At 39.6% G+C, this 144,179-nt stretch overlaps 3 protein-coding genes across 12 annotated transcripts; 1 reads left to right on the top strand and 2 right to left on the bottom strand.

The window, feature by feature from the left end:
* Positions 1-37,528: 37,528 nt before the first annotated feature.
* Positions 37,529-78,082, bottom strand: APTX (aprataxin). 10 transcript variants are annotated; one of them, XM_041761147.1, is made up of 11 exons: positions 54,532-54,602; positions 54,325-54,399; positions 52,137-52,224; positions 46,270-46,319; positions 46,042-46,178; positions 45,299-45,345; positions 44,755-45,057; positions 43,734-43,793; positions 42,699-42,925; positions 38,553-38,656; positions 37,529-37,795 (listed from the first exon to the last, which is right to left on the bottom strand). In XM_041761147.1, the coding sequence occupies exons 5-11, from the start codon at positions 46,172-46,174 to the stop codon at positions 37,641-37,643; spliced, it is 1,029 nt and encodes a 342-aa protein (XP_041617081.1). In that variant the 5' UTR covers positions 46,175-46,178; positions 46,270-46,319; positions 52,137-52,224; positions 54,325-54,399; positions 54,532-54,602; the 3' UTR covers positions 37,529-37,640. The 10 variants fall into 10 exon arrangements, with proteins under 10 accessions (XP_041617081.1, XP_041617076.1, XP_041617080.1 ...); XM_041761142.1 differs by having other exon boundaries at positions 46,278-46,319; positions 54,532-54,601; XM_041761146.1 differs by lacking the exon at positions 52,137-52,224 and having other exon boundaries at positions 54,532-54,604.
* Positions 78,083-78,205: 123 nt separating this feature from the next.
* Positions 78,206-89,940, top strand: DNAJA1 (DnaJ heat shock protein family (Hsp40) member A1). The gene is made up of 9 exons (XM_041761140.1): positions 78,206-78,362; positions 79,503-79,644; positions 79,781-79,958; positions 81,763-81,867; positions 82,530-82,757; positions 84,550-84,664; positions 85,911-86,026; positions 86,277-86,377; positions 88,726-89,940. Exons 2-9 carry the CDS (start codon positions 79,513-79,515, stop codon positions 88,942-88,944), a joined length of 1,194 nt encoding a protein of 397 aa, XP_041617074.1. The 5' UTR covers positions 78,206-78,362; positions 79,503-79,512; the 3' UTR covers positions 88,945-89,940.
* Positions 89,941-95,543: 5,603 nt separating this feature from the next.
* SMU1 (SMU1 DNA replication regulator and spliceosomal factor) lies at positions 95,544-123,013 on the bottom strand. The gene is made up of 12 exons (XM_041761151.1): positions 122,871-123,013; positions 118,472-118,682; positions 116,593-116,745; positions 115,260-115,370; positions 112,317-112,445; positions 110,272-110,391; positions 108,639-108,755; positions 107,903-108,030; positions 107,290-107,416; positions 99,583-99,750; positions 97,122-97,274; positions 95,544-96,043 (listed from the first exon to the last, which is right to left on the bottom strand). Exons 1-12 carry the CDS (start codon positions 122,894-122,896, stop codon positions 95,945-95,947), a joined length of 1,542 nt encoding a protein of 513 aa, XP_041617085.1. The 5' UTR covers positions 122,897-123,013; the 3' UTR covers positions 95,544-95,944.
* Between the last annotated feature and the right edge of the window lie 21,166 nt (positions 123,014-144,179).

Genomic DNA, 144,179 nt, shown 5'->3' with positions numbered 1-144,179 from the left:
TAACAGCCACTATGAGGCATTCTTCAAGGAAAATAGTGCTTTCAGTGTTTATGAGTTATTCATTAGAGAGGCAGGGTCTAGCTGGCTGACACTGCGGGTGCTAAGGCAAAACTTTCATCCTAGCTAGAAGGTAAAAGCTATAAAGCCAGGTAACGGCTGCCATGTGTTTCTGGAGGGCAGTTCTAAATCACAAAAACAGAGAAAGTGAGAACAGGAGACATCAGAGATAGGGAAGGCTTTGCTGTTTTGTCCACAAAAGGAAATGACATGTATCAGAGGCAGAGCTGCGGAAGGCCTCAGTAGTGGAGGTAGGAGGCAAGGAGGAGACCACATTTTGACAAGACAATCACAGGGATCAGGCAGCTGGATAATTTTTAAACTCAAAGGTTAGAATGGCAGAGCCTCAAGATTCTTCCTCAAATAAAATATTCAGAGTTAGTTTAAGACCCAACTTTATTAAGCAGATGAGGCTGAAAGATACATGATCAATTGAAATAGATTATAGGCATCCCTCACTTTGCACCATTCCAACACGTACAAATTTCAGTTACCATGCTTTAGTTAAATTAACACCATTCAACAAAACAGTTACCACCATTCAAATTTCAGTTACCACCATATATTAATTATGAATAATCACATAAAGTGCAAACTTTGCTGCTAGCCTTCAGCCCACAAATCACTATATAGCAGATGGGCGGCATGATCAATGACAAATGACATCACTTCTTTCAAAGTCTGTCAGTAATTGAGCACTGCGCATTTGTCATTCATCTCTTGCACAGACAGAAAAGAGTACAGTTGTGCTGCCTCCTTGTCTCCTAGTGATAAATTTATATAATATTTTACAACAAAGATTAAAATGCAACAAAGAAACAAAAAGTGATAATGCTGGAAGTGAAATTGGATGCAATTAGCTTTGAAAAATGGCAACAGAAAAGCAAGGACAGAATGAGATCTAGTCTTTCATGAAGCTATGGTATAAACTATATTGACAAAAATTCAATGAATATAAAAAACAAGATGGGGCACCTGGGTGACTTAGTCAATTAAGTGGCCAACTCTTGATTTCAGCTCAGGTCATAATCTCAGGATTGTAAGATCAAGCCCTATGTTAGGATCCACACTGGGCATAGAGCCTGCTTAAGATTATCTCTCTCCTCCCTCTCCTTCTGTCCCTTCTCTGTAAAAATAAATAAATATTTTTAAAAAATTTTTAAAAAGTAATGTTGCTCTAACATATGTTAGTTCAAATTGTAGAAACAGAAAGCCAATTATGGTTGAAAAGAAACACATCTACTTTGGACTGAAGGCTGCAATAAAAGATAATCCAAATCATTTCAACTAGCATTCAAGCCAATGTGTTAACGTTAGCTGCCATATTGAAACAAAAAAATGTAATTACAGGAAGACCAAAAAAGAACCTTCCACTGCTAGTAGATTGGTTTCATGGTTTCAGATGTTGGCATAAATTGATTAACATTAAACAAACAAGGATGCTGTTGTGAAATTTGAACCCAGATTGCAAGGATTAGTTAAGGCAGGTAGTTATGATGCTCTCAAATATGAGAGTGGTGGGCACCTGGATGGCTCAGTTAGGCATCTGCCTTTGGCTCAGGTCATGATCCAGGGTCCTGGGACAGAGTTCCACATTGGGTTCCCTCCACAGTATGGAGTCTGCTTCTCCCTCCATCCCTGCCCCCTCCCTGCACTCTCTCATGCTCTCTCAAATAAATAATATTTTTTTTAAATATGAAACTAGCTATAACCAAAGCATGAGCACATACCAGAAGAAGTAAACTGGCAAAAAAAAAAAAAAAACAAAACAAGTTAAAGAAACTCTCAATGGCATTTCACAACTTTGGAAACACAAAGAATAAAATATTGAAAACTGATACAGGGAACCCTGGGTGGCGCAGCGGTTTGGCGCCTGCCTTTGGCCCAGGGCGCAATCCTGGAGACCCGGGATCGAGTCCCATGTCGGGCTCCCAGTGCATGGAGCCTGCTTCTCCCTCTGCCTGTGTCTCTGCCTCTCTCTCTCTCTCTCTCTCTGTGACTATCATAAATAAATAAAAAAAAAAGAAAAAGAAAACTGATACAAACTTGGAAAGGATTATGACATTTGTCAAGGTATAATGCACTGATATATGCTATAGTATGGTATACCTTGAAATATTATGCTAAGTGAAAGCAGGTGGTTACAGAAGACTACATATTATATGATTCCATTATTATGAAATGTCTAGAATCAACAAATCTATAGACATAAAAAGTAATGATTCCCTACAGATTGGGAGAGTGGGATATGGAATTGGAGGGTGATAGCTGTACGGTATGAAGTTTAAGCCATCTGTTTAAATGTATGAGAGACCTGTCAGGATAGCCAGGACCTGAAGGGCCAAGATTCCAAAGGAAATGGGCACTTACTGAAGTGACTACAGTATTCTTTGTCTCTTTTCCCCTCAAGGAAATGATGATTCTTAGTGTGGTAGGGGTAGTGAGTTGGGGGTGGGAATACCGAAAAGCCAGGCACAGAACAGATGCTAGAGGCAGAGAAACCAGTAATCTTATGGAGATGGAGAGAAAACACAGGAGTCAGGGCCTGCCTCAGTAGCCTTGCCTTCAGCGTCCCGAAACCCTGAAGATGGGAGGCCTTGGAAAGAAAGCCTGACTAATGAAACTAAGAGTCCTTTATTTAGCAAGACTAATCAAGGAAAATGGTAAAAGGCACAGATTACTAATACCAAAAATTAAAATGGAGACTGATTTACTACAGGGTCCACAGATACCAAAGATACTAATGGAATATTATTAGAACAACTTTATACCAATAAATCAGAAAGCTTAGATGAAATGGACAAACTCCTAGAAAAATAAGGCTTAACACAACTGATATAGGAAGAAATCGAATAAAATGAAATCCAAATAGAGCTGTAGCTATTAAAGACACTAAATCTATCATTTAAAAATCTTTCCACAAAAGAATCTCCAGATAATTGATTTCACTGATGAATTCTTCCATGTAAGGAAAAATAAACATCAGCACTAAGAAAACTTATCTCAGAAAAGACATCTATAAATAAGTGAATGTATCAAATTTACCAGTAAACAAGGTCAATATACAACAAAAATAAACTATTAGAAAAGGAGACTTGATAAATGATACAATAGTAATTCTCACCTCTCCCTTCCCCCGTGGAGATCAGATTTTTTTATATATATAATCATCTGATGCTGAATTTAACACTTTAAAGTAAGCCATAAAAGAAAGTCTATACTTAAATGGCTGGACTCCTATTTATCCAACAAACATGAATACATGCCTGTCTTTCTGTTAACCTCCAGAACATTTCTCCTGGCATTCAGCTTCAAGAAAACCCAATATTCCAACTGCCATAATAGTTCCAGGTATGTTTGCCTGAGTTCTGGGGGAGAAGACAGGAAGTTAAATCATACAGCTAATATGATCCATGAGCTCATCCTCAGTTTATTTTCAAGAGGAACCCTTGTTTTCAAGGGACATTGATTCTGTAAGGAGACCAACCTTCCTTAGGCCCAGCTAAAGAACTTGCAAAAATATAGACAAAAGGATAAAGACTAAAGGCCAAGAAGCCTGGCTGTTAAGCCTCCAAATTTGATGGAAAGCCTATTTTAAAATCTGTTAACACTTCCCTTCCACTAGTGCATTGATGACTGGAAAAACAATGATGACAAATATAACAAAGGGTTATTAATGGACTTAATATACAAGGAACATACAATTACCAATCCAAAAGATCTTTAAGGCCTAAAACACAAATGGACAACAATCCTTAAAAGAATTTACATATATATATATATATAGTATATGTTTATATTAATTATTATTATATATTAATATATAGTATTTATATTATATTATATTTATTTATATATATTATATGTATATATAATATATATATAAGTACAAATGTCCAGTAACCATCTCAAAAGTGTTTGGCTGGGGTAGAAATCAAAATTAAAATTAAAGTGTGTTACTTGTCTTTGCCAAACTTACTAGCAGGGATTTTTTTTAACAACCTTTTTTTTTTTTAATTAAGTTGGGCACCATCATATCTACTGGTAGGTGTACTAATATACCTTCAAAATCTGTAAAAATTTAACAGATAGGAGAGAGATAATTTTACAATAAGGCTTATAATAAGGCTAATTATAACCTAAATGCTTTAAAGTAACAAATGCTGTGGGGATGGGACATTAATATATCTAGCCCACTTCATGTCTAAATAAGTTAAATAGCTTTTACTTGAAATAAGCACTGTCCTCCAGCTATAACAAATAGAAAGACTACTATCTTCCTTTATGCTGTTGATCTGCCTGGCCTTTCTATCATGATTCAAGAATGACCTTAAGAGAGAGCTAAATCTGGCAAACTACAGTTAATCCTTGAACAACACAGATTTTTTTGTTTGTTTGTTTTAGCTTTTTTTTTTAATTAATTTTTATTGGTGTTCAATTTACCAACATACAGAAAAACACCCAGTGCTCATCCCGTCAAGTGTCCACCTCAGTGCCCGTCACCCATTCCCCTCCAACACCCGCCCTCCTCCCCTTCCACCACCCCTAGTTCTTTCCCCGAGTTAGGAGTCTTTATGTTCTGTCTCCCTTCCTGATATTTCCCAACATTTCTTTTCCCTTCCTTTATATTCCCTTTCACTATTATTTATATTCCCCAAATGAATAAGAACATACACTGTTTGTCCTTCTCCGATTGACTTATTTCACTCAGCATAATACCCTCCAGTTCCATCCACGTTGAAGCAAATGGTGGGTATTTGTCGTTTCTAATTGCTGAGTAATATCCCATTGTATACATAAACCACATCTTCTTTATCCATTCATCTTTCGATGGACACCGAGGCTCCTTCCACAGTTTGGCTATTGTGGCCATTGCTGATAGAAACATCGGGGTGCAGGTGTCCCGACGTTTCATTGCATCTGAATCTTTGGGGTAAATCCCCAACAGTGCAATTGCTGGGTCCTAGCGCAGGTCTATTTTTAACTCTTTGAGGAACCTCCACACAGTTTTCCAGAGTGGCTGCACCAGTTCACATTCCCACCAACAGTGTAAGAGGGTTCCCTTTTCTCCGCATCCTCTCCAACATTTGTTGTTTCCTGCCGTGTTAATTTTCCCCATTCTCACTGGTGTGAGGTGGTATCTCATTGTGGTTTTGATTTGTATTTCCCTGATGGCAAGTGATGCAGAGCACTTTCTCATGTGCATGTTGGCCATGTCCATGTCTTCCTCTGTGAGATTTCTGTTCATGTCTTTTGCCCATTTCATGATTGGATTGTTTGTTTCTTTGGTGTTGAGTTTAATAAGTTCTTTATAGATTTTGGAAACTAGCCCTTTATCTGATATGTCGTTTGCAAATATCTTCTCCCATTCTGTAGGTTGTCTTTTAGTTTTGTTGACTGTATCCTTTGCTGTGCAAAAGCTTCTTATCTTGATGAAGTCCCAATAGTTCATTTTTACTTTTGTTTCTTTTGCCTTTGTGGATGTATCTTGCAAGAAGTTACTGTGGCCGAGTTCAAAAAGGGTGTTGCCTGTGTTCTCTTCTATGATTTTGATGGACTCTTGTCTCACATTTAGATCTCTCATCCATTTTGAGTTTATCTTTGTGTATGGTGAGAGAGAGTGGTCCAGTTTCATTCTTCTGCATTTGGATGTCCAATTTTCCCAACACCATTTATTGAAGAGACTGTCTTTCTTCCAATGGATAGTCTTTCCTCCTTTATCGAATATTAGATGACCATACATTTCAGGGTCCACTTCTGGGTTCTCTATTCTGTTCCACTGATCTATGACAACACAGATTTAAATTGCATGGGTCCACTTATATATGGATTTTTTCAATAAGTAACATACACCACTACAAATGTATTTTCTCTTATGACTTTTTTTTAAGATTTTATTTATTTATTCATGAGAGACAGAGAGAGAGGCAGAGAAATAGGCAGAGGGAGAAGCAGGCAGGGAGCCTGATGCGGGACTTGATCTCTGGACCTGGACTGGGATCACGCCCTGAGTAGAAGGCAGACGCTCAACCACTGAGCCACTCAGGCGTCCCCCTTATGATTTTCTTAATAACAATTTCTTTTCTCTAGTTTACTTTATTGTAAGATTTCAGTATATGATATATATAACATACAAAATATGTGTTAGTAGACTATGTTATCAATAAGTCTTCTAATCATTAGTAGGCAATTAGTATTTGAGTTTTGTGGGAGTCAAAATCCATATGCAGATTTTCAACTGCACAGGTGGTTGGTGCCACAACTTCTATGTTGTTCTGTATCTTAGAGAAGAGTTTTGGGAGAACATATTTCAGCATTCACTCTGACAACATAGTCCCAATATATCCCTCCACCACACACACACACACACACTCACATTCACATTCACACTTACATACATGCACACATACTTTCTGTAACTTTTCCTTTATTTTCAAAACTTTTCTAAACATACCTCCTATGAATCCTCTAACTTCAACTACTTTCTCTCTCTGCCAACTAGTTTTCCTCTGTCCTTTAAACACACCAAAATGGGGCACCTGGATGACTCAGTTAGTTAAGCTTCTGTCTATGGCTCAGGTCATGATTACGGGGGTTTCTGGATCAAGCCCCTTGTCTGGCTCCCTGCTCAAGGAAGACTCTGCTTCTCCCTCTGCCCCTCTCCCTGGCTCATGCTCTTTCTCTCCCTCTCTCTCTGTAAAATTAAATTAAATTAAATTAAATTAAATTAAATTAAATTAAATTAAATTAAATTAAAATAAAATACATAAAAAGGTTTGCATGCTTGGCTTTCTTCTCTTTAAAGTTTATATCCTCTTGATAGGTAGTCTCAGATTCTACTATTACTTCAAGAACTATCTCTATGCTAACAACTTCCAAATCCATATCTCCAAACCTGCATGAGCTTTCCTCATCAATACCAGATCAATATTTCCTATATTAACTTCAAATATAACCTAGAAATTGAATTTTCCTTTCTTACTCCATCCCACCTACTTTTTGCCCTATATTTATTCACCCATTCATTCAAAAAGTAGTTACCAAGTGCCAGCCATTATTGACCATTCTTCCAAACTAGACACTTGAGAGCCTACCTTCATTCTCCTTAGCCCTTCTCCTACTCAGGTCAACTGTGTATCCTAACTCAGAGAGGTCTCTTAGATTTGAGCCCATTTCTTCATCCCCACTAACACGTTAGCCCCAGTCATCATAATCTCTCACCAGGATGCCTGGTGCTGCAACTTCCTATACATTTTCCGACAGTCCATTTTCCACACAGTTGGCAGAATTATCTTCCTAAAAATAAATCAGGTCATGTCAACTCCCTCTTCTGAAAAGCCTCCATACTGCAGAGTGGTGGTAGGGTCTGTGAACTGACTGCAATGGAATCAGCTAGGGAACTCATTAAGCTGTCACTTTCTGTGCCCCAGACCTACTGCATCCATCTCCTTAGAGAGAAGGCCTAGGAATCTCCATTTTTAACAACTCCCCAGGTGATTCTTGTGCTCACTCAAGGTGGAGACACGCTGGCCTGCTGGAGAGAATCAGAGCTTCTTAGGCAGAAATACAAGGTCCTTCACCCTCTGGGCCCAATTGGTTCCCTCCATTTAATACCGTGTACCCTATACTTCAGTCACACTGAACTTCTCACTTCTGTCTAGACGCTTCAGGCCCTCCCATACCTCCACGACTTTCTCTCTACACAACTCCTCTGCCTCCTCCTTCTCCTAGCAGAACCCTTCTTCAGTGAACCCTTCCCTGGCCACTACCCCTCTCTCCATCAGAATTGTCTCTTCCTCCTTTGTTCTTCTGAAGCCCTTTCCTCATACCTTCATCATGGCCAGGCACTAGCACTGAAACATAGTTTTTACCTGTTCATGTGGTAGTCTCCCAAATAGACTGTGACCTAATGGTTATTATCTGGCAAATTTAAAAATCTCCATAAACGTCTAATGGGTTGATGAATTACTTGATTCACTAGGTCAATTAATTTATTTATCTACTATTCATTTTGTCAGGCCCACTGGATTCAGCTCTGCTTAAAATCTAAAGTTCTATAAGAAAAAAACTAAAATTCTTTCACAATCAGGAAAAACAATCATTGTCATGCAAGCCAGGCCTGCCTCTGGCATTTACAGGTTCTAACTTTATAATGGACTGATCACCAAAAAACTTCCTGTTTTATCTGCACACACTCTTCACAGAATTATAGTTTGATGTAATGCTCTATTGTCACTTTAATGATTAATTTTATGTGTCAATTTAACTGAGCCATGGGGTGCCCAGACATTTGGACAAACATTTTGGGTGTGTCTTTGAGAGTGTTTCTGGATGAGATTAACATTTGAATTAGAAGACTGAGTAAAGCAGATTGCCCTCCTTCAATCAACTGAAGAACTAAGTAGAACCAGAAGGCTGAATAAGAGGAAACTCCTGCCTCTTTGAGCTGGGACATTAGTCTTTTTTTTTTTTTTAATTTTTTTTTTTTTTAATTTATTATAGTCACAGAGAGAGAGAGAGGCAGAGACACAGGCAGAGGGAGAGAAGCAGGCTCCATGCACCGGGAGCCCGACGTGGGATTCGACCCCAGGTCTCCAGGATCGCGCCCTGGGCCAAAGGCAGGCGCCAAACCGCTGCACCACCCAGGGATCCCAGGGACATTAGTCTTTATCTGCATTTGGACTCAGATCAAAACATTGGCTCATCTTGAGTCTCAAGCCTGCCTGATTTCAGACTGGAATTTATACCATCAGCTTCCGTGGTTCTCAAGCCTTTGGACTCAGACTGGAACTACATACATATCAGCTCTCCTGTGTCTCAAGCTTGCCAACTGCAGATGACCAAACTCCATATAATAAATCTTATTTATTTGTTTGTTAGTTTACATACACATCCTGTTACTTCTATTTCTCTGGAGAACCATGGCCAATAGAGTCACCAGGTGGTCATTTGAAAATTGTTTCTATACTAACCCCCACTGAAAACTCTGTCCATTAATTTAAGTGCTCCATTGAAATAGTGATAGACGCAACTTAAGTGTGCTGCTGATGACCAAATGTATATCACATCCCTGAGTTCCATACTCATGGATCCAACTGTCCACTTTACATCTCAACTGAGTTATTTCATAAGTAACTCAAATTGAACATGTCCATAACAGAACTCCTGATTTTGCACTCCAAACCAGCCCAGTCTTCACTATCTCCAAAGATGGAACATCATTCAACCATTTGCTCAAGTTGAAAACCTAGAACAATCTCAGCTAACCAGCAGCTAACCAGCAAGTCATGTTGATTCTGCTTTAATCAGAACACTTAATCCTAAACCAAGCCACCCATTTTTCTCACTCAGACTTTTTCAATAGTCCCGATAGGGACTCCAATAGGAGACTTGATTATTCTTTCTGCTTCCACTCTTGCCTCCTGCAAGCTATTCTCCATTTAGTAGCTAGTGGAAATCAGAATTAGACATTAAAAAAGATAATAAAACTTTGCCTCGTCAAAGTTTCCAAAAGCTTCTCAATCACATTTGGGGGAAAAAATCCAAATCTCTACAAAGCCAAACACAGGCTACCTTCTCTAGCTTCATCTCCTATACCAGTCCTCTGCCATTCACACCACTGCTGTATCCCTTTCCCCAGCATTATACAAATTTCCTCTGTTACTGGTTGTTTCTCAAATATATCAAGTTTTTTCCTACCTCTGGGCCTTGGAACTTGCTATTTCCCCTCATGAAATGCTCTTTGCATTGTTCGCTATTATTATTTGGGGTAACTGCTCCTATGTCACCTCCCCAGCCAGATCTTCCCCTGCCTCCCCAGCACTCTCTATCCCATTAGTCCACTTTATTTGCCTTCAGAGTACTCATCACTACCCAATGTTACTTTATTTACTGACCCCTCTCTCTTCACTAAAAACCTCATAAAGACATAATTTGTTTTTCTAGTACACTTCATATCCATAGTGGTCTAGAACATAGTATATGCACAACAAGTAAATGAATGGACAGATTTATTTATTTATTACGTACTAAGACAGACTTAGTATGCAATACCTAAAAAAGAAAAATTCAGTGTTTGCAAAAGGATATATATCCTATGATAAAACATATATGTACTGAGAAATTATATAATTCATTGTTCCTCTTTTTGCTTAATTTCCAGGAACTAAATTCTAAGTTTTATACTCAAGCCCAACAACTTAAATTATGTTTCCTTTTCAATTGTCTATTACATCCTCTTGATTATTTATCATTATTTTAACATCCTATAAAGCTATCTTTTATTATAAACCACCTTAATTCCTTGGTGTAGGCAGACTATAAAGATTAATGCATACATACTGATTTATTGATACATGAACATTAATATTGCTTCTCTAACAGAACTAAGTTTCTTGAAAGCAAGCCTGTATTATAATAGCCCATCATATGTCCTCAAGCACATATCAAAGGGCTGAAGCTTATTATATTTGCTCAATAACCTTCTTAATGTACTGATTTCTTTATTGATTGATCAAGAGCAAAACTACATTTTGGTTACAAGTGAATAAGCTAAGATGTAGAGAAAAACGGTCATCTTTTCAAAAAGTGGACAAGGATTTGTTAGAAGTGACAGAACAGGAGTTATCTGCATAAAAAAAAGAGAACTTGACTCGATGAGCTGATTAGGGAAGATCCACAAGCATGGCTAAACCGGCTAAACCGCTAAACTGGATGCAAAGTTAAGAGGGAGAAAATCAAGACAGGGGTAAAATGTTCTCCAAGAAAATTCTCCTGGAAAAATTGGTGGAGAGAGTGATTGAAGTTGGAGAAAATAATTTGAGGATGTCTGAGGATGGCCTTGAAAAAAGGTGAAGGTATTGATCCAAATCTTGCTGGAGAAATAATGAAGAGAACCCTTGGCAGGGTGAATGGGATTGAGAAGATATGGGATAAATTTGGGATTAAAGGGATGGGTGCAGTAGATGACTGTCATTAACACTGATTGAGGATTATAGGTGGAGACACTAAAAACATTACTTACTGTGGGCCCAAGACTACTTACTGTTTTTACTTACCTGTGGGCCCAAGACTAAAGTTAGAGAGACAAGATAGGGGAAAAGAAAGGAAGAGCTAAATTCTGATAGAAAACTGACAGGACTGCCACACACACACACACACACACACACACACACACACACACACACAAGCTATTAATTCTTGAAATTCAGCCAAAAGTCCAGCAGAGATGTTAAAAACTACCACCAACCATGAAGGCCAGTGGCAGGAGCACATGTTTGCATGATGGATATAGCAGTTGTCCCACTAGCATCTTACCAGCTGGCTGGGCCCTCCACTTACTCACAAATCTCTTTGGCAGTGGCCACAGTACTAGACAAGTGCAAGGTTTTGGATTTCTGTAGGTATCCCCCACTCCCCTATGCCCTGATACCACAATTTACATTCCTCACACCACGAGAGGGCCTTGAGATCCTCCTCATTAAACAAGATAGACAAGCACAATGGAATAAAAACAGTAGATATCCCACATCCACAGCCTGTTTCAGCACCCAGAGTCCCTCTAATGGATACTTTGCTCAGATATTAATGTCCATATAGGGGCCCAGAAATAGCAAAGACAAAATGTGAAGTTTCCTCTTAAAATTGTGCTGAATGACTGCATGTTAGTCAGAGTGACTTATATGCCAGGGTCTTTGTAAGGGCTTTTTATGCTCTCAGAGTACAGTTCTCCATTGCTGAGACATTTACCTATTCCAGAGCAGGGAACAGATGGTAGGGCCAGTTTCAACATGTGAGGGAGAAAACTTTAGCTCAAAGGACTTTTGCCCTAACAATGGACCAGAACTAGAACCAATAATCTTTAAAATTCCTTGTGATGATTCACTAAGATATGCATTATTAATCCCACAAAGAAATCAGGCTATACTGATGCAAAAACTGAGAAATAATTCATAAATCTAATTGGTATACACAAACCAAATGGAATACGTTCACTATAAATTGGAAGAAATTATCCACTCACAGCTTCCACTCTCCTCCATATGACATAGCCATATCCATAAAGATCCCCTTCATCCTCAACATACATGTTCATTGCATACTTACTATGTTCCAAACACGATGCTACAGCACCACCTCATATAAGCCTCTCAACAGCCCTGCAAGGTAAATACAACTATTATCCCATCTCATAGATGAAGAAACTCATGAAAGTTAAGCCTTCGCCTAGTTGGTAGAGCCAGCATTTAGACCCAAGTGTTCTAACTCAAGAGCTCTCATTCTCCATCTCTAGACTCCATGGTTTCCCACAGGATGGCAAAGGGCCATTGATAGAAATGTCAAAATGAGGCACATCATCTCATGCAATGTTCTCTGAAGAGAAAATGGTTGCAACTGACCAGTGTGGATTTACATGTCAGAAGCAGAGGAGACAGGTCCTTTTGAAGCTCTGAGTAACTTCTCAGAGTGGTTTTGTTTGCTAAATTAAACTATATTGCCAGCTAAAATTATAGTAATGTAGAAATCACTTTCACTTTCATCTAGTTTATTTTTTTTTAATTTAATTTATTTATTCATGAGAGACATAGAGACTGAGAGAGAGGCAGAGACACAGGCAGAGGGAGAAGCAGGCCCCACGCAGGAAGCCTGACATGGGACTCGATCCCAGGTCTCCAGAATCACGCCCTGGGCTGAAGGTGGCGCTAAACCACTGAGCCACCCAGGCTGCCCACTTTCATCTAATTTATAATATTTGAAGTTTCCTCCTAAAAAACAAATACTTTAAGCTTAAGAAAACACCTTCTAAATGATTTCTGAAGAGATAAAATAACTGTAAAGACTCTGCCAATTGATCTCAATGCGGAAATACTCTTAAACCAAAAATTTTAAACTCTGAGCCTCAAATCACTGCAGAACCCCCCCCACACACACATACATACACACACACTTTATCACATAAACATCAAACACATACCCATATTACACAAACACCACACTTACACAACCAAATACATACATACCACACACAATGCACACCACAAACACAAACATAACCCACACACCACACATATACCACACACTCCACTCGCACACCACAGCACACACTTATTCATCACAAAAAATATACCATAAATAACAGACATACATCACACATATAACCAACACATAAATACTCAACAAACTACACACCTATAACATATACACACATACCACAAGACACCCATGCCATACAAACCACACACACAACACACACTCAACATATACACACAGCACACACATAAACAGTAAAGTTGCATATGCTGCCTGTGCTTGTGATATTTACTTGTGGTGTGATGTTTATTTATGATGAAACTCATTTTCATTCTGAAGAGTATAGCTCTGTATGTGCAATTGTTTTAAACCTGAGAATAAGGTTGGCCTTATTCTCCATTCGCCTGGGTGGCTCGACGGTTAAGTGTCTGTCTGCCTTTGGCTCAGGGTGTGATCCTGGAGACCCAGAATCGAGTCCTGCATTGGGCTCCCTGTGTGGAGCCTGCTTCTCCCTCTGCCTGTGTCTCTGCCTCTCTCTCTCTCTCTGTCTCTCATGAATAAATAAATAAGCTATTTTTAAAAAATAAACTTGAGAATAACTTAAATTACAATTTTAATTAATTGGTATAGACAAAAATACAGTTTATATTAGCAAAAAAAAGTATGTGGCTTCAAAAAAACATACTCTTAAGCCTACTACATCACTGCAATTTTAAAATCTTGAATCTGCCATTAGTGGGTGAAAGGAAATCTATTTTGCAATCTGGCACATTCTTATGATGAGTTTCTTACTGTGACTCATGCCATACATGCCTTGTGCAAATGTATAAGAAAATAACCAGACTGATATGTGAGGAGAATTTCAATGATGGGAGAAAAGCTGTTGGGCAAATCAAGCCCTTCCTTACCTTCCCAGCCTTGGGGCTGCTCAGGCAGCACACATCATGCTAAAAAAAGAAAAGTATTCTCACAGAGTAGGGAAGAACTTCATAGGATACCAGTAGGGGAAAAAAGAGAATTTTTAAGTTTGTTCTATGTCCACTGAAAAACACTCTTAAATCTAATAGCCTCTACTCCAGCTCTTTTCTTCTCCTAATTCAACATATTATAGTTAAATGTGAGCAGACTCAACTGCCTTCAAGCTGATTTCTGAAGAAAGCAAATGGAGCTGAATCAAAAAAAGGAAGTTGAGGAAGTTAAGAAATGGGAGATTAAGCTGAGTGGCTTCTGCCCTGAGTGGGCTTCTCAAAAGGCAGGTGGCAGAGAAGAGGAGGATGAAGAGCGAAGGGCTGAAGAAAGTGCGACATATACATAACTCAGAAGTTCTTGCCTAATTTTATTATATTTAAATTCTGTTAATTAACATATAGTATATCATTAGTTTCAGAGGTAGAGTTCAGTTATTCACCAGTTGCATATAGTTCTTGCCTAATTCTTGACATAATAGGTGCCAATAAGTTTATTAAATCCATTTTTTACATTGCCTTAGTGAGTTTGGTTTCCACTGTAATTTGGGGTTATCCATGACCATGTTAACTATCTCACTCTATTACTTATTCCGTTGTGTTTAAGTTTCAGGGAGCAAAGCTGTCAAGAATTCTTTTATGTTTCTTAATCTACTCTTGCTCAGGTGTGTTTTCGTATAAATGTTGATTACAATCAGCCTTTAAAGAAGATCTTAGCAGTTAACTGTGACTCATTTACAACATGAGCCATTAATTAATCTTAATAAAAACAACTATTAAAATAATATAATTTGCTTAAACAATATTTCATAAGTATTAGAGACAGTAATTTAAACAAAGGGTTTACTGTGTGCTACAGGAAAGGAACAGATTTTTTTAGTACCAGAAAAATTCTTATCTTCTTCTTAGGTGTCAGAAGCTGAAAAACAGCTCAATCAAAGCAAATGCATTTATCTTGGAGACTTCTCTTGAACCTTAAAAATCTAGCTAACAAGTACTTTATGATAAGTTGACTTCTGTTTTTAAGGTGAAAATTCATATTTCTGTTCTTATAATTTGATTTCTTTCTAAAGAAGCATTTATGTGATTTTCTTCCATACCCCAGTTGACATAATTTGAAAATAACACATTTTCATGGTACAGATAATTTCCATGCTCTAATAATCCATTACAGAACATTAAATTTAGGGAACAATCTCCTTCATTTAATAAAATATACATATGCCTGGGGTACCTGGCTGGCTCAGTCAGTGGAGCTAGATCTTGGGGTCATGGGTTCAAGCCCCATGATAGGTGTACATATTACTTAATTATAAAAATCTAAAAAATAGGGATGCCTGGATGGTTCAGCGGTTGAGCTCTACTTTTGGCTCAGGTGGTGATCCCAGCATCCTGGGATCGAGTTCCACACCAGGCTCCCCACAGAGAGTCTGCTTCTCCCTATACCTATGTCTCTGCCTCTCTCTCTGTGTCTCTCATGAATAAAAAAACAAAATCTTTAAATATGTATATATGTATACACACACACATGCCTGAATAGAAAAACAAAATAAATCAAGCCCCTTATAAATACAGATATGTTTCAGATCAAGACAGATCAAGATCAAGAAATTTTACAGCTATTATTTAACAGTTCCTTGAACATTTTGGCAAATGAGAGTAGGGAGAAGGAAATAAAAAGAAACAACTATCAGAAAGGAGAAAGAATTATCACATGAGAGTCTATCTAAAAACTTCAGGATATCAACTAATCAAAACTCATCAGAAGATTCACTAAGGGGCTAGTTATGAAACAACTTATCCAAATGACTAATTTTCCAATATATTAGCAAAAAGCCAAAACTGTAATGAAAATTAAATCCCACTCCAACAGCAAAAGTGTCTCTTTACATATAAAGAATAATGACTATGAGTAAATTTAAGAAATGTGGATATACATTAAGAGAAAATTACAAAACTATACTGTAAGACATAAAGGAGATCGCGGTTTCCAGAAAAGTTCAAGAGTTCTACCCAGGCCCACTGAGACCCCACTTAAGGCCAAGACCAGTGACTTTGTGATACCCAAACCTAGTGAACTGGGCTTCTTCCAGGGTCCTAGTCATCTGTCATTGGACAATAAACTATGCCAAAAGGCATCACCTGTTCCATCTGACCATGTTTTAGTGGCGAGACTTCACATACACACATACACACACACACACACACACACACACACACACCAGTGGGGTTGAACTGTTTTCATAGGTTGCCTTCCTGGGGTAGGACTATGTTACTCTGTATTAGTACAAACAAGGCTTGCCACTGTAAAGATAAGACCCATTTTCTCAACAGCTGAAAAAATGGAAATTACTTTCTTGTTTATTTAAATGTCTAATCAATCTGGGATAAGGAGAAAGGACAGGAACCAGGTTGGTGAGGATCCTGCCATCATCAATGCAAATAAGAAAACTCCTATTTAATAAGAGTTAATCAAATAAACACTGACTTTTTTATAGACCAAAAAAACAAAACAAAACGAACCAGAGTTTTGTCCTCAGAATCAATCTCATAGAGCAACTTTCAGGAAAGTATTGATGACTTTTCCCTTGGAAGACTTCCACCTAGAAATCTTCTGGATATCATTTTTTTTTTTTTTTTAGATACCATATGAAATTGAGTTCCAAAGCCCATCAAAGCCCTGACAAGCTTAGAGTCACTCTAACCTATACTAGAATTATAATGAAAAGGTACTTAGCTGGGAAAGAATTCTGGATAACTATACTGTGTTATATAGCTTTTCAGAACCTACTTTTCTTTTCTAACAAAAACAGTGATAATTGTGTGAAACCAATATACATTTAGAAGGATTTTACCTCCTGGTGTATACTAAGGGGATCCCACAAGATACCTTCTGCCTCACATTTTCTCCCTATCATGCATGAATCTCTATAAACATGCACTTGGATTAAGGCAGGAAGCCCAGAGTACCCTCATTTAAATGAAAATACATTCATTGGAAAAATAATATATCAGTTAACTACTACCAAAAAAATGTTGCCTAGCAGATTACCCCAAAACCAAGGAGCATGCAACAAGAATTATTTATTCTCATGCTTATAAATCTGCAAGTCTGCTGGGACAGCTCAGCCTTATACTGTGCGTGTGTGAATTGGTTGGGGCAGCTCTGCTCCACATGTCATCATTCTTCTGGGGCTAGAGAAGAACCCAAGATGTGTTTATGGCAAAGCAGAAGCAGAGGACGGCAAGCCAAAACATGTCAGCATACTTGAAGCTTTTGTTGTCATCATGTTCACTAACATCTCATTGACCAAAGCAAGTCACATGGCCCATCCCAACATCAGTGAGAGAAAAATATACTCCATCTCTAGTAAGAGGAACCTGACAAAGGGTGGACACCCAGAGATGATTAAAGATTTGGGAACAATAATGCAATCTTCCAAAGGTAACACGAACTCATTATTAAACAATAATGCTGTAACATTTCAGAGTGCCTGGCTGGCTCAGCCAGTAGAACATGAGATTCTTGACTTCATGGTTGTAAGTTCAAGCCCCCGCACTGGGTGTAGAGATTGCTTTAAAATCTTATTAAAAAATAATACAGTAACATTTCTTTTTTCAAACTTATCTAGTCATAAAAGTAGGACACTAAGGAAATAGAAGGAAGAGTGAAAGTAGGATCTAGAAATGTGTCACATTTCTAGGAGGGAGGAAGAGTTAGGGGAGGTGCCACAGTGGAGGTCCTTGGAAGAAAAAATATAAAGCAGAACACCCTCATGAATGAAATTCACTGATAAAAATTCAGAAATGAAGAAAAACAAGATATGACAGTAGGAAGAAATGGAGGGTAAAAGAAAATCCCAGAAAAAGACAAATTTTTTAAAAACTGCATAGAGAAATGAAATTGTTCAAGCCTAATTTTTTCTTCATTTGAAACTACATTCCTTGCATGGCCATCCCTAATCTATTACCTATGGCTTGCAATTTATAATCTAAAACAGGTTGCAAACTCCTGTAAGAATCTCTCTGCAACAATCTTCTCTACAAGAAAAAAGAAATGTATGTGTGTGTGTGTTTGTACATAGAATTTTTCTTTCAAACTTGGCAGATCAGAAACTTCCTAGAATTTAAACCTTTAACATAGGGACACAAAACTGAAAATAGTAAAAGTTTACTCATTCTTCCTGAAGATGCTGTCTCATGATTACTGCTTCCCAGGTTCTCAGAATTGCTCTATATTTCTCATTCTCCTCTGAAACCACCCCCCCCCTTCACGTTTCCTTCGACTCTGAACCATCCTTTCATCATACCAATAAATATATTTTTTGATTCAATGAGTAAAAATTTATTTCTGTTGCTTTCAACGAATTGTATCAGGTATAGGTCCCTTTCCCATTTTCTACCCTCCAAGAAAATGAGAGAGAAAGAAAGAATAAGAAAGAGAACACTAAAGATACCTTAAAGCAAATAACAAGGCATGCCATCACTCAAGAATCTAGTATCTAAAATCATTTCATGAGAATGACTATTACCATGGCAACCTTTCAGTGTGCATTCAGTGACTTTATCTGCATTCATTAACATTTTAATGTAAACCAAACTCTATTGGCTTATTTGGCCTTGATTCCTTTTTATTTTTTTTTCCTTTTTAAATATAGATTGTTTTGTCTCATAAAAGTTATCAGAGCTTCTATTCAAGATGTCTGACTAAACAAGTAAATTTACTTTACCCCTAATTCGATTGAAATGACAATATAAAGGAAAGCCCTCCATGTTTATTTCCCACCACCACCATTCCATACGCACGCACGCGTGTACACACACGCACATGCACACACACATGTACACACACACAGACACATACTCATAAAATCCACCAGAGTCCCAGCTCCTTTTATTGGAATCTGTTCTGATTATCCAAAATGGTCAGTAAGGTTAATATCCTTCCCATTAGCTGATAAATTAAATACAATTGAAGTCAAAATCCTAAGATTTTTTATTAGACTCTGACAAGTTGAATAGGAAGTTCATCTGGAAAAGTAACTGTAGACAAGCTAACAAAATGTTGAAGAACACTGATCAAACAGGCTATGACCACAGAGAAAGTCAAAGTGGGTAGCAGCAAAGTAGCCAAAGAGATAGAGTTCGAGGGAGAGGTATGCCTATTTTTGAACCTGCTGGACCACATACCAGCACCTTTTCATTATCTGCATCCAGAACAAGTTCAGCCAGAACTTTAGGCAGCAAACTGTTTCCAAGGCCATTTGAAACTACTGGGCACCATGTAACATTCATGTGCTACCTGATTCTGAGATTTTGCAGCTCACTGACTCAGAGAACAGCTTCATCCTTCCAGAAGAAACCAATGAGTCAATCAAAGAAGGTAAATAAAAGGAAATAAAGAGGTGACTCCACATATACTGAGGTCAACAACTGCTTTTACATCTTCAGGGAACTTAGGGAAATTCCTTAAATAAGGTGATAAATAGATTTTATACACACACAGGATCCAAAGGACTAAAAGGATGAATCAGATAGAAAAAGTCAACTAAAAGCAGCAATCCTTCCAATGCCAGCATCCCACACATTGCAAGACCTGGAAGGGGTGATGCTGGGCAGCAAAGAAATGAGATGGTGCTGAGTATGAAAAGGATAAAGATTCTACAGTAGAAAAAACAGAGATGGAAGCATGTGTCCGTTTGTCTCATCTTCATTGTAGCATCCAACAAGCTCAGCTAGGTGAAATGGAAGTAGAAAAGAGAAAGGAGGAGGAGTGGGGAGGAAAAGAAGGAAAAGAGTGAAGAATAAAGAAATTCTGCAAAACTATGGTAATGAAAATTGAGGTGTAAGTTTAGTAATAGCCCAATAGAACTGGAATACACATAACATTATATAACATAGGTATTAAAATTCAGTTTACCATAAATGTGGTACTTTAAGTGAATGAGAATGAAGGGTAATTTAAAATGAGTTGGAGTTAAATAAAAATTGACAAAATAAAGATGCATCCCTATGTCACACTGGATCAAAATTTAAATACCAGATATAGGGGCACCTGGGTGCCTCAGTTGGCTAAGCATCTGCCTTCGGCTCAGGTCATGATCCCAGGGTCCTGGAATGGAGCCCTTCATTGGGCTCCCTACTCAGTGGGGATCCTGCTTCTCCCTCTTCCTCTGCCCACTCATTCTCTCTTTCTCTCTCTCCCTCTCAAATAAATAAAATCTTTATAAATAAGTAAATAAATACCAGATATAATGAAGATCTAAAGTAAAAAATAAAAGTATAAAAGTACTAAATGAAAATATGACACCAGGCGGTGCCTAGGTGGCTCAGTTGGTTAAACAGTTGCCTTCAGCTCAGGTCATGATCCCAGAGTCCGAGGATCAAGTTCCCCTTCGGGCTTCCTGTTCAGGGGAGAGTCTGCTTCTCCCTCTCCCTCTGCCTGTAGCTCTCCCTGTTTGTGCTCACTCTCTTGCTCTCTCTCCCAAATAAATAAATAACATCTTTTTTAAAATAACGAGAACATATAAAGAAGGCCTACTTAAGCAAAATACAAAACCTAGAAACAATGAAAACAAAATTAAAAGATCAAAAGGTCTAAATTTGTGAAATATTTGCAATATAAGTAAAAAATAAGAGAGGTAATTCTTTTTTTTTCATGTGCAAAAGAACATTACCAGAGACTGTAGAGACTATTCAATATCTCCAATTTTCATTCTGTGCTGCTTCTGGAATAATAAAAGTTTTAGTTGAGCATGAATCTGCCCAAAATAAAGGACCATGCCTCCCCTGAAGCTTGGTCACCTGTGGATTGTGACTGAATTCTGGCCATGGCAATACAAAAAGAAGAGTCATGGAAGAGATTCCAAGAAACTTCTTCAGAGAGTATGTGTGAATCCTTAATCTCCTTCTTCATCTTTTCCTCCATCCTCCTGCCCAGAACACAGACGCTTCCATCTTGGACTTGAGGTCAAAGTGAGAAGTTGAATTTGAACAGGTAGGAGTTCCCCTTATCCTGTGGAAGAAAGTCAAGAATGGTATACATGTAGATAAGTGGCAGTGAGGAGATGGAAAGTTAAGCAAGATAATGCTTCACAGCCTCAATTTGTTTGATGAAGAGAAAGCCTACCTAAAAGTAAGGGAAGTGAGAACTTAAGAACGTGCTATTGACATGGCACCACTGTTGAAGACAAAGGAACCCGAAAACAGCAATGCCACAGAATGAAAGGAGAGCCCAGCAAGAGTTTAAGGCCATAAATGTGTAGTGGTACCAATCTACAAGGTTTATTACAAGGTCTACTGATTTTTTTCCTCTAATATTGATTAGCTAATCTTTTTTTCAAGATTTATGTATTTATTTGAGAGAGAGAGAGCATGCATGAGCAGTGGGAAGATTAGAGGACAAGCGAGGGACAAGCAAACTCTGTGCTAAGTGTGGAGCCCAACACAGGGCTTGATCTCATGACTCTGAGACCATGACCTGATCCAACATCAAGAGTCAGACACTTAACTGACTAAGCCACCCAGGTGCCTCTGATCAGCTAATATAAAGATAGGAGCAAAAGAAAGCAAACTCGGCATCAATCCAGGGTTGGAATATATACAGTGGGGTTAGCATAGAATAGAGATGGGGCTACTAATCTGGGAGAAAGTAAAAGGACCAAGGAATTGAAAATCTAGACAGTGGTGAAAACCAGATATAGTAGAAATGAAGCTATGGAAAAGCTGGAGGCTGGAGTCAGTTATCAGGATACTTGAGTTTTACTTAATATTCTAAAATAAAAACATTCTAAAAGAAGGCAAGTTTCAGAATATGACCATGCAAAACACATGAAATGTGTAACACAATGGTTAAGAGCATGGACTTTCAGCCAGGAAGAATTTGTTACTAGTTTTATTATTTATCTTCATTTAGTCTTGGCTTCTGCAGCACACCTGTTCATAAAATTGTTGTGAAGATTAAAAGAAATCTTAATTTCTTTGGATTAAAGAGCTTTGTTCAGTGCCCAGCATATACTAAGCTCTCAATAACTGATAGTTTTAAAACAACAAAAGGAGAAAAAAAACATATGCATGCCCTATTATTCTGTCTACTATTAATTAAGATACACAGCACAGGGACACCTGGGTAGCTCAGTCCATTAAGCATCTGACACTTGATTTTAGCTCTGGTCACAACCTCAAAATCCTGAGATCAAGCCTGGTGTCCAACTCTGTGCTCAGCACAGAGTCTACTTGATATTCCTTCCCCTTCCTTTGCCCTCCCCCTCTGCTCTTCCCCCGACCACCTCCCTTCATGCCCACATTCTCTCTCTCCCTCTCTAAAATTAATTAATTAATTGATTGATTGATTAATTGATTGATTAAATCTTTAAAAAAAAAGATGAATACACGCAACACATTACTGGGTGGGAAAATGTAATACCTGTAATACTGATGCTAATTTTGGTTACAGGCAGCAAACAATTCCAAATTGCAAACACCTAATAAGAAACAAGTGAAAAGCCTAATCCAATTATAAGCTCTTCCTTTACCTTGATTGTAAATGTCTAAGAAAAAAAAAGAAAATGTCTAAGAAAATAAGTACACACTACAGTGTATCACTAGTATTCCAGTGATCAACAATTAACTAAGTCAGCAATTACAGCAAAAGCTCAACCCCATCAACTAAGCCAATATTTTTAAAAGAGGAAAGAAATATTTTTATATGAAAGATATTTTTAATGAAAGATTCATAAGTACACAAATCAAAGAGCCAGTGTGCTTAGAGATCGCAGAATTATTCTTGGTAAAGCTGAAAAAGACGTCAGAGTTACCCAGTGCAATCAGCATGTTCAGTGTCAGAAAGCTTTCCCTACTCCATATGCCCTTATTACTCCTCCCTCACTCTCTAAATTATCACCTGAAGTGTGGGAAATGTATACTTGTACATCAAAAGTATTAAATAAACCAATTCAGTAGAAGCCCTTACAGCATAGTTGAAGCCCTTTACCTAGGTCATGGGCTAAAGGAATGACTGCAGACTTGTTATCTGTTAGTTACATTTGAGGGCACGTGGTTTGTTCTGTGATATACCAAAATCCATTTAACTCAAATGGCTTTAGATCACACAGCTATAGGCATTACCTACTGTTCTATACCTACCATATAGTAGGTCAAATGTTAAAATCCATTTGTTTATTTATGTAGCCAACATTTATTGAGTCCCTAATATGTGCCAAACATTATCCTAGACATTAGAAACAGAGAAAACACATTTTTTAATTTTTTATTTTGGTGTTTGCATTATGAAAGTAATATATGATTATTGCACAAAATAAAACAACACAAAGACATATCAAAATTCTCTTTGTGGTCAAATATAGGATCAACTATTTTAAATGTTCCATGAACACATGGGAAATGAAGTGTCTTTTCTCCATTCAAAGGAAGTAAGATCTTTCTCCTATATTCAAGTGCATATGGTACACATGGGTGTATGTGCACACATGCACAAAGTTAATTTTTTATATTGTTCAATTCTGATATGTCCTTATTATTTTTTACCTACTAGATATGTCCAATTTTGATATGCACATACTAAAATCTCTTATTAAAATTATTTTACCTCACTAGTCAATGAAAATAAAGATTAAAGAATCATACAATGAATTGAGATGCATGAGCTAAAGTAATCCCTTTGTTAAGCACCACATAAATCAGAAAGACATTAAATGAATTGTTAATAGAATGTCTATGGTTAAATACAGTGTGGATTAAATAAGATTTTTTTTCTGAAGAAAAAAAATCATTTTTCTATTGATGTCAAATTAAATCCCTCAAGCACAAGAACTACATATCAGATCATTTACCTCTTCTGTGAGTCATAATTATTCCTATTGGTTCATTTTTAATGTTGGATTTTGTATGGTTGAAAATGTGCAATTAGGTAACTGTTAAAAAGACAAAAATTAGGTTTTTCTCTCAAGAAACAGAAGCCATATGAATATAGTGATGAGACACTAAAAAGCAATCCAGAAACACTTTTAATTATAATACAAAGTCCTATTAGGCTAGACCACAAACGATTGTGAGCAAAGAACCTGTCCTCACTGTTTATCTTTTAAGGTCCTTTTCTTTTGGACAACTCTTCTTCAGGTTTTAAATAAGAAGCAGATAATGTGCAAAATACAGTTACATTATATGCATAGAATAGCCCCAACCAGAAAGCAATAAGGCACAGAAGAAGATGTCCTGATGACCAGATTAGCTATTAGTCACATTGGTTTAAAGCCTCATAGGTTTTGTGAGGATAGAACATAAAGAAAACCCTCCCATAAGAAAGAACCCAGAGGGGATCCCTGGGTGGCGCAGCAGTTTGGCGCCTGCCTTTGGCCCAGGGCGCGATCCTGGAGACCCGGGATCGAATCCCACGTCGGGCTCCCGGTGCATGGAGCCTGCTTCTCCCTCTGCCTGTGTCTCTGCCTCTCTCTCTATCTGTGACTATCATAAATAAAGAAAAAAAAAAAAAAAAGAAAGAACCCAGAGGGTGGATACTACAATAATGACAAGCATCTTTAATTTTACAAAATGTTTACTTTTCATACAGGCACAACACATGATTTCATATGCACCTGAGCAGATGACAGGGAGTTTAATCTTGAAGTTGACTATCACTCCAAACACCCGTGAAATGAATCCACCTAAAATCTTTACTTATCAGATTACTGTCCCACTTTAAAATTTTAATAGTTTATTAATTAATGCAGAAACAATTGCCACAAGCTCTTATCTTTAGAGGAAGGACTAAGTTATTTATCTTGAAATTCTTCTCCATTAAAAATAACTTGTTTTGTCTAGGACTTCTTTTTTGGTCCTAGGGTATATTTGGCATCTAACAAAATGAATCTTTTCTTAAGACTATTCATTATTGTATAGTTCCTGATGTCAGCAAACAAGATTCTCTATGAATAAAGACTGAACCAATTCCACCATTAAGTTCCTTCAAAAGCAACTCTTTGCCATAATCATCTAGTTATTTAGTGACCATCTATCAAGTGCTCTACCCTCATTACTTCATTTAATACTCTCAGTAACCAGGAGTAAGATAGATAGTATTACAGCTACTTTTATGAAGGGGACCAAGGAAAGAATAACCTAACATGCTCCAGCCATCCGAGTTACTGCTTTCACCTCAGCCAGGCTTGGTCATTCTCAACATCCCTGCTAACACACATTGAGTGAAATTCAAGGCTCAGGGATCGTTGAAGGGAGATGTTATGTGTGAATAAAGGAGAGAGCACCTGGATGGGAGGGAAGAGCTCTACCTTCTGATTATCCAATCCTCCACCCCCTCCACCCCCGCCTTCATCTGTGTCAGAACCATGCTGAGTTGTAAATTCCTCGAGCAAAGTGAAACTAGAGCCATCTATGCCATAGCATTACTGCCAAGGCTGGTAACTGGTACAAATGGAACCTCAACACAGTTTATTTAGTGCCTCTATACCCAGCAGACCATATTACCTATGCCTCAGCAGGAGGGGAAAAAAAAATTTCATCCTGAAGGAACCAGTTTCTATTTCTCATGACAAATCTAGCATGGGAATTTCTTTTGTCCCCAAAGACCACCCCGTCCTCAGTGCGCACCCACATGACTGGTCAGCCTAACGCTGTCTATGTCCATCTCCCTTTCACGAAGGACTTCGCATCTCTTTCTCAAAAAGTAGATACCACTCGGGTGTTCCTGCCACCACCAATAACTTAAAAACACTCTGGTGTTCTGCCTTTTGGAACACTGTCCTCAGCAGGCCAGCAAGGCTCCTGGAAATGCAAACTGGAGTTTCATCAAAAAGATGAAAAGATTCCTGAAGGACTTTGTGGTGTTTGGGAGAGCCCCTCTGGGCAGATCCCAGACTGTGACAAGTTCTTTCCAAATTGTGGCAATTGTGGCAATTCTTCTACGAAGAACTGGCTTTTCACACTTACCATCGATGATAGTTGCCCTTGTTCATTTTCCCCAAAATCCTGAAGAGAGTTTGGGATTCCAATACCAAGACAAATGCATCGTTTCTAGAACGATGAACTAACTGCCTACGAACTGGTGCCTATGAACTGCCAAACAGGCACAGGCAGGAAGTAAGGGAACTCTACTAATGAATACACTGTAGTTGGAAGCAGTTTGGCACATCCGGCCCAGGGAATGCAACCCACCCTTACCACCCCTCACAGATGCCAGAGGTAAAAAAAAAAAACAGATAATTGGATGGGAAGTGGAGGCTTCACATTCTAGTCTAAGTTGCATGGCCTTCTGCTAGCTGTTTTATGCTTTTCCCTTGAAATTCTTCTCTTTAATCACAGATTCTCATTACAGGGAAGGAAACATTGAGAGAGAAGGAAGAAAGAGAAATTATGTATAAGAAAATTACCAGATCAGGTTAACACTTAAAAATCCTTTAACTAGATACTCACATGCAAAATAATAAATGAATCTAAATACAGATTTTACACCTTTCACAAAAAAATTAACTCAAAGCAGATCATAGACCTAATGTAAAATACAAAACTATAAAACTCCAAGAAGACAACATGAGATAAAATCTAGGTGACCTTGGGTTTGGTGATGAGTTTACAACACCAAAAGACAAATAATCCATGAAAAAAAATAAATTGTACTTCATTGAAATTAAAAATCCTTTAACTGAGGACAAATTTTTTGTTGTACAAATAAAGTTGAAATGCAAATTCCTAGCTTGAAAAGATAATGTTGAAGCTTAAAATCATTCTAAATAAGGTGTCTAGATGATTCAGTCGGTTAAGCATCTGACTCTTGGTCTCAGCTGAGGTCTTAATCTCAGGGTCATGAGGTCATGCCCCACAATAGGCCCCATGCTGGGCATGGAGACTACTTAAAAAAAATAAGTAAATAAAATAAAATCATACTAAATTTAAAGACTAATGGGGGCTCCTGGCTGGTTCAGTTGGTAGAGCACACGACTCTTGATCTCAGCATCATGAGTTTGAGCCCCATGCTGGATGTACAGATTACTTAAAAAAAATTTTTAGAAAAAAATTTTTAAACAAAATAAAGGACTAATGGCAGATCCTTGCCTGGGTAATATTGTTTCATGGTCATGGTGCAGGTAAAGAGAAAAGAGAGAAGACCCTAATATAATTACTCATTTCTAGGAGAACAGGAAGAAAAAATATTTGTGAAAACATACAAGAAACAAAACCTTATCCTAGGGATAACATGCCATTTCCACTTTACCATCTTGAACTTTGCCTTCTCTGACAGACACAAGGAAACCTAATGGTTCAGGTATTGAAATTAGATTAAATACTTCCTTGTTATAAACAACCAAGGCCATCTCCATAAGTCCCAGCTCCAACCCAGCATTCAATTCACGTCTTATATATTTTTGCTATTTTTAAAATGCAATTAATAAAAAGAAAAGACATGTTTTAATATTAATGTATATGAACTCAGTATTTGACTCAAAAAATTAGAAAAAAAATAATAAAGAGAAAAAATAAGACAAAAACAAAAAAAATTATAAAGAGAATCATGGAAGTAACAAATCCAAGAATGACTTTTCTGAAAAATAACACTTAATAACATAACGAAACATTTAAAAAATGTAATGAAGAAACACATAATGCAAAACATGAGAAATGGAATCAAGAACAACAGAAATCAAAATCCCCCCCCCCCAAAAAAAAGAGTATATAATCTTTGCTCACATCTATCAAAAACCATTAAAGAGATCTAGTTCCTATCCAGAGGGAAAAAAATCCTTCTCCAAATTCCCCTCCTCTCGTTCACAGTTTTCCAAACCACTCCAAAGCTCCCACTTCACAAATGCCTCAAAGTCTTCCCCAAATGTTTACCTCATGAATCTTTTTTCATATTTCTCCCCCTTCCCTCTTTATAATGTAGGGTTATCATGTAGAAGGTAGATTACCTCCCTGTTATGTGAATTCTCTACCACAAAATATATCCTGAGAACTTATCCAGCAAGCCAAACACCTAACCATTCTCCCCCTGATTTTCAGGTCCCATTTATTCCCCCTCTTCTCCTGATACTTTATCAGAAGTCTGGGTTCCAGGTCCCAGAGCTTTCACACATGAACCTATCTATAGAACTCTCCCCAACCCCATCCATCAAAAATATTTCCTGGGGTCCAAGCAACATTGAAAGAGTAGCCTTCAGGATCCAAGAGTGTTCATTCCCAGAACTCAAGGATGGCTCATTATCAGAATTTAATATAATATGCCACATCAACAAAACACTCAAAAGAAATTATGGGACCTCAGTGGCTGCTACTAGACATTTGTAAATACAAACAGGAAGTTGTTAGGATAACAATGTTAGTTGATGTCTCTGTGAAAGAGACAGAGATTAAGGTTAGGGGAAAATGAAGAAAATCCACTTTTCTAGATCTAGTAACAGGGAAATCAGATCCACAGTTTGAATTACCTTCATTTGTGTCATTCTCTGGAAGGCTTGGAATTTGGCCTTGCAGGATGTCTTTCTGCCTCTAGAGGCTAGAGAACTGATTTGACTTGTTAAAATTATTGGCCATATTTTGTTTGTTTTTAAATATTTTATTTATCCATTTGATACAGAGAGATACTGAGAGAGAGAACATGAGCAGGGGGATAGGCAGAGGGAGAGGGAGAAGCAGCCTCTCCACTGAGCAGGGAGCCCTATGCAGGGCTAGATCTCAGTATCCTGGGATCATGACCTGAGCCAAAGGCAGAAGCTCAACCATCTGAGCCACCCAGGTGCCCTGCCATTTTTTGCTTTATCAGCTATTAATATAAGTAACTGAATGCTGATTGCATTCCCTTGTGATCTATTAATTTAAAAAATAAAATGCTTTTTCTACATTCCCAAATATATATTCACTGTGGCTAATTAGAAATTTGCACAATACAGCAAAATCTAAATTACCTACATTCTCACCATCTAAAGACAACCACTAATTAACATTTTAGTATATTTTATCCAAGCATGAATTTGTGAATATAAACATTCTTGGTGTTTAATAAGGATGTAAGTTTGTCACTGGTGTTATAACAATCATTTCTGTGTCCCAAACCACTCCATGGGCATCAGAGGCTACTAGATTAAAGAGTTTTAGCAGATTCTCAGGGCAAGAGACTAAATATTTGTCTGCCCAAAGTACCAAGGGCTTTAGATGCCCTGCCATGGTAGTTGAGAGACTTTCTATGTGTGTTTTGGAAAAAAAGCCCTGCTAGATGGTTCAAAATAATCAGGGCCTAAGGAATGTACACACACATGCATGCACACACTATGCCAGTTGAGAACCTCTGCCCTAGGAAATTCATGAATAATTGATTTGTTGGAAATGGTTGGAGAGAGGGCACATACATACCTTTCACCAAATTCTCTGAATCTGTGACTCCTTCAAAACGTCAGAAGTCCTGGTTTGTAAAATTATTTCCAGTTCTAATATTCTGGCACTAGTTGAGGCTGGGACATTTATTCTGACTGCTTAGAAGACAAAAAGTCTTAGAAGAGCTGGAAGACAGAAGTGAAACTGGGTTCTTATATCAGAAGGAGCTTTTGAAAATGTACACATATCCCTTTACTGTGTATCATTTGTCTTGCTTTGACAGTGCTTCCTCTAATATCGAACCATCTAGAGACTTAATAACTATGTCAATGTAAAAATAACACTACTTTTCAAGGATATGCCCAGAAATGTCTGCTCCCAGTTATACTTGTGATGAGAAGAAGAGTTACTAATCTTGAGGTCAAATTAAGAAATGGGAGGAAACAAGCTATCATATTTTCAAGACCTACTATGCATTTGGCATGCCTCAAGACCCTCATCTGATAAATTTCAAACTCAGGTCTCAACTCCCCCTCTAAATAATTTTAGAGTCTAACCTCCAGGCAAACAGCTTCTCCTTAACAATCATGGATGTTTTGTTTTCTTACCTATACTCTGGTTTTCTCTCAAACTTCTATCTTGATTAAGACATCAGTTAAACATGTATCAGTCTTATTTTTAAAAAAATAGTATACATTTTATGTTGAAGCACTGATTCTGAAACAAAAGTATTATGTGAAACTAAATTTTGGATTATGAAACAGATTAAGAATTTATTATTCAAATGCTGCCATCTGGTGGCCAAAGATTGTAACCAAAAAAACAGACCTCTCCTTGAAAAGATACAGAAAACCCCAGGAGCCCTAATTACCTGGTTTGCTAGCAAAGACGGGATGAGCACTGGGTGTTATTCTGTATGTTGGTAAATTGAACACCAATAAAAAATTAATTTATTAAAAAAAAATCTGGAATGTTAGGGCAGCCCAGGTGGTTCAGTGGTTTAGTGCCACCTTTGGCCCAGGGCGTGATTCTGGAGACCCGGGATTGAGTTCCACGTCGGGCCCCCTCATGGAGCCTGCCTGTGTCTCTGCCTCTCTCTCTCTCTGTTTCTCATGAACAAATAAATAAAATCTTTAAAAAAAAAAATCTGGAGTGTTATGTAGGAAAATATTATCTGGAATATTATAGGAGAAAATATTAACATATATTTATGTTCCACTAATTCTAATCCATGAGATACTTTGTCCATAAACAGTGGCAATTAGATGATTAATGTTTCTAAAAGCCAAAGATGCAGCCTCACCAGACATACTTGACAGTTAAATTCAGCTGCGACAGAAAGAGTTCTGTTTTCTTTATGCTTTCAAAATATGACATGAGGTTTCATTTCACTCAACAAAATTTTATTGGGATCCTATTATGTTCTAGGTAGACATGAGTACTTGATAGAGAACCAAAAGCAGCATCTTTTCTAGAGAACTTCATAGTCTGGTGAAAAAAATGGGTCCCCAGCCTATAATGTTGGGTGGGGCATCTGTGCAGTTACCTGGGCCTCAGCCTTAGACGGAAGTATGGGCTAAAGCTCCTGCCTGCAGTGTGCTGCTTCTCAGGCAGAAAATTCAGAAGTGTACCTATTGGGACTTCTCTAAAACCTTGGGTTTCTTCCCTAATGCCTAACCAGCCAGAGGTGGTTTCCTATCCTCACCCTATTATGAACATTTTCTCTTTTCTGGGTTCTTGAAAGCAAAACTAAGTTTCTGTTCTCTAGTCACTGGGCAATTCTCTCAGGATTTAGTAACCTAGAGAATATTTGTGATAATGGAATTGCTGTCCATAGTAGATAAGAATCCAGCTACTCAACTGGCTTTTCAGGATCCCTCAAAGTCCTCTTTCTGCCTTGGCCCTGGCCTCCTTTCTCCAGAATGCAGCCAAAGAAAGAGAAGCAAAGGCTGATAATCTACTGGTAAACCACGACATGGAGGTGCCCTAGGACCCTGGCAATTCCAACTAGCATTTTAAGAGTACATCCTATAGTTTCTGGGGAAATTTCTGCAAAAGGCCCTTAACCAGTAACTAATCAGTTTGAAAATATGATACAGGGTAGTCCGGGTGGCTCAGCAGTTTAGCACTGCCTTTAGCCCAGGGCGTGAACCTGGAGACCTGGGATCAAGTACCACATCAGTCTCTCTGCATGAAGCCTGCTTCTCCCTCTGCCTGTGTTTCTGCCTCTCACTCTCTGTGTCTCTCATGAATAAATAAGATCTTTAAAAATATATATATGATACAGTTTTTCTTACAATCAAGGCAAACAACACAGGTCAGTAGTGAGTGCAATGGATTGCGTCAACTTTTCAAATTATAGCTTCCTTAAGTCCAGGATTGTTTGCCTCCTTTTCAGTCTTAGATCCCATGGCAACAGTGTAGAGCCAAAAAAGCTCCCAGCATATGGGAATGATGTGTGCAGTCCACATGAGTGGTAAGTATCTATTATTTTGCAAACTGCTCCGCCCTTTTCCATGAAATTCTAGTGTGGCCCTCCACCTCTCACCTCAACACAGTCCTGTTACTTGAGATGGCCAGAATAAGCCATCCACCTAAGAGACACAGTGATTAGTCTAGAGATCAGTATGTGGCCTAAGCAAAGAAGTCAGGGTACCTTCTGTGCTTTGGCAGAAATGTGGAGGGGTAAGGGGTGGAGAGGATTGAGCTCTCACTCTGAGGTACAAAGCTTTTTTGCTGCTGCCTAGAAAGATTCAACAAAGGGGAAGCAGAACTAAGAGATGAAAAGGGAGCCTAATGGTATCATTTAAACCCCTTTGCCCGCCCCGACCCCCGTGGGTCCAGAATCAGCATAAAATGAAGGAATGAAGACTTCTTTTAAAATTTACTTTACAGGGAAGCCTGGGTGGCTCAGCGCTTTAGCACTGCCTTCAGCCCAGGGCGTGACCCTGGAGACCGGGGATTGAGTCCCACGTTGGGCTCCCTGCATGGAGCCTGCTTCTCCCTCTGCCTGTGTTTCTGCCTCTCACTCTCTGTGTCTCTCATGAATAAATAAGATCTTTAAAAATATATATATGATACAGTTTTTCTTACAATCAAGGCAAACAACACAGGTCAGTAGTGAGTGCAATGGATTGCGTCAACTTTTCAAATTATAGCTTCCTTAAGTCCAGGATTGTTTGCCCTCCTTTTCAGTCTTAGATCCCATGGCAACAGTGTAGAAGCCAAAAAAGCTCCCAGCATATGGGAATGATGTGTGCAGTCCACATGAGTGGTAAGTATCTATTATTTTGCAAACTGCTCCGCCCATTTTCCCATGAAATTCTAGTGTGGCCCTCCACCTCTCACCTCAACACAGTCCTGTTACTTGAGATGGCCAGAATAAGCCATCCACCTAAGTGACACAGTGATTAGTCTAGAGATCAGTATGTGGCCTAAGCAAAGAAGTCAGGGTACCTTCTGTGCTTTGGCAGAAATGTGGAGGGGTAAGGGGTGGAGAGGATTGAGCTCTCACTCTGAGGTACAAAGCTGTGTTTTTTGCTGCTGCTAGAAAGATTCAACAAAGGAAGCAGAACTAAGAGTTGAGTAGTGAGTGGCCCAGAATCCTAGAGGTCTAAACTCCCAAACTCCTTTCCCATGGCTCCACAGCCTGGCCATTCCTTTCCCTAAGGTATGGATAGAGAGCAGCTGCTGACAAGGGAACACTCAGGCACTTGAGTGTGCCTCTGATTTGATGAGTCATTCAACAATGGTCTAAATAATGCTAATAATACATCGGAACACTAATCATTAGTAGACTCTAAAACCCAAAACCCATTCCTTGATGGTAAAGTTTGTTTGCTTAGATAGATAGATAGATAGATAGATAGATAGATAGATAGATTAGATAGATTAGATAGATAGATAGAAAGAAAGAAAGAAAGAAAGAAAGAAAGAAAGAAAGAAAGAAAGAATCACTCCAGTTCAGAGAGGTCTAATGGAATTTGAAAGCTCTTTTTCCAGCTCCAACTTAAGATCTGTTATAAACTATTTAAGTTCTACTCTTCATGCTCTCATATAAAGCATTCACTTCCTCAGTTTCAGGTTCCAGTTCATCACTGTCATCATATCTATGTTTTCTTTAAGCAGTAAAAGAACTCAATTACAAATCTGGCTTCTGGGTTAGAGTTGGAGTAACCACTCATATTTGACCATTTTATTTTAATAAAACTGCTGCCTTGCCTGGCTATGATGGGCTAAGGCAGAAGGTAGTCCCTAATGGAGGAAATACAACTTGGGAGTCACAAATGTGAGTTATATGCATTTGTTCTATTTCTTCACATCAGTGTACCTTGAGAAGACTCCACTCAATTATAACACAAAAATAAATCTGGGATAAATAGGCAAAGAATCATCATTTTTTTTTTCTAGTAATAATGTAACAATAGCCCGCTTGGGAGAGGGAGTGGCATGGGTCTGTATATGTCAATATTTCATACCCTTTTTCTGGCCCGTTGAAGTCATTATTCACATTTGCTCTTCTAAAAATTCTATTATTCAAGATCACAGAATAGCCTGGCTGAACAAAAAATGTAGAGATGATCACCTTACTCTTCCAAATTTCCCTTCATTATATCTCACATATTACACTGTAATATAGTTTCTCTTTAGTTGCAGTTTTTCAGATATTCTCATTTTTAGTTTAGTATCAATATGCTAAACTATATAGCGTCGTTGTTTAGGTGGAAAATGAAATTGAATGTTTTTGCAATACCTATTTTAAAAGGTTCACTGGGCACCATACCTGAAGTTTAGCTAAATGTTCTGCAATTCTCAAGTACATTGGCTGAGGCCTCTAAGAAATATCTGCCTTAGTCAGAGATTACTTATGGAGTCCAGCACAGTTTGTACTATTAACGTATTGTATCCAAGAGATACTGCCACTCCCACTATCCTGGGAAACATTCACAATATAGCTGATCTATTTATGCAGATGACTGGTTTAAGTAGAGTAGCTTCACTGCCTTTTAGTTCATGGTCTGTCAGCCAGGGTTCCTGAATCCCTCAGATCTGCTGAGGATTTCTCTATCTCCCAAGATTCCTGTCTCATTGTGGTGGCTTAACTGAACTCAGAAGCCAGAAGCCCCCAGGATGTGCATTTGCCAAAAGAGTTGAGGGAGGAACACTGAGATCAAAGGAGAGCATCTCAGGGACATCCTAGAGATGAGGTCTCTCTCCTAGTCCTCCATAGTGATCCCAGACACCTCCCAAAATCCCAGACACATGGTGACAACCTTTTTCTCCACAGCAGAGGTTCTTAAGTTGGGGTCCACAGACCCCTGGGGAGTCTATGGAAGCACTTCAAGGATACATTAATAATAGAATAATACATTATTCTAGGGAGTAAACTTCATGGCTTTCATCATATTATTTTTAATCTAGTCTATGGAAGAATCTTCAGAGTTCTGTGGAAATCTCCAAGTTATAGTTACTGGGATTACTGGGATAGAGAGGCAATTAGGGCAATTCTGACAGAGATCAGCCCTGAATTTCTGATATCCAATCATATCTAGTCTATGTGATTGACAACCGGATGCCAGGCTCCAGGAAACCACCCTGAACCTGCCAGGATTTTTAGTGACCATCTCAACTATAGTCTGGTCCATGAAAGGACCATTTGTACCTGGTTATTTCAGACACAGACCCAGAAGAGGAAAAAAAAAAAAAAATACATATGCTCTGGAACTAGGTGAATTCATTGCAGATCCCAGGCCACACCTCTGGGACTGCCCTCTGAGCAGGAGGAGGGGATGTGAGCCATTGAAGAGGGACAGTCATCAGCTCTAGGCCTTGCCCCTAAAAGCACAGGATCCGAGGGTCTCCCTCCAATCCCTGTAGAAACAAAGAGCCACTCCCTATAAGCAGGCATTCTCCCTTATCTAATGCCCAACGTCTCCCTGTATTATGAAATAAAACTGACCCTGCAAAGGGAAGGAAGGCCTGCAACTAGCCCAGAAAACCAACCAGAAGATGGTGTGCATCTTCATAGGACACAGTGTAATCCGAGAGTTTCAGAAATGCAAGATGCTTTGAAAAGCCCAGAGTTCATTTAATATTGCGGTTCTCAAATTTTAGTATGTGTAACAGTCATCCTGAATATTCTTTTTTATAGGAGAGAGACAAGAGAGAGAGAGCGTGCCTGCAGGCGCTTGAGCCAGGAGAGGAGCAGGAGAGGGAAGGAGAGAATCCCAAGCAGGCTCCATGCTCAGCCCAGAGCCCAACTCAGGGTTCAGTCTCACAATCCTGAGATCATAATCCAAGCCAAAATCAAGAGTCGGGCACTTAACTAACTGAGCCACCCAAGCCTCCCCTGAATGTTTGCTTTATAATACAGATTCATAGGCCCCAGTAGTCTAGGGTAGAGACCAGGTGTTTACATGTTGTAAAAGGAACTAGCAATTTTGGTATCAGGCATCCATGGATTATACCTTTAGAAAGTATTCTAAGGTTTCTAGGGCCTTTAAGGCACCAGATGTGGAAAAGGGACTTTAAAGGAACTGATTGTCCTCAGATAAATCACTGAAATGCCATGGAGAACATTTGGTCAGCCCAAGCCAAAAGCTCCTAGGGGGTCTATGGCTCCTCCTGGTTAGTAATACATTTACATTCTTCAACTAACAGGGAAACTGAGACTGATGCACCAGAACCAAGACCAACTTTGAAGCCCTGCAACCTTTACAGATTATTCTTATCTCTTTTTAATTTTTTTATTCTTATCCTTTAAAGGATCGTAACAATGGTACCTACCCCATAGAATTACACACAGTGAGAAATAAATGAGATTTGAACAAAGCATTTAGCAAAATGCCCAGACACACAGGAGTTGAGCATGTTACCTGCTGTAATCATTAATTACTGCTAATTATGACTATATCTATGCTCACCAAGAAACCACTGAAGCATCTTGTTTGTAAAAGATTGAGGTCAAATGTGGTCTCTATGGATTGAGGTTTTCTCCAGAGAGAAATTATTATTTTTTGGTCAAAGATTCCATTTATTTATTTGAGAGAGACAGCATGAGCAGGAATGGGGCAGAGGGAGAGGGGAAAAATAGACTCCCTGCTGTACAGGGAGTCCAACAAGGGGACCCTGAAATTAAGACCTGAGCTGAAGGCAGCTGCTTAACCAGCAGCCACCCAGATAGCCCAAAAAAAGTTATTAAGAGTATTCTTTTTTTTTTTTTTAACTCAAGAGCAAAAAGAATCATATTCTCAAATAGGTCACCAACATAATCAAAAACATTTTAGATTTCTCTTTACCTTCAGTTCTGACATTATCTAAAAATCGACTTGCTCCAACAATGTCATCCAAATTTGTTCTGTGTGCAAAATGAAGCTATGAGGTTCTGTGCAACTTTTCAGTCAACAGTGACCTCTGCATGCATCAGAATAAAATCTGTAACCATCACCTGAACTCACAAGTTTTCAATTACCTAAGAGAGCTGCTCAAACAAATAAGCTTTGTTTTTAGACAAAAAATCCCAGCAGCAGCAAGAAGACTTGACAGCTGAATCATAATGAACTTTTGGCTGTGTATTTCTTTACCAGCCAGGAACCCTGATATTAGAAGAAAACCCCATCTCTCCACCCCCTCACATAGCCTGTTTGCTCAAAGTGAGTAAGAACTAGTGAGACACATTTCCTAAGACGGAAGCAGGGGTTGTTTTGGATAGAAAAGAATGAAAGGGACAGAAGCAACTAAGTTTCTCCATGAAGAAAGGAAAGAGAAAGAATATTACAGAACAGATTAACATCAGGGAACAAGGTCAATTAGTGCCTTCAGAATAAATACAAGACATCTCCAGTTGCTCTGATGAAGGGTACCACATGCCTCTGCAGAGGAAGGATTAAATGTATGAAACAGAAATATATAGCCCACCCTCTGCTTCCATAGCTTGCATTAGGTCAGTCTGAACACAGCTTTGCTCCCCATTAGTCAGACTTGACATGAATCCTAGAGACTGAGGGGTAGGCCTGTCCCAGCCACCATCACCAGAGAACACATTCATGACAAACCCAAATTCCCCATTCCTGAACTACTTCAAGTCACCCCATATTGTAGCCACTCAGGAACAGAAACTTTCTTTAAAAAAAAAAAAAAAAGGCTGCATGTTTTAATTCAAGAAATAAAAGTTCACAAGCAATCCAGAACAGGTGCCAGGAATTCCTTCTAAACAGCCACACCTGCTGCAAAAGTTCAGGCTCCAAAGAATCACTTTGGCCAGTGCCTCCTGAGATGCTCTTTCAGCTGAGGAATGGAAGGCAGCAGCTGCTGGCACTCGTGACAACGGAGAGGCAGCTTCAAGAGCTCAGGCATCCCATCTCGGACACTCACTCTGCCAGCGTGCTGTACCATCTCTATCACAGCTGCAAGCAAAGAAAAAGTTTAGAGCCCAGCTGCTCTGGAAAACCAATATAAGATACCCACCCCCTCAGAAAAGCAAATATGACTCCAAATAAAAATATGCCAGATATCCTAAATCTAGTAAATTTGAGGTTAAACTCACTGTGGGGAAAATGGGCTTGATCAGATTATAAATCTGAGCAACCTGATTTTGAGATGATTACATTCCTTTGGGACACACTGTAAGCAATCCATGTTATTATGTCAAAGGCTTATTACCACAGTGCTTTCCCACTGGCTAGCCCAAGTTGGTCAGTGGTAGCTGCCATAATTAATGCCCCAGCAATATTGAGGCTCCACAGTATGCACACTGAGAAATGCTTCCTTCTACATACACCCAGCCCTCCCCTATTAATTAACCACTCTTGACATGAGGCATCCCCCAAAGCTCCTACTCAGCTGATGGCAAAAGAGACAACTGTTGAGCGCTTTCACATCCATCAACTCCAATAATTCTCAGAACAAGCTTTTAAGTTCCCCTGTTGTTACGATAGAATGTGTTTCTGACTCTGACATAACAGCTTTCTATGTGCCCCCAAGAAGTAGCAATCCTACTGAATCCAAAGAATCCAGTTTCTTCTAATGGGTCTCTACTTACAGGGACACAAAGTTGTACGTGGGCTTTTGAGGCCAGGCTATTAGCTAGGGAAACAACTAAATCAAGCATTAAGAATAGCTGAGAAAATGAAATAAATGTGAAAACTAAAGAACACTGTTTACCTTGTGATTCTAGGAAGTATTCTGTATTGAAAGAATTCCAATGTTTTTTGTTTTTAAGGCAAGGGGAATCAAAATCCTGGCTGATCACATGAAGGTGTACATGGCTAGTTGAGAGAGAAAAAAATTGACCATTAAATCCATTAAAAACTATGGCTTAATCAAAATGACAAAGAGTAAAAGTATGGGTATAGAAAATATTGCTAGTGTTTCCATTTAATCCAATTCATTCAACCATTCACTTAAGAAGATTTAATGCTCATTAAGTACCTACTAGAGCCATGCATTATTCTAGCATTGGGAATTTAGCAGTGAACAAAATGAGAAAGGCCACTCTCCTTCTAGAAATTATATTCTAATAAGGAAAGCCAAATTTTAAGAAATAAATGAAGAAAATTCAAATCATTAACACTGCTAAGAAAAATAAATAAATAAATAAATAAATAATGAAGAAAATTCAAATCATTAACACTGCTAAGAAAAATAAAGAAAGAAATAAATAAATCAGGGAAATGGGACACAGAGTGCACAGGGGGTAAAAATTACCACGTTAACTAGAATATTCAAGGAAGGCCACTCCCAGGCAGTGATTTGAGATGAGAAAGCAGTCAGGCAAGCAAAAATTTGGAGAAAGAATGTTTTGGGGAGCGGGGAGGCCAAGTGCAAAGACACTAGGATGAGAAAGAACTTGGTGCAACTGAGGAACAGAAAGGTGATACATATGGCTGGAATGGTTGGAGCCGAGGAGCAGAGACTAGGTAGGAGCCAGACCATAAAGAGTCTTACAGGTTGACAAGCAGTCTGCACTGTATTCTGCTTACAATGTCTCTGATTTGCATTTTTAAAAGATCACTCTGCCTGCCCCTCAGAGAAAGGACTATAAAAAGGGTAACAATGGATACAGAAATGAGTTAGGAATCTACTACAGAATAATCATGCCTTTGATTAGAGCTGTAGTGTTTGGAATATATTTTGCAATAGAACCAATAGGACCTCCTAATGGATTGGATGTGGTTTGGAGGTGCCACTTACAGAGATGGGGAAGCAAGTTTGGGGCAGAAAACCAAGAGTTCTCTTTTTGGACTTGCTAAACCCATTGTGCCTTTTTGTGTGAATCTGACTCTTAGAATCATTAATATTTCCTATTCCACCAATAAATCATCAAAACCAACCAAAATGGAATATGGGCAGTACCAAATAAACCTAACAGTATTACAAACGAATAAGGGAACCACACTGAAATGGGTCAGGAATAAAATAATTGGTGAAATGAACTTTGGAAAATAGTAGTTTGGACACTGTAAAGACGGAAAAAACTGTATATAAATACTATGAGTAAATGTCTTTCTCACAGGGTTAAGAGTTAGCAATTCTGCAACTATTTTATGCATATACTAAGATCAAACAGGTAAGTGAATTTATTAAAGCTAATAAGAACCAGAGTTTTCACTGTTGGAGAAAGAAATTACAATAACGGAAAGGAGGAGACAAGAATGAACCTTGAACAGTTGAACTGGAGCCAGAGATATTACTATAAACTTGTGTTTTTCTATACACAGTAGGTATAGAAGAAATAGGGAGGTATGTGTATCTGTGTGGGTTAGGATTCATGTATGTATTTCCTGGCTCTATATGCCAAAAGGACCTAGGAGCAAAGACACCCTGGAATCAACCACTTCTCTCAATATAGAAACCTAGCATTCAAGTCTTGGGTCTATAAATACCATTCTCCAATAAAAGGAACTAAATAAAATTAAAAGTTCATTCCAGGGCTAGAAAAGGAAAAACACAGGATGAGCCTGGTACATTTTGTTCCAGAAAAAAGCGCTCAAAAAATGTTGGGGCAATGTCAAATAATATAGGACCCAGCCTAAAGGAGCTTCCAAGGACTAAAACTAGAACAATTTGAGCAACAAAACAAATAGTGATAGACTAAATTAAAACCTATAGAATAAAAAAATAAATAAATAAATAAATAAATAAATAAATAAAACCTATAGAATAAAATAAATATCTATGAGTCCACACTGATAAATAACTGATTAACTACATATTGGAGAAAGGCAACTCTTCCATACAGAAAAATTCTAATTAATAAATTAAAGAGGATGAGGGAAACACAAAATCACCATTAGGTAAACATCATAGTAATAACTGTTGCAGGCAAGACCTTCCAATAAATGCTAAAATCATTGGGCAAAAGTTTGGGGAGAAACAGGATACTAACATAGTCCTTAACTATTCAAAACATTCATCAATTACAAAGGGAAAAATAGTAACTCTGAGTACAGAAACCTAGCAAACATCACCCTAACAAAGTGATCAAGGTTAGTATGAGTAATAAGCCATCTTGACATCATGTACTCCTTAATATGATATACTGAGAAGGATGCAAGATTACTTCTGTGGTATTCTGGGGGCAAAAAAAAAAAAAAAAAAAAGGCATAAACTCTATCTATCTTGAAAAAAAAATTTTTTTTTCTTGCAATGTACTTCCAAGTTTACTTATGGTACAAAAGTATTTAATAAGCGCCACACATTAGTACAGAAAAACACAGTCTAGGGATCCCTGGGTGGCGCAGCGGTTTTAGCGCCTGCCTTTGGCCCAGGGCGCGATCCTGGAGACCCGGGATCGAGTCCCACATTGGGCTGCCTGCTTGGAGCCTGCTTCTCCCTCTGCCTATGTCTCTGCCTCTCTCTCTCTCTCTGTGACTATCATGAATAAATAAATAAAATCTTTAAAAAAAATAAAAAGAAAAGAAAAGAAAAGAAAGAGGACTGATGGGGTAAAAAAAGGTGGCACAAAAATGTCATTTGGTTCAAATGGCCCATAATACAAGTCATAATTACCTGAGTGAAATGTGAAGAATGTTGGGTAGTTAAAAAGAAAAATAACCAAAAGAAATTGTGACACATGCTACAACACAGTCGAGCCTTGAAGACATTATCCTAAATGAAATAAGCTAGTCAAAAAAAACCGGATACTCTATGATTCCACTTATATAAAGCACCTAGGCAGTCAAATTTATAGAAACAGAAAGTAGAATGGTAATTGCCAAGGAGTATGGGGGAAATGGGAGATACCTTGGGAAGATGAAAAAGGTTCTAGAAGCAAATGACGGTGACAGTTGCACAACAAAGTAAACAAACTTCACACCAATGAACTATATATTTAAAAATGGGGAATGGGTGGGTGGCTTAGCAGTTGAGTGTCTGCCTTTGGCTCAGGGTGTGATCCCAGGTCTGGGGATTGAGTCCCGCATCAGGCTCCTTATGACAAGTCTGCTTCTCCCTCTATGTCTCTGCCTCTCTCTGTGTCTCTCATGAATAAATAATAAAATTTTAAGAAAAAAAAAAGGATAAATAAAAAAATTAAAATGGTAAATTTTGTTATGCATATCTTATCACCAAAAAAACAAATGAACAAATATAAATTTAAAAAAAATTCTGAAATCCAATTAGTCTGCTTATCTTGTTGCTTAGTTCAAAAAACTATGGAGGTTTGCCTTGCTTGCATTGTTTAAAAAGACTCAATTATTCCTTTCTGATAAAAAGACTCAATTATTCCTTTCTGAATCCTTCTGGGTATGAGCCAAATGCAAACAGGCTCTACATTTTTCTCTCATTTTATTTTTTTTTTTTAAAGATTTTATTTATTTATTCATGAGAGACAGAGGGAGAGGCAAAGATACAGGCAGAGGGAGAAGCAGGCTCCATGCAGGGAACCCCAAAGTGGGACTCGATCTTAGGACCCTGGGATCAGGCCCCAAGCCAAAGGCAGATGCTCAACCACTGAGCCACCAGGCATCCTTCTCATTTTACTTTAAATCTTAGATCTACTGAATTGTCATGACAAAAGTCAGTGATGTTTGTCTCCTTCAGGGCAATGGTCCTTAGTCATCTAGGGGTTTATAGATGCTTCTGAAAAATCTAGTAAAAGTCACAGGCACAAAAAATAGGGGGAAAAAAGTCATATGTCAAATCAGGCAGAAGGGTGGAAGTTTCAGCCCACATCATTGGAAACATCCCACCCTACTCCTCTGGGCCTTGGGACTATCAGCAGCCTTGGGACTATCAGCACACCCAAGCTGAATCCATCTGTCCACCTAGCCAGAACCAGAATGCACTAGGACTAGACACAACACTTACCTCATGCTGGGAATGGCATGGTAACCCAATCGGAAGCGGAGTTTGCTGGACCCAGCAAAATCTGCAATCATCTTTTCCCCCACAGTGTGCATGTGTTTGAGGAGCTCAAGGTGTTCCCCGGTCACAGCCTTCAGACTGGAAACGGAAGCCCATGGTAAGACCAGCCAGTGGTAACGAGCCTTGGGGTATTTATCCTTAATCACCACCACCTGCTCATCTTTGTAAACCTGGCAGAGGGGCACAAGAGAAGGAAACAGATATCCACCACACATCTTCTGAATACCACGTGCTATAATATTCACTAACTCACTTAATTCCCAATACAATCTTATGTAAAAGATTTCAGTATTCCAATTTTGTCAGATGGGAGCTGAGACCTGGTGAGTGTCTTTCACAGTCACATAGTTAACTAAGTGGGAAGTCTAGGATTCCAAACCAGGTCTAGTTGACTCCAGAGTCTGTGTTTGCAACCACCACACTACAAAGAATACACAGAAAATGCACAGTACAAAATAATTCCTAAGGATATGATGTAACATCCGTGCAAGCATTAGTTCAAATGCAGCCTTCTCCATCCTAATCCAGGAGGCCATGTGACACAATCATGTATTCCAAGAGCCCTATCAGATCTGACCCCTTGTCACCCAGGATGTAATTTAAGAACTCAAAGAATCCTCCCAGACTGACACCAAACTATTAATCTCAAGGCAGCCCAGTTTACTACAGTCACAGCATATTACCTGACACTCCCTTGAAAGAAACTCCAGTAAGGTTAACACAATCTCCCTTAATAGCACCCAGTTCAGGAGGAACAGGAAGAGAGGATATTCATTTGAAGAACTTTAGCTTCTCCAAAGAATTCCAGCTGCTAACTTACTGACAATGGGAAAAGCCACTTGTTCTCACAAAACAGTCTAATAAAACAAACCTCATTCAGAAGGACTGATCTCCTTTGTTTTCATTTGCCATTATGACCTCTGTGGAAAAGTCACTTAAAATATGAAGTTTATTTCAATGCCAAAATTTTATTCTGACCTGCATTTTGGGATCCTGCATAGAAATTTTCAAGCCTTGACTCCAGTGGCCCAATGATTCCTGAAACAAAAAGGGGCAAAGTAAATTGTAAATATTAATAGCTGTATTTGGTATTAGTTAATATTGTACATCAGCAAAGCCCAACCAAACTTAGGATTAAGATTAGTTTTTAAAGTGTATGTTCTCATTCATTTGGGGAATATAAATAATAGTGAAAGGGAATAGAAGGGAAGGAAGAAGAAACGTGTGGGAAATATCAGAAAGGGAGACAGAACATAAAGACTCCTAACTCTGGGAAACGAACTAGGAGTGGTGGAAGGGGAGGAGGGCGGGGGGTGGGGGTGAGTGGGTGACAGGCACTGAGGGGGACACTTGACAGGATGAGCAGTGGGTGTTATTCTGTATGTTGGTAAATTGAACACCAATAAAAAATTATTTTATTAAAAAAAAAAGATTAGTTTTTAAGAATTAAGCTATATCTCCTTTACTCAGTCATTTGCCTTTATAATTACTCTAAGCTGGCTTTACTTTCTTCCTATACAGGATTCAGAGCTGTGTGTCTAGGGGAAGGCTGGAAATGCCAGTGTGAACTGCATTTTCTTCCTGCTTTCCCACTCCATCTACAGCCTAACTACATTTCCACTTTGACATCAGTACTCAAATCACATGTCTATGAACAGTGTTCCAATGCTAACCTTCTACAGATAAACATATGACTGACCTATTTTAGCAGCTGAATGTTAAGTATACCATCATTATCTCCCTACCTTCAAGTGGCTTACCTCAGGAATTCTTTTTTTTTTTTTTTTTTTACCTCAGGAATTCAAGAGAAAAGTACAAGAAGGGACATTCACCCAAGTGATTAGTGACACAAACAAATGACTCTTTCATCATGGTTAATAATCCTCGTCATGGTTAATAACCCTTTACACATATCTGGGCTTTATAGTGTACAAAACAATCAAGCAGTCCTTATATCTCGTTTAATCCCCACATCATCTATCAAGCACACCACCCTCACCTTTTTGGTAGGTGCATCCTTCCCCTTCTTTAGGGGCACAGAGCATTGGCTAGAGTCACTCCCAGGTTCCAGTCCTGTGCTGGACTCAGCTTCCTGGGCAGCATCCCTTTCTATAGAATCACTGTTGCCTGACCTCTTTCTCTTCCTGTGTGTTTCCAGGCCAGGGCTCTCTGCCTCCTCCTCAAATTCTACAATATATGGATAAAGTTCATTCACCATGTGGAGAACCTGGCCAGGCTGCAGCTTCGCCTCTTGGTCCTTCCCAATTATGACTGAGTCAATGCTGGTGGGATTGACCCCTACCTATAGAATAATCAGAAAATAATTACAATGATAAGCAATAATTCCATTAGCAGCATAGCCACTGCTATGTTAACCATTTATAGCATGCTAGGCATCATGCTTAATGTTCACTCATATTACCCCATCACTTCCACACATGACAGAGAAGCTTTTATTGTCTATAGAAGAAAATACTCTAAAATCAACAGCATAAGAAAATCATCAAGTATAAAATGGAAATCCAAATTACAAACACACGTACCTGCTTTACCTTGACATATCCTTTGTTACATTCTGCTTTCAACTGTACTGAAAGAGATTTTAAAAAGTTAAATCTAAATGCCACAAAGAGCCAAGCACTTGCTCATATTCTACCTACAGGACAATGAAGCCTCACTTCAGGAGGCAACCTGACAGGGGTTTCCTCAAAGGCCTATGAGCAAAATCACCTGTTATGCAGGTGGCTGGGCTCAAAATCCTTCCATAAAATGTCCAACAGAGGGACGCCTGAGTGGCTCAGCTGTTGAGCGTCTGCCTTCGGCTCAGGGCGTGATCCCAGGGTCCTGGGATCGAATCCCACATCGGGCTCCAATCAAGAGCTAGATGCCATTGTCTTATAAAAATAACCCCTTCTGTGTAAGGTATTATGTAAAAGAGGAAACTATCCCATCACTTCTCAGACATGGTTTCAGGCTGGAGACCCCAGAATTCAACTGTCTCACTGCTCAATGAGGAATCTCCCTGGGCAAAGCAGGGTTCAGGATTCATGCCCACCACTCTGTATGTAACAGGATGGAACTTGCCTATTCCCAACATTAGCTATTTCCAGAGGGTAGAATCAAGGGTGAATGAGGCCCTGATATTAGCTAAAAGAGCTCAGTTCCTGAGTTTTGTTCATGGCAGACAGAAAGTTTCTACCAATAGCATCCAGGAAATGTGCATCTTTGGTTATCATTATCCTGAGGAACAAAACACAGTAATCTGCACATTGCTATGACCAATTACCTTGCTGTCGAGAACACTTCTTGTCAATGATCTTGGTCTCTGGGCCACGCCCGACCATGACTGCTTCCAAATGTGGAAGTTTGATTCGTTGGTGCTGGTTATCCTGTCTCACCAACCAGCACATCCGCATCATTACTCTGGGAGAAAAATCAAAAGAGAATCACTGGAAAGCTTAGCACAAGTCTTCCAGGGCCACACCCCAGCACCACCACACATGCCATCTACCACCTGTTCACCTTGTGGCCAAGATGACTTCACTTAGGTCTCAATTTTCTCACCTGTAAAACATGATGATGACAGGACTCATGAGGCTGTTGTGAGAATTAAATAAGATAATGTATGTATTTACCTCTGTGCCTAAATCATGCTAAGCAATCAAATACTTATGCTTATTGATATACTCTATGTGCTGGCCATTAGCCTACATGCCAAGGATAAAAGAATAATTAAACATTGTCCCTATCCTTGAGGGGCCTAGAGTATATTGGGGCAAATAGACTCATATATCAATTATTACAATATAATGTGATAAGCACCATAAAAAGGGATTAACCAGATACGGCAAAGCCCAGGGAAAGGAATGACTGACTCTGGTAAGGAATATCAAAAACAGCTTAATGAGGAAGGGATATTTATGCTGAGTTTTAAAGCATGAGAAGTTTGCCTGGCAGAGAATCAAGGACATAAGAATAGAGGATATTCTTCAGTCCATAGGCATCTTTAAGTGTATTAGAAGGTTTCCCTCCTTAATCATGTATATAACATACCAATATTAGAACAATATAGTTTACTGCTCCCTACCAGAAGATTGTCATTATAAATATACAACCCTCCAGTGTCTAAAGTGTGAATGTGGTACTCTGTGCAATACACAACCTGCACACAGTGAAGGAACTGGTTTTCTTTCGAAAACAACTTTTAGGGGCACCTGAGTGGCTCAGTCGGTTAAGCTTCAACTCTTGATTTCAGCTCAGGTCATGATCTTGGAGCTGTGAGATGGAGCTCTGCATTGGGTTCTTGAGATGCTCTCCCTCTACCCCTCCTCACTCACCCACCCTGCTCACCACTTCCTCCACGTGCTCACTCTCTCCAAAATAAATAAGTAAATTTTTAAAAAGAGAAAGCAAAGAAAACAACCTTTATGGCCACACAGAGTATCAGTAGAAGGAAAAGAGACAAGAAATTTGGGAGAGAGATAAGACCCGAAACAAAGGCAGGGCAAAGGGAATGGAAAGAAAGAAGATCCAGAAGAAACTGTGAAGACAGACTTAATTGCTGACTATATCAGGGAAATGACAAGGGAGTCAAGGGAGACATATATCAAGACTTCTAATTTGGTAATAGCCATTAACCAAAATGAGAAACACACATGATGACATAATTTGAAGTTAAATAGCAGATGAAGGGATGATTTCTGATTGAAACACAGATTAAGTTGCTTGTGGAAGATCCACAGGTCAAGGTAGATATTATGGGTAGAAAACTCAGGGAGAGTAATGGACTGAATGTATATATTTGAGGCATCAACATGGCAGAGGTGGTGAGGCAAAGAGAGAGCATGAGATTACCCAGAGAGGTAGAGCAGGGAATTATAGGCAGGGACATACGGTCTTTGGGATGCCTCCCTCAACTCCAGAAGCCTATATTGCTCAAGCCTCTAATGCTCTGAGAAATGTGCCCTGCAGGCAAGGTAGCACTTATCAGGCCTTCTGCACAAGCTTTATGTCCAAAGGGAAGAGAAAAGGAACAAGATTTTTAAAAACCAGAGTTTCATTACCATCTGCAAAGAAAGGAAAATGATGGGGTGCCTGGGTGGCTCAGTCGTTTAAGCATCTGCCTTCCATTCAGGTCGTGATCCCAGGGTCCTGGGATCAAGCCCCTGTAGGGCTCCCTGCTCAGCAGGGAGCCTGCTTCTGCCCCTCCCCCTTGCTTGTGCTATCTCTCTCTCTCTAATAAATTTAATTTAAAAAAAAGAAAGGATAAAAAAAATTAAAAATAAATAAATAAATAAAATAAAAAAAGAAAGGATAACGCAAAGCAGAGTGAGCAAATAAATGCGTGCTGAGGAGATGCAAAGTCACAGAAATTCGGTCAGGAAAGGCTTTGGAAACCAACCCACTGAAAAGGCCAAGAGGACTGATAAGGAAAAAAATAAGTGGGAGGGGATACTCCATTCTTATATTTTTTTTAAGATTTTATTTATTTATTCATGAAAGACACAGAGAGAGGCAGAGACACAGGCAGAGAGAAAAGCAGGCTCCCTGCAGAGAGCCAGATGGGGACTCAATCCCAGGACTCCAGGATCACGCCCTGGGCCAAAGACAGGCACTCAATGGCTGAGCCACCAAGGCATCTCATATTCCATTTTTTAAAGCACAAGTGACAAGGGTATTCAGTTGGTTCAATCGGAAGAGCATGCAACTCTTGACCTTCGGGTCACGAGTTCGAGCCCCACACTGAGAGTGGAGAATGCTTAAATAAACTTAAAAAAAAAAAAAAAAGGCAAAAGTGACAACAGATTTCGGCAATAAGCCATGGGTGAGGGGTGGAAGGCAGACCTTGCTGGTTGACCAAGAGGATCTGCCCCAGGAAATCACCAAAAAATACCAGAGGTGTTGGAACACTAGGCTGAAAAGTTTAGACTTCACATCAACAAAAGACAACTGCCAAGAGTCTGCAGTTGCATGAGCTCTATACTGAGCTGCATAGAGAAGTGAAACGAGCTCTGTGTAGGCAGGCTGGAGCAGAGAGATCTAGAGTCGGAGATTAGTAACAAGGTTGTCAATACAACGTGGGCCAGAGTGAGGTCCAAAAGTTCAGCAGGTCTTTGTGAAGGAGTGGATGCAAGAGCATGAAAGGGAGCTGTAAATCTAAAATCCTAAACGGGGCAGCCCGGGTGGCTCAGCAGTTTAGCGCCTGCCTTTGGCCCAAGGTGTGATCCTGGAGTCCCGGGATCAAGTCCCACATCAGGCTCCCTGCATGGGGCCTGCTTCTCCCTCTGCCTGTGTCTCTGCCTCTCTCTCTCTCTGTGTCTCGAATGAATGAATGAATGAATGAATGAATGAATGAATGAATGAATGAATAAATAAATAAATAAAAATAAAATCCTAAACCTACAGCCTCAGATGATGATGGTGCTACAGGCAAGTCCCACTTTTAAATGCTGCTTTCAGAGGAGCATCTGTTTGCACTTGCTAGAAACTGATGAATGTGCAGGTAATGGACTGAGAAGTTATGTCTTCATCAGGCTTTGAGAAGTAAGTCATGTAGTGACTGACTACTCATGGTAATAAAAGAAATCTGGAGAGAGCACAGTTTGAGAGCAGGGACAGCAAGGGATCTGATGGGGAGATGAGAGCATGGCTGGATGTTGCAGGATAATAGGAACTACCCCTCCTGCCACTCACATATTCATTCCTACCAAAGTTCTGAAGTTATGATGTTCCTATTTACTACTTCTTGAGAAACTAAAGTAGCGACTGCACAATGCTTATGTAACTAACTGGAAGCAACATTTTAACCCATTTTAGCCTCCGGTTCCAATTTCTATGAATGAAGCATTTTAGAATATGGGGAATACATAATGATGGGTGCCCCTGAATCTTTACTATAGTCCACATCTGATAAAACTCCATAAACTGCAAGTTCTTTGACAGAAGTCAAGCCCATTTTTTGCTTATCCCCAGTAATTAATACTTGGCATACAACAATACAATATGTATTTGCAAGTGAATCACCAGATGATAATCCTATCCAGGTTCTCTTCCCTTCCTTCTCTCCCCTGCTCTGGCTCCTTTTCTTATGTGGTCCTTTGCTCCTCTCTTTGGGCAATCCCATCCTCATAACTATGTGGATAAATCCATCTACTGTGGATAAATAAATTTCCAACTCTCTACTTTTCATCTCAGAGTTGTAGGGATAGGTCAGGAAAAAATTCTGCTTATATCTTAAGGAACCAAAGTAATCTGACAGACCACACAAGCCCAGCAATCTGGTAACATGGAACAGTGCCATCCAGAAGAATTTTTTGCAATGATCGAAGTGTTGTAAACCTTCATTGTCTAATATAGCCACCATGTGACAATCAAGCATCTGAAATGTAGCTAGTGCAACAGAGGAACTAAATTTCTCAGATTTTAACTTACATTTAAATAGCTACATGTGGCAGATGGCTACCATGATATCCAACCCAGCCCTGATCAGTCCCTAATTCCCCAGGCTTGAGGTTAAGACCCTCATATTCTAATCCCACAAAGGTTACTTATGTCATCTCCTATTTCCTTTCATAGAAATAGCCCCATCCTTCCCTTTCCCCAGGCTCATGTTTATTCTTACACACAAATATAATCCTCAGGTATGTTGTACTGAGTCATGTCTCCCAAGTAAGTCATTCTCAATACGATCTCCTGGCATTGGATTATACCCTCTCTTCCTTCCTAGAATCCTAAATCCTTCTCAGTTTTCAAGTCCCACCTCCTCTAGGGACGTCTTCACTGAACTATCTTCTCTTCTCTACATTATGCTATTGGGTGTGATCAATTTATCTTCACAATTCCCTGAAAATTGGGACAGTGGTTAAGCGTCTCCCTTCGGCTCAGAGCGTGATCCCAGAGTCCCGGGATCAAGTCCCACATCGGGCTCCCTGCATGAAACATGCTTCTCCCTCTGCCTGTCTCTTTTTCCGTGTGTCATAATAAATAAATAAATAAATAAATAAATAAATAAATAAATAAATAAATAAATAAATAAATAAATAAATAAAATCTTTTTTAAAATTCCCTGAAAATTAAATGTGGATATAAGTCCACTCTCCAAATAAAATTACAGTTTCCTTGTAAACAGCCTGCATCACTGCCCATCCACAGAGAAAACTCAAGTCTCTAGATCATTACCCTGGGCTAGGCCTGGTGTTATATTTCTGAATCCTCTGGTGTTCAGCATGCCTTTACCAAGTGCATACCATCTGCTAGGTACTTGTTAAATGTCTTACTTGTATCATCTCATTTAATTTTCCCAGTAACTCCCATTCTAAGGAAAAGAAAATTTAAGGCTTAAGAAAAAATAGGTAACATGTACAAGCCACATAACCAATGTGTGCCAGAGAGAGGATCTGAATCAATTCTAAAGAACAGAGTTGTAATCACTATACTATACACCTTTTGTCTTCACTCATTTGATCATTCATTCAAAATTACTACATGCCAGAGCGCCTGGGTGGTACACTCAGTTAAGCATCTGATTCCGGATTTTGGCTCAAATTGTGATCTCAGGGTCATGAGATCGAGCCCTCCATCAGGTTCCATGCTCAGCACAGGGTCTGCTTGAGATGCTCTCTCCCTCTGCCTCCACCTCATACCCTCTAAAATCATAAATAAATCTTTAAAAAAAATTACTACATGCCTACTATGGCTTGTGCTATTCTAGTACCAAGAATAAAGAAAATATATCTCATTCATATAATACAGGTGTAATGTATCATTCCTACCTTCAAAAGGCTCAGTCTTATGGGGGAGAGAAACGCAAAAACACTTATAACCAATGTAGTATGTATAATGATTGGTCTGTGCAGAGTATCATGGGAGCACAAGGCTGGAGTACCCAACTCAGACTTGGAAAAAGGAGATGTCAAGGAAGATTTCCTATAGGAGGTAGACTTAAAATGAGTCCTATATATAAGGTAGGTTAACTAGGTGAAAGGGTCATTCCAATTAGGTGAGAAGGAAGTAGATAAAGGAAACAAGACAATTCAAGTCAAGGGGAATAAACAAAGAAATTGTTTAAACAAAGCAATAAACAAAGAAATTACAGAGTACACAGGAAGAAGCAGTTCGGTGTTGCTGCAACCTAAAACATGAGACTAAAAAGAGGATGGAGACACAAGCAGGTCTAGAATAAGCAGAGCCCTGGGTGACTGGCTGAGAAGCTCAAACTTGAGAAGTTCCACTGGATTTTGCAATTTAGTAAACAATAAATATTTGCTTAAAAAAAAAAGATCAAATGAATAAGCAGACATTTAAATGTTACTAAGCAGGACTTTGACACAGATTTGTGTCAAAGATCATTTGGGGGAGGAGGGTAGGTGTTACTTCTATTACCTCATTTGAGAAGATATGTGGGGAAGAGGACACGAGGCGAGGAAATCATTCAGAAGGCAATCATATTTCAGGTGAAAAATGATGGTGCCTAAAGTAGTACAACAGTAGGGATAAAGAAAAGAACACAGATTTGAGAAATATTTAGGGGGTAAAATCATCAGAACTTAGTGATCTATGTGACAAGAGCAAGTACAGGAAAGACATGGAGTTCTGCTTCAGATCTGTGAATTTGAACTGTCTATGGGACTTGTACAAGGCAGAGCTGTGAGCAGAGTGGTCAGAGGTGACGGTGAAAGTCAGAAAAAGGGTCTAACCTAACAACTTTGATTTGGGAGCATGTAGAAGGGAATTAAAACCAAGCTAGTTGATGTGTTCACTCAGGCGGTGTATACAGAAAGAAAAGAGCAGTCGGTCAAAGTCACAAGCCTTGGAAACACCCAACACTTCCGGGGAGGAAAAAAAAAAAAAAGAGTATCCACAGGAGAAATGGCTGGTGAGAGGTACATGGAGAAACAGCTAGAATGTAAGTTCCTTGCAGAAAAGCATCTGTCTTCTTCATCTCTGTATCATAATAAATGTTTGTTAAATCAGTTGTATTGTCCTAGAAAGCAAAGCAGCAGGAAGTAAGAGTTTCAAAAGAAGCAAAGGGATCCAAAAGTGACTGGAAAAAAAAAAAAAAAAGTGACTGGAAAATGTCTCTTTGGTTTGATAATCAATTACTGTGACTTTAAGGTTAAAATTTCAGGGGAATATAGGTCTGAAAGCTAGAGAGCAGAAAGGAAGGAAAGGTGAGGAAATGGAGACAGAATTTAGAATACTCTTTAAAATAGTATAAATGGATGGATAAGAAGGGGAATAGGATTACCGGATGACAGCTAAAGGAAGGTGGATCACTAAGAAGTCTTCCTTTCAGGGCACCTGGGTGGCTGTGTTTGAGCATCTGCCTTCGGCTCAGGGTCTGATCCAGGGTCCTAGGATCGATTCCCTCATCTGGCTCCTCGCAGAGAGTCTGCTTCTCCCTCTGCCTCTCTCTTGTGTGTCTTTCATCAATAAATAAATAAAATCTTTAAAAAAAAAAAAGTCATCTTCCTTTCTTTCTAGTTTGGGGGGTTGAGAGACAGGTGACTAGGGATCTGAGAAGTGTGACAGTGTTTATACACGACAAGGCCATAGACAGGGCAGAAAAGATGTTTTCTCCATAAAACAGTAGGTAAGAGGGAGGGGTTTGAGAGCTTAATGAACAGTTGAAAAAAATCATTGTAACACAGTGGATAACATCCAGGCTTCTTAAGTGCAACTGCTTGAGTTCAAATTGTGGCTCCATTACCCATCCACCACTGTGTGACTTGATGTCAATTATTTAACCTATGCCTTTATTTCTTTAGCTGTAAAACAACATTAAGAATTGCTCTCTAAAAAAAAATTAAAAAAAAAAAAAGAATTGCTCTCTAGGGGCACCTGGGTGGCTCAGCGGTTGAGGGGCTGCCTTCAGCTCAGGTTGTGATCCCAGGGTCCTGGGATGGGAGTCCCATATCAGGCGTCCCACACGGAACCTGCTTCTCCCTCAGCCTATGTCTCTGCCTCTCTGTTTCTCTCATAAATAAATACATAAATAATCTTATTTTAAAAATTGCTCTACAACACATGGTTGTCACAAGGACTCAATGAGGAAGTACGCACTTTCAGCGTCTAGCAAAAAGTAACAGTTTGACACTATTATCGCTGGTTGACACTGAAGACAAGAGCTAAGGACATGTAATAAGATCATCCCACAGCACTGACTGTGCAACTAAGGTGGAAGGGCACAAATCTGTATTGTCTCCTCACGTGTCCAGTCCTGCCTCAAGTATTCTAATGATTCCCAATATAAGTTAGATTCCCTAAAGGTTCTAAACCTGGACATTAACTCCATATGGAAATTATACCTCTGCTCTATTGAACCAACACCGGCTGCGTGAGGAAAAGCTTGCTTCTTCTGGCCCTCCCATTAGGCCTGTTAAGGAGGATGTGAACGCCCCTCAAGTTCCTTTCAGGGAGCGTTTCTGGACGAAACAATGTCCTTCCTGACAACCTGAACCGCCTGCTTGGGCTGAACAGTGCCCATTCTCTAATCTTTTGTCTGTTTGTGTTGTGACCAAGCTAGGGGAGGGGGCCGGATGAACGAACGTGAGGTGGCGCGGCGACCAACCTGAGGGCCTCCGAAAAACGGCCCAAGGGAGCTTGAGCAAAGCGAGACGCCTACAGCCCGAGGATGGAGCAAAGCCTGACGGGAAAGAAGCCATTAAAAACGTTACTCAAGGAACATCATTCAAGGGTAGTAATGGCCCCGGCGCAAGGCCCACAACCACCGCTTTCCACCCGGCCAGCAGAGGAGGTAGGCCGACAACCGCCTTACCTCGAGACTGTGGAGACAGACAAGCCAAGTCACTCTTCAGAGCCGCACCACTTCCGGCGCTGTGGGATGACGACACACGCTGGAGCACAACGAGCGACGTCACCAGTGCCCGCCCAAAGATTAGTTGAAAGGGTCTCGCCCAATGCCCGGATGCGGAAGCGTCCGCCCCTATTGGTCCCTGCGGAGCCGAGGACCTAGTGCGGTTTCTGGCAATTTTCCCGTTGGGGATGAACACAGCTTCTCTCCCTCTGCAAGCCTCTTCCCTAGCACCACCTCTCGGTCTCGGAGCCTGGAGAGACTTCCGGCAGCTATCCCCTCTGTGGCCGTTTCTAGGCAACTGTGCAGTGCCGGGATTCTCCCTTTGTTAGAAGCAGCTCACTACCTTTATAAGGCCATCTTTTCCGCTGCAGGCAGAACCTGCTGTGGCATTGTTTTCCTGCCTTCTTTAAAAACTGCAACCGACTCTCTCTTTTCCCGGGGAGAAGGGGTTGGAGGGGCTAGCGGTAGGGAAACCTGATTGTTTTAATGCTGTCTCACTAAATGAACTGGCTGACAGGCGGTTAGGGAGGAGAGAAGCAGCGGGATGCCATGCGGGACTGAGATGGGTTTACCGATTTTTATAGCAATTACAGGATGTTCCCGCAGAGTCGCGTATTGCAATTATGCGAAGGCATTTTGGCAGTTGGAAAAATTCCTATCTTGTGGGTGAGGGCATAGTTTGTTAATTTTTCCCAAACTAAATAAAAACTGAGCTTCTTAAGGAGTCACATTTCTTGATCAAGATGGAATATTGTTTCCTTCAATAGAAAAGCAGGGTCAACGGTATGATAGAGATACCAGAGCTAGCAAAATAGGGTGGGAGAAGCACAGAAAAGAGACTTCCTCTTTTTAGCAGAGAAGATGAGGTTTATATTAGGGTCATACCAGGAAGTAGGGGAACACAGGAAGCATCTTAGCGGCCACACAGCCCTCATGGTAGTGGGATGTGATTCACACTGCTGGAGGTAAAACCAGGGTAGCTGTGGTCACCTGACAGTTCCCTCACAATTAAGCTTCTCTTAACCTCTGCTTCTACCTGCCCTGCCTTAGCGTGTCTTGCATTCAAAATTGGATTATTTACTATATATTGTGCAAAATTGGGCAGTTTCCATGCCCAACCTATTAGGACTAGCCCTTTGCCTATAGCATATTACTGGCCACAGAAGCAGGGTCACACGGCACAAATGGCACAAGGGGGGGTGACAAACACTTAAGACTTCCACAGACCCTAAAAAGACATATCACAGATACACAGAAATTAATAAAGAGTTGTTTGTGGTATTATCTTATGTTGTAGCCCTTAAAGTATAATCCTTGGATAGTAGCAGTAGCCTCACAACACCTAGAGACTTGTTAGAAATGCAAACTCTCAGGCCTCACCCCAGGCTTCCTGATTCAGAAACTGGGAGTGTAGCCCAGCAATCTGATTTAACAAACCCACCAGGTTATCCTGATGCATGATCAAGTTAGAGATTCAAGTTAAGAAGGCAAAGATTTCAAACGGTACAGCATGATAAATGTGTTTTGTTGGCCTGATCAAGGCTTTTGAGGGCCCTTTTTTCCTTTTTCAAATTCAAAAAAAATTTTATTGGTGGCAAAATACACATAAAAGTTAACATCTAAGCCATTTTTAAGTATACAGCTGAATAGTGTTAAGTATATTCACAATGTACTGAATCCATCTCCAGAACTTTTTAATCTTGCAAAACTGAAACTATGCACTGAACAACTTCCATTTCCCCCTCCTCTAGCCTTGATAACCACTAATTTACTTTCAGTTTCCATGAATTTGACCATTCTAGATACTGCACATAAGTGAAATGAAACCATGCAGTAGTTGCCTTTCTGTGACTGGCTTATTTCACTTAGCATAATGTCTTCCAGTTTCATTACTTGTAATGGGTCAAAACTTCCATTTTAAGTCTAAATAACACTCTACTGCATATATACACCACACTTTGTTTACAACTGATTTGTCCGTCAAGTCAATGGCTGTTCGGATTGCTCCCATCTTACGGCTATTAGGAATAATATGAATATAATGAATAATCATGCTATGAACATGATTGTACAAATATCTCTTCAAGATCCTGCCTTCAATTCTTTTGGATATATACCCAAAAGTGGGATTGGTGGGTCATACAATAATTCTATTTTTTGGTTTTTTGGGGTTTTTTTTAAGATTTTATGTATTTATTCATGAGAGAGAGAGAGAGAGAGGCAGAGACACAGGCAGAGAGAGGAGAAGCAGGCTCCATGCAGGAGCCGGATGCCAAACTCGATCCCGGAACTCCAGGATCAACGTCCTGAGCCGAAGGCAGATGCTCAACCTCTGAGCCATGCAGGCGTCCCTAATTCTATTTTTGATATTTGAGGAACCACCTACTGTTTTCCATAGAAGCTGCACCATTTTGCTTTGAACACAAGGGTTGCAATTTCTCCACATCTTTTTTTTTTTAAGATTTTATTTATTTATTTGAGAAAGAGAGAGATCACGAGCAGGGAGGAAGAGCAGAAGAAGAAGCAGACTCCCCACTGAGCAGGGAGAACAATGTAGGACTTGATCCCAGACACCTGGGATCATGACCTGAGCCAAAAGCAGAGGCCCAACCAACTGAGCCACCAGGTGCCCCCAATTTCTCCACATCTTTGGTAACACTTGTTATTTTCTAGTTTGGCTTTTTTTTTTTTTTTTATAGCAGTCATCCTAGTGGGTGTGAGGTAATAATCTCATTGTGGCCTTGATTTGCATTTCTCTAATGATTAGTAATGTTGAACACCTTTTCATATGTTTGTTGGCCATTCATATATCTTCTTTGGAGAAATGTCTATTCAAGTCCTTTGCCCATTTTTTTATTCTTTTTGGTCCCTCGTTTTTAAATCAAGTTATTTTGTTATTGTTGCACTGTATAAGTTCTTTTTATATTCTAGATACTAATCCATTGTCACATATATGATTTGCAATTATTTTTCCCATTTCATAGATTGCCTTTTCACCCCATTGATTGTGCCCTTTGATGCACAGAAATTTTTAATTTTGATGTTGTTCAATTTATCTATACTTTTGCTGCCTGTGCTTTTGGCATCATATCTAAAAAAAATCATTGGAAGTTTTTCCCTTGTTTTTTTCAGTTTTAGATCTTATATTTGGATCTTTGACCCATTTGGTCATTTTTTATATGGTGTAAGGTAAACATACATCCAACTTCATCCTTTTTGCCTGTGGATATTCTGTTTTCCTAACACCATCTGTTGAAAACATTGTCTTTTCCCTACTGCACAGTCTTGAAATCTTTGTTAAAAATCATTTTGACCATATATGTAAGGGTTTATTTCTGGCTTCTCTGTTCAATTCCATTACTCTATATGTCTGTCTTTATACCAGTACTACCTGTTTTGATTACTGTGGCTTTGTAATAACTTCTGAAGTCAGGAGTTATGAGACTTTCAACTTTGCTCTTCTTCAAGATTGTTCTGGCTATTCTTCTCAGGGGGTTTTAATTATATTTTAATTCCAACAGTTATAAATTAGAAGATCTCATGTGAAAATCGGGATTCTTAGTCTCTTGAAAAAAAAATCAATAAATCCAGCAAATTCTGGCAACAAATAGCCAAAATTGTGACTATCATGTGCTCTCCCGTTTGCCACTGTCTCCCTCCAACTCATCTATAACTTCTCTGGTCCCTGAAGGCCCTTCTTTCTTTGAGACTTTGAGGATCCTAGTCTAAGGGAACAGCAATTGGAACCAAAAGACCAACCTGGGGAGATTACAGTGTCCAGAGATTTGCTCAGAAAGAAAAGTACAGAATCCTGGGAAGAGGGAAACTTCATTTTGTTTTTAGTTTTGGGGGGATTTGTTTTTGTTTTGTTTTGTTTTGTTGGTGGGGGGATAGGTTGGGAAGGAAAGGGGAGAGGTGTCAGAAAAGACCTGAGGAAAGGGAAATAAACCAAGCCCAGAAGGTTCAAAAGGACACAGACAAGGGAAGACAGGAGAAGAATATTCCATATCTATGATCTACACTGAAAAAAGAGCAATATACAAAAGCCCTACAGCAAGCCTTAAGCACGTTCTTTCAGGCATGCTAGAACTCCAGTGGAGCTGAAGAGTAGACAGTGAAAGGAAATGATGAGATCTGAGCAAGGGTCAGATAGTAAACCATTTATGAACTATGTGGGCTTGTCCTATATTCAATGAAAAAGCTCTGAAGAGTTAGCCGGGGAATAATATTATTTGATTTTTGTTTCATTGGATGGTATGGCTGCTGTGAGGAAGAATGGACGGGGTGGGAGGTGGGGTGCATGGGGCAAGAACAGAAAAGGTGAGAGCAGTTAGGAGTATACTGATATAGTGCAAAGGATGTCAGCAGCCCAGACAAGAGGAAAAAGACAGACTGATTAAAGAGATGTTTTGGAGGCAGCATCAACTGGACAAGACATATTTTTCTCTGTAGGCAGACCCAGGTGAGATGCCAAATAATAAAGATCACTTAGTGGGGATAGAAACAAAATCTAGTGAGCTATAAATTTAGTTGCATGTTTCATATATCCAAAATCTTCTCACTGCAGGCACCCACAACTCTACCTGCAGGCTTCCTCTGGACCCAGGAGCCTTTCCTGAGTGCATAGAGGCCAGAAGTGAGGGGATCTATACCCCTGGGATCATTTGTGAAATGATGTAAAGAAGTGGATGGAGGGATCCCTGGGTGGCTCAGTGGTTTAGCGCCTGCCTTTGGCCCAGGGTGCGATCCTGGAGTCCCGGTATCGAGTCCCACATTCAAGCTCCCGGCATGGAGACTGCTTCTCCCTCCTCCTGTGTCTCTGCCTCTCTCTCTCTCTCTCTCTCTCTCTCTCTCTCTGTCTATCATAAATAAATAAATAAATCCTAAAAAAAAAAAAAAAAAGAAGTGGATGGGTTAAAAAAAAGTGGATGGGTAAATTTGTTTACTCATCTTAGGGTGAAACAATTTTGAAGTATGTGCAATGCTGTCTCCCAGAGGCTCTCTAGCAACACTAAGCCCCAGTTGCCCTGAGTGGTAGCCTGCACATTGGCTTCCTTCCCATCCCAGCCTCTCTTCTCCACTCCCTTACTGGGGCCTCTTTGGATCATCTCCTAAATGACATGCTAAAATCCTTGCCTAGTGTCTGTTTCTGGGGGAATCCAGCCTAACAAACTCTTCCTATTTTCTACTGATATCATTTTATTTCTCTTTTTAGATAAGGTAATAATTCCTACTCCTCCCCAAACTTTTAATATTACAGTACAAAGATTAAATCATATTCACAAAACACTGGGGCAAAATTACAAGGAACTTGGTGAAAAAAATCATTACCTTTCTTTATAAATAACTATGATAGAAAAATTAAAAACAGTATTTGGAAAAATAGTATTGATTTTGGCTAAATATTTATTTTTTTAATTTTTTTATTTTATTTTATTTATTTATGATAGTCATACAGAGAGAAAGAGAGAGAGGCAGAGACACAGGCAGAGGGAGAAGCAGGCTCCATGCGCCGGGAGCCTGATGTGGGATTCGATCCCGGATCTCCAGGATCACGCCCTGGGCCAAAGGCAGGCGCCAAACCGCTGCGCCACCCAGGGATCCCTTGGCTAAATATTTAAAGTAAATACTTTAAAATTTTTCGTAAGAAACTTGAGTATGTTTCTATAAATATTACCTTTTTATTCTTTTTCTTAAGACTTTATTTATTTGAGAGCATGTCTGTGTGAGTAGGGGGAGGGGCAGAAGGAGAGGGAAAGAAAATCTCATGCAGACTCCACACTGAATATAGAGCAGGACTTGGGGCTCAATCCCACAACCCTGAGGTCATAACCTGAGATGAAATCAAGAGTTGGACGCTTAACCAAATGAGCCACCCAGGTGCCCCTGTGAGTGTTACCTTTTTGACATTGGGTTTCATGATGAAACAAAATATATGTTTTCTGATTAAAATTCCTTAATCATAATCTTTTCAAATTCTTGGTAGTCCCATCTATAATTGACACACCAATAGAGAAGTTCTATCCTATACATCACAGTGTAAACATGCTAATGCATCCATAAACTATACCCTATAATTTACTTTAAGATCTACCACCTATAATTTACACCTTATTGTTTTTCAACTCCTGCTTTTAGGACTGTGTTAACTTCCTACTATGGGTTGATTTCATAGCTTAACTCCTTCAAGTTTCTATATTTCTAAGAGTTCAGGGAATAGTCACCATTATCCCAAGTAGTGACATTCATATCATTGATGGTTCATGTTATAATTTTTATTTCAATCAGCAATTCTTATTTATGTAAATCACAGATGTTGTGCTGGTCTCTCCTTAAATGTCTTATAAACATATTAAGGAGAAAGTCACAGGAAGTTCTAACTTGTCCTGCCTTCCCTCCCACCATCTCCTCACTCCTAGCCTTGTACCAGCAATACTCAACTTCTTACCCTTCAATGCCCTCCTATCCAATACTGAAATGGATGTTCCTACTTCTTTTCCCCACTTACTTACAAATATTTATTGAGAGGGGATCCCTGGGTGGCGCAGCAGTTTGGCACCTGCCTTTGGCCCAGGGCGCGATCCTGGAGACCCAGGATCGAATCCCACGTCAGGCTCCTGGTGCATGGAGCCTGCTTCTCCCTCTGCCTGTGTCTCTGCCTCTCTCTCTCTCTCTCTCTCTCTCTCTCTCTGTGTGACTATCATAAATAAATAAAAAAAACAAATATTTATTGAGTACCTGCTATATTGATAGGTACAGTTTAAGGTATAAGGAATACAGAAATGAACAAAATAAAGACACCTTTTCAGTCTAGTGGAGAGAAAACGGACAACATACAAACAAATGTATGTCATATGTTTATTTAAATGTCACAAAGAAAGCAATATAAATTATTCCATGCTATTAAAATAATCCTATGCAAAACCATTTATACTAATACCATTTATATTAATTTCTAGAACATGGAAAACTAAAATCTATAGTGGAAAAAAATCATAACACTGATTACCTCTCTAAAAATAGGGCCAGGAATTGACTGAAAAAGGTATTTGAAAGAACTTTCTTGGTGATAGTGATATTCTATATCTTGATAAGGGTTTGGGTTAACTGATACATGTGTCTGTCAAAATTCATCAAAATTGTACAATTAAGACTTGCGCATTTCTATGTAAACTTACCTAAAAAACTTTAAACAAATATTGAACTCTAGTTAATGATACGCAAGCTGAAATACTGAAAGACAAAAGGTACTGTTATCTGCAATTCACCGAATTGTATATAAAAAGTAGATGAATAGAGAGATGAAGAAAAATGAGATAGAGCAAGCAGAGTAAGATGCCAATTGTAGAATCCAGTGGTTTAAAAAAAAAAAAAAAAGAATCCAGTGGTTATATGGGATGAGCAAAGCCCTGGCCCAGTTGCAGTACTCAAATGCATTCCTAGATCAGAGGAGTTCTAGCTCTCCATTGGCTGATACATTTATTCATTCACTCAACAAGTATTTCTGAGCACCTCCTACTTGTCATTGTTTTAGGTACTATGGCTACCAAATTTAAACAAAAAGTTCCTGCTTTCAAAAAGCTAACAATCTAATGGGGAGGGGCAGACCATAAAGAAATATATAGGTCATGTAAAGATAAATGCTATAAGGAAAAAGCAATATAGAAAGTGAGTGGATATTTTGAATATTATGAAAGGCCTTTTTTGAGCACAGACCTAAAAGAAGAAGTCATGTGGATATCTAGGTGGAAAAAGGAAATCATCAAAGGATTTTAAGCAGAGGAGTAACCTTTATTTTGGAGCTCTGCTACCACCAATTTTTATTGAAGTGACATATTTCTAAAGGATCATTCCATTCTATTTATTTCATGGCATCAGAATCCTAAAAAGAGGGACTGGCTTACAATTCTGCTGTTTCTTCAAACCTTAATGTCTGTATCCATTCACCACTTAGAGTGCCTCCTCTGTATCAGGCAGAGAGCTAAGTGTTGAGGATGGAGAAGTTAAGCCAGACACAGCTCCACAGTTTAAGGGACTTTCAAACTAGTGAGCAAGCAGCCAGCATAATTTCACATTTCACAGACTTATCCCTAAGCTATTCTATTCTCCCAAGCCTGTCGGTATCCTTCCTGCCAAATACTGACCTAGCTGCTTTTATACTTCAGACTGGACACCCAGTGGCATTTCCTGACCATGGTTTGGCTCCTCTTGGCAACAGATTTGTATGTCTATGCTTTTACACTATTCAGACAACCACAAAACCCTCCTACCTTGTCATTAATTTTGCCAGCAAAGCTCCATCTCTGCATATCAAAATAACACAGTTTAATGAAGTTTACTCTTTCTTTCTACACACATAGAATAATGTAACTCTAAATTATATTGTTTGTAACAAATGTTTTTAACCACTCTCCAGAGAGGTTTTGATACAGAAAAGACGTCACTTTCCACCTATGTGACTTCTCCCAATATCTTGGAGATAGTGGATATGGTCAATGTGATTGAAGAGAAAAAAGAACAAAAAAATTTTTTTGTAAAAGGTAGATTTAGCTTCTCTGTGGTAACCTATTACTTTACTAGACCCCATTGATTCTCATTTCTCAGAATTCTCACCTTTCTATAGTCCCTCCCTACACTGACTCTGGACTTGGTCAAGGGACTGGCTTTGGCCAGTGAGACATTAACAAGTACAATCCTTGCTAAATGCTTGTACATTGTGGCCTATCCTCTTGGGGTGCTTCTCTTCACAACCTAGCTGTCATGCTGTGAGAAACCCAGCTTAGTCATGTAAAGAGATCATGTGAAATAAAACTGGGGTCCTAACCAACCATCCCAGCTGAGCTCCTGGCTAACAGACAGCATGTGAATGGCCCAGCTTGGAAGGACCTTCTAGCCCTAGTTGAACCATCCCAGCAGTCACCACATAGAACAAAGATGAGCTATGCCTGCTAAGCCTTGCCCTGATAGCATAATTTTGAGCATATAAATAACTTGTTACATTTTGGGGGCAATTTGTCCCACAGTATTAGAATACCCTTTTCTTTATTTTTTTTTCTCTTAAATTTTATTCATTTATGATAGGCACACAGTGAGAGAGAGAGAAGCAGAGACACAGGCAGAGGGAGAAGCAGGCTCCATGCACCGGGAGCCCGACGTGGGATTCGATCCCAGGTCTCCAGGATCGCGCCCCGGGCCAAAGGCAGGCGCCAAACCGCTGCGCCACCCAGGGATCCCAAATACCCTTTTCTTTAAAAAAAAAAAATATATATATATATATAGGACACTGTCACCACTGTATGCTGGAATTCTTAAGACTGAAATATATGAACTTCGGGTCAAGGTTCATTTTCCCCATTAAGAGAATTGCCTTACATACTTGTGTAATTGTTAGCTTAATGTCTGTGCTCTCATTCATCTGCAACCTCTGTAAGGGAGGATTATGTTTGTCATGTTCAACACTGTCTCATTGACCTATAAAGGCCCCTAGCACATAAGATGCACTCAATCAACATTTTAGTAAGTCAATATCATGTTGATTTACTAGCTATGTTAGTTCCTGTATTTGCATAAGATAGTAATTCTTTGACCATTATTACTAGCAAATGCTTATATAATGTTTACTACTTGTAGATACCTGTACTTTACATTAACTCATTAACTATTTAATCTTCACAATAATCCTGTAAGCTAGGTACTATCATTATCCTCTTTTACAGATGGGGAAACTGAGACACAGAAAGGATAAATAACTTGCTTATTGGGGGGCCAGGATCCAAACCGAGGAAGTCAGTTTCCAGAATCCATATTCTTAGCCACTACATTATCTCTCCCAGATTCCTATCCTAAGTCTGGCAGTGCAGTGCCATTGCTGCTGAAACAAGAATAAGGTAAGATGACACATCAGAAGATGAAGAACATTGTCATAATTAAGACATGACCATGACTCTGTAGATAGAAAGCTGGACACAGAGACCAGGTTCTTGCTCTGAAACACCTTTACAATGTCAATGACATCAGAATGAGAGGTGGTGATATCCCTTATGCCAGACCCTACCCCCAAAGCTCCAACCCTGCCAGGTAAAATGACTAAACACCAACCTGTGAATTCAGGTCAACCCCATTCCCCCTACAGGCTATAAAAAGCTGTGGCTGCTATCTCAGCATTGAGTCTCTTTTAATGCCCGTGCTACTGAACCTATCACTGCATCTTCCTGAAGCTCAGCATAGAAAACGATGGCAAAGGCACACCCTGGCATCATCATAAGCCCTACTTCTCCTCTAAAGGAAAGCCTGGGTGTGGGAGTCTGGATTTAAGCCAGTGGCACTCTCAAGGTCACCTGCAAACTGACTTCCCAATTTGATGAGTACAGTACTTTCCTAACCCAATACTACCACTACCACCACCACCAGCAAGTGTGTATACACACAGACAAATGCCTCTGGCCTCTCATATGTGGAGAAAACATAAGAAATTTAACATTAAAATGGTGAAATGGCAGGGCACTTGGGTGGTGCAGTCAGTTAAGTGTCCAATTCTTGGTTTCAGCTCAGGTCATGATCTCAGGGTCTTCAGATCAAGCCCTGGGTTAGGCTTCATGCTCAGTGTGGACTCTGCTTGAGATCCTCTCTCCCTCTCCCTCTGCCCCTCTCCTGCTTGTGCATTTTCTCTCTCTCTCTCTCTCTCTCTCAAATAAATAAAATCTTTTTAAAAAAATACTGAAGTGGCAGTTTAACTCAAGAGTAGAAGAATTATTTCACAGCTGTGTTGTTAGATAACTACAAAAGAGGTACAGAGTTGGGGAGCAAGATTTTAAGTCTTGGAAATTAGAGGGGCCTTTTTTTAAGGTTTTATTTATTTGACAGAGAGAGAGAGAGAACACAAGCAAAGAGCAGCAGGCAGAGGGAGAGGAAGAAGTAGGCTTCCAGGTGAGCAGAGAACACAATGTGGGGCTTGATCCCAGGACGCTGAGATCATGACCTGAGCCGAAGGCAGATGCTTAACTGGTTGAGTCACCCAAATGCCCTACAGGGGCCTTTCTAGAGAAAGTCTTCAAACTGGGTATTCTCCGTTTGACATTCCTTCAACAAATACTTTTTGCTCCCTGCTATATGACAATAACTGTCCTAGGTGTGGGAGATAAAACCTGTGATGCTATCTATGATCACTGAGACAGCCCCCCGCCTCAGTGTAACCTGCTGAATCTTTTTTGGGTGTGCTGAATCTCCATCCAGCTATAAGAGGCATCCTTATGAAATGGCCACCCTGTCAGTGATGCTGTCAAGGACACTGCTTCTGATACAACACAATGTTCTCTTAAGAGCATCCCTGGGAAACAGTCCAATCTGATCTCAATTTAGGGAATAGTTTTACTTTTGCAGAATAATGGGTTTGTTTTTTATCAATGGACACCATGAACTGTGGGACCAATGAGGCTGTCAGCTTAGAGATAAATTCATGGCCCAGCTATAGCAAATGTGAAGGTCATTCCTACATGCATTATTAGCTTTGTCCCTGGTTCTGTTTTGTCTCTACCCACGTTTTTATTTCTTCATTCTCTGCACTTTTAATTTATGGCATCTTGAGGTGTGCATATGTGTGTGTGATTTTTCTGTTTGTTTTTTTGGGTTCTTTTTGTATCCTTAGAAATGACTATGAACCCTTCTGGAAGAAACATCACCATCAATGTTTATAATATACTATACACATTCATATATATGCTATGTTAGAGTTGTGTCCACAGCATGATGTCCACACAGAGTGCTTATAATTCTGTTAAGGGCATTAGAGAAGACCTTGCAAAAGGCTCATTTCTTGGGTTGTATCTTTTGTTTGTTCTTTGCTTTGTTAAGGATGTTACAGAATTTATTCATAGTGACAAGAATTAAACAAAATTAAATTGCTGCCAAGTAAAGATACTAAAAAAAAAAAATCTCGCAGAGTAGATTTTTATGTCATCTCATAAGTTCATGGGACACCACAGAAACTGTTTACAACAAATTGAGGCTACTTCCACAAGTTTCCTTTCATCAATTTTTTTCTGACAAAAAGATCAGGGGCACAAATAATTCATATCTACATCAGAATTTATGTGCAGAGAAGGAAATTCAAATGGAATATCAAAATAAAATTGGAAAATACTTGATTTCAAAGTGAGGTAAAGAATTAAAATATTTACCTACAAGATAGATAGATAGATATATAGATATAAATATCTATATATATATATAAAACTGAATTATTCAAATAAAGGAGAACAAGCAAGCTTTAGAAACTAAAATGATCTAGATCAAGTGTTTCAGTCTGGAGCAGATACTAAGAATCATTTAGTTCAGTTGCATACCTGTGCAGCAGTATTCTTCCTTAATTCTTCATTCTATCTTGCAGGTAGACCCCAGCCTTGGACTTTCCCTGGGTTGTGTGGCTGCCTATGTGGGAACAGGGTGAGAAAAAGAATAGTTGCTGACACATTGTTTTAAGTGTGCTGGATCAGCAGATTATTTTTAAATACACTGATTGAGCTCTTTTTTTTTTCTTTAAAAAGAGTTCTATCAATATAAAAACTCATATTGACCAACTGCATACAGAGGACCTCAAAAGAGAAATAAGTCAGGATCACATGGATGAGGCATTCCACAATTTACAAATAAAAAGACAGAAAAGACATGTTCGCATTCTTTCATTCTTCAACAGTGTGAAAAATTACAATCATTGTCCTTCACATAAGAAAAAGAAAAAGAGAAGGTAACATAGACTTCATGACCTCTTTCAGTTACCTACACAGCTTGGTACTTTATTTTTTTTCTTTTTCTTTTTTGCATTTTTTAAAATTTAAATTCAATTTGCCAACATATAGTATAACAGTGCTCATTCCATCAAGTGCCCTCCTTAATACTTGTCACCCTAAGGCCTGGCACTTTAAAGGGGGCACAATGCATATTCATGTATTCATCCAGTAAATATTTATTGAGTACCTACCCTGTGCCAGTCAATGTTCTAGATGCCTGGGATATATCATAAAACAAAGATTCCTGCCCAAGTGAAATTTTAGTTCAATTGGAACAGAGGTAGAGAGAGAAGAGACAATAAATATGTTATATCATCAGTGCAATGGAAAAAAAGAAAAAGTAGAGGAGAGAAGGAATTGGAAGTGCTGAGGAGGAATAGCAGACTGCAATTTTTAATAGGGTAGACCCTATAGGGCTCATTGAGAAGGTGACATTTAAACAAAGCCTTGAGGAAGATAAGGTGCTCAATAAACATTTGTTGATTAAATAAATGAATTAGAGCAAAAAAAAAAACAGAAAAGAATAAGGCATGTTCAGGTAATGATGAGAAATCAACTTTGAGGAGGTAGACTACTGGGAGATGAATCTGAGAAGGAGATGGGAGGCTCATTGGCCTGGGTATAAAGCTAAAGGTATGGATTTATAAAATCTAGAATTTACAAAGAACTTTCTGTTATAGTCTTAATTAACTATCACATCTGCAGCATAGTTTTTTTTTTTTTTTTTTTTTTTTTTATTTATGATAGTCACAGAGAGAGAGAGAGAGGCAGAGACACAGGCAGAGGGAGAAGCAGGCTCCATGCACCGGGAGCCCGACGTGGGATTCGATCCCGGGTCTCCAGGATTGCGCCCTGGGCCAAAGGCAGGCGCCAAACCGCTGCGCCACCCAGGGATCCCTGCAGCATAGTTAATTTCATCTCCACTTTACCAATAAGGAAACTATGCTCAGAGAGGCTCAGTAATTTTCCTGAGATCACATAGCCAGTCAGATGCAGAGCCAGAACTTAAACCTGACTTTCAACTTCAGGCTGTCCCTACTGCCCTGTCACCTCCCCCAAGAAAAAGTACACAAGTTGTAAAAAGAAAGGAGAGTTGTAAAATATACTACTAAAATATAAAATATCACATGCCAGTTATAAAAAACATAGAGATAGGATGTAAAAATAAAATCTAATGTAAACTTTTATTTTTTAAAAATTTTAAACATGTTTTCAAAATTATACACTCTGTAGAGCAACTAATAAATTGTGGATGCTCAACAAAAAGTTAAGACAGTAAAATAAGAGCCTAATTTGAATACTGCACTGTGGTATTGGCAACAGAGAATACATGGCTACAAATATATTTCTATCATAAGTACCTTTCTTCTTTTTAAGATTTTATTTATTTATTCAGGAGAGACACACAGAGAGAGGCAGAGACACAGGCAGGGGGAGAAGCAGGCTCCTCCGAAGGAGCCTGATGTGGGACTTGATGTGGGACCCGACGTGGGACTTGATCCTGGAACCCAAGGATCAAGACCTGAGCCAAAGGTAGACACTCAACCACAGAGCCACCCAGGCATCCCATAAGTACCTTTCTTTTTACTACAAACTTCTACATACTTTTACTTTCAGATTGATTTTTCTCTTACAAACACAATAATATTTTGTAATTTTCATTAATAAAAAATATTACTTCTCAATTATATAAGAAATACTTGAATGTTTTCTTTAAAAAGTTAAAGTCTCAGAGATAAGTAAGCAGTACTATCAAATTGGAGTACTATGCTCCAGCTCTTTTTCTATGGAAACTTGTATATCCAAGTGGTTCCTGACTACATGTAGATGTTAGTATGTTTAAAACTGAACTTACCATTTTCCCCTCAGAGTACATCAGGTCACCTGATGTCCTGTGTCTGTAAATGGCATCATCCATCAGAAACCTTACATTCCGTATTTTATCTGCCCACTCACCTATCATATCTGACCATCAATCTATTCCTACAAGTTTACCTCTGTAATGTCTTGTGTTACTACCCTCTCTTCTCATGCTTACTTCCACTGCTTTAATATTGGCTACCAGTTCTACTATTGCCCAGCCAGGTTCACAGGTGTGTGACCGGTGGAGTCACACACAGTCTCACACTTAGAAAGGCTCCATGCTTGGAGTCTTTGCTGTCACTGTCTTAAAATTATTAATAATCTTTTAATAAGGGGGCCTATGTTTTCATTTTGCACTGAGACTCACAAATTATGTAGCCAATTTTATACTATTGTAATAGCATCCTAATTAGTACCCACTTTCCCAGTAAGGCCCTGCTGCAACCCACCCTCTACAACTCTGTAGGGAATTAAAAAGAAGATATTCCATTAGAATCAGATCAAGCAAACATGGCACAGAGGTCTCCCTAATTTGAGGCTGAGAGGTCTGAAGTATGACTTTAAATTGAAAAGATGAATTAATGAAAAATTAAATTTCCATATAACCAAAGAGCGAACCCCCATTATCTATGGATACTTTTCCATTACAATTACTTAGGGAAAATGGCCAAAGTAAACACAACCCTCCGTGAAGCCAGAGTGGTATACGGAAAGACAACAGGCTTTGCATTCAGAAAGAATGAGTTGAAATACCAAATCTGACTACTTACTGTGTAACTTTGGGCAAATTACTTGAATTCTCAAATTTTTACTTTCTTATTGATAAAATAAAGAAAATTATCTGGCAGGACTTTTCTGAGACTCACAAAATAATAGAGACCCAGTTCAGTTCAACACTTACTGAATGTCTACTCTGTGCAAGACCATGCCTTTATGCCAATGACATCAAGACGATTAAGACTTCCTTACATTATGGAAAAGAGGAGGAGAGAAAGGGACTGAGGTGAGGAGAAACTTTATAAGGGAAAAACCTAACAAATGCTACCTCACCAGGTGAGATCAGGTAAACATCAATAGGGATAAGTCATGTTCATAGTATGTACCTTGGATATGATATGACGGAACTAAGCACTTTAACATTGTGGTCTTACTCCCCCAAACCCATTATAGAACCAAACTAAAATGGAATCACTTATGTCAGAGACAAATGGAGATGGTCAGTGCAGGCATATAAAGGACACTTAACCTAATCTTAGAGGAATTTACAGTTCTTCTCAGAAATCAGCAAGTACATCAGCCAATTCCCAAAGGCCAAGTCAATTCATGCCATCTCTGGAATTCCTCATTCCCCTGACTCAGCTACCCTAATCCAAACAAGAAAGAAGACCACTAGGAAACCAATTATCTGAAAGAAAAAAAAAAGAAAAAAAAAAAAACCTTCCACATTTACCCCATTAAAAATCCCTTAGACTTGAAACTCATTTCTCCAGTTGCCCTGAGTTCTCCAGCTTGCAGGTAGAAAGCCTTGCAATAAACTCATCTCTGCTTTTTTTTTTTTAATTCAGTGTATAGTTTGGATTTTGACATTATAAATTTTTTTTAATTTTTTTTTAATTTATTTATGATAGTCACAGAGAGAGAGAGAGAGGCAGAGACACAGGCAGAGGGAGAAGCAGGCTCCATGCAGGGAGCCCGACATGGGACTCGATCCAGGGTCTCCAGGATCAGGCCCTGGGCTGAAGGCGGCGCTAAACCGCTGAGCCACCTGGGCTGCCCCTGTCTCAGATTTTTTAAATTTACTTTTCTTACTTTTGATAACCTTGACAGTTTTAAGGGGCACTGGCCAGATATTTTGTAGACTGTTTTTCATTTTGAGTTTGTCTACTGTTTTTCTCATGGTAGACTGGGTTTATAATGTCAAAATCCTGGGATCCCTGGGTGGCGCAGTGGTTTGGCGCTTGCCTTTGGCCCAGGGCGCGATCCTGGAGACCCGGGATCGAATCCCACATTGGGCTCCCGGTGCATGGAGCCTGCTTCTCCCTCTGCCTGTGTCTCTGCCTCTCTCTCTCTCTCTCCTCTGTGTATTCTCATGAATAAACAAAATCTTTAAAAAAAAAAAATCTGAGACATTGTAACATTTAAGAGGAGTCTAAGGACCAGGATGACCAAAAATAATGTGTGGTATCCTGGAGGGGTCCTGGAACAGAAAAGAGACACCAAGTACAAACTAAGGACATTCAAATAAATAGTGAGCTTTAGTTACTAATAATGTATCAGTATTCGTGGATTAGTTGTAACTCTTATTATATTAACATGCTGACAATAGGGAAAATTGGATGCTAGATACAAAGGAATGCTCTATACTATCCTTGCAACTTTTCTAGTCTGAAACTATTCTAAAATAAAAAATGTATTTAAAAACTAACAACTAGGGGCACCTGGGTGGCTCAGTTAAGCATCATCTGGTCATGATTCTGGGGTCCTCGGATCAAGCCCCAAGTCAGGCTCCCTGCTCAAGGGGGAGTCTGCTTCTCCCTCTCCCTCTGACCCTCCTCCCTGCTCATGCTTTTGCTCATTCTTTCTGTCTCAAATGAAAAAATTAAAAAATATTTTAAAAATTTAAAAAATAAAAAATAACAACGGGAATGGTGAGTGGTTGCAAGGGAGAGGAGCTCATAAAGAAGACTACACTATATATAGTTCTACAGAGAAGAAGAAAAGCAAATTGGTGACACTCAAAAAAAAAAAAATTCCAGCCTCATTAGGCCCCACAGTCAATTAAAAACTAAACATTTCAAGAAATTTAATTTATACAAGCATAAGAAACAGTATTTCAGCTACAATTTACTTTCCATTTTGTACTTTCCAATAAAAATTTTCTCTTTTTAATCTAAAGAAAAAAGTATAATGGTAATTCTGCACACCCAAAACTGGATTCATCTTTACCCTCTTCAATTCTGCCCCACCACAGCCCTCTTGTCCTCTTCTTTCTAGGCTCGCTATCCCAGGAAGGGCCTCAGCATCATCCTGCTGCTCAGGCCTTTACACCGGAGGTCAGCCATGATTCCTTCTCCCTCACCTCTGCAGCTAGTCACGAAGAGCTGCAGATTCCACCTCTATGTTTCTATTTCTCTCCCTCTCCATTTCTATTATTTAGGCCTCACCACTTGTAATCTTTTCTCTCACAATAAAAGCTTCCTAAGAATCCATCTTTCACATTAGCACTAAACAATTGCTCTAAAATGTAAGTATGATCAAATCATCTATAAAAAAGAGTTGCTGTGAGGATTCATATATGACAATATTTATAGAAAGTTTAGCCCAGTGCCTGATAGGTACTCAGAAAAAAAGTCCGCTCTTAGAGGTTATATCATCATCCTCTCAGTATTTTTTCAAGATAAAATTCAAACTACTAGCATAATGCTCAAGCCCCAATGACTTGGCTTCTGTCATGCCTCTAGCCATCCAGCTACCTCCTTGGACACTTGTAATATGGTCACATGGTTATGGAAAGTTATGAAGCATACCACTGAAATAAAATAAATGGTAAGACAAGAGACCATTCATGATAACAAAAAGACAATGTTAAAAAAACAAAACAAAACAAAAAGACAATGTTTAGTAACAACTTCAAGAAGAAATGATCGGGACCTAGCCTTTAAAAAAGAGTGACTATAGGGGATCCCTGGGTGGCTCAGCAGTTTAGTGCCTAGGGCGTGATCCTGGAGTCCTGGGATGGAGTCCTGCTTCTCCCTCTGCCTGTGTCTCTGCCTCTCTCTCTCCCCCTGTGTCTCTCATGAATAAATAAATAAATTCTAAAAAAAAAAAAAAAAAAAGAAAGAAAAAAAACAGCAACTATAAAACACAATAAAGGGAATATGTAGCTGTATGCATAATATACCTTGTTCACGGATAGGAAGAGTCAACCTGATAGACATGTTAATTCTCCCCAAATCAACTGACATATAAAAGCACTGTAATTGTAATCACAATCCAAATCACATTAGGATTTAGGGTTAATTGGTCAGAAGTATTCTTAAATTCATCTGGAAAGATAAACATACTAGAAAATGCCAGGAAAAACTGTAAAAAGGAGGAACACTGAGAGGACCTAGGCCTCCCAAGACATTAAAATGCATCGTAAGAGGTGCCTGGGTGGCTCAGTCAGTTAAGTGTCTGCCTTCTGCTCAGGTCATAATCCCAGGGTCCTGGGAGTGTCAGGCTCCCTGCTCAGCTAGGAGTCTGCTTCTCCCTCTCCCTCTGCCTTCCCCTGCTCATGTCCGTGTTCTCTCTCTCTCTCTCTCTCTCTCTCAAATAAATAAAATCTTTGAAAAATAATTTTTAAAATGCATTTTAATGTAAATTCAGTATAAGAAAAATAGCATTTCATATTAGGAAAAACAGAGTATTAAAACAGAAAAACTGGTTCACCATTTGAAGAAAAATAAAACTCAATTACTTACAAACAATCCTCAGCATTTACACCAAAATCAGTTCTAGGGGAATAAAGATTTAAATGTAAAAAAATGGAATGATGAAACAACTAGAAGAAAACCCGGGAGAATACGTTTATAATGCTGGATTGGTGAAAGCTGCCTAAGCATAATAAAGAGGGGAAATGAAGAGAGAAGAAAAGAAACACAAAAGTCAAAAAAGGGAAGGGTACTTACTTACTACAATTTTAAACCTGCATTTACATTGACCCAACAACTTCAATTCTAGATGTTCATCTTACAGAAACACTGGCATGAGTGTCTATAGCTGTATTTGAGAAATTCTCTGCAGCATTGTTTGTAAAACACTGGAAATTGCCAAAATGTTCATCAATACAGGAATGGTCAAATAAATTATAATGCCTGCATACTATATATTATGAGGCTATTACAAATAATAAGGTAGATTTATTTATTCTAACATGTTAAGATGACAAAATTAACTGAAAGAGATAAGTTTCAAACAGCATGTATATGATTCCACTTAACAAAAAAAATCACATGCTAAATTATTGCTAATCTTTTTGTATTTTATATAAATAACACTGCTTAAAGGTACTAAGTTCTCTAACTGAAAAACTAGAATATTCATCAAGACATATTTTTAGGGATGCCTGAGTGGCTCAGTGGTTTAGCGCCTACTTTCAGCCCAGGGCATGATCCTGGAATCCTGGGATCGAGACCCACATCAGGCTCCCTGCATGGAGCCTGCTTTTCTTTCTGCCTGTGTCTCTGCCTCTCTCTCTCTCTCTTTCTCTGTCTCTCATGAATAAATAAATAAAATCATTAAAACAAAAAGGACATATTTTTAGCATCATTAGGTTTCTATGAAAGAAAAATATTAGAATATATGTAATGTTTTTTAAGGCTAATTCTGCTGTTGGGGTGACAAATTACTAGTTCAAAGCCTGAAGTGGGAAGAAAGTATTTTATACTTTTTTAAGTTTAACTTTTTAAATAAGTACTACATTCAAATAGGCTAAATATTCCAAAATTACAAAATAGTGTTTTCTGAAATGTCTCCTCTCCCCAGCACCTTCCTCTCCCCTAAGGCAATCGTATTTCAAGTTGTTGGATATCCTTGAGAAATATTCTGTACACATACAAGCAAATAAGCACATAGTTTTCCTTTTTTAAAACCAACTTTTACACCCTTTATTGTATTCTTAATATAGAATGAAGTTCACTTAGCTTGCAAGGTTTTGGAGGGGGGTAAGATTTTATTTATTTATTGAGAGAGAGAGCATGAGTGAGCCCATACAAGCAGGGGGAAGGGGCAAAGGGAGAGGGAGAAGCAGAGTCACCACTGAGCAGGGAGCCCAAGGCAGGACTCCATCCCAGGAATCTGACATCATGACCTGAGCCAAAGACAGATGCTTAACCCACTGAGCCACAGTGGGTTTTAAAAGGTGCTCCAGCTTGCGGGTTTTAAAAGGATTTTTAATATTACATTTCATAGCTTTATTCTGACTTCCATCTTTCTCAAAGTTTTGGGAATTTCAATTTGATTCCTGAAGCAAAAGGAAACACTAAATACAGTAATATTTAAGAAATACTAGACATAAGGGCAGCCCGGGTGGCTCAGGGGTTTAGCACCACCTTTAGCCCAGGGCGTGATCCTGGAGTCCCAGGATTGAGTCCCATGTCGGGCTCCCTGCATGGAGCCTGCTTCTCCCTCTGCCTGTATCTCTGCCTCTCTCTCTGTCTCTCTCTCTCTGTCTCTCATGAATAAATAAAATCTTTTTTAAAAATTATGGTAAAAATTATTTTAAAAAAAGAAATACTGGACATAACATTTATTGTGGAAACTCTCAGTTGAAGTTCTTTGATATATTCTACTTATTCCACATGCTTAACTGATGTTAGATTAACAAATGCAGGTTTGTTTATAGGTTTATAGAATGGTGAGGTCGGAATTTTAGAACTATGCTTCAAATGCTTCAAAACACATAAACTTGTAATTTTTTATTGTTCTCTATTGATTGTTCACATTTTTACACTTACTGGACTCTTGGTCTGAGATACTCATCTGGATGGTGCAAGGTTCCACTACTCAGCATCTCAATACTCTTCCTTTATTAGCATTTACAACACAACTTATCCTTTTTTGTGTGGTGAGATCCTTGAAGGCAGAGAACATGATTTCAGTGATTTTTATATTACCCAACCCCAGTGCTCTGCCTGGCAGTATTAGACTTTAAATAAGTATTGGTTAAAGAAACAAAGTTTATACCAGAGGCAATAAGTTGAGAAGGTAGTATCTAACATTGTAAAGATTATGTGCCTCTCTGTCAAAGCGAAAGCAGAGAAGTGGACAAGTACATTTGGGAAAACTGCAGATAGCTTAGTGTGACTGGGTGCACAGTTTAAATAAAAGAGGTGAGGCTGGGAATCCCTGGATGGCTCAGCGGTTTAGTGCCTCCCTTCCGCCCAGAGCATGGTCTTGGAGTCCTGGGATGGAGTCCCACATCAGGCTCCTGCATTTCTCTGCCTATGTCTCTGCCTCTCTGTCTCTCATGAATAAATAAAATCGTAAAAAAGGGGGGGGGGGTTGAAAAGGTACACATCAGAATGCCTCAATGGTTAAAATTCAAAATACTGAGTTTAGCAAGCTATACACAAGGTTGTTCCCCAACTAGCTCTGAAGCCTAGCCTACTGCCACCCACTCCTTTAGCTATGGTAATATCTAATTACTTACAATTCCCTAGAAGTATCACATTCTTTCATTAGCCTTCTCTTTTGCTTTCTCTTTTGCAGTGAATGTTTTTCTCCCTTTAAAACTCAGCTCAATGGCAGTTCCTCAGAAAGTTAAAAATGGAGCCACCTTAGGACCTACCAATTGCACTACTAAGTATACACCCAAAGATACAAATGTAGTGATCCAAAGGGGCACCTGCACCCCCATGTTTATATAACAGCAGTGGCTACTTCTCAATAGCTAAACTATGGAAAGAGCCCAGATTTCATCAACAGATGAATGGATAAAGATGTGGTATACATATACAATGGACTGCTACTCAGCCATCAAAAATGCCATTTGCAATGATGTGGATGGAGCTAGAGGGTATCATGCCAAGTAAAATGTCAATCAGAGAAACACAGTTTTATGGTTTCGTTCATATATGGAATTTAAGAAACAAAGCAGAGGAGCATAGAGGAAAAAGGGAAAAATAAAATAAGCCATAATTAGAGAGGAAGATAAACCATAAGAGGCTCTTAACCATAGGAAACAAATTGAGGGTTGCTGAAGGGGTGGAAGGTGGGGGGATGGGATAACAGGGTGATGGGCATCAAGGAGTGCACATGATGTAACAAGCACCGAATGTTCTGTACAACCCATGAATCACTGAACTCTACCTCTGAAACTAATAATACACTATATGCTAATTAAATTTTTAAGTGACATCTTAAAAAAAAAAAAAAACTCAGCTCAACGACTTTCCTTTCCCTATTCCACCAGATTTGACACACTGTCTCCCCTGTTGACCTGTATTTTATGGTTCCCTTAAGCTCACTGACATATATTGTTCCCCGCTAAAATCTAAGTGATGTGAACACAGGTTTCTCTACTTTGCATCTCCAGCTTTCTTGGCGGTAGACAGACACTCCTGTTTGATATTCTTGAATGTAACAGATTCCATTTTCCATTATAGCTCCCATCTCAACATATGAAAGTACAAGGACTCACTCTGCGGACTGTGAATCCAAGTTCACAGAGTGGTGTAGCCTAAAATTTAGCTCATAAATGATTCGTTAGCCACTCTTGGTGCCCCTCACTAGCCAACAGGGTGAATGCCAGGCCAGGGCTCCAAGGCTCTCGGTTTGCACCAATGCACTCCAAACATTTCCCTGTACTCAATGTGTATGTAAGACACTGTCAAGACCAAGGCAAATAACATACATAGACGCCTGGACTTGCACACAGCTCTTCACTTGCAATTTGGTGGATTACAAGGCCATGGACTTCACGTGAAAAAGAGAAAAATCCAAGGACTGTGAGGTTGTCCAGAGCAGGCCCAAGCACCTTTGTTCTGCACTTCTTCCTCGGCGGGTTTCGAGAATCTCAGGGCTGACCACCGAGCCAATGACAGACGCCCAAAGACGCAAAAGAGGAGCCGGCAGAAAGGAGGTCCGGGCAGGGCTTTGTTCTGAGAGGTTCCTGCTCCCACCTCAGCTCCTGCACGGGGCTCGATTCCCAAGCCCTCATTGTCCTCACAGGCGGCAGCGGCCCGCGAACTTGGGAATTCGTAGTTGGCCCAGGACCGCACAGCTCCTTAGCAATCCCCGCTCCCGCCAGAGACTTCCGCACTCCCGGGCCCCGCGGGGCGGAGGAAGGAACTCCAGAAAGTTCCACGAGCGCTGGGAACCCAGGTTTAAGCCCACCCCCACAAGGCCCTTCGGCACAGCTCCTCCCAGCCCGAGCGCCCCCGCGCCGTTGCCGAGGTAACCGCGGGGCGGTGGCAGCGGCGAAAGGGGCGGGACTTCCGCGGAGTGACGCGCCTGGACTCGGCTACAAAAGCGACGGCTGCGGCGCGCCGGGCGGAACTTTCCAGAACGCTCGGTGAGACGCGGAGGAGCGGCGGCTGCCCGAGCTGCGCCCAGCAACGCGCTCCTTCCCGCTCCCCCACACCGGCTTCGGTCCTCTCACCGGTGAGTTTCGGCCCTCGCGCTTCCCCTCCTCCCAAGGCCGGCGCCATTGTTGGCACGGGGAAGCCGGATGGAGCCGCGGTCGGAGGCGGTTGGCTCCGCGTGGGCGGGAGGGTTGTCGGTTCCTGTATCCACGATTCTCGTTTTGGGAGGGCTGGTGTGCCGCGGCGGCCGGCCTCCGGCACGCGGTGAGTGGGCCCGAGGCGCTTCCTGAAGCGTTCTTCACACTGTTTAGCCTGAGGTCCCCAAGGACTTGCAGCTTTCGGCTTTCCACCCGCCCCGTGCGCGCCCCCGCGTCCCCTCCGCCTCAGCTTGCTGGCGGTGGGCGACCCTGCGCGCACGCGCGGGAAGAGCCAGGGGCGAGGGGCTGCGGGGGGAGCGGGGCGGAGGCTGCGGCCGCTTCTCCGGTCTCTCCTTTGTTGAGGGCTGGCTGGGGTTCTCCCACCTCTTCGGTCAAGGTGGGAGGAAGAAAACCTTAACGGTCTGCGCCTAGGTTACGGGGAAAAAAAACCTTTAAACGACGTGGAAGCTACGCTGGCCTGTGGGGGCGAGAGGGATTCGGTGGTCAAAGTGGAGATGCTAGAAGTTCTGTGATTGAGAAACATCCTTCGGAGGGGGAGGGGAACTTGCTTTCTTGTGCTCTTAATCAGTTTCATAAACCGCTCCCTTTCCTCCTTCCCCGTGCCCAAATGTTTTTTTATTTAGGGAGTGTATGGTTTATCAGATTTGCCAAAGACAATGATAATCTAGTAACCAGTAAGCTGATCCTATTGGTGCTCTTTTTGATTACGGCTGTCAGTACTGGAAAGAGAAAGCGGAAGAATCCAGATAATAGTGGCGTTAGTATGGAGCTTTCCCGTGAAGGAGGGGAGGAGGGGGGACCCAGCTGCTGTAGGAAGGCCTTTGAATTAGTCCCCGATAATTATTAGCTAATACTTAGTTCATTAGAATCTATGGCTGAGTTACCAAAGGGATTGATTGTTACCTTGTGTGAAGTTTAGGGAAGGTGGTTTTTGTTTTTTTGGGTTTTTTTTTTGTTTGTCTGTTTTGCCAGATTTGAGAAAGAACAGATTTCTTTGCCTTAACTCTGATTTTAACTATTAAAAATTTACAAGTGAAAGTTAAAACTGTATTTCATTTTAGGCTGTAGAAAATGGTGAAAGAAACCACTTACTATGATGTTTTGGGGGTCAAACCCAATGCCACCCAGGAGGAACTGAAAAAGGCTTACAGAAAACTGGCCTTGAAGTACCACCCTGATAAGAATCCAAATGAAGGAGAGAAGGCAAGTGATGTAGTCATACTTTTAAATGTAGCTGTGTGATTCTTTGTCAGGTGTATAGTACTTGAACAATCTGACGAGTATGTGTAATACGCTGCCTATCTTGCAATCCTTTTAAAGTGAAATTTCTTTCAAACAGTTTAAACAGATTTCTCAAGCTTATGAAGTGCTCTCTGATGCAAAGAAAAGGGAATTATATGACAAAGGAGGAGAACAGGCAATTAAAGAAGGTGGAGCTGGTGGTGGTTTTGGCTCCCCCATGGACATCTTTGATATGTTTTTTGGAGGAGGAGGCAGGATGCAGAGAGAACGGAGAGGTAAGAATAACCTAGTCCACGTGGAGCAAATTAAAGTAGTCCGTGGTGAAAGCAAATTCTTGAGAAATCCTCTATTTGAAACGTTTACACGTTGATATAATGTTGCAAACTAACTGTCACTTTGATTTATGATGTAGTTTTTTAAACTGAGATTGATGTAGACAAAAGTAGCTAAGCCAATCCTATCCTAAAGAGAATACTTGTAAAGCTCTCTTATATGTATGATTTCAGGAAGGTTATCAATCGTTAATTGAAGGAATAGAGTATAGGGGCATACTTTTCAAACCCTTTTTAGAGATCTTATTTGATCCCTTCCCCCCAGAGCCAGAAATTAAATTTTTTCAAGGTTATATATAGCAAGGCATTAGTAGAATGAGGAATGGAGCCCAAGTTTATTGCCTCTAAATAGCTTATGGTGTTTAATCTTGTTTCAGCTTTATTAATAGAATATGTGCCTTTAACGTTTAATAGAAATGTAGTTACAGAATTTATCTTAGAACAATTTGCAATCAAAGTTCATTGTTCTAAGGTTGGGTGATTTGTCCCACAGAAAAACAAGCGGTTTTTAGGGGCGGGTAATTAAGGAACTGACTGGCAAACTTTGACCTTGATTAATGAAAGGTGGGTTTTTTGGTGTGATAATGGAGCATATGTAATCACACTAAAGGAGTTTTGTTTTCTTTCCCATATTCTCAAATCTATAAAGCTAAAGTAAGAGGGGCAGTTTCCAGTATGCTAGAATCAACTACATGGGAATATATTTTATTTTATTTATTTTTTTATTTTTATTTTTTTTCATGGGACTATATTTTATAGGACCAAAGGTGGAGCTACGAACAAAAGGATGTAGTTACTGGAGCCGCACGCTTCTTTGCAAACTGAAAGTATTCGTTAGACATGTCCAGCTACTAGTGAGGGAGCTTTTTTCACTTGGGCATGAGGCAGTACTGTTTTGTGGTGGATACAAGTCTCTGGAAGAATCAGTAACTAGGAACTTATTAACCATTGGCAGATGACCTCATTTCTGTAGCCTTTGTATCCTTATGCAATCTCCACCTTCCACTTCACATTTTAAAATGAGTTATGGCACTCCTTTGTAGCCATTGGCCACATTTAAATTTAGATTAATTCAAAACATTTCTTTTTCTGTGGTAGCCTCATTTACATTCTAAATAGCCACATGTGATTAGCAGCTACTGTGTTAGATATCACAGATGTAAGACCTTTCTGTCACCGCAGGAAGGTCTGTTGGACAGCGTGATACGAGAAATACAGTTTTTAAGTACTGCTGCCCTAAAAGTAAGTGTGCTACTCTTTAGAAAAGTGGGAATTAATAGTCTTTTATGGAGACTGGATAAATATATCTGCTTCCCTGGCCAATCTTGCTTACTTGGAACTTAGTGGTGAAGAGTTTGTGGATGAAGTGATTGGCTACGTCATTACCATACTGAAGTGAAAGATTCAAAGAATATATTAGAGACGCAGTTTGGATTAATTTATTGTGAAACTTGATATTTAACATTGGTTTTCCCAAGTGATTTTGCAGTTGAGGTTTTTGACTGCTGCAGTTTGTAAGGTAGCCACAAATGCGTCCTTAGGCAAGATACTGTCCACCCAATTTTCCTCATCTGAAATTACATTTCAGTTTGAGGATCACAGGTGATAGTGTGACCATCTTGTGTAATAGGTGCTCAACAGGTGTATCCTGTGAAATAGATCTTTTCCTTCTTTTTTTTTTTTTAAGTGGGATGAACGTATGTATAAATAGCATCTCAGATTTTTAATGAGCAGTGTTTTGTTTTAGGTAAAAATGTTGTACATCAGCTCTCAGTAACCTTAGAAGATCTATATAATGGCGCAACAAGAAAACTAGCTCTGCAGAAGAATGTGATTTGCGATAAATGTGAAGGTATGGTCTTTTAACACCTATAACTGAAAATGAAACTGAAGCTCTTCCAGATACATAAAACTGACAACACACTACCTAATACAAGTAGGAAGAAAATCTGAACCTACCACCTTGAGAAATATTAGCAACATACAACTCTTTTTTCATGTGTTTTTAAATGCAGTTGGGATCAATCTAATTTGATGTGTTGGGATCCAATTCAGAGGTGAACACTTCCTGTTCTCTCTCAAACTTATTCTAATGGTTCAGAACCTGTAAGACAGTTTTAAGTGTCCTCTTTTTTAGACGTTTAACTGTTTAATTCTTAGCTAAGAACCTGATCTTTTTAATAAGCTATTCGGAAGTAGGGTATTATCTAAAGAATAAATTTTTAAATGTTTCCATCTTAACAGGTAAAGTAGCACTAAAAAAAGTGCTTTGAGAGCACAATTTTTAAAACAAAATTCTGAAATGGTGCTTTGGGAAGACCACAGTCAAATGTCAGTAGATAACTGAAGCTGATGGTGGCTGTATTTTATCAAATATAAAAAAGGCTGAATTGTAGACTTTTAGGGCAGCATCCATCAGATCTTGGAAACTAAATGTAATGTTTGAGAACTCATTTAAAAATTTTGTTATTATATCTGATACTCAATTTAAACATTTCTTTTTAAACTGTTCAGGCCGAGGTGGTAAGAAAGGAGCAGTCGAATGTTGTCCCAATTGCCGAGGTACTGGAATGCAAATAAGAATTCATCAGATAGGACCTGGAATGGTTCAGCAAATTCAGTCTGTGTGCATGGAGTGCCAGGGCCATGGGGAACGGATCAGTCCTAAAGATAGATGTAAAAGCTGCAACGGAAGGAAGATAGTTCGAGAGAAGAAGATTCTAGAAGTGCATATTGACAAAGGTGAGTCTGAGGCACTTTGTCATTTTGAATTCCTCAGTGCTGTGGCAAGTTTATTAATACTCTATTTTAGTTACTAAAAATTATCCTTAGTAGGCTTTATGTATGATCTTATCACCCAGAGATAACTCTTAGCCACAAAGCAAATGCTTTTTCATCCCAAGCCTTCGTATATTTATAGGGAATTCTTCAGGGATCTCCTCACTTAATATAACATTGACATCAGCAAATGATTGGTGTTTCACACTTAATTCTTTTCTATTAAATCATTACGTTGTCTTTTTTTTTTTTTTTTTTTTTTTTTTGGTCTACTCTTTTTTTAGTTGGTATTCACACATTATTAATTTCCTTGGGGACTACTAGATTAAGGGATATGCTTACCTTTCTGTTTTGAAGATTTTGTTTTATTTTTAAGTAATCTCTACACCCAACTTGGGGCTTGAAGTTAGAACCCTGAGATGAAGAGTCACATGCTCCAGACTCAGCTAGCCAGGCACCCTGGAATATGCCTATTTATTAAGCATGGGGGAATGGGGTTAGGCAAAGAATTCAGGGGGTCTCAATAAAATACTTCCTTAATTTCTCTTAAGTTCATGAACATGTTTTATTTCTTAACTGATATGTAAGAACTTAGATTATGAATATGTGGTAATGTTCTTTGGACTTTCATTAATTTAAATTAAAATTTAATGAATTTAATTTCCAGTACGCATACTGGTGGAACTGTTGATAATATGAATGTTATATATTAACTACATACATTTACTCTAAGGCCCTGCGGTAGTATTCTTGATGTGATTCATGACTCCCTCATTGACCCATGTTTAGTAGAATTTTGATACTTATTTTGCTCTAGTAAGACCTCGTCTTCCTACTAACAGTATATATTTTGGGGAGGGCATTAGTGGAAAGTGAAGCCATTTTGCTGTCTTTACCCATGGTCTTTATGATAGTGGGAAAACCAGCAAAACCTAGTTGAGTTTAATTGCTTCACCGCTCTATCAAGATAGTTACTTGGCTTCACAAATAATTTAAAGACTTTGATTTTGTCAGTGTATAATACTGGTATTGTGGTTTAAGTTCTTAGTTTTTCAGAGGTACACACTGAGGTATTTGTAAGATTGGGATTTTGCTTCAAAATATGTTGCTGGGGGAGGGGAATGTGGGTGGAGGTATAATACATGAACTATTAGGAGTTGATAGCTGCTAGATCTAGTTTAATGAGTATTTAGGAATTTGTTGTAATATTGGCTACATATAGAAGTTTAATATTTTCCACAGTGAGTAAAACAAAGTTACACCTGTGGGGGTCACCTCAATGATCATTGGTTCAGGAGATAAGGACGTAAGTAAGTAATGAAATTAAAATAAGAATTATGGTTATAATGTTTGCCAGTCAGCTGTTTTGGTGGCAGTGTGGGCCTTTTAAATTATTTAATCTTCAAGACAGCCCTGATGAGGTAGATCTCTAGGAAAGTTGGTATTTTGGAAGGTTATGCAACTTGCTTCCCCAGGGTAATCCAGTTAGTAGTAAATAGCAGCTCTGAAATTTGGAGCCTCATCTTTTCGCATCTAGAGTTTGTGTTCACTACTGTGATCACTTTATTCATTAAGAAAATAGACTAGTAACGTGGGCATTCTTAGTCATTTCAGTATGTTTAGCATAAACAAAGACATGGCTTCCCCCCCCCGCCCCCCCCCAAGATTCATAAACAGACAGACCTCAGTATTTAACAGATTGAGATTTGGGTTTTAGTAGGATGTTAAACAGGAGTATAAAATCTTTTGTTTTTAGGCATGAAAGATGGCCAGAAGATAACATTCCATGGTGAGGGAGACCAAGAACCAGGACTTGAACCAGGAGATATTATCATTGTTTTAGATCAGAAGGACCATGCTGTTTTTACTCGGTAAGAACTTTATCAACTACTGAAGTCTTGCATATTTTTTAAATGAGCTTTTCATTACTTTCAAGACATTACTTGGAAACAGCCTGAAGAGCAGCAGGAGAGTTGAGTTATATATGATGATGTCTTTTCTCAAAAGTTAAGCACTGTTTCAGTAAGCTCTAAAGCAAAAAGGATCAGATTTTGGGTTTTGTCTAAACTTAAGGAAATCATTACCTAATCTGGAATTTGAAGGATGTTTTTACTACAGATGTTTTGTATGAATATTAAATGAATGGCTTAGGGAACACATCCCAAAACCATGTTTGTTTAAGCAGTTAACTTGAAATAACCTAAAAGTTTTGCCTCTTTCAATCCTGAGTTTGTGATACATTGGGTTGTTGTTAACTGTAAACAAGTGACTAGCACTGTCTTTGTAGAAAACTAAATTAGTATGAGTCTTCTGTAGCTGTGAAATAATACTGTTCACAATGAACTTAAAGTGAAGCACAAGAATGATTAACAATTTGTTAAATAACGTCCACTAACTAAGGCATTGGACAAGAGTAGGATTCCAGTAAATCTGTTGGGAATGTTATCTGAAGGAACTGATTTTTTGTTAGTGGAAAAAGAACATTAATTTCCACAAGCGTCTCAGTGGGAAATGCTGTGAAAGGATTTTGATGCTGTCAATTGAGGTGAAGCAACAAGAGGGTTTTTTTGGAGAGTACCCTGGATATTTTACTAATACTAATTGGAAAAGAGAGTTTTGTTTTGTTTTTTTTTTTTTAAGATTTATTTATTGATTTATGATAGAGTGAGAGAGAGAGAGGCAGAGACACGGGAGGAGGGAGAAGCAGGCTCCATACCGGGAGCTCGACGTGGGACTCGATCCTGGGACTCCAGGATTGCGCCCTGGGCCAAAGGCAGGCGCTAAACCGCTGAGCCACCCAGGGATCCCCTGGAAAAGAAAGTTTAAGCACAAAGAGGGAGTGGAATGAGACAGTTCAGGGATGATAAATAGTAGAAGCTGCCTAGAATGTGTGGAAGGATTCTAAAGTCTTGTCCAGGAAATAACTGGCAGGGTCCGTGTATTTGGTGTTTCTAGATCTTGGCTGTTTCGAGAATAGGGAAAGAAAGGACATCTTAGTGAAAGAGACCCTTATTTATACCCTTGCTTGTTAAGAAAACAATTGCCATCATGATATGGTACTTCCAATAATTGGTGATTTGAAAAATTTAAGTGTATGTCATATTTACATTGATATAGACGAGGAGAAGATCTTTTCATGTGTATGGATATACAGCTGGTTGAAGCCCTGTGTGGCTTTCAAAAGCCAATATCTACTCTTGACAACCGAACCATCGTCATCACCTCTCATCCAGGTATGATACTTAGATGAGTGTGGTAAAGGCACTGAGAAAACTGATATTTTACTTGGTCAGTTATTTATCGGTCTTGTGAGCTGAGCTGAAATTGTAGAATATTGGGTCTTTTTGGAAGCCCCTAAAATGGTAATGGGATTGCTTCACATAAATTTATTACCTGTCAGGGAGCTAGCACATTCTTCTGTACTTTATAAAAGCCTCATAAAATGTGACTCTTGAAGGAAAAATTTGACTTCTGTGTTTTTAGGTCAGATTGTCAAGCATGGGGATATCAAGTGTGTGTTAAATGAAGGCATGCCAATTTATCGTAGACCATATGAGAAGGGTCGCCTAATCATTGAATTTAAGGTAAGCTATAAATAAAGTACTCTGGGGATGTTGGAGAATGATTAGCTTATTAAAATATGACAATTACATTTCCAAATGGTAAAGTACATCAAATTGATAGTCTCTCTTATCCAGGAAGAAATAAATTGAGCTAATATAAGGCTATAATTGGGATCTTAAAGTTCAGAAGCACTTAAAATAACTACTGTGGCTTTTTGGCAAAATACTACCATGCTTGGTTTGCTAATAGGGTGAATTCATAAAGCAACTTTCAGCCCCCTTTTTTTTTTTTTTTTTTTTTATCTTATATTTGCCTTTGACCCATAAATAGTTTTCATTAAAAACATTTTTGGGAGATGCCAAGTGAACTGTGTACATTTTTGATAACTGTACTTGTGTCCATATAATTCAAAATCCTATATGTAAAAAATATATATGTATATGTATTTTTATCGTTTTAAATAAATGAGTTTTGTTTTAAACATTTTTGGGCAAAGGAGGACTGCCTTTCTGAGGAAAAATAGCCTTTTTTAATTGAAGTCGTCAACATATGTATTATTGGTTTCAGAGGTAGAGATCAGTGACTCATCAGTCCTATATAATACCCAGTGCTCATTATATCACGTGCCCTCCTTAGTGTCCATCGCCCAATTACTCCCGTTCCTCCAGCAACTCTGTTTCCTATGATTAAGAGTCTTTCATGGTTTGTCTCCTCTCTTCCCCTATGATCCTGTTTTGTTTCTTAAATTCCACAGGTGAGTGAGATGATAGGATTGTCTTTCTCTGAGTTATTTCACTTAGCATACTGTTCTGTAGTTCCATCCCATTGTTGCAAATGGCAAGATTTTGTGGTTTTTTGATGGCAAAGTAGTATTCCATTGTGTGTGTATTTATACACACCACCTTATATTTATCCATTCATCTATCGTCTTCTATAAACATTGGGGTGCAGGTGCCCGTTCAGATCAATACGTTTGTATCTTTGGGGTAGATCCCTAGTAGTGCAATTGCTGGATCAGAAGGTAACTCTATTTTCAACTTCTTGAGGAAACCTCCATACTTTTTTCCAGAGTGGCTGCACCAGCTTGCATTCCCACCAACAGTGTAAAAGGGTTCTCCTTTCTCTGCATCCTCCCCAGCATCTTGTCATTTCCTGACTTGTTAATTTTAGCCATTCTGACTCGTGTGAAGTGGTATCTTATTGTAGCTTTGATTTGTATTTCCGTGATGCTGAGTGATATGTGGAACATTTTTTCATGTGTTGGCAATTTGTATGTCTTTGGAAAAAATGTTCATGTCTCTGTCCATTTCTTGATTGGATTATTCATTGGATGTTGAGTCTGTAAGTTCTTTATAGGTTTTGGATACTAGTTCTTTATCTGATGTCATTTACAAATATCTTCTCCCATTTTGTTGTCTTTTGGTTTGTCTATTCCATTTGCTGTACAAAAGCTTTTTATCTTACTGAAGTCCCAACAGTTCATTTTTGCCTTTGTTGTCCTTGCCTTTGGAGACCTGTCTAGTAACAAGTTGCTGTTTGGCCAGGGTCACAGAGGTTGCTGCCTGTGTTCTCCTCTAGGATTTTGATGGATTCTTATCTCACATTTAGGTCTTTCATCCATTTTGAGTCTATTTTTGTGTATGGTGTGAGGAAATGGTCTAGTTTCATCCTTCTGCATGTGGCTGCCCAATTTTCCTAACACCATTTGTTGAAGAAACCGTCTTTTTACCTTTGTTGGATAATCTTTTTGCTTGAAGATTAGTATTGACGATAGAATTGAGGGTTCATTTCTGGGTTCTCTGTTATGTTCTTTTCATCTGTGTGTGTGTTTTTGTGCCAGTACCGTGTTGTCTTGATGATTACAGCTTGAAATATGGGATTGTGATGCCACCAGTTTGGGTTGTTTTTGTTTTTGTTTTTCCCCAACGTTCCTTTGGTTATTTGGGATCTTCTCCGGTTCCACACAAATTTTAGGATTATAAGTTGATGGTATTTTGATAGGGAGTGCATTGAATGTATAGATTGCTTTAGGGTTAGCATAGACATTTTAACAATGTTTTTCAGAGGAAAACGGCTTTTAAAAAAGTACCTGTTAAAAGGAATTAGTATGTGTTTCAGGATGGGTTCTCATGTGCTTAATAGAATGGTGATCATCACAGCGCAATTTTTCGATAATTATTTTTTTAATGCTTTAAATTCTGTTCAGCTAGATAGATGCTGTGCCTTTTAGAACACGTGTTCTAACTTAGGATTGGCAGATAGTCATTCCATTTTTTCTGGGGAGAAAATGGGTCAATGATAACATCTCTAAGAAGCTAATGATGAAGTATATCAAACCGAACTTAACAGTAGAGATTTCTTTTTACAGGTAAACTTCCCCGAGAACGGCTTTCTCTCTCCTGATAAACTTTCTTTGCTGGAAAAACTCCTACCTGAGAGGAAGGAAGTAGAAGAGACTGATGAAATGGACCAGGTAGAACTTGTGGACTTTGATCCCAATCAGGAAAGACGGCGCCATTACAATGGGGAAGCATATGAGGATGATGAACATCATCCTAGGGGTGGTGTTCAGTGTCAGACTTCTTAATGGGGCTGGTGAATAACACTGCTGCTGGCATTTTATATGCAGTAGTGGATGAGTGAAGGACTATAATCATAGCTCACTACTTGCTATTGTTTTTGTTTTAATATTCAACTATAGTAGTGTTTTAAAAGTTAAATGAAGAATAAACTCAAATATAAAAGCTCTGACTTTGCCCTGTATGTATGATGACTTCAGTGTGCAAGATAAGTTTAATACTGTAAAAACTACTTTTAAAAAATCTCCCCTAGCGTTTGTTAGGCCATACCTTGTAATTGATGCAGCTGTATGTATATGAAACAGTTCAGACTGAAATGCTAGGTGTATGTATTGACTTCAGTGTATGACCCTTAATTGTTAAGCTATGAAGTTAAAACTTGTATTTAATTGGCAATCAGACAATTTATTAATTTGTAGAGAAGTGTTGGTCTGTAGTTACGTTAAGTAGGATTCATTGTGATGCCTCTGCATTTTATTGCCTCAACTGTTACTTGAAGATGGCATGCTATGTAATTTGGCCTGTGGTATCAGTGATAGAAAGGATACCTCTCTAAAGAAGTGGTTTATTATATGCTGCTGCTTGAGGGCTTGCACTTGTAGAATTGCATTCCCTTCTGTGCCATCTTTTTTTTTTTTAATCTATCTATATATATATATATATATCAGTCCTGGTTACACTTTTTTTCCTTCTCTTTGGACCATGATAAACTTCAGAGTAGTGACTTCAGGAGCCAGGGTAACTTAGAGTGAAGAGACATTTACGTGGAGAAGTTCATTTGCATGTATGAGACAGGAAGGTGTCTTCTAGGTATGTGACAGGCTTACTTTAAACCATTTAACTTATGCTCCGAAGTAACTGTAATTTCATGTTGGTAGTATAGCAAATTATGATGAATAGCTTTAATTGTATGTTTAAAAGTCATGTTCACAAGCTTAAATCTGGAATCAGAATTAAGCAATTGAAATGTATGAATGTCTCCTTAATATACTGATTACAAAGCATTTCCAATGTGTCACTACAGGCTTTTTTTTTCCCCCCCGTAGATTAAAAGCACTGGTTTTTCACTAAGGTAGAATAGGTGGTTTCTCATTTAACTAGTTAAATGGGTAATAAAAAATGCTGTTGAACTACAGTTAAATGTTAACAAGTGTGGGGAGTGAAAGTGGGTGAGGGTAATGAGCCAAAGGGGTTTTTTAAAACTCCGCAAATACTGGAGTAAGAATGTGAGAGTTTTGCCTGTTTATTCTGGTTTTGCTGTTATCAGAAAGCTTAAATATTTCCAACTTTAAGGGGCCCAGGTCATAAATTCCCCTCATAGAGCACACCTGAGTTAAAAAGGAGACACTAAAACTTAATCTGTGAAGAGAGTGGTTCCCACACCTTAAGTGTTCATCATCGTGACATTTCTAATTGACAACCTTTATTCTTAGACTGTCTTTCTTGTTTGTACCACACAGTTAAGCTCATGTTTGGGTATGTGCTACATGCTCAGGAAGGCAAAACAAAGTATTCAAAAGCAAAGCAAAAAAAAAGAATTCAAAATAATGTCTGTGACAAGACATTTTAAAATTAAAAACCTGTAGTGTAATATATTTAACATTAAAAAAAAAAAAGGTTTTGACATCAGTCACAAGAGTATAAATCAAAACCAGTGAGATCCCACTTCACACCTACTAGTCCAGAATGAAAACAGGTGAGAATGTGGAGAGGTTGGAACTCTACCTTATTAGTGAGACTGTAAAATGGGTGTTTCTGTACAGAAAGTTAGGCAGTTCCTCAGAAAGCCAAACAATGACTATAGAACTGGTAGTTCCCTCCTTGGCTAATAAGATACTTGCTGCCCATGTTGTTTGTAGCATTCACAGCCAAAGAAGGAACAAAGAAAGCCAACTAATAGACAAAATGTGATGGTGCATGTACAGGTGACAGACACATAAGGACAAATTATCGTATGTATACAAATGTATACATACTTCAATATACTGGATGAATTCCTAGAGACCACTTAACCAGGGGCTAGGGGGAAGAGAGGAATGGAGAGTTAGGTCTTAATTGTGGTGATGAGAAAGTTTTAGGTACAGTGATGGTTGCACAAGGTCCTGAGTGTTACTTAATGCTGCTGGGCTATACAGTTAAAAATGGTGAAGTACATTTTATTTTACGTGTTACATAAAGATCCAAAAAGTAGAAATCACTAAAAGGAAATGGTTAACAGTCTGATAGGCAGAAACAGTAAGTTTGTAGTCTGAAAAACTACCTCTGAGAATTTTGACCAAGGTCATCTCTTAGAACTCTGACCAAGTCTGCCACGGACATACATACGCATCAACACAAGTGTAGTTCCTGGTCCCAACACTAATGCTTTCTCTGATGCTTCCCTAATCCATTCATACTTGGAACAAGAATGTCCCACGAGGATGCTCCTGGAACACGGTGGTAGATTTATTAAGTGTGAAGTTAGCATCAGATCTTCCCTGCATATGGTACTGGTTTTCAGCGTTGCCTACACTTATAGTTACCTGGGAAGTTTTAAAACATTTGAGTCACCCGGTCACCCCACCCCCAGGGATTTTGATTAATTGAGCTGGGTGTAGCTGGAGCATCAAAATGGTTATGAACAGCCAGGGTTCAACACTACCAACATGGGGACAGTGAGGTTAACTACCTAGTAATAGCACTGCTAAGAGAATTGCTGTGAAGTGTAGAAGGTCTAAAACAAGTGAAGGGGCTAACCAGCTAGTGTAATATAAAGGTGTTCTTTGAAGGGTTTCTGAAGTCCTGGATCTTCATCATTTTCTCTCTAATTTATGAAACAATCAAAACACCTACTTTGTAAGTGGAGAAGTTGTCTGCTGGTTCTCAAATTTGAGCAAAGTTGCTGAGCCCCACTGACTGCCACAGTTGCTGATTCCAGTTGTCAGGAACAGAACCTGAGAATTAGCCTTTCGTTTACCAGGTGACACCTAGAACCTAGAACTACTGCTCTGGCCCAAGGAAAATGTAACAGCAAAAAAATGGAATCCCAATTTTTATAATTCATTGCTCTTTTTTTTTTTTTTTTTTTTTTAATTCATTGCTCTTTTACTCTCACTGCCTGTGGCTACTTTAGGTAAATAAGTTGGAATGGGGACAAATAACCCGTGAATTTCTTCGCCTTTTCCCAAATCTAAAGAGAAGCTGACAGCAGCTAGATTCAAAGAATAAATTCCAAAGCTTTGGAATTACACTTGGTTTTCAGTGTGTGCTCCATGAGCAAGGTATGGAAACCATAATAGGTGGTACCTCAGAGTAGTTCTGAAAAGTAAATGAGGCTGCTCACATAGAAAGCAAGGTCTCAGTAAACGCTCTTAGTTCTAGTACTACAAGTTGAAAAACAACTGGTGAAGACCTTGAACTATACTCAAGCTTTAGAAAGAAAAAAGGTTTCCCTGAAATACCCTCAGGCACTAATTTGATGATTGGGGAATAAAGACAAATGTCCTTAGCCTTTCAGAGTTCATTTTACTGCCATGTACTTTTAAGTTGTAAGTGGAAAGAAATACCAGTTGGATCTGTAGGTGGCTGCAGTTACCTCCCTAGGAACCTGACAACTTGCTGTCAGAAGAGTACAGCTATCCATCTCTCCTCTCCTGCTATTTGCAGGGAATACATTCTAAGACCCCCCAGTGGATACCTGAAACAGGATGGTCCTGAGCCCTATATGCATTTGTACCTATACAAACGCCTACCTAGGATAACGTTTAGTTTGTAAACTTGGCATAGTAAGAGATTAGCAGCAATAATAAAATAGAATATACTGTAGTGAAAGTTGTGAATGTGGTCTCAAACTATCTTGCTGCACTGTACTCCCCGTTGTGAGCTAAAATGACCACATGAGGAGACGCAGTGAGGTGAATGATGAAACACTTTGTGACAAGGTGTTAGGCTGTCCATTTTCTGATACTAGGTCAGGAGGAGGATCATCTGCTTCCAGCCCATGATTGCTTGTAACTGAAACCACAGATGAGGAGGGACTACTGTATGCCATTGGTTATTGGCATCCGGCTGTCCTTTGCTTAACCTCTCCTGCTTATACTGGTCAGAGGCCAATAACGTGATCTCTGCCATGTCTTCATAAAGTGAAAAGCAGCCCAGTCCTTGACCATTGGCTCCAGCAGGTGCACGGTACCCACAGCTGCTGGTAAAGGGCTCCCTAACCCAGGATGCAGGCCAGTTCCAGCACTGCTCAATTTCACAAAGCCAGACCTGGGGCAAGGTACAGAGACCCCACTTTCTGCCTAGAGGGTCCGAGGCCCTCAGCTGCTGGACTATGGTGCTGGTTCATGGAGTCAAGGAGCGTGGTTGGCTCTTCTCTCCCCTTGGCCTCAATCCCCGGCTCCCGCCCCCATAAGAGCTAGGTGTAGAGTAAGTGCACACACTCGTAAGGTTTGTAACAAAAGGAAATTGTAGACCATTGCACAAGGGGTTACCTGGGAAAGGCACAAGATTCATGGTTGTTTTTTTTTTTAAGATTCATGGTTTTAAACTGTGTTTGTTACGCAAGCAATTCACTATTACAAAAAAAATACCTTGATGGCTCCCAATCCACGCCTCTTCACCTGGTCTCCCAAAACGACTACCATTTGTCCAGCAATGCCTTGTTGTTAGACTACACTGCAGAGACTGGAAAGGCTCCTGCTAACGTGGACCACCAAGCTGTGTTTTTATGGTCAACCCTCCAGGAAGGCTTCCCTAACTCAGAAGGGCTGATTAAGGCCAAAATAATAACTCCCAAGATTTTTTTCATCCTAGTCTTAAATACTGTTCTCTTGTTTTTTAAGATTTATCTGAGAGTGCATAAGCAGCCGAGAGGTAGCAGCAGACTCCCCTCCAAGCAGGGAGCTTGACTTGGGACTGATCTGATCCCAGGGCCCTGAGATCATGACCTGAGCCAAAGGCAGATGCTTAACCTACTGAGCCACCAGGTGCCCCTTAAGTACTCCACTTAACTTGAATTTCTTTGCTATTCTATGACAGTAACTATTTTTAAGCCATCCTTAGCACTAGGTACAGAAACAGATGTTTGATAAAAATTCCTAAAAGGAATAAATGAACATTTGCTTAGGTTCTTGTTCATTGTGAGCACAAAGGAAATACTGTTAAAATTCAGCTGAAAAATAGACTTTATTCAACGGTTAGTGAATCCAGCAACATCCCATCTAACAGAAAGGAGCTCTGAAGAGCTGCACATAATGAAAGGCTTTTATAGACTTAAAGGGAGTGGGAGAAGGAACTCTCCAACAGAGTGGATTGTTTCAGGCAAGGTTACCTTCCTTTGGGGGACAGTCGGGGCCTATCAGGCAGACTACCTCCTAAATGCTGAGTCAGGTAACATCACTGGTTACACGTTACAGTCCTGGGACAGGCTGAAACTGCAGCTGGGGTTTGCCGATGTAGGGCTTAGCACAAGAGACTCCATTTTGGCCTACTTTATTTTAGCAGTACCGATCAACTACCTGTTGCAATTTCTTTAACTTTCCTAAGGGATTTTAGAATGAGCCGTTTCCTCTTTTCCACCTTCATGTGAAAACTTAGTTTCACTGGGATGGGAGATTCATTCATATGAATTTATGGATTCATGGCTATATTCAGCTCTCAAATGGCAGAAAACGACATTCTTTCAAAAAATTGCAGGTTTTATTTTAGAGGGTGAGAGGGGAGAGGGGCATGGGTCTGCACGAGCAGGGGGAGGGACAGAGGGAGAGGGAATCTAAATCCGTATCCATGTTCAACACAGAACCTGACATGGGGCTCAAACCCACGACCTTGAGATCATGAACCTGCGCTGAAATCAAGAGTCAGATGCTCAACTGAGCCACACAGGCTCCCCAAGAAAGTTGCGGGTTTCATGGCAAAAGGAAAAAATGGGAGTATGATTGGGAAAGAGTGGTTTCTTAGTGCTGCCAAGGCTTAATTCCACCAATACTGAACATTATTGTGCCAGGCAAAGGATCAGGCTATTATTTCAATCAAAGTAAATTATAACAAACTTTTTTAAAACTTTCCCCGTTAGATAAATGCTAAAATTAAAAAGAGGCACAAAAGGTCTTACTTTTCTTGAAATGATCCCTGCACAGCACCTTCAACATCGACATCACCAACATGTATCAATGAATATGTCTTCGGTTGAAACAAAAGACACCCACGTGCAAAGTACTGAAGAATTTTGTTGGCTTTTACCTTTTTAACTGGTAAGGATGCATAGAGCAAAAAAGACTTCCCTAAATCCCAGGTCCTTTTCAAATTTCCTTCAGAACAATAGCACATTTTCAGTGCCACACTCTGAGATGCTAAAACTGAATCCTCATAATGGATCCTGCAGCTAGTTCAACCCAGAAGATGGAGAGGATAGTCTCTGGAGCCAGAACACACAGGAAGGAAGGCACAGCTAAGAAGAGTGAGTGGATGGTGAGGGCAGTGAAATGAGATTCTATGCAACCCCTGACCTTTTTACATTCAATCTAGCGTTCTAGACAGGAATGGATGTCCTACCCTCTTCACCTGATCCTAAGTAAAATACATTAACTAGAAGAGCACTTATTTACATTTAAAAACAAAGCCCCCAAAAGGTGTAAAGTTTATTAACATCTAAAAAACAGAACAACAGAGAGCTACTGAATGTGGGATAATTACTACTTATTCACCGGTTTTACTGCAGGAGTTACTTTTTAAATCACCATTTCAAATCAAAGGAGTACAGTTTTTTTTTTTTTTTCTAGAAATAGCAGTGTTTCACCCTTCAGGTAGAAGACTACATTAAGTGCCCCAATTAGAAACAGATAAATGAATACCTTAAAAATATATAGAAAAGGGTAACTGCTACTTGAACATGAATTTCCACAAAATTATTCTTGTGCCTAACTCAGTTGCTTAGAAAAGGTAGCTTTAAAAAAAAAAAAAAAAAAGCAATACATGAATATGCCTTAAGTACATGCTCTCAAGCAAGTTTTTAAAAAAAAGTGGAAATTAGGGTTTCCAGAGTTTTAGGAGTCCATCTTCACTGTAGGTAGCAATCAGGTTTTGATGAGGGTGATGTGCAATACCAATCACATCCTTCTCGTGAACCTGGGAAAAGTAAAGCACTGGGTTAGAGGATACAGATCTATATAAATCACACTGAAGAAGCCTCCAGAGCTGTGGGAAGGAGGAATGAAGCTTCCACTTCTCACCAAAGAAATCAAACTTTAAAGGAAGCTCAAAGAGGGCTAAATAAAAACAAGTGAGGCTATCACACTGCTGGTTCACATTTTCTGTACTGTTTTTTTACAATGTGTGAATAATGCTTTGTCCCAAATCACTTTCACATTACAGCTGATCCTATTTACCATCATTTTTGTAAAGTTCGTAAGTTTTGTAAATTCTAGGCCAAGACAGAGGCTAATAATAGACTAAAGAATATCATCAGCTCAGTGAACTTGTATTCTCTAGATCCCTCAGCTAGGCTCCTCTGAGATCTGTATGGAGTCCTGATAGGGCAGGTGCACCAAAACTTACTCAAGAACCAGCTCAGACCAAGAGATGATTTTCTAAAATGGGTATGTATGCAATTTTTTATATGTTTACGTTCTCACTTCTTCCTGGGCCACAGAAAACTATATTTTCCCTTTCCCTCCTTGCATTCAGTCAGACATGTGACTGAATTCTAACTAAAAAAGAATGAGGAACAAAGTAATATAAGCCACTTCCAGATGTGAGTCTCAAAAACATCTAGTATAGCCCTCAGCTAGTTTATCTCCTCCTGAAATCTTAGAGGCCACATATTCCAAATGACACAACTAGAAGATGGAGGAAGACCATCTCCTATCACATTGTGGCACAGCAAGAAATAAGCTGTATTTGTGGCTTTCTGGGGGGTGTATAGCTAATCTAGCTAGCTAGACAGGCATGTCCCCTTTCTTATTCTCTGCCTTACGTATACCCTCCTATTCACTTAAGGCTGAGCTGATCACTGAAGGATCACTTTTCCTGAGAGGAGGTAATTCCATACCATTATTTATGGGCCCTTTATTTTATTTGGTGATATCATTTTATATTTATTTTATGAAGGTTCACACAGCAGTCTGGAGACGGTTTACCTCAGCGTTCAGAAAGACACAAGTATAAATGAAATTTCTTTAGATGGCCTCAAATCTGTAATACTCACTGTCAAGGTTCTCTCCAGTTTGCCAGTGACTGTGCTAAAACAGTAGAGCACAAAGTCCTCCCCTACGCAGTAGATCCATTCACCACGGGGAGATAGGGCACAGCAAACGAAATCACCACCTTCTCTCTTACCAGAGCTGAAGCTTCTGACAATCTAAATCATACCATAATACCCGAGAGGCAAAAACAAAACATCTGGATTAGCACCAATTCTAAAGCCGCAGTCTTAACATCTTTACATTGTTATTTTGCATTTTGGTTTATTGACATTTAGAATTAGATCACCAATTAGATCACTCACTGCTAAAATCCTCTTGCCTGTGAAATATTCAATGGATAAGCTATCTAAACTTAATCATATATCTCAACTTACCATTCAATGGATAAGCTATCTAAACTTAATCATATATCCCAACTTACCAATCCTTTTTTACTCAAGTCATTTTACCCTGAAGCAATTTCTAAATCAATATACTACCGGTTCTTAATGCTTTGTGGGCTAATACTCCACTGTTTCCTCTAACAGAATGATGCTTTCCTCATGCAAGATGGAACTGTCTCCAAGACCTTACTTGTTCTATTTTACACACCACATCATCATAAATCAAGCTGAGAGAAACCAATCTCAAAAAGTTACATACCATATGATTCCATTTTTACACCATTCTCAAAATGACAAAATAATGGAAAGCAGATCAATGATTGCTAGGGTTGGGGAGAAGGTTTGCCTATAAAGGTGTAGCACGAGGGAGCTCCCTTGGGGATGGTGAAACAGTTCTGTATCCTGATTGTGGTAGCAGTTACAAAAATTTATACGTCGGAGAAAATTTCATAGAACTTGTTGCATCAAAATGAATGCATGTTGTAAAGATTAGTAAAATCCACATAAGGTTAGTATTTGAGTTAATAGTATTGTATCAATGTCAATTTCCTGGTTCTTGATAACTGTACAATGGTTCTGTAAGATGTTATCAGGGAAAGGGTGTGCACACAGGGACTCTTCATCCTGTACCAGCAGAAAACTATGAAGTAGGCAACTACAGCTGTTGTGCAGGGGCCCAGTGGACAGAACAGAGCAGCCAGCTCAACCGTGGGCTCTTTTTGTCCGTCAGTTTACTTAGTTCAGTCAGTCTGTCTATTTAATCTCTACACCCTGAGATCAAGAATCACATGCTCTTCCAGCCAAGCCAGCTAGGTGCCCCTCGACCATTGGTTCTAAACTACAAATTTATCAGTGATAAGGACTAAGGGAATGGAGATGGTTCCAGACACCAGGCCCTGGCACTTCTCCATGCTCAGCAGGATCCCCAAGGGCTCAAGCCAACATTTTAGTAGCACCGCAACACATTCCCTTGACACTCCTAATGTCCCTGGTGCTACAAAAGTGAGGTTTCTTGGGAACCATACAGGCACCCTGACTACAAATATACATCATGAAGACACTGTTGCCCTTCTATGAGAGTTCTCATCTTAGATTGGTGTGGTAACTAGGAGATGTCCTAAGTTAGTAATCCACATACTATAGCTCCCTTACTCAGACAGGGTTTGTTACCTACAACACAGGTCTGAACTGCACATGTCCACTTACACACAGATTTTTTAATTTAATAATTTGTTTAATAATCTCTACACCCAGCATGGAACTCAAACTCACAACCCCAAAAAAGTCACATGCTCTTCTGACTGATCCAGCACCCCACAGATTTTTAGAAACAGTATGGGGATGCTTGGGTGTCTCAGCTGATTAAGCATCTGCCTTTGGCTCAGGTCTTGATCCCAGGGTCCTGCATCAGGCTCCCTGCTCAGTGGGGAGCCTGCTTCTCTCTCCCCCTCTGCCCCTCCCCCTGCTCATGCTTTCTCTCTGACAAATAAATCTTTGACTTGATCCCAGGATCATGACCTGAGCTAAAGGCAGACACTTAACCGACTGAGCTACCCAGGTGCCCCCCTTAGGTTTTTCTTATTTACCTTTTCTCTAAGCTTACTTTATTGTAAGAATACAATATATAGGAATGCCTGGATGGCTCAGCAGTTAAGCATCTGCCTTTGGCTCAGGGCATGATCTCAGGGTCCTGGGATCAAGTCCTGCATCAGGCTCCCCACAGGGACCCTGTTTCTCCCTCTGCTTATGTCTCTGCCCCTTCTCTGTGTCTCTCTTGAATAAATAAAATCTTAAAAAAAAATACAGTATATAATACACATACAAAATACATGTTAATTGTTTATGTTATCAGTAAGGCTTCTAGTCAACAGTAGGCTGTTAAGTTTTAGGGGGAGTCAAAAGTAATATGCAGATTACTGTGCAGGGCATCAATGCCCTTAACCCCTATATTGTTCAAGGGTCAACTACATAAGGTTTTTGGAGTGATGAATCCATATTTGGTTATGGGAAGGGCCAGAACAAAGACATAATTTAGGAATGGCCTGCAAGATCTGTGCAAAGGCACTTTCTGAGCACTCACCTGCCCCTGCATGTTCATGATGACCACGGTATTTGATCTGTTGCACACCACAAAGTGCTCTGGGTTTTTAGGAAGCAGGATCACACTGTTGACAGTGATATCTGTCCCTGCAGTGCTGCCCAGGGATTTAAAGGTATTTGAACATTCTGTGGTCTTCATATTCCAGATCTATAACACAAAAATTTAAGGCATAAACATTTTTTGGGTATATGAATTTCAAAGTTTTGGGTTTAAAAAATGAACATTTGATAACTAAAAATGAATAAAACTGACTCAGAAAAAAAGCTTCTTGTTAGTCGTATCAGATACCTAGCTTTGCATATACAAAATAAGCACTCAGCATGGTTGCTGATTAATAAGTATCAACAAGTCACAAAGCTATATAATAAAACCTTTTAAAATCTATGATCTCTTTCAAAATTTTCCTAATGAGCTATGTATCTTTAAAATACATCTTTTGCTATGTATCAACACTGCTACTGTCAACCAGAAAGCCACCCTTATCTGGACATAAAAATAATATATAGGCTTTTTTAAAATTATATGCTTGGGACTCTGAGATTCTGGTTTGATAGCTCTGAGAGGGGGCATAGGCATGTCCATTTTTTAAAAGCTCCACAAATGATTCCAATGTACAGCTTGAACCACTGTACAGAAGCCACAGTGTCGATACATACACAGGGATCCACGAAGTCACTCTTGGCCACATGTATTACCTCTCCCAGCCCAAAATCTCCCTAATGCTTTTCACCTTGCCCTTCTGGGCTGTTATGAACTGATAAGGTTAAATCAGACTTCACAATTGACTAAAATCAGAGATGTGCTTAAAGAAGGAATGGACGGGATCCCTGGGTGGCGCAGCGGTTTAGTGCCTGCCTTTGGCCCAGGGCGTGATCCTGGAGACCCGGGATCGAATCCCACGTCAGGCTCCTGGTGCATGGAGCCTGCTTCTCCATCTGCCTATGTCTCTGCCTCTCTCTCTTTCTCTATCATAAATAAATAAAAAAAAAATTTTTTTAAATAATAAAAAAATAAATAAAAAAAAAGAAGGAATGGACCAAATCTTGCATGGATGGCATTGTCTGGACACCATTCATATATATATATATAAATATACTACACACACACACACACAGAGAGAGAGAGAGAGAGAAAAGCCTCAAAGGCATAGACTGTGTTGTTTCCTTTGTGCTTTCAACCGAGCTTCTTACGAAATGGATGTTGAATATCTATAACAGGAGGAAATAACTGCCTCACTAATGCCCCAGTATTTATTTCCTAATAAATACTGTTCTCATCTGCCCAAATCTCCTCTCTAAAGCCCAACTGCCTAGGAGAAAAATGAACTTTTCAGTGATGAAGAGTTCTAAGGCACCCAGCATTTTCCGTCCAAAAAGTCTATGAGATGTTATACCTGACTTGCTGAAGAACTAAAGGAAAAACCACAAAACTAAGCAAGACAGACAAGTCACCTCCTATTGGCATTTTACAGGTTGTAAGACACATATACAAAGCACAGAGGGCAAATCCCATGACTAAAGTACTAAGAGCACTGTGGATCTCCCCATCCATCCTGAGAAAGACTCTCCTACCCTCAGGTTCCTGGTTCAATTCCCAAGTGAGAACAAGCAATTTCAGAGGGTAGTCTTTTAGGCATTTGTGTTAAAATGCTTACGGCTTCTGCCACAACTACACACTTAAGGCAATTTAAAAGCAGGTCCAGAATATAAATGGAGATCTCAAAGATCTCCAGCCATTTTCTATTTGGATTTCTCATTTCTTCTAGGAAATGAGTCCTGCTATTAAAATAACTAAATCTTTTAAGATGCTAAAGATCCGATACTCTCCCCGATAGCTGAGAACAGTGAGTATCTGAGAGAGGGCTTAGTTCTACTCTACACCTCTCCTACCCCTCTCTAAATGCTGTTCAAAAGGCCCCTAAATGTGGGGGGTCAAGGGTGGGGTGAGACTATACAACAAAAAAGAGATCTATTTATCTGGCCACTAAGCCCTTTGTAAACTTGACTATTGTGGGTGAAACATATCTATATCAAGACAGAATTTAACCACTATAAATGAGGGGGAGACAAGTATAGGCCTCTACACCCTTCCTCTTTTCCTACATGTGATAAAGTCTGTTCTGATTATGTAAGTGTGAAATCCAACACCTTTCAATAAGGATTCACCAGAGAGTTATTATTATGTCTCAGACTCCCCTCATTTACAGCTAAAACAACTAATAAAGAAGTTTACTCCACCACAATCATCACCATTATCACCACTGAAAATTCTTCAAAGGACAAAAAATAGAAACCCCAAAATAAACCAGTATCAAATACTTAACCTTTACAGTGCCATCAGAGGATGCACTAATAATATAATGTCCATCTTGTGTAAAAGTTGCTTCATTAACAAAGGAGGAATGGCCACGAAATTCCTTCAGTGTTTTCCCAGATTTTAAACCGTGAATTCTATCACAAACAAAAGAAAACGAACAGTTAATATTCTATAGACTACAATTGGGACCAAATGTTGAATATACTTTCAATGAATTACAGAAGTTCAAATTATAATATCAGGTGAAGAAAGAGGACTATGCAATTACATATGCAGTATAATTTTCATTAAGTCAAACAAAACCAAACCAAAAGCTTGGCACATAGGCTTCTGCTCAGAGACAGACTTCTAGGCTTGGCTATATTGTAATGTGTCCTCCATGGTGCTTTTAATGCAGGCCGGTCCAAAAATATCGCACTTTGAGAAACATGAGGCACTGCTATAATCCCTTTCTAATCTCTCTTCTGGGTGGACCCAAATGAACAAAATAATGAGGTCTCCACATACACTCACTCTCCATATAACACCATCTTGGTTAAAGCATAAGGAATCATTAGTATCTCCCTCCAGTGCTTCATCACAGCAAACCCAAGTGAGGGAGTTTGGGGACTCTTACTTACCTAATTGTCTGGTCAAAAGAGGCACTAAGGATCTGACTGCTATCCTTAGAAAAGCTTAGACAGGTGACACCTTTACTGTGGGCCCTTTCAAATCTCCTTAAACATTGTCCACTCTGAATCTTCCATACCTTTATTAAAAAAAATAATAAAAACTTGTAAATAGTGTCCCACTGTAGCCTGCAGGACCAAGCAAGATACAATGCTCAATGATGCACTAAAACAATATTAAAAATGCATGCTAACAGCTGGCTATGGCTGCTTCACGTAGTGCAATAACGGAACCCTCTGAAACTTAAAACCTCTTTCCTTATAAATTATTAAAACAAAAATTTAGACTCGAAGTTCACTTAGCAGAGACCATTTCTATATTTTATCTAGCGCAGGGTGTTTTACCAGCAATTAAATACAAACCACAGGGAATCAACTGCAGACCCTTCCATTCCCTAAAAAAACTCAAAGTAAAACACATCATAAAAGGTGAGCCAGGGTAGAAAACAGAAAAGGGCATGATGAGCAGATCTTGCTTGCCAATCTATCACTTACAACTGTGTGACCTTAAACTGATTATTGGACCTCCCTAGGCAGAGTTATTAGAATTAAACAAGAAAAAGTAAATTAGCATAAAGTGGATGTTCAACAAAGAATAGCTGTTATTAAGCTATCACATGTAGAACACTACCCCATTGCAGAAGTCTCAAAATGTCTACATATAAAAGTTTTTGCCACTAATAAATACCTTGATTTTTCCATCTTGAGCCCCAGTTGCTAACATTTCTGTATCTCTGCTAAAACACATGCAGAGAACAGCATCATCCATCATCATAAAGTTATCCTGGGCCTGGTATTTAAGATCCTAAAGGAAACAAAGATAGGCAGTTACCAAAATAACACAAACCCCCCAGCTACACCAGATCTCTACAAACTCACTACAAGCAGAATAATGGACTGTGCCTACTCTAAATATCAAAGGCAAATACTAGTGACATGAACATGTGTTCCTAATGAACTGATAGTGCTGAGAATAATTATAGTATTTATTATTGTATTAATGATTATTAATATTGTAAACAATTCTGATCTAACACCCTAATCTTTTGGTTACTGATCTTCTTTCTATGCAAAATTCCCCTACAACTTCACATTGTAAGTTTTTTATGTATCTGAATTTATTTTAGGGATATGATGTGAAAAACCAATGTCTTTTTCCAAATTGTTACCTCCTTTTTCCTACAAGTATGTATTGACTAATCTACTTAATTGTGATGTTTCTTTTATCATCCCTTATTGTTCAAAACAAAGTACCTTTATTTTTTCCTAGTTACAAAGTAAGAGGGTCATGGTTTTAAAAAAAAAAAAGCAAACTATAAGGAAATATATGTAGTAGGAAAATGAAAACCACTCATGAATTCACTACCCATGGAGTAGAAGTTAGTATTTCTATGACAAATATTTTATTTTAAATCAGTGGATAGTCAATAAATACCTATTTAGGAAAAAAATTAAGTTGAATCTACACCAACTTCATCCTTCTAAACAAATTCCAATGAATCAAAAAGTAAACATAAAATGAAACATGAAAGCAATAGAAGTTGAAGAAAAAGATGGATAAAGGTAATGATACAAAAAAATTTATAAAACAAAATGATGAGCAAAGTCAAAAGACAACAATCAAAATTGAAAAATATTTGCAATACATATACAAATACTGATTTCCTCAAACTGTTCCTAAAAATACGAATCCAAAAGAAAAATAGGTAAGGATATGAAGACTTCACAAAACAGGAAATATTGGTGGCTTTTCACATATAAAAAGATATTCAACTTCATTTATAATGAGAGAAACACACAATTAATATCACAATTACATTAGATTAGAAATAGTAAGTAATTGCTTATATATGCCTAGAAATTCCAGAAGGTTACATAAGCAACTGATAACCCTGGTGGGACCAAGGAACAGAATTAACCAACTGAGGGACAAGAGGAGGGGAGGCAAGACTCTTTTACTGAGTAACTTTTCTATTTTACAAAATGTTGTATCAGATGAGGCACTTGGGTGGCTCAGTCAGGTAAGTATCTGACTTCAGCTCAGGTCAAGATCTCAGGTCCTGGGATGGAGCCCTGCCCGTGGCTCTGCGTTCAGTGGAAAGTCTACTTCTCCCTCTCTGTCTCCCTCTGCCCCTCCCCTTGCTCATGCTCCAGCTCTCCCTCACTCTCTCAAATAAATATTCTCTTTCAAAAAACTGTTCTATCAGATGTATATATTACTCATTTAAAAAATAAATTTATATTGTAAAAATAACATAATTTAAAAACAAAAAATAGATAACTCTCCTACTAGAAAAGTTGATATATTTTAAATACTTTACCTTTCTGATTTTTCCAGTTGTAAAGTTCCAGACTTCAATGAATCCATCAACAGACCCAGTGACCAAATACTGACCATCTGGAGAAAATCGAGCACACTCCACATGTGATTTCTGACCAAACTGTTTCAAATGAAACAATGAAACAGATGCATTTTGAAATTGCATCAGATTGAAATTGAATCTTTTGAACAATTGAACAATTGAATTTGAACAATTTGAATCAATTGAACAATTGAAACAGATGAAACAGATGCATTGACCTTAAATCAATTTCCATTTTAACCTTTTGAGAAATCCTGCCCTAGCAAAGGTCACAGCAAGCCTTTATTACAGAGTATTGAGAAGTATTTCTGTATCTAGAAACAGAGACAATGGATGTATTTTCTCTGACCAGTTTTAGGTCTGGGCTCTCAGTTGAAACTAGTTTTTTTTACTGTGAAGTTGGTATTCCCAAAGTAATGTGAAAGAACTACTTTAGCACAGGACTTGGAACAAATAATCCTATAAAATAATAAGTTTTTACCTGAGGCAGCCACCATTAGTATGACTTTCACACTCAATATGTCTTACATCTAGAGGAAAAAAATTCATTTTTTCAAAATAAATGTGTTTTACTATACTATTTTGTAAACAAATTTTCCATTCTGTTTCTTTTCATGACCTTTATTTAATCAAGTGATAATATGTGGCTGACTAACTCTGGAACTAATTCAAGCCGACAGAATCTCTCGTGGCCACTTGTATTACCCCTCTCCCAGCCCAAAATCTCCCCTAATGCTTTTCAACCTTGCCCTTCTGGGCTGTTATGAACTGATAAGGTTAAATCAGACTTCACAATGACCTAAAATCAGAGATGTGCTCTTAAAGAAGGAATGGCCGGGATCCCTGGGTGGCGCAGCGGTTTAGTGCCTGCCTTTGGCCCAGGGCGTGATCCTGGAGACCCGGGATCGAATCCCACGTCAGGCTCCTGGTGCATGGAGCCTGCTTCTCCATCTGCCTATGTCTCTGCCTCTCTCTCTTTCTCTATCATAAATAAATAAAAAAAAAATTTTTTTAAATAATAAAAAAATAAATAAAAAAAAAGAAGGAATGGACCAAATCTTGCATGGATGGCATTGTCTGGACACCATTCATATATATATATATAAATATACTACACACACACACACACAGAGAGAGAGAGAGAGAGAAAAGCCTCAAAGGCATAGACTGTGTTGTTTCCTTTGTGCTTTCAACCGAGCTTCTTACGAAATGGATGTTGAATATCTATAACAGGAGGAAATAACTGCCTCACTAATGCCCCAGTATTTATTTCCTAATAAATACTGTTCTCATCTGCCCAAATCTCCTCTCTAAAGCCCAACTGCCTAGGAGAAAAATGAACTTTTCAGTGATGAAGAGTTCTAAGGCACCCAGCATTTTCCGTCCAAAAAGTCTATGAGATGTTATACCTGACTTGCTGAAGAACTAAAGGAAAAACCACAAAACTAAGCAAGACAGACAAGTCACCTCCTATTGGCATTTTACAGGTTGTAAGACACATATACAAAGCACAGAGGGCAAATCCCATGACTAAAGTACTAAGAGCACTGTGGATCTCCCCATCCATCCTGAGAAAGACTCTCCTACCCTCAGGTTCCTGGTTCAATTCCCAAGTGAGAACAAGCAATTTCAGAGGGTAGTCTTTTAGGCATTTGTGTTAAAATGCTTACGGCTTCTGCCACAACTACACACTTAAGGCAATTTAAAAGCAGGTCCAGAATATAAATGGAGATCTCAAAGATCTCCAGCCATTTTCTATTTGGATTTCTCATTTCTTCTAGGAAATGAGTCCTGCTATTAAAATAACTAAATCTTTTAAGATGCTAAAGATCCGATACTCTCCCCGATAGCTGAGAACAGTGAGTATCTGAGAGAGGGCTTAGTTCTACTCTACACCTCTCCTACCCCTCTCTAAATGCTGTTCAAAAGGCCCCTAAATGTGGGGGGTCAAGGGTGGGGTGAGACTATACAACAAAAAAGAGATCTATTTATCTGGCCACTAAGCCCTTTGTAAACTTGACTATTGTGGGTGAAACATATCTATATCAAGACAGAATTTAACCACTATAAATGAGGGGGAGACAAGTATAGGCCTCTACACCCTTCCTCTTTTCCTACATGTGATAAAGTCTGTTCTGATTATGTAAGTGTGAAATCCAACACCTTTCAATAAGGATTCACCAGAGAGTTATTATTATGTCTCAGACTCCCCTCATTTACAGCTAAAACAACTAATAAAGAAGTTTACTCCACCACAATCATCACCATTATCACCACTGAAAATTCTTCAAAGGACAAAAAATAGAAACCCCAAAATAAACCAGTATCAAATACTTAACCTTTACAGTGCCATCAGAGGATGCACTAATAATATAATGTCCATCTTGTGTAAAAGTTGCTTCATTAACAAAGGAGGAATGGCCACGAAATTCCTTCAGTGTTTTCCCAGATTTTAAACCGTGAATTCTATCACAAACAAAAGAAAACGAACAGTTAATATTCTATAGACTACAATTGGGACCAAATGTTGAATATACTTTCAATGAATTACAGAAGTTCAAATTATAATATCAGGTGAAGAAAGAGGACTATGCAATTACATATGCAGTATAATTTTCATTAAGTCAAACAAAACCAAACCAAAAGCTTGGCACATAGGCTTCTGCTCAGAGACAGACTTCTAGGCTTGGCTATATTGTAATGTGTCCTCCATGGTGCTTTTAATGCAGGCCGGTCCAAAAATATCGCACTTTGAGAAACATGAGGCACTGCTATAATCCCTTTCTAATCTCTCTTCTGGGTGGACCCAAATGAACAAAATAATGAGGTCTCCACATACACTCACTCTCCATATAACACCATCTTGGTTAAAGCATAAGGAATCATTAGTATCTCCCTCCAGTGCTTCATCACAGCAAACCCAAGTGAGGGAGTTTGGGGACTCTTACTTACCTAATTGTCTGGTCAAAAGAGGCACTAAGGATCTGACTGCTATCCTTAGAAAAGCTTAGACAGGTGACACCTTTACTGTGGGCCCTTTCAAATCTCCTTAAACATTGTCCACTCTGAATCTTCCATACCTTTATTAAAAAAAATAATAAAAACTTGTAAATAGTGTCCCACTGTAGCCTGCAGGACCAAGCAAGATACAATGCTCAATGATGCACTAAAACAATATTAAAAATGCATGCTAACAGCTGGCTATGGCTGCTTCACGTAGTGCAATAACGGAACCCTCTGAAACTTAAAACCTCTTTCCTTATAAATTATTAAAACAAAAATTTAGACTCGAAGTTCACTTAGCAGAGACCATTTCTATATTTTATCTAGCGCAGGGTGTTTTACCAGCAATTAAATACAAACCACAGGGAATCAACTGCAGACCCTTCCATTCCCTAAAAAAACTCAAAGTAAAACACATCATAAAAGGTGAGCCAGGGTAGAAAACAGAAAAGGGCATGATGAGCAGATCTTGCTTGCCAATCTATCACTTACAACTGTGTGACCTTAAACTGATTATTGGACCTCCCTAGGCAGAGTTATTAGAATTAAACAAGAAAAAGTAAATTAGCATAAAGTGGATGTTCAACAAAGAATAGCTGTTATTAAGCTATCACATGTAGAACACTACCCCATTGCAGAAGTCTCAAAATGTCTACATATAAAAGTTTTTGCCACTAATAAATACCTTGATTTTTCCATCTTGAGCCCCAGTTGCTAACATTTCTGTATCTCTGCTAAAACACATGCAGAGAACAGCATCATCCATCATCATAAAGTTATCCTGGGCCTGGTATTTAAGATCCTAAAGGAAACAAAGATAGGCAGTTACCAAAATAACACAAACCCCCCAGCTACACCAGATCTCTACAAACTCACTACAAGCAGAATAATGGACTGTGCCTACTCTAAATATCAAAGGCAAATACTAGTGACATGAACATGTGTTCCTAATGAACTGATAGTGCTGAGAATAATTATAGTATTTATTATTGTATTAATGATTATTAATATTGTAAACAATTCTGATCTAACACCCTAATCTTTTGGTTACTGATCTTCTTTCTATGCAAAATTCCCCTACAACTTCACATTGTAAGTTTTTTATGTATCTGAATTTATTTTAGGGATATGATGTGAAAAACCAATGTCTTTTTCCAAATTGTTACCTCCTTTTTCCTACAAGTATGTATTGACTAATCTACTTAATTGTGATGTTTCTTTTATCATCCCTTATTGTTCAAAACAAAGTACCTTTATTTTTTCCTAGTTACAAAGTAAGAGGGTCATGGTTTTAAAAAAAAAAAAGCAAACTATAAGGAAATATATGTAGTAGGAAAATGAAAACCACTCATGAATTCACTACCCATGGAGTAGAAGTTAGTATTTCTATGACAAATATTTTATTTTAAATCAGTGGATAGTCAATAAATACCTATTTAGGAAAAAAATTAAGTTGAATCTACACCAACTTCATCCTTCTAAACAAATTCCAATGAATCAAAAAGTAAACATAAAATGAAACATGAAAGCAATAGAAGTTGAAGAAAAAGATGGATAAAGGTAATGATACAAAAAAATTTATAAAACAAAATGATGAGCAAAGTCAAAAGACAACAATCAAAATTGAAAAATATTTGCAATACATATACAAATACTGATTTCCTCAAACTGTTCCTAAAAATACGAATCCAAAAGAAAAATAGGTAAGGATATGAAGACTTCACAAAACAGGAAATATTGGTGGCTTTTCACATATAAAAAGATATTCAACTTCATTTATAATGAGAGAAACACACAATTAATATCACAATTACATTAGATTAGAAATAGTAAGTAATTGCTTATATATGCCTAGAAATTCCAGAAGGTTACATAAGCAACTGATAACCCTGGTGGGACCAAGGAACAGAATTAACCAACTGAGGGACAAGAGGAGGGGAGGCAAGACTCTTTTACTGAGTAACTTTTCTATTTTACAAAATGTTGTATCAGATGAGGCACTTGGGTGGCTCAGTCAGGTAAGTATCTGACTTCAGCTCAGGTCAAGATCTCAGGTCCTGGGATGGAGCCCTGCCCGTGGCTCTGCGTTCAGTGGAAAGTCTACTTCTCCCTCTCTGTCTCCCTCTGCCCCTCCCCTTGCTCATGCTCCAGCTCTCCCTCACTCTCTCAAATAAATATTCTCTTTCAAAAAACTGTTCTATCAGATGTATATATTACTCATTTAAAAAATAAATTTATATTGTAAAAATAACATAATTTAAAAACAAAAAATAGATAACTCTCCTACTAGAAAAGTTGATATATTTTAAATACTTTACCTTTCTGATTTTTCCAGTTGTAAAGTTCCAGACTTCAATGAATCCATCAACAGACCCAGTGACCAAATACTGACCATCTGGAGAAAATCGAGCACACTCCACATGTGATTTCTGACCAAACTGTTTCAAATGAAACAATGAAACAGATGCATTTTGAAATTGCATCAGATTGAAATTGAATCTTTTGAACAATTGAACAATTGAATTTGAACAATTTGAATCAATTGAACAATTGAAACAGATGAAACAGATGCATTGACCTTAAATCAATTTCCATTTTAACCTTTTGAGAAATCCTGCCCTAGCAAAGGTCACAGCAAGCCTTTATTACAGAGTATTGAGAAGTATTTCTGTATCTAGAAACAGAGACAATGGATGTATTTTCTCTGACCAGTTTTAGGTCTGGGCTCTCAGTTGAAACTAGTTTTTTTTACTGTGAAGTTGGTATTCCCAAAGTAATGTGAAAGAACTACTTTAGCACAGGACTTGGAACAAATAATCCTATAAAATAATAAGTTTTTACCTGAGGCAGCCACCATTAGTATGACTTTCACACTCAATATGTCTTACATCTAGAGGAAAAAAATTCATTTTTTCAAAATAAATGTGTTTTACTATACTATTTTGTAAACAAATTTTCCATTCTGTTTCTTTTCATGACCTTTATTTAATCAAGTGATAATATGTGGCTGACTAACTCTGGAACTAATTCAAGCCGACAGAATATTTGCCTAGGAGAGGTATCCCGAGCATTTACCAGCAGTGATGTTTCCAATAACAGATGAAAACCACAGAACGTTAGACAAATGAGAACAGAGAAAAGCTGTACTATGAATGAATTTCACTTTAAATGCCAGAAAAGGAAGTGTTTATAAAACAAAATCTTGGGGCGCCTGGGTGGCTCAGTCAGTCAAGTGTCTGCTTTCAGCTCAGGTCATGATCTCTGTGGTCCTGGGGTTGAGCCCTGAGTCAGGCTGCCTGCTTGGTGGAGGTCTGCTGCTCCCTCTCTGTTCCTACTCCCTCCATCTTCTGCTCTCTTGCACTCTCCCTCTCTCAAATAAATAAATAAAAATCTTAAAAGAAAAAAAAGAAAAAAATCTTAGCCTGGCAGCCTAATTATAATGCATTTCTATTTGTCTCAAGGCTTCAGTTAGGTAAACAATAGTGCCACTCAGAAATATCTTTACATGTGAATCAAAACATATAATCCAGAAAAGATAAATTCAAAGCTCTAAGCCAAAGTCCAAGATTTGAAGAATATGAAATATTTCAAAATCCATATATTCAGTAAGAGCACAAACCCAGAGAGAAACTAATATAAAGGAGATGCTGGGGATCCCTGGGTGGCGCAGCGGTTTGGCGCCTGCCTTTGGCCCAGGGTGCGATCCTGGAGACCCGGGATCGAATCCCACATCGGGCTCCCAGTGCATGGAGCCTGCTTCTCCCTCTGCCTATGTCTCTGCCTCTCTCTCTCTCTCTCTCTCTCTCTGTGACTATCATAAATAAATAAAAATTTAAAAAAAAAAAAAAAGGAGATGCTGAAGTAGCAAATATGTTTGTAATTCTGGGAACTGAAGCAATTACTTGATTGTGCTTTTTCCTAAAAAAAGTCTCAGATTAAAACAATTTGAAAAGAAACAAACGAACAAACAAGAACCAGCCATGAAATGATAAAATTCTTTTTCTCAAACACCACATAAGCCTGGTACTTTGCTGGACATGTAGCAGGCAAAAACACCAACGTTGAACAGGACAAATACACAGAAAGTTCATACTTAGCTCCAGGCTTAACCAAAGAGCTAACCATTCTTCTAAAGGAGGGCCTTCTGGGAGGAAGTACAAGGACACATGATGGGCCAGCTGCCAAATTTATGTCCACTTAGATATGCATCTGAGGTGTGCCATTGCAAGACCCCAGGAGGACCCCAGCAGCAACCCTGAATGTTGTCAGAGCTGGAGAATGAGTTCTCACATGGCCTGGTTGAGCAAGCACATAGAGTCCTTGACAAATGATTACCAAATGGCTGAGCATCTAAGGATCCTACCTTAATATGCCTGCTCAGTTGTGTAGGAAACTTTTCTTCTTCGACATCTTTGACAGCTGCTTTGCCTCGGAATAAATCTATGGTCATGCCAGGAGGAAGCAACCCCTGGTGCTGCTGCCACTTCAGTGCCTATGAGAAAAGAAATGTCCAGTGATCTACTTGGGTGCTTTTAAGATCTGGACCTGACTGCTCAAAGCCAAGCCCAAAAGGATCAGGTTAACATCCAAACATCGTTGGCCATCCAAAAACAACATAATCTGTGCGACTCTCTGTGTCTCAGGAACACAGGCTGATCTCAGGGTGGAAGGGAACTCTGCGAGCCAACAGGTCCATGTTTCCGTATCTATTTTTTTTATAGGTTTGACTTTTATTATAAACAAAATGTGGAAAACAAAAATCTCCCATAGTTCCAACAGCCAAATACAGCCACTGTTAGTTACCATTTTATGTATACCTTCTAGCATGTTTATTAACATACCTATAACTATCCTCTATATAAAATTTTATATTCTATTTTCACCTATCATCAAATCATGCAATAACATAACTATCATTTCACTGACTGTAAAATATACCCTACCTGGTAAATATTTAACAGTTTAATTAATATATTAATGGACAGGGATCCCTGGGTGGCGCAGCGGTTTGGCACCTGCCTTTGGCCCAGGGCGCGATCCTGGAGACCGGGATCGAATCCCACATCAGGCTCCCGGGGCATGGAGCCTGCTTCTCCCTCCGCCTGTGTCTCTGCCTCTCTCTCTCTCTCTGTGACTATCATAAATAAATAAAAAATTAAAAAAAAATTTAAAAAAAAAAAAAATATATATTAATGGACAGTCACACTGTGACCAATTTTTCACATGGCTAAATTATGCCACACAAATACTTCTGAATATAAGGCTTTTTCTATTTAGAGGGTAATACTCACTTAGAATAGATCCCTAGAAGGATTATTGAATCCAAAAAAGAGTAAGAATGGTTAAGGTTCTTGATATATACTGCCAAACGGTTTTCTCAAAAGGTTTCAAATTCAACACTCTTTATGACTACATTTGGGGAGTGGAAAAATCATGGATTTTGGAGACTGATGGTCCTAGGCTAGATCATTTGCCAAATCTTAGTCCGATTCCCAATTTATTTCCTCTTCTGTTTACTCTTTATGTTCTCTGTGCACTTATCTATTGTATTTTTCTTATTTTTCCTATCAATCTGTGAGCTTTTAATGTGATCAGGTATTTGTTATTTATGATTGCCAAAAAGAATGTTTTTCCAATCTGCCTATTTTTGATTATAGCTTAATAGGTTTCTTTAGGGGATCCCTGGGTGGCGCAGCGGTTTAGCGCTTGCCTTTGGCTCAGGGCGCGATCCTGGAGAGCCGGGCTCGAATCCCACGTCGGGCTCCCGGTGCATGGAGCCTGCTTCTCCCTCTGCCTATGTCTCTGCCTCTCTCTCTCTCTGTGACTATCATAAATAAAAAAATAAACTTCTTTAAAAAAAAAAAAAAAAAAAAAAAAAAAAAAAAATAGGTTTCTTTAGTTAAACTTTTAAGTGATTAAATTTGTTGAGCTTTCCTTTGGTGCTTACTCCCTAATTACAGGAAGTCCTTCCTTATCAAAAGGTTTGATACATTATTTCTGGTTTGTCTACTTTTTTTTTTTTTTAATTTTTATTTATTTATGTATGATAGTCACAGAGAGAGAGAGAGAGAGGCAGAGACACAGGCAGAGGGAGAAACAGGCTCCATGCACCGGGAGCCCAATGTGGGATTCGATCCCGGGTCTCCAGGATCACGCCCTGGGCCAAAGGCAGGCGCTAAACCGCTGCGCCACCCAGGGATCCCCTGGTTTGTCTACTTTCTGATATAACTTTCAATCCATCTGAAATTATGCTGTATAAAATGAGGTGAATCTGATCTGACCTTTTCCCCTCATTCTAAAGTAAGTGCCCCAGATTTATTGCAAAAAGGCTATTTATATCTCTATTAATCATTTGTACCCTGTGCTATTTATAAAAATCTATTACTCTAGTTTTCAGTAACAATGCTAGTAATACTACTAGTACTATTTAAAACACACACACACACACACACCATCAGCAGCTATCATTTACTTGGGATTTACAAGGTGCCAGGCCAAAAAAAAAAATTTTTTTTTAACTGAAAAAAAAAAAGTGCCAGGCAATTCAGGATATGCTTTAAATGTGTTTTCTCATTCAATCCCAACTACATCACTATGAGTAAATGGGATCAGAAAAGTTAGGGAAGCACATGGCTGACTGAGTCAGTGGAACTGTGACTTTTGATTTCAAGGTCAGGAGTCTGAGCCCCACACTGGGTGTAGAAATAACTTAAAAAAAAAAAAAAGTTCAGGGCACTTGGGTGGCTGAGTGGTTGAGCGTCTACCTTTGGCTCAGGTCATGATCCCAGGGTCCTGAGATCAAGTCCCACATCAGGCTCCCCATGAGAAGCCTGCTTCTCCCTCTGCTTATGTCTCTGCCTCTCTGTGTCTCTCATGAATAAATAAATAAAATCTTTAAAAAAATTAAAAATTAAAAAGTCCAGCAAAGTTAGGTAATGTGCCAAAGACCACATCAGTTGGTAAGTGAGAGATCTTGGCTTCTAACAACAGTAAACAATTCTTCCAATTTGCCTTTGACAGTGTCCTGGCACAATGATCAACAATACCCTCAAGCCATCCCAGATGGAATAATATATTCTATGGTCATCCTAATTCTAACTAATTCTAGAGCTTATGTTATTAACCACTAATCTATACTGCTTCTCCCAGGAAAGATGAGGGCAGCATGCCACAGGTGTTGGTACAAGCAGCTCTACAGGTATTCCCAACTCTAAAGATGTCTGATTTATTTAGCCTGTACATAGTTTATATACAGGAAACAATACCAGGAGTGCAGGGTAATTTCAGTTCCACAGACTTTAATTACCTGCCCCAGCAATGCCATGAGACGAGATGGAGGCACCACACTGACTTCCCCAGCTAAGGCCTGGGCAATAGCTGCTCTTCTCTTCTCTTTGCTACTTCCATCTGGGTATGCCTGAAAAAGAAGGAGTAGCATCATTTCTAAGAAACGGCTACAGGGTATGAGTGTGCCTATTTAAATACAACAATAATCATCAAGCAGAAACATTTTTTAAAAACATAAAAAGAAATACCTGGCTAAAAAAGGGATTAGTCATATTAATCCATTAAAACAACTTCCCAACTCTCCCCACTTGCATTTCAAAGAGCTGGGAAAGAACTGAGGTCAGCCAATCCATACTGTTATTTATGAAAGGGTCCAAGTAAACCACATCAAAGCCAGAGTTATTTCTCTAGTTTTTTGAAAAATCTGCAGAAATAATGATTCTTTTAGTAATTCTTTGGTAATTTATTTGGGCCCAATGACTCCCAGCCCAGAAGTTCTTCACCACCTCTAACTTGAATCCTGTCATGGTAATCTAAATTTCTTTCCTTTAGCCTCACGGTTTCTGTGAGTTTACCTTAACTTTCCATCATTACCTAGGACCTATTAAATTCTTTTTCCTCCTATTTAGACTAATAAAAGGCTGGGTGAGAAATAATGAAACTATACATATAAGATTTGGAAAGAAGAAAAGAGTATTAAGTCACCACACTCTACCAGTAAGCTGAGACAAAAGCATGAGCTTTATAAGAACTAAGAAAGTTGGGAGAAAACTGCACTTTGTAGGGCCAAGGGACACAAATGCACACTAAATATATGAGTAGTCAGGAAGCACTTCAGGGTCAAATAAGTACTTGGGCTAAGATGGAAATTACATCAGAGCAAATTTTTTTGTTTCTTTAGTAATCAACATACAACCCTCTAAAATGTGGTGTGCAAGGAAAGGAAGACCTTCAAAAACTAAAGAAAACTGAACAATATTATTCTCTCTAGCATATGTAAATTTCTTTTTTAAGTTTTTTTTTTTTTTTTTTTTTTTTTAATTCATGAGAGAAACAGAGAGGTAGAGAGCCAGAGACATAGGCAGGGGGAGAAGCAGGCTCCATGCAGGGAACCCAACGTGGGACTCCATCCCGGGACTCCAGGATCCAGGACCACGCCCTGAGCTGAAGGCAAACGCTCAACCCTTGAGCCACCCAGGCGTCCCTGCATATGTAAATTTCAATCAACATACATAAACAGTAAAGTAACATTCTCAAAAACTAAAACAAAATCACAAACAGTATCCAATAAAATGGTAAAAAGCAGATTACATTATTGCATGTTTTTAAAGTTAACAAGTCTCTTGTCATACCTCACGAGGATCAAAATAAGACCTGGCCAAGAGGTTCTCCAAATGAATATACCGCTCTGGCTGTGTTTGTTTTAACATGATCATGGGGTCAGTCTGTCTCAGGAGTGACCTGGCGGCCCCCAATTCACGCAACTCTATCAATTCTAGAACAACCTGGATAATTGAAAGAAAATGTCTGTTTCAATGCATTCTCTTAGTACTCTTTCAGTACAATTTCTGATTCAGAAATGGCCTCGAAACATGATTTCCAATATTAGGAAATGCTCCTTCCTCTTTTCCCTAGCATTTTCAGGTGGACAAATAAAGCAATTATAAATGGTAAGTTCAATCTTTTTTTTTAAGATCTTATTTGAAAGAGAAAGAGAGCATGAGGCGGGGAAGGGCGAGGAAGAGAGAGAAGCAGACTCCCTGCTGAGCAGCAGAACCTGATGCAGGATTTGATCTCATGACACTGAGATTATGACCTGAGCTGAAGTCAGACACTTAACCGACTGAGCCACCCCAGTGCCCTGGTAAATTCAATCTTTCAACTTCTGTTCTTCATTTTTATCTATCCATCTCCTCTCACCTCAGGCTTCCTGTTTAGAATACAAAACCCAAGAAAATTAAAGATGAGAATATTTCCACGGGCTCCAGAGAAACCTTTCTCCAGTTAACAAAATTTTCTTTGGGGAATTACTGAACTCATGTGGATTGTAAATAAACAGACCAACTATCCTATTTTTATTTCAAACAACACTATATTCCTACTTCCAGCAAGCCCATTCTGTTATCATACAAGTGTATAATAACTAATTTGTATGATTTCTGTCCTGGTTTCCTGGCAAGGAGCTTCTAAAAACCTTGGAATTTCCCTAATGATAGGAATATATTCATTATTAATGAGCCTTGCATCACATCTGAGTTTGTGCTATGAAGACAGCTCATGGAAAAGGCTGGTTGCCAGAAAGACCAATCCTATTAGAAGGTTGAGGTTTTGAGCCACCCTAACCTCCAAGGAGTGGTAGAGCGGGAGACTGAAAGAAACCCTAATAAAAACCCCAATGGAGCTTCCTGGTTGGTAAACACATTAATAAGCCAGGTGAGAGAGATGCTCTGATTCCATAGGGAAAGAGCATTAGAAGCTCTGGACTCAGGACCCTCCTAAACTTCACCTTTATATGTCCCTTCATTTGACTAGTCCTGATTTGTATTCTTGATAATAACACTGTAATCACAAATATAGCACTTTGCTGAATTCTGTGGTTCATTCCAGTGAATTATACATTCTGAAAGGGTCATGGGGAACCTCAGATATGCAGCCACTTGGTCAGAAGTATGTGTGGCCTGAGACCTGCAAAAAAGGCAGCCTGCATCTGAAATAAGGGCTACCTTGTGGAGGACTGGGCCTTTAGCTTACAAGGTCCACACTAACTCTGGGTGGTTAGTGCTGGAACTGAATTGTAATACACTAACTGGTTTCAGAACAGTTTGTTTTGTTTTTGTTTAGAGATTTTATTTATTTATTCATGAGAGAGACAGAGAGAGAGGCAAAGACATAGGCAGAGGGAGAAGCAGGCTGCCTACTGGGAGCCTGATGTGGGACTCGATCCCAGGACCCCAGGATCAGACCCTGAGCCAAAGGCAGACGCTCGACCACTGAGCCACCTAGGCGTCCCAGAACAGTTTGTTTAGTGATCACTTAAAAAATAATTTTAACTTGGGAAAATCTTGGCTTTTCAAAAAAAAGGGGAAAAAAATTAAAGTAGCACTCAAGCCTTGACAGTATAAGTTTTAAGGGCTATTACAGTCCCCCAGAGCATTCAAGGAATGTTCACTGATGCTTCCCAGTGAGGTGGCCCACAATAAACCAATAAACCAGCATCACCTCCACTCTTACCTGTTCATAGAGATCGATGAGGGTTTTATCTGGCAATTTCAGAGACTGTATAGCCTGTAAAACAGTATCCCAATGGCCACTATTAATGTCAGCTACAAAACTCTCAATGCTGTCCACGGTATTCAGAGACACAGTAGTCTCTTCCTGTAAGGTGGCTAATGCCCGATGTAAACTGTTCTCCTTCAGATACTGCATGATGAGACGGATCACACTGAAAAAAGAAAGCAAGTCATCTAGCTCAGGAATCCTCACTCACCAAAAAGTCCACAAAATAAAGCCACCCACCACAGCTTATTCTTATTCATATTTTATTCGGCCATCCTCCTTTCACTATTTGCTTTCCATTTCTTTATCACATTAAGTAAACTTTCCAGAAATCACAGAATCTCAAGTTACAAGAGGCTTTTGAGGATCATCCAGTCCTACTTCCATCTCAAAATTCAAGAACTGGAGTTCAAAAAGGGGATATAATTTGCCCAGTGTCTTACAGTCAGCTAGAAAGGGAGCTGGTATCAAGGTGACTCTCCTACTTCAAGTCCCAAGATCTTTTTATTATGCCAAGTTTCTTTTTCAATTTGTATGATTATATTGCTGAACACTTCTTAAAAGATTGGTTTATTTTAGATGGAGAGCGAGCATGAATGTGTGGGAAGGGGCAGAGGGAGAGGGAAGGGAGAATTGATGCAGGGCTCGACCCTGAGATCATGACTTGAGCTTAACCGACTTGAGCCATTCAGGTACTCCCATTGTTGTTCACTTGTGTGAAATATTTAAACCTAGTCCAGTTACTGACACAATATACTTGAAATGCTTATAGGATGATTTGGTCTATTTTTTTTTAAATGACAATCCAAAAAATATGAATTGAGATTTTCTTAATAGGGATTTGTTGAATAAGTAGAACTATACCATGTATAAAACCAAAACAAAGCAACACTGACCCACTGCCTTTATTACCAGATTTTCAGGACAAGTGAAATAAAAACATTGTGGATTCACTTTCCCAAGGAAGAGAGAAGCCAGATGATTTCCAAATATGGAGAAAAGAAGCAACTACTTTCAACATGTAACAGAAAACTTTTAAGTCATTTATAGTTAAATATAGTTATTTATAGTTAAAACTTCTTGATCTTGGGCTTAATAAGGAATCTAGTGAAGAATCTGTTCATATAGACTATGAAACTTCACTGTACAATGCTATAATACACTGTTTTCCTTCTTTAAAAGTACATATGTGGCTCACACTGTATTTCTTTTTTTTCTTTTTGGGGGGAGGGGCAGAGGAGAGGGAAATAGAGAAAATCTTAAGTAGGCACACACTCAGTGCAGAGCCTAATGTGCGGCTTGATCTCACAACCCTGAGATCATGACCTGAGCCGAAATCAACAGTTAAACGCTTAACCCATTGAGCCACCCAGGTGCCCCTCATACTGTATTGCTACGGACAGCAGGAGTATAGAGGGTCAGGCTGCCCTGGTTGGAAGGGCAGATTGGAATTTAGTCAATTCCCTCTATCAGGGAGAAATAATAAACATAAAACAATGAACAAAGTTTATTATTTATTATGCATTTACTATATTGGGTACTGTTTTAAGTATTTAGGCATATTGATTCATTTATTCCTGAAAACAATGCTATGAGCTAGGTATTACTATAATGTCCATCTTATAGATGAAGATTTGACCAAGTAACAGAGATAAATGGAGAAATGAAGGCTTGAACTGACAACATGGCTCTTGAGCACATCCCAGACAGGAAAGCAAACACTCTCTTCTTAAAAACTCCTGCAGAAGGAAACTTTACTGCTACTTGCAGTCTTTTCTCTCATGGCCCCTTTAAGATACTCAGCCTTAGATCCCTGCTATTCTAGTAATTACTATCTTTCTTAGCATACTATTTGCACTCCCCAAAAAGACACTGTCCCTGTAAAGGTCTCACATTTGACACACCTCAAATCAAATTTACTTTCTTCAAACACAATATACAGTTGACTCTTGAACAACATAGGTTAGGGGCACTGACCTCCCCCTACAGTGAAAAATCTGCGTTTAACTTTTGATTCCCCTAAAGCTTAAATGTTAAAAGCCTGCTGTTGACTAGAAGCCTTACTGATAACATAAACAGTCAATTAACATATATGCTGTATGTTATGTGTACTATATATTGTATCCTAACAATAAAGTAAGCTAGAAGAAAGAAAATCATAAGGAAGAGAACATACACTTACAGTACACTATAAAAAAAATCCTCAGATAAGGAGACCAAACCCATGTTCCTTAGGGGTCAACTGTAATACATAAAGACCTAAAAGCTTTGGAGATTGGCTGGGATTTGAATCAGAGTTGCACTTACTGTGACCTTGGGCAAGTCCATTAACACCTCTGTGCCTGTTTCCACATCTGTTAAGAAAAATACCTACTCCGTAGGGTTGAAGAAAAGGATGACCATACTGTTTATGGCATGACTAGCAGAGAAAATACTCCGTAAACAGTAGATACTATTGATAATAAAAACATTGCAGGGGCGCCTGGCTGGTTCAGTCAGTATAGTGTGTAGCTCTTGATCTCAGGGTTGTGGGTTCAAGCGCCACATTGCGTGTAGCAATTGCTTAAAAATAAAATCTTTTGGGGATCCCTGGGTGGCTCAGTAATTTAGCACCTGCCTTCAGCCCAGGGAGTGATCCTGGAGTCCTGGGATCGAGTCTCACATCGGGCTCCAGTCCCACATCAGGCTCCTTGCATGGAGCCTGCTTCTCCCTCTGCCTGTGTCTCCGCCTCTGTGTGTGTGTCTCTCATGAAAAAATAAAATATTTTTAAAAATTAAAAATAAAAAAATAAAATATTTTTCTTTAAAGATTTTATTTATTCATGAGACACACACACATACACAGAGGCGGAGACACAGGCAGAGGGAGAAGCAGGCTCCCTATGGGGAGCCTGATGCGGGACTCAATCCCAGGACACTGGGATGACAACCTGAGCTAAAGGCAGACACTCAACCACTGAGTCACCCAGGTGCCCCTTAAAAATAAAGTCTTAAACAAACAACCCATGCAACAGCCCAAGGATAGGAGAATGGTTGGTGTCTGCTATTAGACCCCAAAGCATGGAATCCTTTTTTTTTTTTTTTTTTTTTAGTTTTTATTTATTTATGATAGTCACACAGACAGAGAGAGAGAGAGAGAGAGGCAGAGACACAGGCAGAGGGAGAGGCAGGCTCCATGCACTGGGATCCCGGGTCTCCAGGATCGCGCCCTGGGCCAAAGGCAGGCGCCAAACCGCTGCGCCACCCAGGGATCCCAAAGCACGGAATCCTTTCCAACTCCTGCCCTGACTCTGTCTTAGTTGACAGCACTATCACTCCTTTGCTTTATTTTTCTCAACACTTACTACCAACTGTTAAGTCTCATCTTCTACTTACTGTTTTTCTCTGTTGTCAGCCCTCTCCAATCCACATTGGCCTATAAAAGCAAGGATTTCTGTTTTGTTCATTACATCCTCCAGGTCATAGTAGACTTCAATATTTGTTGGATGAATAAACCTCTCTTTCCCTTGTGGCAGGTCTCCAGGACAAGTCCTCTCCCTTTTTTACATTCAGGACATAAATGTTCTGTCTCCTGGTTCAATTATTAAATGTTGGCAAGGGCAAAGTAGAGGGTGGAGTACTGAAAGGGTTCACTAAAGACCTTCTTCAGTCACTCATTAGTCGGCCTCCCCTCCAAGTCGATCACTCTTCTGGCCCAATCTTCAAATTGTTTCTCCTTTGTAGCTACAGAGAACTCACTGCCCAATCAAAATTCAGCGCCAGATAGAGCGTGATAAAACAGCTAATTGTTCATTCATTCCAAAGGCAGTAACTGAGCCTCTACGGAGTGCTAAGCACTGGGACTATAAACAAAAGGAGCTCCTGGGCGCCTACACCGGCCAGTAGGGTGGGCAGAGAGGCAGTGACAATACTGGGTAAGTGCTGGGCAAAGGAAAGCAAAGGGACTAAGCACCGAGGAAACGAGCCACACTGTTTAAGTGAGAGCTGGGAGAGAAGGAAGCTTAGAACCCAAGCTCTCCTGCGCAGGTAATTAATTAGGCTGGAGTCCAGAATGGATGGGCAACTTGACCCGTCACAGAACACGCCAGGAGTCGGCGATGGCTACAACTCAACTCTTCAAGCCCTATCCTTCCCTCTAGCCCCGTGCAGTCTCCCATGGGGTTTTGGGCTTCTCGCCCGCTACTTTCTAGAGGACCCGCCTCCGAGGTAGCCTGATCCAAGATGTTTCTTTGAGGGCAAGGGAATGCCCCTCCACTCCCGAGGCTCTCAGACGCCTCCCCCGAGCCTCTTCCCCCCCACACCCTTCACCTCCCCGCCCCCCGCGCTGTGCGAACTTCCGCCCCGCAGCACTCACTCCGAGGACTCGATTTCGATCGACATAGCGATATCTTCTCACGGGGGTACCAACCAGTCCACTCCAAGGCCCAGTCGCGCAACGCACCGACTACACGTCCGGCGGCCGCCTTACATCACTTCCGCTCGACGTCCGACGTGCGCTCCGGAGACGGCGTGTACGACCGAGGGGCGTGGAGTGCGTGAGGGGCGGAGCCTCGAGCGGCCGATCGCGATCTGAGTCTGCGCGCCTGCCCCGCCCGCTCCGGGGAAACCCTTTTTCCCAGTCCTCCCCGTGGGTGAACTGCTTAGGAGCTCTGGTTTGGAAATGTTGCTTTCATTTAATTCAATTAATTGCTAGGTTTAAAGATAGGGTTGGATTTACCATACCTGATTGCGAGATTAATACATTCGAAACCACTGGAACCCTAGCCGACATTTGCAGGAAGAGTCAATTGAGAAGAAATAGAAAGATTTAAGAGAATAATAAGACTCTGCAGCCGAGACAGTTTAATCGGTCTAATTATGAAAAGTTTGAGACGTAGATGGGATTTGCAGACCCACTTCTCGGAAAAGAGCTAAAGTAACTTCTAGAATTTCCGGCTAAGTATTTAGTTGAGAAGAGTTTCACTGCAAAGGTAAGGTTATTAGAAAAACAATGAAACCAAATGCAAATGTTCAAAGGGAGGTTTGAGAATGCTTTTTATAGACTTCATACGTTACAAAGTTAATAGGGACAAATGAAAGGTAGGGATGTCAATGAATTTCGTAAAAGGCTAGTTTTTAAAGTATTGCCATTATGTATGAATTCTTAAAATATTTGCAGCAAAATGGTAAGAAATCTATGTTGCGAAAATTACATATTGAAATGATTTATTTGGAGATTTCCTGGCTTTCACAGTCTTATCTGATATTGTCTCCAAAAGGTCTGCGCACAGTTTCTCTCTCGCCTCTTTTTTTTTTTTTTTTTTTAAGATTTTATTTATGATAGACAGAGAGAGGCAGAGACACAGGCAGAGGGAGAAGCAGGGTCCATGCAGGGAGAGACACAGGCAGAGGGAGAAGCAGGGTCCATGCAGGGAGCCCGACGCAGGACTCGATCCCGGGACTCCAGGATTGTGCCCTGGGCCAAAGGCAGGCGCCAAACCGCTGAGCCACCCAGGGATCCCCACCGCTCTTGCCTCTTAAATATCACTTCTCTTTTTCAAATCTTTCTCTTTGCCATCAATTTTTCAAGGACATGGCCTCCGAGATCACAAAAGTCTTAGAATGCTAATGTTTGCTCCAGCCTGGGGTGAGATAGCTAGATAGGTGTGTGATTTCTGAGATTCTTTCGATATCCCATCCCATGACACAACTTAGGAGATTATTACAATGTCTTCCTTGAAGAGTCTGCCCATTTTCAACAATAGCATACTCATTTTCTTCACCTACTACTTATCATGTTATTTTTGCTTCACATAAGGCTACTTCCCTATCTCACTTGTACAAATAAGTCTTCTCTATAATTATTTTAACCACACATTTTATTCTAGTGTCCACTACACCTCTGCTCTCATTTTAAATGGAATGGCTTCTCTTCTTGTGACTCCTATTGAATCTTTAGGCCCAAGGATTTAAATATTGAAATACATAATTAACATATTTTATAACAATGTTTTTGTATATATTAGGCATTATATTTATTTCTTCATTACTTCTATGAATAGATTATATTGTATAAGCATTTCAGGATAACAAAGGGAATTACCAAATATTTGAAGGGCCTTGAGCCTAATAGTACTTGAGAACATATAGGGAAAATCTCCATCACAAAAAATTCCAACATAGGGGCACCTGGGTGGCTCAGTTGGTTAAGTATCTGCCTTCGGCTGGTTTCATGATCCTAGGGTCCTGGGAGTAAGCCCCATGTAGGGCTCCCTGCTCAGTGGGGAGCCTCCTTCTCCCTTTCCTTCTGCCATTCCCCATGCTTGTGCTCTGTCTCTCTCTCTGTCAAATAAATAAATAAATGAAATCTTTTAAAAAAATTCCAACATACTAATTCCAATCTCTTATTTTTCTCTCTTTAACATAAGAAAGATATTTTAGAAAATACTAAAAAGAAAAAGAAAATAATACTTATTGTGAAAAAGACATTTATGTAAAGTGAGGCAATTTCTTTGGTTTCATTTTAGTTTCTTTTTATTCAGTCAGTTACAGGTACACTAAATTGTTTGGGCTTTTTCTCTAAAAAAAAAAAAAAACATGTTATATTATCCTATTTTATGAAAGCACAGGTCTACAATTCCTTACCTAAAATTCTGAAATCTAAAAAGCTGTGAAAATTAAAGGTATTTTGTAAGTTGGCAGCACAGTCTGTCCTGAATTTAAGTAAGGCTATTTGCAGTTTTTAAAACATTTCTTAGTGTGAATATTCATTTGCAGAAATGTTAACATTTAATTATGGAGTACTGCCTAGATCCTGCTGGGAGATATTATAAGCATATAAACTATATTTCTAAAACATAAAAAATTCTAAAATCTAAAACATATCTAGGCTATTTTCAGAAAAAGTGTTGTAAGCCTGTTCAACCTATGTATCTATCTAATCTCTAATTGTATATATGTCAAGGCTCTTTGAAGTGATATTCACCTAACATCATCTAGGTGACAGGATTTGGACTAATTTTTTATTCTCTTCTTTTTTGTATCATTAAAATGATTTTTCATAAGCATGTACAAAATTGTTTTGAATTTCAAGAAATTATAGTACTTAAAGGCACAAATATCAGTTATCTCCAAAATTATATGGAAAAATTCTATCTATGATACTTCTAATTTCAGAGAAATAAAAATTGCTTCTAAACTAAAAGAGACAATGAGATGTGGGAAGGCACACATAAAGTATTCTATCTTCTATCTGCACCACTTACTGCTTTAAAAAAAAAAAAATTCCATGTTGTCAAATGGTCTTTTTTAAGTCAGAACTTATTTGTGGCCAGGTCTGTGGTTTATATACTCATGACAAACAGACACCATTCCTGAGAAATGAAATTTTATCACAGTTAGCAGCCTCATCCTTTACTTCTTAGATGTGTTAGATTTTTAATCTCTGATTAACAGCCAGTATTGCTAGCATCACACATTCTCCTCATTCATGTTTCCTCTGTAATAACAGACTTAAATATAACATTTTTGTTACCATGTCCTAAACTGCAATCCTTATCTAGTTAGGAAGGTTTTTCCCCCTAAACTAGCTGCTTAGGTAAGTCTTCTGTATCCCAACTATATAACCAATCAATTTCCATATCCTTTTCGTTCCCAAAGCATAAGCTTTTGTCATCTTGCTGATCCCTTATTAGCAAGACGATAAACATTAGTGGTTACTAAAAGACCAATTTCTATCAAATTTTGTTCTTCACACTAGACAAATGAGGTGTCTTACATCTCTTTATCTGCATATGGACAAAGAAACTCAACAATACAACTTCTAACCTCTAAACCAGGCAGTTGTATTCATCAGGAAGCTTCCCACCCTCCACTCAGAGACTAGGTTACAGCCTCCTAAACCTGATTTCTTGTGAACAAATGGCCTCCAGTGACCCCAAGGGAAATCTAATCTGATCATGTCCCCTTTCCAGAAAGCAGGCCTTTCCCAGAAGTCCATGCTTCTACAGTCTATCTCCTTAATCCAGCAGAGGGCAGGCTGACCACAGAAAAGCTTCTAGATCTCCAGATTATCAAACTCCTTATTATAATAAGGAGGCGAGGTATAGGAGAGATCTTCAGACCACTGAGCAAGCGAAGTAGAAGGCAGAGTCAATATTTGCCAAAATGGGGCAAAAATTGGCCCTTCCTAATAAACTAGATCAGTTTCATCTAACACGATATTAAGGCATAGTCTAGAGAAAAATTATCACACAATTCTACCTGTTTGAAGCAGGTCATGACTTACTAGATCTTCTAACTCAACCTTCTCTTTAATTCCCACCTCCTTCTCCAGAGCAGGAATCTCTATCATCCCTGATGAAGAACTTTCTTTTTTTTTTTTAATACCCATTTGACTGAAATCCACCTGTTCCAACTTGGAACAAAATGTGTTTTTCTGTAACTCCCAAAGAGCAAGGATGTTCCTTTCACAGATTGCACTGTGACCCTGGCCCTAGAGTCAAAAGAGCAGTTTCTCCACATGGATTAATTTTTATGAGGGACAAAAATCTTTTCCAGAGGTCCCTCCGCCTTCAGCTGATACAGTGGCCAAGGTGGCAGTATGTATGTATCCATTGTCAAGTTGAAGCCATTACTGGCAAGGGGAATGGAATTACCATGTTTGGCCTGAACATGCAAATGTGCCCCCTGGGGCTACAAAGAGACTTCTTTCCTGAGCATCCAAATGCAATCACAGATCTTCTAGCAAGGAGGAAGAGATGGGGCTAGTGAGGTAAACAGCAAACCCTCTCTGCGTGGTCCGGTCTGTGAGGCTGGTAAGAGGCACTGAAGAGTTTCATCACACAGACAACAAAGTGGAGAGGAGGAACCAAAGGGCTCCACCCAGATCTCACCGTGAGTGAGTCCCAAGCTTGTAAGAACTCACTTATGCTGACGTCTGTCCTATCACTTCCTTCTTTGACCAGTGTCCAATTCAGTGGCTGCAGGTGCTTTCCCCAGTGGACCAGCCAAGTCCAGGCTTATAGGACTAGACAGAAGCAGAGGGGGGAAGATGCCTTCCCAGGAGGGCAAGGAAGTGGGACTGCCTTGGGACACAGAGAATAGTTCTAGCCTGATGACATGATGCTTCCATAGGACTTGAGCTACACATGCCTATCATGGAGGCACCTTCTAAGGAAACAGCCTCACCCACAACACCATCTAAAAGGGCAACCATAGACAACCAGAGGTAGATACCATACCCAAAAGCAGACAAACCATAGGCTGACTGGCATCCTATGATTTGAACTGACTCAAAAAGATTAGTTGGGAATCCCTGGGTGGCGCAGCGGTTTAGCGCCTGCCTTTGGCCCAAGGCACGATCCTGGAGACCTGGGATCGAATCCCACGTCGGGCTCCCGGTGCATGGAGCCTGCTTCTCCCTCTGCCTGTGTCTCTGCCTCTCTCTCTCTCTGTGTGTGACTATCATAAATAAATACAAAAAAAAAAAAAAAAAGATTAGTTGAGCCAGTCAGTTTTTCTCTCTGTTTCAGAATTATGACCTTGAGGGGCGCCTGGGTGGCTCACTTGGTTAAGTGGCTGCTGTCAGCTCGTTCATGATCTCAGAGTCCTGGGATCTAGCCCCGAGTCAGGTTCCCTGCTCCATGGGGAACCTGCTTCTCCCTCTCCCTCTGCCTGCCCCTCTCCCTGCTCTCTCTCTCTCTCTCTCTCTCAAATAAGTAAAATCTTTAAAAATAAATATACACATAAAATCTTTTTTTTAAAAAAAGAATTATGACCTTGAAAATGTAGAGAGATCAGCTGGAAAGTTCTAAGGAAGGGGGAGCCATGAGATGAGTAAGACAGAAGTATAAGGCAGCTTTAGCTGAGGAAGCAAAAAGGTATCTAGATGAGGGAAGGAAAGCCAGGGAGTACATACAGTGAGCCTGGAGCAGACAGGTGACGTATGTTGTGTGGGTAGTAATAAAGGGACTCTAGAGTGGCGAACCTTGAACTCTACCTTGCTGTGAGTATGCTGGAGTAACTTCTGAGCCCTGGAGAAGCTCCATTTCCAGACTCCTAAAGGCCTGCACCATTGTGCCTACATTTAGATTTCCAAGCTCTTCCATCTCTTTCTCCTGTTTTTAAAGATTTGACTTATTTGAGAGAGAGAGAAAACAAGCAGGGGCAGGGAGGAGCAGGGGGCCCAACACAGGGCTCCATCCCGGGCCCAGAATTGTGACCTGAGCCAAAAGCAGACACTTAACTGACTGAGCCACCCAGGCGCCCCTCTTCTGTTTTTCTTTTAGCCTTTCTTATATCCTTGAATAACTCCTCCTTTCCTTGAAGTAGCTTGTGGGAAGCTCCTTGCTTCCAAAGAACCTAAGCAATGCACACCATTAGAGTGAGACCCGCAATGATGAAAGTGGTTAACAGCCAAGGTCACCCAGGTTGGAATCCCAGCTCTGCCACTTACCAGCTGTGTGACTTTAGGCCAGTTACTTCTCTCTGCCTTGTCTCTTGATCTGTAAAATAAGGATAATGATAGTACCTACCTCAAAGGTTATGAAAATTAAATGAGTTAATATATAAAAAATACTTAGAACATTGCTTGGCACATAGTAAACACTGAATAAGAGTTTACTCTAATTTTTATGATATATTATGAAGTAAAAGCCCTTCTTTTATTTATGTTTCTTAACACCATAAGAAAATTAATACTGAGGGCACCTGGGTGGCTCAGTCAGTTAAGCATCCACTCTTAATTTTGGCTCAGGTCGTGATCTCAGTGTCATGAGATCAAGTCCTGCATCGGGCTCTGTGCTCAGCAAGGAATGTGCTCGAGAGTCTCTCCTTCTCCCTCTGTCCCTCACCCTATTCATGCCCTCGCTGTCTTTCTCGAAAGAAAAAAAAGAAAGAAAGAACGAAAGAAAGAAAGAATACTGAAAGTCAAAATGAAGTCTAAAACTGACTAGTTTTGGAGAGAGGAACTCCTCTCCTCTTTGATGTGATGCTGCTCTCACTTATGGGTTTGTACCTGTTCCTGTGCCTGTTCATTGTATCTGGTCACGTGAATGTGTGGTTTCCCATAATCTTCCACTTTCTCTTGACCTTTGGAATCCCTGTCTGTGTCACTGCTGGCCAAGTGAGCTTCTGTGACCCAATGCCATAATGGGGGGTGTGGCCAGCACCTCCTTTATTTATACAGAAAAGATTCTTCCCACAAGCCTGGGGGCTTGGATGGGAGGCCAGAGCCCATTTCCCCACACTTTGACTTGTTAGCACTTGTGGTTTCCAGAGGCTTCTTTTAGCACTCTTTGATCTAGTATCTGTGCAAATAGAATCAACAGGGCCAGACCAGGACGAGCCCCAGCAGCTTCATGTACTTCCCCACAGGGACTTCCCACTGTTGTCCTTTTTTGTAAATATCACCTCTGATCTCCTTACTCAGACTACTTTCCTTCAACCTCCAGGGACTCCAGGGAATAGAATAAGGACTAAACTTATACACCCAGAATGCTTGGCTTTTCTTTACATCGAGGGGAAGGTTCTAGCTTCATTCCCCATATTATTCCTACTCATAAAGCAGACCAAGATTCCCCATTCTCCAAATGCAGTGGACACCTTTTGGGATATCTTGCCAACCCATAATCCTTTTTTTCTGAGGTGCTCCAACAAACCTCAGAGGTGGGCCTGCTGTAGTCACATTTTACCAGATATCTCTCTCCTCACTACACCTGAGTGGCCCAGTGGTGCACCCTAACCCAAAGTAAGCTGATAGGATTTTCCCTTCCGGGTATTAAGATTTGGGATCTAAATACTCTAGTTCCAACCAGCCTGATCCACTGAGGAGCTGCAGGTACTCACTTTCTCCTGCAAGACGGGGAATAAAGAAAGGCTGCAGAGAAAAAAAAAAAAAAACGAAACCTCTGCATAGAGAAAGAGATGATAGCCACCAATAGTGCTTTCTGGGTTTCTGATGGCTTTTTTTTCCTCACGAAATTCTATGCGGTAAGGACTGTTAATATCCTATTTTACAGATGAGGAAAGAAACTGAGGCACAGATCATGACATTATCCAGATGGTATGACCTGAGCTCCTGGATATAGCCATTTCTAAAATGAATACCACTTGAGGCATCCTAGTTGTGTGAGCTGATAAAAGATCCCTTTTTGTCTCCTTAAGCTGGTTGGATTGGGAATCTGTCACTTTTGATTAAAAGATACTAACAGGAGCACTTGGGTGGCTGGGTTAGTTAAGCATCCAATTCTTGATCTCGGCTCAGGTCTTGATCTCAGCTCAGGTGTCAGTCTCAGGGTTGTGAGTTCAAGCCCCATGTTGGGCTCCATGCTGAGCATGAAGCCTACTTAAGAAGTAAGTAAATAAAAGAGTACTGACAAAAGAGAACTGAGATAGGTTCTTTTGGATGGATCTAGCCTTGGATGTAAGAAAGGACACCAAGATAGAGAGAGAGGAGATGAGAGTGGGTGCAGCTGAAGAGAAGTTTGGTGGTGGGGGGGGGGGGCAGGGGAAGTTTATGCCCATTAACCTCAGGGTTTGGGGGTTTTTTGCTTTTTGGGAGTTGTTGTTGTTGTTGTTGTTGTTGTTGTTTTTAATCCTATGGGGTGGTAGGAGGCAAAGCCTTTGTGCTCCGATCAACTGAAGCACTTGCAGTGGGGCAAAGGCTGCAACTGGAGAAAGGAATAGCTGTAAATGGGAGAAGAAAGACCATTTGTATCAGGTAGAGAAATCCCCAGCTGTTGTTACAGTTGATAAATTTTATTTAGGTAAACTCACCCACTCAACTGTATATGATTTTTTTCCAGTAGGGCTCAACTGCATTCCCAGGGATTAGCTAGGTGAGATAAAAGTGGGAGGTTAGGATACTGAGGAGAGAGCAGTAGAAGCGATGCACCTGGAAGCCAAGGCTGAAGGAGAAGGGGAGCCATGAAAGGCTGGAGTGTAATGATGTAAAAGACATATAGGATGAAGGTCAAAGCATAAGAGAACTGGAGAAGAAGGTAGGTCAGAATCTGAAACATTGGATCTTGAGACTTCTGAGGTAGAGCCCTTCTCACTGATCACAAGATTCAAGAAATGGCCACAAGAAAGAGTAGCTGAAGTGAAGGAGTCAAGGAGAAATGTTCGAGGGGAAGAAGTCATGGAATTAGGGGGCTAAATACATACAAACATATACGCTTAGAATACATACCAACATATATCAGATATACCCAGAAATATGATACAGACATACATGTAGATATAGGTATAAATTACAGGCAGGCTACACTAATTCACAGATACAGGGCATGATATAGACCTTCCCCTCTTCTCCCTCTCAGCATACAACACAGACAGGCACATAGCCCAGAACGCAGGGACACACACATGCAGATATGAAATATATATACAGAGACACATATAATCATGTAACAGACACGTAAACTTTGACAGATACATACAGCACACCACTGTGACTTAAGGGAGTGGGTTTTCCCCCCGGGAATTGTTTTTCCTGTTGATTTTGGCCACTGTGGTACCCACGCATCACATCCCCCATTCTTAGAAAAAAGACAGAAACCTGAAGCCTCTCCTAAGTTAGGAACAAAGGCCCTGGCACAGCTCAGCCCTGGCTTGACAGTCCAGGATGTCTGCTCCTACCTTTGTCTCCCGGGAACTGGAGTTCTGGTTCAAATACTGCCCCCAGAGACTCTGAGCCAAGGGAAACAAAGCCTCCCCAGGCACAGGGTAGCTCTGGGACAGTTAGCCCAGGCTAGGCAGACAAGCTGTGACACCCAGAACCCTTGCCTTCCTCAACCCAAGCATCTTTTTCTGAGCCAGGCCAGCTTTACCCCACACAGTGGCCTGTGGAGGGAAGGAAACAAGGGCAAGAGGGGCAAGGCTGGAGAGACAGGTAGGATTTAAGGCTTCAGCCAGGGGAAACTGGGTAGTGAAGAGGTATTACTAAGTGGAAGACTGATATGTTTACATTTGCACCTTAGGGCTCCTAACACCTAGAATAGTACTTGGCACATAATGTATATGAATGACTCTGGTGACTTCCTATAGGAAGGATGGGAACTGGTGACCTTGATGTTGGAGCCTCAGTCAGGAGAATCAGATCATGTAAAAGGGAATGAGGGCTTAATCCAGAGCCAAGCATGGTATTGGAATGAGTAAAAGAAGAAATGAAAATGACTAAAGATGTGATAAGTAAAGCTAACTAGAACTGGAATTTGGCTCATGCTTATTAAAATACCACTATGCAGCAGACATAGAAAGCAAACTTGTAATCTAACTATCATATGGGTATGAAATATACCTATCATGAGGATGGTATATATATTATATATATATATATATATATATATATATATATATATATATATATATCATCGTGAGTATTCCCAGCAGCATACAAACACGTTCTAGTACTCTTAGTCTTAAAATTCTTCTTTGAGCAACATCATTCCTCATCATCTCCTACCTCATATTTCTTCTTTCCTTTATAGCCAAATTTCTAAAAAGAGTTGCCTTCAAATGTGGTTTCTACCTCCTCACCCCATTCACTTCTGTTATTCCAATCTGATTTTCATGTCTACCATTCCACAAAGCATGCTCATGTCAATGTCACTGGTGACTTCCATGGTGCCAAATCTAACAAGCACATCTAGGTCTTCATCTGGAGAAAATTAAAGTTCAGAAGGTTAAGGAGAGTTTTACTTCTTGTAATTTGGCCCATCCCTCTACTGAAGACAACTGGAAATATAAGACAAATCTTCCAGAAGGCATAGAAAAGATAATAAATTAGTGTTTGGGGTTTTTTTTTTCCTGAGGGGTATTTGTCAATTCCAGAATGGATGATCAAGAGACAGGTGACTGTTTTGAACAGAGCATGGGGATTGGAGTTTAGGAGTAACCAACGTGAGGAGCTGCAATGAACTTCCCTTGGATTAATATACTGAAAGGCTAAACCTTACAAATAAGGCTGAATTCGAAGTAGGTAGGCCCTCCTCACAGGGATCAGTTTCAGATAATCTCAATCCTTGAAAGTGGAATAAAGTAATTCTAGAACTTTCAAGAGCCTGACAGAAGAAAGTAAAGATAATCCTTTCTGGAGGAAGACAACTTAAGCCTCAAATTATTGCCATAAACATTTTTTTGCATTGTGTTTTGCAAATACAATGGCCCATGTATAGACAATAGGGCATAAATGAAAATCAGCGAAAACAATAGACAATATCAACAACTCCACAAGGTCTCCAAATACTGAAATTATAAGACACAGACTTTATATTTACCATGTGGTATTACCATGTTCAAAGGCAGGATTCAGATTTTCAGCAGAAAACTTGAAACAATAAAAAATAACTAAATGGAAATTTCAGAGCTAAAGATATAATAAGAAGAAGAAACAGTGATGCCTGGATGGCTCAGCTGTTGAATCCGCCTTTGGCTCAGGACCTGATCACAGGTCTGGGGATCGAGTCCCGATTCGGGCTCCCTACAAGGAGCCTGCTTCTCCCTCTGCCTGCGTCTCTGCCTCTCACTCTGTGTCTTACATGAATAAATAAATAATATCTTAAAAAAATAAGACAAAGAAATCATGGATAGGTTTACCAATTCATTTGACAAGCTAAAGAGAGAATTCATGAATTGAAAAATAAGTCCTAAAAAATAATCAGAAATAAGTGCAGGAAAACAAAGGTTTTGAAAACACAAAAGAGAGGAATAATTCACAAAAAGTGTGATGAAAGCCCTAACAATGAGTAATTCAAATTCCAGAAAAACAGAAGAGACAGACAGTAAAACTTGAAGGGCTAATGGCTGAAAACTTTCCAAAAAGGAAGAAGGTATCAAGCCAGAGATTCAAGAAGTCTTGGAAACCCAAATAGGTTAAATAAAAAGAAACCCATGCCTAACCACATCATAGAAAAGCTGATAAAACCAGTGACAGGGATCCCTGGGTGGCGCAGCGGTTTGGTGCCTACCTTTGGCCCAGGGCGCCATCCTGGAGACCCGGGATCGAATCCCACATTGGGCTCCCGGTGCATGGAGCCTGCTTCTCCCTCTGCCTGTGTCTCTGCCTCTCTCTCTCTCTGTGTGACTATCATAAATAAATAAAAATTAAAAAAAAAAACAAACAGTGACAAAAAGAAAATCTTAAAAGCATCCAGAGGGGGGGAAAAAAACCTTAAAAAAGAAAAAAGGCAAAAATTAAACTAATATATATTTTCCCATAAGGATCAATGAAACAAGTAGACAATAGAATTCTACCTTAAAGGCACTGAAAGAAAATAACTTACAAATTCAATTCTGTTTCCAGTGAAAATATCCTTCAAGAAAAAAAGTGGGATTCTGATTCAAAAAATTATAAATAAAAACATATAAAAAATCAGAAGAATTTGAACACTGGTATTTGTTAATAAGGAGTTGTTAGTTTTTAATTATTTGGGATTTTATTTTTTATTTAGTTTTTAATTTTTTAACAGATTTTTTTATTTATTCATGGCAGAGAGAGAGAGAGAAGTAGGCTCCATGCAGGGAACCCAACATGGGACTCGATCCCAGGTCTCCAGGATCACACCCCAGGCTGAAGGTGGCGCTAAACCGCTGAGCCACCAGGGCTGCCCTATTTGGGATTTTAAAAAAAGTATCTTTTTAATGATAGTAAATATTTACAGATGAAATATTTAGGGATGAAACATGATGTCAGATATTTGCTTTTAAATAATCTGAAACTGGGTGGGGATGGGTATATTGAAACAAATTGAGTAGGTACTAATAATTGTTGAAGTTAATTATGGGTACAGAGGTTCATTATACCAGCCTCTTTGTTTTTGCACTTGTTTGAAATTTTGCATTCTAAAAATGTGATCCAGAAATAATGAAGGTGAAATAGACACTTTCAGACAGAACAAAAAGAAAGAAAGAAAGAAAGAAAGAAAGAAAGAAAGAAAGAAAGAAAGAAAAGAAAGAGAGAGAGAGAGAGAGAGGAGAAAGAGAAAATTTGTTACCAGTTGAGCCACACTGAAAACGTTGTTCAGGCAAAAGGAAGATTATCCCGGATGTTGAATCTTTGAAAATGCAGAAAATAATGAAAAGCAATGAAAATGGTAAATATGTGGATAAATTCAAATTGATACTGACTATAAAACAACAATAATTATCTCTTGTGAGGTTTCAAATAAAGTGAAATTAAAATGCATGACAACAACAAAAAAAAAATGCATGACAACAATAACATAGAAGTCAAGAAGGCATAAAAGGAGCAAAAGTGTTCCAAGGTTCTTGGATTGTTCTGGAAGAAGGCAAATTCCTAATAGACTTTACTATCAATCAATGATTGATCTGGTAACCCCTGTAAATAACTACTAAAAAAATAGTAAAAGAATGCATAATTTCTAAGCCAATAGAGTGGAAACATAGAAAAGTTAAAAAATACATAATTCAAAAATAGGTCAAGGAAGGAGAGGAAAGGAATATAGTACATATGAGCCACAGAAAACACTTAATGAAGTGATAGATTTAAACTGAAATATGTCAATAATTTCTTTGACTATAAATGGAAAAAATTCTCCAGTTAAAATACAAAAATTGTTAGACTGAATTTAAAAAACAACTGTATGCTGTTTATAAGAGATACAGGTTAAAAAAAACATAAGGATATAGAAAAATATAGAATATGAAGACTAACCAAAAGAAAGCGGATGTAATTATATTACTATCAGAGGAGGTAGATTTTCTCATACCTTTTAAAGTGTACAAGTTAAAAAAAAAAAAATAAATAAAAATAAAAAAAAATAAAGTGTACAAGTTAATGATTACTTCCAGTATATTCACAAGATTATGCAACCGTCTCCACTAATGCCTAGATAAAGTTGACTTCAAGGCAAAAGCTGCGAACCTAGAAGACATAATAATTCTAAATATGAAAGTCTCTAACAATATAGCCTCAAACAGGAAAGGCAGGAATCAATAGAACTACAAGAATAACCAGAAAAGTGCACATAGTGGAAGATTTTTAACAAGTAAAGATATAGAAGATCTGATTTAAAATTTCATTAAAGCTATGAAAGATTTGAACTACACAGTTAGCAAATTTGGCCTGATGGGCATACACAGAATGCTGTCCTTCAAAATTCTGACTACATTGTCTTTTTATGTGCCCAAGAACATTTACAAAAGTTGACCATATGCTGGACCACAAAGCAAGTCTCGACAAATTTCAAAGGATCAATATCATACTGAAGATGCTTTCTGCTTACAATGAAATTGAGCTAGAAAGTCATAAGAAGCAAACAAACTTCTCAACAATTTGAAAACTTGAATATTGATTTAAAAATTTGGGAGCTTCCTGGGTATAATCTGAAACTGGCTTCTATACACAGAGGGCAGGGAGAGACGGAAGAAAGAGGCGTTCCACTCTAGAATGATAAGCAGCAGGTTTAATAAGCAAGAAGACTTATTTATGAGACTTGTTACTGCACCCACCCCAATAAATCTCAAAAGTTTATATAGAGGCCTTAACTGGGTTCAGTCATGTATACTATCCGCATTGTCTGAACACCTTATCTCTCAAGGCCATGTTCTTGGAGCAGCAGTTCCCACTATGGAAACGGTAAGCTTAGTGTACATTCTAAGGACAGGGGAGGTGGTGAGGAGTCTCTGATTGCTCAGGTCCAGCTCGTGGGTCAACTGGCAGTCACATTCTTTCCATGAATTTATCTCTATACATGACAGGACATTTTAGAAAGTACATTTCTATGTTACCAGTAGATGAAAGAAAAACAAGTTTATTGGAATGAGAAAAAATTCCAAAGTAGAAACTAGTTAGTAAGAAATAGGACACATAAAATTGTAGAATATAGTTAAATGTGTGCTTAGAGGGAAGTTTCTAGCTTTCAATAAATATACTTACATATATATCAAGAGCTAAGCCTTAATCTCAAAGCATGAGAAGAAAAGCAAATTATACCCAAATAGAATAGAAGGAAATCTTAAAAATTAGATCAGAAATTAATAAAATGGAAAAAATGCAATAGAGGGAATCAACCAATTTTTTTTTTAAGATTTTATTTATTTATTCATGAGAGGCACACAGAGAGAGGCAAAGACATAGGCAGAAGGAGAAGCTGGCTCCCTGAGGGTAGCCCAAAGCAGGACTTGATCCCAGGACTGGATCATGCCCTGAGCCAAAGGCAGATGTTCAACCACTGAGCCACCCAGGTGCCCCTGAAACGTTTCTCTCTGAACGTTTCTCTCTGTAAGATTGAAATGAAAAGGAAAAATAATTCCTTCAGAAATATAAAAACCGGGATCCCTGGGTGGCGCAGCGGTTTGGCGCCTGTCTTTGGCCCAGGGCGCGATCCTGGAGACCCGGGATCGAATCCCACATCAGGCTCCGGGTGCATGGAGCCTGCTTCTCCCTCCGCCTGTGTCTCTGCCTCTCTCTCTCTCTCTATGACTATCATAAATAAATAAAAATTAAAAAAATAAATTAAAAAAAAAAGAAATATAAAAACCTGATGGGAATATTATGAGAAGGAAAATTATCTGCCAATCTCATTTATGAACATAAATACAAAAATCGTGAACAGATTAATCAAGCAAACTTTGCATATGTAAAACAGTTAATAGATAGTGACTAATTTGGTTCTGTTCTAGGAATGCGAAGTTGGTTTGATATTTAAAAACCAGTCTGGGGCACCTGGGTGGCTGAGTTGGCTAAGCATCCAACTCTTGATTTGGGCTCAGGTCATGATCTCAGGATCGTAGGATTGAGCCTTAAGAACTTTGCACTTAGAGTAGAGTCTGTTTGTCCCTCCCCCTCTGTTTCTCCCCACCTCCCTCCTTATGCTCTCTCTCTCTCAAATAAATAAAATTTCAAAAAAGAAAAAGAAAAGAAACCCAATCCAAGCAATTCACCTCCATTGAAAGAATAAAGAGGAAAAGTCATATAATTTAATAGATGCCAAAAAGTTTAATAAAATTCAAAATTTACAAGTAGGGAAAAAACATCTTAGTGAGCAAGAGACAGAAAGGTATCTTCTTTTTCTCTTTTTTTGTTTATTCATGAGAGACACACAGAGAGAAGCAGAGACATAGGCAGAGGGAGAAGCAGACTCTATGCAGGGAGCCCAATGTGGGATTCAATCCCCAGACTCTGGGATCACACCCTGAGCCAAAGGCAGACGCTCAGCCACTAAGCCACCCATGCGTCCCCAGAAAGGTATTTTCTTAATGTGGCAAGAAATAACTACATAAACCTACATTAACATCAATTTTTTTTAAGTAAGCTCTTTGCCCAATGTTGAGCTTGAACTCACCACCCCAAGATCAAGAGTTGCATGCTCTACTGACTGATCCAGCTAGGCATCCCCAGCAAATATCATTCTCAATGGGGAAATAGTAAAGATTTTCCTTTACATATGTGAATTTCAAATAAGCAAAGAATAAAGCAAAAATAAGGGAGACAAAAACCCTACCTCTACTACTTACATTCAACATTGTAATGGAGGGAAGAAATAAAAGTTATAAGGATTGGAAAGGAAGAAACATCATTTGCAGATGATAGGATAGTATACATAGAAAATACAGAAGAATATAGAAAAATTATTAGAATTAATTAGGAAGGTTACAGAAAACAAGGTCAATACACAAAAATCCATTGCATTTCCTTATATCAGCAACAGCAGAAAAGAAATTTTAGTTTATTTTTTTAAAAGATTTTATTTATTTATTTGAGGGAGATAATGAGAGAGAGAGATCACAAACGGGGGAAGAGGAGAGGGAGAAGCAGACTCCCTGTTGAGCAGGGAGCAGATGATGTGGAGCTCAATCGCAGGACTGTGGGGTCATGACGAGAGCCCAAGGCAGCAGCTTAACCAACTGAGCCACCCAGGCGTCCTAGAAAAATAAGTTTTAAAGGCTATTATTTATAACAGTGAAAACATATCAAATACCTAGGAAAAAATAATAAGACTATGTGAGACCCTAAATATAAAGAAGACCTAAGCCAAAAGAGGATTATACTGTGTTTATAGATTGAAGGCTCAGTGTTTCAAAGGTATCAAGTCTCCTTATAGTGATCCATTTCAGTCAGAATCTCAACAAGTAGGGTGATGGTGGTGATTTTTGGTGGAACTTGACAAGCTGATTATAAAATTCATATGGAAATGCAACAACCAAGAATAGCCAAGACACTTATGTAGAAAAGGAATAAGACTAATTGAAAGGTAAACTAATTAAGACAGTATGGAGGTGCCTGGGTGGCTGGGTCAGTTAGGTTAAGCATCTAACTCTTAATTCTGGCTCGGGTCTTGATCTCATAGGTCCTGGGATCAAGCCCCGAGTCAGGTTCCATGCTCAATGGGGAGTCTGCTTAAAGATTCTCTCCTTTTGCTTCTCCCCCCACTCTTGTTTGTGCTCTCTCGCTCTCTCTCTCTCAAATAAATAAATCTTAAAAAAAAAAAAGTATGGTCTGCACAGGATAGATAAATAAAGCAACACACCAGAATAGAGTCCAGAAATAGACCCTCACAGGTATGGACATCAGCTTCATGACAAAGGTGGCACTGCAGAGCAATGGGGAAAGAACAGCCTTTCCAGTAAATGATGCTGGGATAATTGAATATCTGTACAGAAATAACATAATTTGCCCAGTGTCCTACAATGGCTATGTGGTGAAGTCAGGTCTTTTTTTCTTTTCTTTCTTAAGTTTATTTATTTATTTAAGTAATCTCTATACCCAACGTGAGGCTCAAACTCATGACCTGAGATCAAGAGTCACATAGTCTTCCAACTCAGCCAGCCAGGCACCCAGAGGCAAGTTTTTGAACCCAAATACATCTGGCCCTATTTTAAGTCCATATCCTTTACATTCTGCCAATGGCCCAGTCACCTCTCAAAGCTGTCGTGAACAACGGGACTGGAAGTTATGGAAGGGCTTTGTGAACTGTGAGTTCTGTGAGCACCTGTAGGAGAGGCTACGTCCATTGAGATGATTGCTGCCTTCCAGGAAGGTAGCGTGGCTTTGTCTGATGGCCCTAAAGCCCCTGGTTGGCCTCTCTCCTTCCTGTGAATCGTAGCTGGGCCTGAGTACCAAGTCCCCTTTCAAAGAGCAGCCCTGGGTTAGCTACCAGCTGAGGCACTGGAGCAGGAGGCTGACATTTGGGCACAGATGCTCAGGGCTGGAGCACTCCCAGGACACGGTGAGAGTCTGACGCTCTGATATTCTCTTGGGGTCTGTCTCCAGCAGCGTTTGGGAGAAAACAAGAGCTAGGCCACGAGAGACCGTTGGGACAAGTTTGTGTTTCACTTTGCAAGCTGAACTTGGTGTTTTTGCAGCTTTGGTCCAGGTGATAAGGCAGTCTAAAGAAGGAAGAGCAACAGGGCCCTCCCGGAAGGCTTGCAGCAAAAGCCTAGCTCCCTTCCTGTGAGCCTTGCCCCTGGGAGTGCCTCAGGATTGCCCAGAGCTGCCCCTCCCTTCCTGGTTTCCTGGATCGACAAAGGAGACCTTTGTTTCTGGCCTTGAGTCCAGTCTTAAGCACCCCAGCAGGAACCTCAAACAGCAGAAGGAGCTGGAGAAATGAAACAACTTGGAGAGTTCTCCTAGAACCGTGGCTGGCGGCCCTAAAGGGTCCTCACACCCTCCCCAGTTTCTGGCCTTGGTCACCCATGGAGTCAACACTGGGCTCCTAGTCCAAGGTTTCCTTAGCTCCCTCTACTGCCTGCATCCGCCCCAAGCAAAGCCCCTCCAGCAGTGTCCTCACCCCAGAGCTGGTGGCAGGCCAGGGAAAGGCTTGGCAGGCTTTATTTCCCATGAAGAAAAGCCCTGGAACAGTCTTCTGGAGGGTATGGGCAGTGAGCCTGCAAGATAGGGCAGGCCCAAGATGGGGAGAGCGCCCACAGGCCCTGGGCAGCTGGCAGGGCAGACTCATCAGTCAAACCCACCAGTCACCAGGCCCAGGCCTGTGAGAGGCAAAGGTGCACCCCAGCCCCAGAGGCAGAGGCAGAGCAGCCGGCTGCCTCTGGGCTGAGACCAGTCATGGGGGAAGTTTCTTCGGATCTCAGCAGCAAGTCTTGCCCCCTTATTCCATGGTCTCATTGCGGCTGGGTCAGCTTCCATCCAGTGCAAACCACATGAAACATGAATCAATGAGGTTTGGAGTCTGATAAAGTCAAACCCAAAGACTTGTTTCTTAACACTCTTGGTTCAGTCTGTCTAAAAATCATGAGTCATCAGACCAATGAAAACACTGCCCTGGCTTTACTTAGGAAGGTACCATTAGGGGCACCTGGGTGGCTCAGGGGTTGAACGACTGCCTTTGTCTCAGGTCGTGATCCCAGGGCCCTGGGATCTAGTCCTGGATCAGGCTCCCCGCAGGGAGCCTGCTTCTCTCTCTGCCTCTGTTTGTCTCTGCCTCTCTGTGTCTCTCATGAATAAATAAATAGAATCTTAAAAAAAAAAAAGAAAGAAGAGGTACCATCGGCTAAGAACTTGAGATTGGTGGGGCAGCTGCCTCCTTTGGGCAGAGGCTGCATGGTGAGGGAGGATAGGTGCCTCGGGACAATACCTCAGTGAATCCTCCTGACACCAGGTGTCAGCCCCGGGCAGGGACACTGCTGAGCAGGGCATGAAGGAGCTGTGCTGGCAGTGAGCCAGGTTGTTGCTTACCCAAGTGATGCTTCCAGAAGCAGAAAGCAGCCTCACTTCTTTGGGGCCACTCGGGTCTTCAGCCCTCAGGGGTCTTCTTTCCTCCCCATGACTCAGGCCTCCTGCATCCACATGGATGATTTCTTTTTTTTTTTTTTTAATTTAAATTCAATTAACCAACACATAGTACATCATCAGTTTCAGATGTAGTGTTCAATAATTCATCAGTTGCGTATAACACCCAGTGCTCATCACATCACGTGCTCTCCTTTGCCTATCACCCAGTTACCCATGGATGACTTCAATGTTAACCACCTCATGTGTCTCCCAGACTGTGGTCACAGTGATGTCCCTGCTCTGGGAGCCGCTGCCATGAGCTATGCTTGATTCCCAAGTCCTCTAAACTGTAAAAGGAAAACAAAACAAAATGAAAAATGCACAAAATAAAAACCATGCTCTTGAGCTCAGTCCTCGATCTACACCACACTTCCTTTGGCAGTGCTGCTGATGCCAGGCGTGAAGTAAGGACCACAGCCTTCCTGCTGGGGTGGGGCACCGCTCAGCCTGCAGCCTCTAGCTTCCTTCTACTTATTCTGTGGAGGGAGTGCTGCTGAGTCTGGATGAACAGCTGGATCATGGTCCGGTGGCCAGTGGGACTCAGGAGAGCTGGGGTGGACACTAACCCGGTGTGACCTTGTACAAGTCACATGACCTCCCTAAGGTTCAGTTCCTTGTCATGGGGATTATTGTGTGAGCACTGCAGAGCAGGTAGGAAAGTGCTAGGTGCGCTGGCAAGGGCAGGGCCTTGTACCTGCAGCCTTCCTTGCCTGCTCTCACTGCTCACATGGCTCTGGTGAGGTTGTAAACTACAGAGCTGGGACCTTGAAGCCAGCCTGTCTCCTGTGTTATTGTTATCAGAGGAGGGCAGTCACTGAGATAACAGGACGCTTTCCCACAAACGGAGTGACTTAGAAGGCCCAAGTCCCTGGCTGGATAACATCCCCTAGCCCACCATGTCCAAATTTCGCAATGCAGACAGCTCCATCTGGCTGAGCCCCATGGAGCTGGGCAGAGTGGGGCAAGGCTGAGCCCACAACTCTAGACACCCTACCAGATGAGGATTCAAAGTCAGAGGCATACCAAGGCCTGGTATCCACCCTCCTCTGGCTCATGTCTTCCAGGCAGGGACCAGGTCCAAGAGTACAGGCCAATTATCCAGCACTCCCATCTGGACCGGACATGAGTCTCCATAGCTCCGTGCTCAAATCTGTGTCAAAATCCAGATGTCAGCGGCTCCCTCAACAACAGAGCTCCTGGACTCTGGGGCCAAAGATCCCTGGGCAGTGGAGACCCCCTCACTTCCTCATTAGGCTCACACTCCTCACAGGGTCATGATCAGGTGCCTGAGGCCAATCTTGCTCCTTTAAAGCTGGGGCACAATGCCCTCTCCCATTCTTTTTGTTCTTTAACATTTTTATAGGGCCGCCCCTGTGGCTCAGCAGTTTAGCATCGCCTACAGCTCAGGGCGTGATCCTGGAGACCTGGGATCAAGTCCCACGTCAGGCTCCCTGCATGGAGCCTGCTTCTCCCTCTGCCTGTGTCTCTGCCTCTCTCTCTCTCTCTCTCTCTCTCTCTCCTTTCTGTGTATTCTCATGAATAAATAAATAAAATCTTTAAAAAAATTTATAACCCCAAGTATAAAAGGCATGAACGTTCAACTGTACTCAGGAGTGCCAAGGAATGTTCCACCTTTTTCAAAATCTGAGAGAATAGCCAGAAGCTCATCAGTTCAAGCTGAGCTCCTGTCTGGCCTCCCTGAACATCCTCACAGCGCCATGTCCTACCACATGGGAACAGGGCATAGGCCTCCACCATTCCTCTGTGGGAGGAAGCCTCCATCCTCCTTCCAAGTCTGGGCACTTGCAAGGAAGGCATGTAACCCCCCAGGGGACAATCCAGCTCATCTTTCAATGGGGCCAGCACTGTTAATGCCCTCAGCCCTCAGGCAACCCCCAAAACACTAAAGATTGTTACCCCCAAATGGGA

Source organism: Vulpes lagopus, chromosome 7 (genome assembly GCF_018345385.1).
Source record: "Vulpes lagopus strain Blue_001 chromosome 7, ASM1834538v1, whole genome shotgun sequence".
Classification (NCBI taxonomy): Eukaryota; Metazoa; Chordata; class Mammalia; order Carnivora; family Canidae; genus Vulpes; species Vulpes lagopus.
This window is presented reverse-complemented; position numbering and strand designations above follow the sequence as displayed.

What these genes read in the sequence shown, in the direction of transcription:
- APTX (XM_041761148.1), bottom strand. Translation starts at nt 46,174, where the DNA reads ATGATGCGGATGTGCTGGTTGGTGAGACAGGATAACCAGCACCAACGA. An exon ending in GATATGTCAAGGTAAAGCAG is followed by an intron (nt 45,058 to 45,298) that starts GTACGTGTGTTT and finishes ATTATTCTATAG; the next exon opens with GTAGGGGTCAATCCCACCAG. An exon ending in AGGATGCACCTACCAAAAAG is followed by an intron (nt 43,794 to 44,754) that starts GTGAGGGTGGTG and finishes TTTTTGTTTCAG; the next exon opens with GAATCATTGGGCCACTGGAG.
- DNAJA1 (XM_041761140.1), top strand. Translation starts at nt 79,513, where the DNA reads ATGGTGAAAGAAACCACTTACTATGATGTTTTGGGGGTCAAACCCAAT. An exon ending in GATGCAGAGAGAACGGAGAG is followed by an intron (nt 79,959 to 81,762) that starts GTAAGAATAACC and finishes GTTTTGTTTTAG; the next exon opens with GTAAAAATGTTGTACATCAG. An exon ending in GACCATGCTGTTTTTACTCG is followed by an intron (nt 84,665 to 85,910) that starts GTAAGAACTTTA and finishes ACATTGATATAG; the next exon opens with ACGAGGAGAAGATCTTTTCA.
- SMU1 (XM_041761151.1), bottom strand. Translation starts at nt 122,896, where the DNA reads ATGTCGATCGAAATCGAGTCCTCGGA. An exon ending in TCATGAACATGCAGGGGCAG is followed by an intron (nt 97,275 to 99,582) that starts GTGAGTGCTCAG and finishes GGTATGATTTAG; the next exon opens with ATTGTCAGAAGCTTCAGCTC. An exon ending in AACTGGAGAGAACCTTGACA is followed by an intron (nt 96,044 to 97,121) that starts GTGAGTATTACA and finishes TACTTTTCCCAG; the next exon opens with GTTCACGAGAAGGATGTGAT.